General features: G+C 55.2%; 7 protein-coding genes across 12 annotated transcripts; 5 read left to right on the top strand and 2 right to left on the bottom strand.

Moving 5' to 3' along the window:
* The first annotated feature begins 77,926 nt into the window (after window positions 1–77,926).
* Window positions 77,927–83,346, top strand: RSPO1 (R-spondin 1). Its single transcript, XM_009985706.2, has 5 exons — window positions 77,927–78,020; window positions 80,243–80,434; window positions 81,649–81,798; window positions 82,214–82,402; window positions 83,189–83,346. The coding sequence occupies exons 1-5, from the start codon at window positions 77,927–77,929 to the stop codon at window positions 83,344–83,346; spliced, it is 783 nt and encodes a 260-aa protein (XP_009984008.2).
* Window positions 83,347–89,929: 6,583 nt separating this feature from the next.
* GNL2 (G protein nucleolar 2) lies at window positions 89,930–101,013 on the top strand. Its single transcript, XM_086626046.1, has 16 exons — window positions 89,930–90,021; window positions 90,111–90,195; window positions 91,071–91,165; window positions 91,667–91,806; window positions 92,876–93,060; window positions 93,500–93,566; window positions 94,589–94,747; window positions 95,307–95,420; window positions 96,193–96,321; window positions 97,025–97,129; window positions 97,213–97,371; window positions 97,522–97,629; window positions 97,976–98,409; window positions 99,080–99,159; window positions 99,869–99,969; window positions 100,833–101,013. Exons 1-16 carry the CDS (start codon window positions 89,958–89,960, stop codon window positions 100,980–100,982), a joined length of 2,175 nt encoding a protein of 724 aa, XP_086482172.1. The 5' UTR covers window positions 89,930–89,957; the 3' UTR covers window positions 100,983–101,013.
* A 720-nt stretch (window positions 101,014–101,733) lies between these two features.
* Window positions 101,734–105,518, bottom strand: DNALI1 (dynein axonemal light intermediate chain 1). 2 transcript variants are annotated; one of them, XM_086626167.1, is made up of 6 exons: window positions 105,393–105,518; window positions 105,187–105,317; window positions 104,939–105,108; window positions 103,910–104,088; window positions 103,485–103,649; window positions 101,734–102,001 (listed from the first exon to the last, which is right to left on the bottom strand). In XM_086626167.1, the coding sequence occupies exons 1-6, from the start codon at window positions 105,495–105,497 to the stop codon at window positions 101,966–101,968; spliced, it is 786 nt and encodes a 261-aa protein (XP_086482293.1). In that variant the 5' UTR covers window positions 105,498–105,518; the 3' UTR covers window positions 101,734–101,965. The 2 variants fall into 2 exon arrangements, with proteins under 2 accessions (XP_086482293.1, XP_086482292.1); XM_086626166.1 differs by having other exon boundaries at window positions 105,187–105,233; window positions 105,318–105,497.
* Window positions 105,519–105,641: 123 nt separating this feature from the next.
* On the top strand, window positions 105,642–109,007 carry SNIP1 (Smad nuclear interacting protein 1). The gene is made up of 4 exons (XM_086626103.1): window positions 105,642–105,835; window positions 105,920–106,016; window positions 106,505–107,094; window positions 107,725–109,007. The coding sequence occupies exons 1-4, from the start codon at window positions 105,645–105,647 to the stop codon at window positions 107,987–107,989; spliced, it is 1,143 nt and encodes a 380-aa protein (XP_086482229.1). The 5' UTR covers window positions 105,642–105,644; the 3' UTR covers window positions 107,990–109,007.
* Window positions 109,008–110,129: 1,122 nt separating this feature from the next.
* MEAF6 (MYST/Esa1 associated factor 6) lies at window positions 110,130–118,867 on the top strand. Of its 4 annotated transcripts, none has more exons than XM_086626137.1 (7): window positions 110,130–110,225; window positions 110,360–110,475; window positions 110,559–110,646; window positions 111,102–111,147; window positions 111,784–111,976; window positions 115,805–115,838; window positions 116,319–116,361. In XM_086626137.1, the coding sequence occupies exons 1-7, from the start codon at window positions 110,130–110,132 to the stop codon at window positions 116,325–116,327; spliced, it is 582 nt and encodes a 193-aa protein (XP_086482263.1). In that variant the 3' UTR covers window positions 116,328–116,361. The 4 variants fall into 4 exon arrangements, with proteins under 4 accessions (XP_086482263.1, XP_086482265.1, XP_086482266.1 ...); XM_086626139.1 differs by lacking the exon at window positions 116,319–116,361 and adding an exon at window positions 115,113–115,170 and having other exon boundaries at window positions 115,805–115,839; XM_086626140.1 differs by lacking the exons at window positions 115,805–115,838; window positions 116,319–116,361 and adding an exon at window positions 118,773–118,867.
* Window positions 118,868–119,313: 446 nt separating this feature from the next.
* On the top strand, window positions 119,314–123,946 carry LOC147527141 (uncharacterized). Its single transcript, XM_086625913.1, has 8 exons — window positions 119,314–119,439; window positions 119,752–119,808; window positions 120,042–120,143; window positions 120,243–120,409; window positions 120,481–120,616; window positions 120,980–121,065; window positions 122,952–123,145; window positions 123,816–123,946. The coding sequence occupies exons 1-8, from the start codon at window positions 119,314–119,316 to the stop codon at window positions 123,944–123,946; spliced, it is 999 nt and encodes a 332-aa protein (XP_086482039.1).
* A 4,676-nt stretch (window positions 123,947–128,622) lies between these two features.
* ZC3H12A (zinc finger CCCH-type containing 12A) lies at window positions 128,623–135,469 on the bottom strand. 2 transcript variants are annotated; one of them, XM_086626011.1, is made up of 6 exons: window positions 135,377–135,469; window positions 134,985–135,295; window positions 131,804–131,943; window positions 130,789–131,023; window positions 130,127–130,233; window positions 128,623–130,023 (listed from the first exon to the last, which is right to left on the bottom strand). In XM_086626011.1, exons 1-6 carry the CDS (start codon window positions 135,467–135,469, stop codon window positions 129,002–129,004), a joined length of 1,908 nt encoding a protein of 635 aa, XP_086482137.1. In that variant the 3' UTR covers window positions 128,623–129,001. The 2 variants fall into 2 exon arrangements, with proteins under 2 accessions (XP_086482137.1, XP_086482136.1); XM_086626010.1 differs by having other exon boundaries at window positions 134,985–135,469.
* Between the last annotated feature and the right edge of the window lie 530 nt (window positions 135,470–135,999).

Here is a 135,999-nt window from a genome sequence, read left to right as displayed (position 1 = left end):
GGAGCGGAGCCCGCTGCCTGCTGCTTCAGCTTGAGATAAAGCAGACGATGCAGTGAAGATGCTGGTTTGGCGGCTCGGCGCGGCCAATCGGGGCTCAGCGCGGCCAATCAGAGCATGGCTCGGCGCGGCCAATCAGAGCGCAGCTTGGTGCAGCCAATCGAGGCTCGATGCAGCCAATCGGGGCTTGGCACGGCCAATCAGAGTGCGGCTTCGCGCGGCCAATCGGGGCTCGGCTCAGCCAAGAGCGCAGCTTATTTCGCAGCCGGCTGTACGGCAGCCCCGATGCAGTCGCTTCCGCATGCAAAGCACTTCCCACCCTCCCTGAGTCCCTCCTGCTCGCCGTGACCTGTCTCTGACTCGTTTTGTCAGGGTGCTGCTGATGCCATCGGTTGCATCACCGCATCAATTTGGTATAAGGCGTTTATTTTCCTGTCCCCAGTGGAGTGAGCAATTTATCTGGTTTGCTTTTCCAGAGCTTTGATTCCAGCTGCAAACTCCTTCCAGCTCTAGAAATTCACCTTCCTCATTTAGGTTCCAGTCAGTGAAGTGGTGTAGGTAAACTATAGCCACTGCCTGCTGCTAGTCTGCAACCCGGGCATCATCCCTGGGGACAGCGCTGACTCCTGATTTTAAGGAAAGGACAAGTGTGAGCTGGGGGATGACACAGATCCCGGCAGGTTTATGTGGATGCCCTCCCAGCGTCCTCTGGCAGCTGAGTGCTGGTGTCTGCAGAGTCTGCCAATCTGGAATCCATCTGACAAACAGGTGAATGTGGTGGTGCAGCAAAGAGCAAAGGTCGTAGTATCCTTCATCCATCACCTGTTCCTTTTCTGATGCGGTTTGGAACCTGTGGCCGAAGTGCAGACGTGTTGCCTGCGTTGGGAGCGCGCTCTCACGGCTGTCGCTGCAACGAGTGACCTGCACAGTTCTGGGGTTGGGGTGGGGGATGAGAGACAGCAGGAAAATGAGCAGAGAGCAGCTGTACAGCCTCGTGTTCATCACACATGGCTTCGAGGACGTGAGACGGATGGCTGTAGGGTGAGTCCTGGGGTGTCGTCCTTGCTCAGGCCTTGAGGTATCATCCAACAATAAATCACGGTGCTCGTGGATGCAGGGTTGTGTTCACATGTGTGCACACTACACAGCCCTTCAACACCCCTCTTCCCTGTCAGTCTGTCTTTGGTACAGCTGCATAAAGAACAGATGGATTTAAATTTTGGAAGGTCTTCAGAACAGTTTGGTGGTGGCCTTTCTGCTTCTCCCAGACAATTGGCTCTCTGATGCCTGTCCTTGGGCTAACAACAGCCCTGCTAAAGGCGCTGAGAGAGCTCTGAAATGAAAGTGGCCGTGACCTGACTCTGACTGTGGCTGAAATGGGGTGAAGGAGGTGCTCGTTGAAGCTTTGGTGTGATTAACGACTCTACTGTTTCTGGCTGATGGGCCATGTCATCATTGCGTATGTCTGCAGCGTTCTGGAAGGGCACGGCGGAACCTCCGCCTCGGAGCGCTCTAATTGCGTACAACCGTGCGTTTGGTCCGGTTCGGGATCTGGATGTTCGAGCTCGGGACGGCTGCCAGGGTTCCCAGTCCCGAACGAGAATACGGTTCCTTGTGCGTGTGAGACCCTTCAGCCGGCGTTTGCCGGGAGCCTCTGCAGGTTCAAAGGTCCCTGTGGTGACAGCCGGGGTGGGCGCTCAGCCTTTAACTTGAGAGCGCGTGGGGGAGAAGGCTGCTCCTGCTCTTCCGCTGCCCAGGAGCTGCCCAGCTGAGCTGGGTACCCGCGCTCCCGTGGCAGGGACGTCGCTGGGGCTGCCAGCCCGGGGCGGGCTGCTGCGGGAGACACCGCTCTTCCTCCTACGTCTCTCCCCTCCTCACTCTCCGTTTGTTTCTGTGCCTGAGCTTTCCAAGACTGAGCTGTGACACGGCCCGCCGTTGGCAAGCCCTGTCTGCTGGCATCGGCGAAGGATTTCAGCGTCTGTCCGAGCAGTGGGACGGGCGGGAGGCGAGAGAAAAGGCAGCAGCATCCGCTGCCTCCCCGAGTGCGGGGACGAGGGGGTGCAGCCTGTGCGGGACCCGAGCGAGGCCGGTGGGTACGGGCAGCGTCGGGGGCTCTGAGACTAACTGGTAAAATATACTTGACCATAAAAATAAATCTGAGTGCCTTTCCTTTTGGAGCAGGGCTCTTGAAGTATTCTTGCACGGAGATCTGTCTGTCAGGAATGCAATAAAACCAAGTTAGCAGCTGGAGTTACCTTGTTAAAGTAAAATTTTCAGGAAACACAAAGCTCATGCTTTGATTTTCAGCTTTACCTCCTGCTAACTTAATTTGAAAATAGTTATTCTTTACTTACAGGGAAAGCACAAACTAAAATCTGTTACTAAATTTGAATACCCATGGACATTTATAGAGAGCATCTGACTTCTATCTGGTGAGTTTGTTTTTTCATGTAGGGTGAAAGTCAGCTTCTGATGCAGCAGTGTCTCTGCACAGTTCTGCTTCAGAAATGAGGACCTGCTGTGGGTAACTCTAGACTTTGAAAAGAAACCCAGAATCTTTGCTTCAGCATAAGCTCATGGATTTCAAACAGATTTAAATATTGAATTTACTACAAGAGTCCACAGTTAGGAAAAAGACAAAGGATTTGGCACCTGCATTTAAGTGTAAAGTGAGTTGGAGGCAGAAATATGTGATAAAAAGCTTCGTGAGTCATTTAATAAACCAAGCGTGGGTTTCACAAGCCCCTGTGGTTTTCATGCTCATTCTCTGAGACTTTCATCTTGGCCCGAAGCAGAACTCCTTTGTGATTTTGCAGGGCCCGAGAGGCTGCGTGAGCACTTTATCCGCTCACGAACAGAGCGCTCATTCTCCCGTCTGCATTAATTGACGTGTAGCTCCGTTCCTGGCGCTGAGCTGTCCACACCTCAGTGTTTCTCTGGTGCTCTTGACTTTGTCACAGCGTTTGCCCTGTTGAGTTGTTGGTGAGCTCCGAGGGGAGCCAAATCCGCTGACCCTGTGGATGTGCCTTGAGCGGGGACACATCTGGCCGAGAACAGGATGCGCTTTCCCGCAGTGCGGACGTGCTCAGCGCGAGGCCCGTTGTCTGCCCTTGTAAGGGTGGGCACAAGAGGTGCTTTGGCTCTTTGCCACCACGTTTATCCCTTGTTCCTGCCCCAGCCCCTTCTATTCCAGCAGACCCTCTGGGCCGCCTGTTGTGCCCCTCACGTCTGCAGAACGCAGGCTGTTCTCGTCGCTCGCCTTCTCTGCCAGTCCTGCGGAGGTTTGATTTCAATCCTCCCTTCCTGCTTTTCCCCTCAACCCTTTCACTCCTCCTCCCTCCTTCTGTGGAAACAAATCTGCAGTAGGTGTCTCTTGAACTTGCCTGAACTCCTTGTCCCAAGCACCTTCCTGACTAATCCTTTCCAGATGTCCAGGAACTTTTATGTTTAGCAGTTCTGCTCAAGTTCGTCATTCGTTCTCAGACGGAGCAAACATTATATTTCCTAATATTATTTGAAAAATAAGACTAACCGTGGCCTTCTGAGAAGTCGTTGTGACCTCAAATTGCAGTGAAGCACCACTGCAGCCTTTGCCCCCCCCTTGGAGCACAACAGACACTCATCACCAGCACAGGAGTTTTGTTTTTCACAGCTGACTGTGCTCCACGGCTGTCTACGACGTTCCGAAAGCGCTCGGTACTGCGCTTGTGCCCGGCCAAGGGACAGGGCTGTTGGCCTGCAATTCCCCAGCTGCAGCAGCATGGAGAAATTAGGAGATCTGTCCGATGTTCCTCCGACGGTGACCCAACAACGGAAAGCAAGTTTCCGTGCCCATCCTCTCATCTAGTTTCCAGCATAACTTTGGTTTTGGGGAGATGACTATTACTTCAGGCAGGGGATACGGTCAGTGACTCCTCTTGCTCACGCTCTCCGGCTGACCTGTGCGTCCTGTCTTTGATGTTGAGTATGTCAAGCTGCTCACAGCCTCATGGTTTGTCCATAAAGGCCGTGTTTGGCATCGGCCTCTGGGGAAAAGGGCTGTCTGTCGTCCCAAGGTCCAGTGGGAGGATGGGATTTGTGGGACTGGAAGCAATGCCTGAACCAGTTTACAATCCTGGAGACTGTCGCTCCGACACAGCCTCTGGCTTGTCTTGAAGTCACGTCCTGCGGTTTCCCATGTGCATCCAGCGGCGTTTCTTCCTTCCCCGCCGCACTCATGTGCGTCGAGGCTTGTGGTGGTTTTGGGGCTGTTCGGTGGGACTCGGGAAATTCCTGTCTTCTTCCTTCCATTTTTTCCTGGCTTGGGGATCCAACTTGGCATGTTATGTATTGATTGCAAAATGCTGGTGGTAGGAGAGAGACCTTCCCTGAGTTGAGATTCCTGTTATGGAACGGTTTTGTGCCCTCAGCAGTCTGGGGTCCAGGAACGGGCGTGTGCTGGTCCAATGAACCTGCTTTGTTGTCCCGTGCTCCCGCCAGCTCCGCAGTCGCCGTTGCCTTCCCGCACAAGCAGTGCTTACAGAAACACCAACTCGCTCTGTATTTTCACAGCAAAGCCTCTGCGAGCTCCGGTGCTCCTCCGTCCCAGCGTCCCACAGCCGCTTTCCTCGCGGCTCCCTGTCCCTTTTCTCCGCGGTGCCAACCATCTCCAGCCCACCTGGGGAAGGCAGGATGAAGACCATCGAGCCGGTAAGTCTCCTAACCATTCCACTATGTGAGGAATGAATCCAAGAGCCTTTGCACACTGTTAATCTTTTCCAATTCCTAAGAAAGCAAATGATCTCCTCCCACTCCCATAAATTCAACCTCTCTCTCCCGCTTCCCCTCCAGTGTTTGAACTGTTCGCCAAGAGCTTTATTAAAAACTACAAGATGCAGTTTTGTTTCTAACCGAATCCCAAACAACTGTGTTAGGTGGAGAAGAAACATTTGGTGCAGTCAGCTTTAGAGCATTTTTGTGTGTAGTCCATAGCCACTTGTCAGCCAGGGACCAGATTCGGCTCTGCACTAAGCACAATAGGACCTTTTCCCTTTTCTCCTGAGGTTAGGAGATGAATTCAAGCTGGTCGAATCTCACGGCCTCATTTCCAAGAGCATCTGGCAGCGGCTGCTGGGAGGAACTCCTATGGCAGAGCAGAAGGGATGCTCCCCCTGCGATGGCCGCGTGGTGCAGTGACACCGAGCTGGGGCCCTGGCATGCCGCTGCGCTCCGTGGCAACGCTGTTCCCTACAACGTGCCGTCGGCCCCGGGAACAGCTGTGCTGTGCAGCTGCCAGCCCCAGACAGCGTTCCTGCCATCCCCTGGCCTGCCCTCAGCGGCGTTTCTGGAGATGCCACAGATCCTGCTGCCCATCCTTGTGGCACGGCCCTGGCCCGTGCCACATCCGTGGGAGGCGTGGAGCAGCCGGCGGCCATCCCCAGCTTCTGATGGGAGCAGAGAAGCTGCACTGGCACTGGCAGCGTGGCATGGGGACAGCTGGGGGAGGGCGGTGGGCCCCGTGGAGGTGGCTCCGCGCAGCAGCTGCCGTGCGTCACCGCCGTTCCTTGGCACCGCGCACGGTGTGTCACAGCCCTCTCCCTGTCGTTTCCTAATGTTCCCTCAGTCTGAAACCCATCAACCAGTGCTGAGGAAAAACATTTGCAGAAGCAGCCAGAGCAGAAGTGAGCAAAGCTGTTCCTTTGGCTGAATTCCTCCAGCTCATGGTGTCCTTTGAGCACGTTTGAGCACGCAGAGCCTTGTGCACCTGAGCTGCGGGGAGAGGACCGCAGCGACCGCGGTCTGGTTTCTTGCTGTCACTGCCAGAGAACATCACATCCCTGCTTTGGGAACGAAAGGGCGGCTCCCCTGTAATGCAAGAGGAATCGTGATTCTGGAATAAACCCTACGATTTTTATTGCTTTGAGTGTCTGAGAAATAAAATACTATCATTAGTTCTGCTTCTATAAATGTGGCTCTCAAAAGTGGGTTCCACCATCTCCCTCTCCTCATGGAGAAACTGGAATGACCAGGAAGGTCAAACAGAGCTGATCTTGAAAGCAAAACAGAAAACCAAGGGCTGACCCATCAGGAATGGCAAAGGAAATACCTGCTGGCACCGAGCTCGAGGCAGGGGAAAGTGCAGAAAGAGGCACCCAGAGTTGTCCAGGCCAGTTCCCTACACAGACCCTCAAGAAACCTCCGTGTTGTTGTGCAGAGCTTGGTTTGACCGTGGGGCTTGGCACCTCTCTGCCCAAGCCCTGGGAAAGGGCGCGAGCAGGTTGTGCCAGCGGGGAGGAGGCAGACGGGGCTGTGGAGTGTGGCTTGCACACGGAGTGCTTTTAAACTCAAAAAATCTACCCGTGAGTCAGAGGTCGGGAGCAGGGGAGGGGAGAAGCAAGGGATGGAAAAGTCCAGACAATTGTGCCCAAAGGAAAAGCAATCCAAAGCACTTCTGGAGCCGGGAGCCTGCAGCCGATCCGTCTGGAGCAGGGAGCTGGGAGGGCATCTGAGGCAGCGACACAACAGCTCCATTAATGAGGAACCTGAGAACGAGCTGCCAGTTGTGTCAGTGCCCTCTGTGGGAGTCCGGGCATCAGGTGGGCTGAGCCCCCGGGAGCGTCGGCTTTGGGCTCCCGGCACCGCGGCGTGCCCGGCAGCCGGGGGGCCGCGTCGCCTGCCCGCGCGCGGAGTCAGCCGTCTGGAAAAACCCCAGAGGCACACGGCGAATAATCCAGACCAGCTTTTGCTGGACACGACTCCCCCGACTCTGAAAGGCTTTTTGGTGGAGTTTAATAAGATTAGTCTGTAAGCTCCGGAGATGTCAGCTCGCTGGCAGGTCTGTGTTCAGTAGTTCCTCGCGCGCCAGGGAATGCTGTTGCTCATTTCGTTGGCCTCCGCTTCGCTGGATCAGGCTGTTGCTTTGCTTCTCAATTAGCCGCATCTGCGCAGCAGTAACAAGCTGGAGATGAGAAAGCCCGGAGAGGGGTGCGGAGAAGTTCACCAGTGTGGAAGGGAGCTCCCTGCCCCCCCTGCCCTGGCACCTCGCCGGACCCCTCCTCACCCCGCAGCCGCTGGCGCCCAGGGCCCCCTCGTCGCTGCGGCAGTGACGCTGCACGGCTCGTGCTGCCGCCGGGGCGCGTGTTTGCCCGGGCTCCGGGTTAGGTCTGTGCTGACATTACTGAAGCTACTGGTGATAAAACATGTCACTGCAGGGGCCAGGGCCACATCTGATCCTGTGAAGGGGAAGCAAAAAACCAAACAAAACCCCAAAAAAACGAAACCAAACACATCGACAGGAGGGCTGGATCTCCAGGATGCGGAGCACTGGTCCCACTGCCCAGCCCTGTCCAGAGGCACCTCCCAGACCCGCTGCCACGGCCGTGCAGAGGGGACAAGTGCCGCACGGGAGTCGCGGCCTCCCGGTGCCACATGGCCGTGCGAGTGCCGAGCACCCCCGGTGCCAGGAACTCCAAATAAACGCTGCTGCTGCCTCTGCCATCCCGTCAGGGGTTAGTGCATGCTGGAGCAATTTGCACGGGGACGAGACTTGGAAGAAAGGGCAATGCTGAGGGAATACGGTATTATTTATTATTGCCAGTTGCAAGGGAACAGCAGCAGCCTCCGAGCTTGTATAACCCTGGAACATGACTATTATTAGAACGGAAAGTTAGCAAGCAATTAGCTAATTGCAATTCACATTGTCTGTTGGCAATTATAAGGAGAATAGTTAAAAACTCCAACAGATGGAACGAGAACAGACAGATTTGGCCTTAAAAATAAAGCACATCCCAGAAGGTATTCTGAGGCAAACATTTGGCTAAAGATCCTCTGATCTACAGTCAGACTTTCTGTGGCTGTGGAAGGAGCTTTGCTCCTTATCTCCTGAATGTTGGTGATGCCTGAACATCCCTGATTCGGGTCGAGCTGATGCAGATACAGACACAGCTGTGGGATCTGAACCAGATTAAGCCCAGCTATATGAATTTCATAAACAGTAATACAAACCCACTGCACACCTTAGGCTGATATTAAACAGAGGATGAGTTGGGATCCATCCCAGAGCAAATGCGTTATAATGAAATGGAAACATCAGGTTTTACTTATAAAGCCCAGGTTTCCCATAGGAGGCATTTTATGGAGTGACCGTTTATTAAAGACAAATGCTATCATTTGAAACATCTCTCATGTAGAGTGGGGGACTGGCAGATGCAGAGGAGCAGTAACTGGAGATGGAGCTTTGCATTTACAAGCCATTGATTTAAACAGGCTCTGCATGTACAGCAACGTGTGATGACAGCTGCCGGGTGCCCGAGTGTCCACCGAGAGCCTGGCCCGTGCCTCCCACGGCGAGCGCAGACCCGCAAGGTGCTGAGCACCATGACCCAGGCCAAACATGCTCAACTTTAATGTATATTTAACAGCAGGCAGAAAGACAATTCCGTTATCTTGAGTCAGACCAGTCATGTGCTTAAAATAAGCAGGTACTGGATGGGGGCCGTAGCCGCAGTGGGGCCGCAGGGCTGCTCCAGAAATCCCCAGAAATGAGAGCTGGCTCCTGCAGAGCATCTGCCGGGGCTGGAGAAGACCTTGTCCAAAGAAGGGCAGGGTAAGAGGATTCCTGCCTCTGCCCACGGATGTGTCACCTCCTCCCAGGTGCCCGAGGCTCTGGGGTCTCACTCAAAAAGCCTCAGAAGGGTCTGCCCTTCAGCGGGGAGATGCTCCCCAGTTCAGTCTGTTCCTCTTGAGGCATGCTGGTGTCAGCACCAGCGAGTCACCAGCCTGATTTTCCTCCCAGTCCATGAGTTAGTGATTTTGAGCTGCAGGGCAAATGTTAAATGCTAACAACGGCTGTTAGAGTCACATCTGCAGGTAATTTTGCTATTCACCTGGAAAGAAACAGCGTTCATTCGGCTAATTGAAAAAGTATATGCTGCTTTTCTGAAATCTTTCTGGATAGATCTTGGCACCCTGAGAAGATGGTGCTGTTTGTTCTTTATTTTTGAAATCAGAAGTCTAGGACAAGAACGTCCTTCATAGGCAGTAGCAGGTAAAATTGCATGCTTTCTAGAAGCATAAATTCTGTTTGTTGCGTGTAGGAGAACTTTCTGGCTCAATGTAGTATGACATTTGCAACCATTTAATTTGAATAAATTCCATTTTTATGCTCCATCCAGCTTTTAATACATCAGCCAAACCATCCATAAGGGACAGAATGTAAATCCTGCCTGTGTTTCCCCTCCTGTGCTATCATCAGGGATCTATCATGCTAAAGCCGCTGTTCCTTTTGCTTCCAGAGCTCCCAGGGGTCAGCAGCTCAGATCCTGAGGACCTGGGTGAAACTGCAGACTCCTTTTGGGTGGAAAGTGGCTCTGGAGCAGGAGGGGTTTGGGATCTCTCTGTGTTCCTTGTGCTGGGTGCAGGGTGGGGAGGCAGATCCCGTTGAATCACACGGCTGGGGGCTGGGAAGGACAGAAGGTGGCCCGGAATGGGTGAGGGTGCTGCTCGGGGCGAAGGTGCACGAGGAGGGACAGCCGGGAGCAGGGACAGCTCGGAGCAGGGACAGCCAGGAGCAGGGACAATCTCAGCCGCACAAACGGCTCCTGGAGAAGCAGAGGAAGCTTTTCTCATAGGAAACAACCAACAGAAGCATCTCATCCCTGCCAGCCCCGAGGCAGGCAGCTGTGCCAGCAGCAGAGTGCTTCCTACACACCTGCCTTGGGTACAGTCGTAACATCAGGACTGGGGCACCCGCTGGTGAGGGCGGGCTGCTGGCGTGGCTGCTGCGGCACTGCCGGCTGAGCGAGGCGCTGCCACGAGCCACTGCCAACAGCCTGAAGGCCAGGAGCCCACTGCAGAGCTGGGCGGCTAAAATTAGACATCGAGTTATGGCCAGCCTAGAAAAATGATCAGTCTTTCACAGACTGAAACAGGTGTCAAACACCCACGTCTGGGAGCGCGGCCCTGGAAGCGTTTCCTGGCTCCGTCAGCCGGTGCCGGAGAGGATGGGAGAGCAGGTCCCTCATCGTGGAGCGAGAGTGGAGAGGCCACCCTTGACGGCAGGGGGGTCATTGGCCTTGGTTGCTTCTTAGCTCTCCTAGGAGGACGTCAAGAGCCTCGTGTCCCTCCCGCCCCCATCATCCGCTCTTTTTCTTTGTATGTTAGATGCCACCCTTGGTTTTGTAAGCACCCTCTCTGATGGCTTGGAACTTCCATAACTCCAGTCATTCAGGAGAGCACACTTAGATGGCATGTAGACATGATCTATCTGGAGAACACTGTTGGCATGGGGGGATCTTCAGTAAAGATGCACATGAAGCTTGTGCCGGGCCCAAGAGCCATCACTTGGATCCCTTAATGGGAAAATCGAATTACCTCCCACGGAACCGCGTGTTACAGGTGACTTGTTCCTGGGAACGCAGCTGAGGACATCCACCTGTGCTGAGCCTGCCTGGCCCCTGCACGCAGGGGAATAAGCAGCAACCCCCAAAAAGGCAAATCGTATCTATCAAGGGGTCTCCCAGCTGCTTTATCCTCACAGCTCCACATCTGGCAGAGGGAGCAACAGGGCAAGGGAAACGCGTTGCCTGCCTGCCTGCGCAGCTCAGACGGGCTGGTGACAGCTCCGCAATGTAAATGATGCATATTAAGCCCCAAAGAAAGTGTGAGGAACATGTCTGGGATCAGTAAATCCATCCTGACAAAAAGAAGTGAAGGAATGAAATCCCTTTTCCCAAACAGACTGATAAGTCTGTGGACTGAATGGAATCTACTCCGGCTGAAAAATGGCTCCTGAAGATTTGCGGTTATGATCTCCCTGCTCTCATCGGTGGGACGTGCGCGAGCGAGTACCAGGCAATAGGGGCAGGGAGCCCCGGGGGGGGCAAGGCTCGGCTCGGGGTGGGGGTCACGTTCCCCTCCCTGAAACGCTCAGGTTCCCTGGAACCCACTGTGTCTGCAGGCTTTTACAGCCGAGTTCACCTTTCCCGTTGCGTTCCCCGTCGGCCGTTTATCATCCCCGAAGGGTGGCTGCAGCCACATGCCCCCGACTTCCCACGGATTTGTGGGCCTTTCTGCGCTGCCTAAGTGGTAGACTCAGACAAGCCCGGGGTCTCTCGAACGCACCCGCCTCCGAGCAAACCAAGCGGGTGCGATGTGTTGCAGGCTGCGTTACTGAGAATTGGCCAGGAGAAGGGGAAGGGGACTCTCTTTGCAATTCTGTTGATGCTGGAGAGTCCTTTGTCCCCAAAGGATGCCGGGCAGGCTGGACAGCCTGCTGGCCAGCTCCAGCACGCCTGTGGCACAGCGGCCGGAGGCAACGCTCAAAGGCAAACAGCACCTGAGCAGTCACGTTGCAGCAGCAGTGCAGGAGGAGCCCAGGAGATGCTGCCCAAGATGGGAACGCACGGCTCTGATCTGCTCTCAGGGAATAAAGACCATCCCATGCTTAATGCAAAACACGATCCCATCCAGCTTTCTCCAGCTTTGCAGTATTCATTCCCAGCAGGTTTCTGTGCCCGCTCCCTCTGCCGAACCACCTGTTCCAGCAGATCTGTATTTTGCAGGGAGAGCTTTTCCAAACAGACAAGCACCTGGACAAGGCCTGGAGGCAGCTGCCGTCTGGCAGCTCTGGGGAGACCCAGCAGTTGTCCTCTCATGTGCGGAGACAGGCGCTGGCAACGGGAGGCTGAGCATCACCGTCCGGATCAGCACATCCCTCCCGCCACCAAAGTCAGCAGATGCTCCCGGCTCCCCCGGGACCACCGAGTGAGCTCTCCCTTCCTGAGGAGCGTCTGGCTGAGAAATCAGTCATGCTGCTGAGGCAGCAATGCCCGCAGAGGAGGTGCACAGAGCTCCATGTACCCGGACACGCCAGTCTGGCGCTGCCGGCCCCCGGCACGGTGCCCGCAGCCCTGCCCAGGGAGGGGCTGGAGCCCGCGATCCGCAGGGGACCGCAGGAGCCGCAGGGAAGGGCCCTTTCTGGACTTTGTTAAGACTGTGAGTTTCTAAGCAGTTGGTTGTATGTTCTTTGTTGCCCTTTCATTTGAACAGGGGCCAAAAAGGTGGGATCCAAACTGCAGGCATTTTCTTGGTGCCTCTTTCTGTTCGGGGGCTGCTGTCCTTGGTCTGTGGGCTGCAGCGAGGTGACCTCGTGCTCCCCGGGCCCTGGCGACCACGGTCCCCCCGAGGCTCTGCCGTTCGGGATGCTGCGGGTCAGGCAGTTATCGTCTCGGGACACGGGGCCGTGGCGCCAGCGCAAGATGCAGGCTCAGGGCGCGGGAGGCTGCCAGGACACCTCACCAGATGCATATTGCCTCTTTGTTCCTCTGAAAACCACAAAAAAGTTTCTCCCTCCACAGTTCAGTGGTGCCCAGACAAAGATGACGTGAAATCTGTGGGAAGACTTATTTTATTACAATATAGGAATTCACAGAACCAGATGTTTGAACTTCACTGTTGCTCCTCCATACGAGCGTCGCTGCCCCGGCTCACCGGAGCGGTTTGCAAGGTTATGGACAACGCTCTGAACGGGTCTGCTGCCGCGTGGGTCTCCGAAAGCTGCTCGGGGTGAAGGCTGATGCCACAGCGAGTCCCCTCTGTTCCTCTGTGCCCCAGGACCCGGCGGAGGGCCAGCAGTGATGCTGTGGAAGGGCAGGGCAGCGTGGTGCCCCGTGGTGACCCCACCACATCTGACAGGAGCAGGGGACAGGGCGCAGCCTGTGCACAGTTCCCAGCCAGGAAATCACCCTCCCTTGCAGGAAGGATTTTATAAACCCTGTTCCCTGGGGAGGAATCTTCCCGCCGTGCCAGGATGCGGTCGGCACTGCCCACCGAGTGTGCTCACAGGAGCTGCCCTCTGTCCCTGCCTGGCCACTGCTTGCGGACGCTGTGCGTGTCTCAGCTTCTGCAGGGTCCCGGGGGTGGGCAGCCTTTCCATAGTCCCCCAAGTCAAACCCTGCGCCTGGTTTTCTCGTTTTCTCCACTCTTTCTCACCCGAGCTCCTGCACTGGGTTGAAAGGAGCCCAGTCCCCGCCTGGAGATGTGTCCCTGATGGGATCGTGCAGCCGGCAGCTGTTTTGCAACAACCCGGGATGGCTGTTCCGAGAGCAGCCAGCATCTGTTAGTCAACGCGAGTGCGGCGTTTCGGCGTCCTCAGGCTGGAACAGGGAAGCAGGGCTCACACGCACGTCCAGGCTGGCAGCGTCGTTTGTTTCCTCAGCATCCAGAATTTCATCTTTTCCACCTTCCCGCTGCCAGCACAGTCCTTATCCGCAGCCCCGACACCTCCGGGGTTTGTTTCCAGCTGAACCGCGCTGCCTCCATATGTGCTCCTGCCACTGGTCGCTGGTTATTATGGTGTGGTCGGTGCTGTTGTTGTTCCACCTTTGGTTCATTCGGAAGTTGGCAATCCTCAGAAGCTCGTTCATCTTAGACAACCTAGTGGCAGTGAGAGCCCTCGTCCCACAAGGTCAGTTAACTCCTCCTTTCCCAGGAGCCCAGTGCTCACGGATCGGCAGTCGTGCCGGGTTGTAGTGAAAGCGGCACAGAAAATCCCGCACGTTCCCAGCACCGCTCACAAGAGACACAGAGGTGGCTACGGAAAGGGGGGAAATGGTACAACTGCCTGGAGGCAGGAGATATGCTGGGTTATCGCCACCGAAAATCTGACCCCGCACGGAGCTGCAGGCGCCGTGTCACCTCGCCAGGGGAGGACGCGGCTCCCAGGGACGGGAAACGCGGGAGCAATGGGAAAGGGAAACAGCTGCTGGGGAGCCCTCCGCAACGATCCAACCCATCGATCCAACCCATCGACGCGGGGCAGCGTGTGAAAACGGCACTTCCTCAGGAGACCTTGTAAAATTAACTTGTAAAATTATAAATCTGGACATCACTTATTGCCTTCCCACCCCGTATTCCTGGCTGCTGGAGGAAGAATTATCAAATGTTTGCGGAGAATTTTAGAGTCCGTTCACCAACTCGCAGGAGATTTAGTCTGTGAATGTGAAATACCAGTTAACCACCTGGAGAGGTGCGATGCTCACGCCGGGTTCCCCCATCCCTGCATCTCAGGCTGCTCCCTGAGACACAGGCATTGTGTAACAAAACAGTCCAGCAAATCAAAACTCTGGATTAGCCCTGGGTACAAAAAATTCAAAGCACACAGATTTTTAACAACCAAGAAGAAGTGAGCCGAAGGTTTGTGGCCCCTCAGAGCAGACCATTTACAAATCCTTCCGCTCCAGAGGTTTCCCCAGGTCTGCAAGTCATAGGAAAAGCTAAAAAAATATTTTTTATGCCAGATCAACTCTGGAGAGAAATACAGAAACATGCAAAGAAATCTCAACTGACCATCTGGCTCTAACGTTCCCAAAGCTCGTAGCCATTTATCTCTGTCCAAAAGTGTGCTTTAAAGATGCAAAAAGAATCTTCCTTTGTGGAATTTGTGAGTGTATGTTTGGTCTCCAAACATGTCAAACTAAACACCAAAGCCTGTGAGAAGTACATAAACACTAGAGAACAAACAAGTTCACTTCATACCTGAAATGAAGCTTGATTTTTGGATGCAGAAATGTGTTTATTTTCTTGGAAAGGAACAGGCCCTGGCCTTTCAGCTGTTACAGATTTTCTCAAGGGAATAATTTTTCTAGCAAACCTTGTTCTCTCTGTAATCCTTTGTAACAACTCACCAACTCATGCTGCCCTAGCTTTAAAAATACATTTTCAAAGCCCATTAGCAAATTCACAGGTTTTTTTTATACACTGAGAATTAAAGTGGAAACATAAGACCTAGCAAATTATTTTCACTTTATATACAGTCTCCCTAGTAAACAAGTGTTGCAAGAGCCTGTGTGCTGTCGGCAGAGCACTGAGGGATGGAGAACAGAATGTGGTCACATGTGGTTTTATTCTGTGAGTTATTTATATAATCTGAAGTATAGTAACAAACTCCTTGGATCCAGAGGCTCCCAGCTCGCAGCCCCTGCAGACAGTGCTCCTTGGCTTTCCCGCTGTGTCTACACGGATACCCCTGAGCTCCCAGCGCTTCGCTTCCGCACGTCACTGCTCGGTCAGGACCAGTATTCCCAGGAGTGAGCTTGGACCCACGAGGCTACTGGGAGCATTTGCAGAGCTGTGTCCTGGCGCTCCCCTGGTACAGCATCCCTTGTCCTGGCACTCCTAGCATCCTGTGTCCCAGCGCTCTCAGCATCCCGTGTCCTGGCGCTCCCAGCATCCTGTATCCTGGTACTCCCAGCATCCCGCATCCTGGCACTCCCAGCATCCTGCATCCTGGTGCTCTCAGCATCCTGTGTCCTGGTGCTCCCCTGGCCCTGTGGCCGTTTAGCATCACTTGCACTGGGGGCTGGGCAGGAGGGTTTTGTGACAATGTCTGCAGGACAGGGTGTCCCAGGAGCCAGCACTACCCCATCTTCCTGGGTCCCGCATCCCTCTGCCTTCCCAAAGGCCTGATTTCGTGCCTACAGATGTCCAAAAGCACCGTGACTCTGTCTCCTCGCTTCCTCCGCATCCCACGACAGCCAACATCTCCACTGCTGCCCTCCCACAGCAGCCCAGCAGAAGCGGTGTTCTGTTCCCCGCAGCCCCTCGCCCTGTAGGCCCTGCTCCACGGTGATGGGCACCGCCATGCCCTGTGTCTGCACCCTCCAGGGCGCTGGGGAGCAGGAGCTGGCACCGCAGCACATCGCGTTTCTCCAAGTGGGTACAGGATGGGTGGCAAATGGCGCAAGCTGGAGACTCTGTGCCTGCCAGGTGGTGGTGCCAGGCTCAGCCCTGCGCAGCTCGGCTGGCAGCAAGCTCCAGCTGTGCCCATGTGACGGCGAGTGTGGCGGAGGCTGGGGCTGCCAGGCTCGGCAGCACCATGGTTGGCCTCTGCTCCGGGCACGCACTGAGCACGTGGCATGCACAGGCTTATTTCCTAAGTGAGGATGAGGAAGGTGCCTGTGCCAGGGCTTGCTCTGCAGACTGGTGGCATGACAGGACATCGGCTGGTGGGGCGAAGGCCGGATGGGGTCTGAGCAAACCTGCCAGTGTCATAAAATACCTGATCCATTCACCGTGAAGAAATGTTTTTAATCTCGCTGGCATTAAGGGTTACAGCCAGTCATTCTCCAGGCAGGTGAATGGAATTCTTTATTGTGGCTATTCGGTTATATCTTGAATAGCAATAAGGATTATCCTCCAGATTCCTGCAGCTCACTCGGAGCCCCCAGCATGTGTTTATAATTTTCCTCTCCCTTTCAGGCAACGCCAGCAATCTTCTGAAGTTCTTAAACTGAACCTGTGAAATTTAATGGCTGGCCAGTGTATCTGACATATTCTTCTAAAATAGTTTCGACTGTGCTTCTCATCCTGATCTAGGATTTTTTTCTCCAACAAAGCATCCACTGTATTGTATCACTAGTATTTCTCATGCCATTCTTTGTCAGGCCAAGGATGCTTCTATGAATTTCCGAGGAGGAGCAGTAGGTGGCTGGCTTGGATTTCTTTAGTCTGTCTTGGCTGGTTTGAACAGGCACAGGCTGCTGGTGGCAGGGAGGAGTGGAGGTCTGTGGCTGGCGGGGTCTGTCCCTCCACCCCAGCGCTGGAGCACGTTGCTGCAGACGCACGGACAGGAGCAGGTTTGGGTCCTGGGCAGGGGTACACCACCCGGAGCCCTGCTCCCCGCCTCCAGGCAGACCCCATCCCGCTGGCGGGTTTGGTGGTGCCAGGCCGGTGCCGCGCAGGCGTTGGCATCACGTTCTGGTGCGCAGAGCTCATACTTGCTTCTCTGCTCTTGGTTGCTTTTCTTTTATGAGCCGGTAGTTTAAAACTCGAGATAAACAGCGATAATTGCCTGATGTGGGGGGAGGAGGCTGCTTCCCTTCCCGAGCCGAAGGAATGACAATGCCTTCACTGTCACACAACAGAATACCGTAGGCTTTCCCGACACGTGTGCTGCTCCCGTGGCAGCCGGCCCGGCAGCTGGGGACACTCCCGCAGCCGGTACCAAATTTTGGGAACCTCTCGTGTCATGTTGTCACCGCGGAGCACACCCGAGGCTGATGCCCGGCGTGGCACAGAGGAGCTGGCACGGCTCTGGGCAGTGCACGCGGTGGGTGCACAGGCAGCGCTTGGCGGCCCGCGGGATGCTGAGCTGCATGAGTCTGTAATCGCAACTGTGGGGTTGTGGTAATGAGGGAATTCAATGAATCCAAGGATTTCATATCTCCGCTGACCCTCTGTGGCCCATAAATTGTCTAAATACTGATTCCTCTTGTCTGTAGCCAGGAGGGAGCAGTTAGTTCTTGTGTTTCTGAACAAGGCGGCATCGCCTGGCAGCGTGTTTGAGGCTTTATGGAGTCATCGTCTCCATTTCTCAAAAGCTTTTTTCAAAAGTCATTTATTTCACTAAACCTTTAATTGCTGCTCTCATCCCATTGCAGCCCTTCCCTGCTCCGGTCGCATCCCCAGCCGTCATGTTCCTGTCCAACGTGCGTCGTGGGGCCGCTCTGCTGCCGCATGGCACCTATGGCAAACGGTTTAACCTGAACAGGCTCAACTTCCCGCTCCGGGCACCGCGCATGGGGATCCTGGCTCTCCCCTGCCCAGAAGCTGTGAGCAGGCAGGAGGAGGTGGCAACGCCGAGACCAGGAGCAGCTCCGGTATGTTGCACAACTGGAGGGTTCACAGGAGGGATCCGGCTGCACCACGCACCGACGCACGCCGGGAGGAGGCTGGCAGAGAAACTTCTTTTCTTCTCTACTCCAATTGTTGTCCCACCCCTGCCACCGCTGCAGCCAAGTTTTTCCAGCTTCCACATGAAATGGCACAAGGCAATCTGCTGCCTTCCCCCTCTACCCTGCCTGAGCCGCAGCGGGCACCGGCACTGTCCCTGCTCCTGTCTCGCAGCGCAGGGGCTCCCACCGAGCTGCCCCCACTGCGCCCCTCCTGCCCAGCTCCCCCCTGTGCCCCTCCTGCCCAGCACCCGCAGCAGAGGGGCAGCTGCTGCCTCCCACCTTCCGCAGCTGCCCAGCCCGGTGCCCGGCACCGTGGCCCCAAGCACCCCGAGCGTGGCCTTGGCAGCCACCAAGCCCAGGACCCACTGCCTGGGACGGACGGGCTCTTTTCCAGGCGAGCAGAAATCCATGGCTTGGCTCTCTGCTTCCTCCCATCTGCCCAAGTTTATTTTCCTTGTTTTCTGTTTACGAGCTGGGCGAGTATTGAATTTCCCGAAGTCATTGCCATCCCTTGCCACAGGTCTTGCACACAAAGACTCCCTTGGTGCCAGGATCCAAGTTTTGCAATTGGACCCATTCCCTTTCCCTCCAACCATTGTGGAAACAGCCTTTGTTTTGCTTCTGGATCCCGTTCATCAGGCCCCAGTCGAGGGCCGCTCTCCAAAGCCTGGCTTTTTTGAAATCCGATTTCACTGCTTTAATGAAAACAGCGTATTTCAGGGGACAGGGCTGAGGTCCTCGAACAGTAGGACTTTTTCTGCAGGACTTGTATATCTCTGCGAAAGCTGCGCTGTCCAGTCCTGCCAGTGCCCTCCAGACAGCAGGATCTGGAGGGACGGGGCACGGATGCTCCTCAGAGACTCATTAAAAGGGAAAGCCATGTTTCTGGCTCAGAAGCTCCATCCCAGCTGCAAACTGAGAGCCGAGGCTGAACCCCCTGCGCCCTCGCAGCGCTCGGGGAGCTTGGCAGGCGCAGGAGCCTCGCGGCCGTGGGCACAGGGACCGGCGGGCTGGGGCGGCGCAGGCTCAGCTGTGGCTGAGCAGGACCCACCACCATGTTTCAGCTCCTCGGGGGCCCCAGTGCCTCTCCGGCCCCGAGGAATGGGGCTCCTTTCACCAGAGCTGCTTGTTGCCTCCGGTGGGAGATGCCTCGACACCGTGTCCTGGCAAAGGGCACCGCGCTCTTCCATCCTGCGCAAGGTAGTCGTGCCGACCTCAGGCTTTCCCAGTGAAAACCCCATTTATTCCAGGCCTGTAGCAGAGGAATCCCCTTAACTGCGTGCTCAGGCATGTGCTGCGACAGCCCTTGTGTGTGTCAGAGCCAGAGAATGGTTCTGTAATCACCCATTTTATTTAATTGCAACGCCCCTGTCCCACTAACTGTTCCAGATGCTCTAATGGTTCCTAGCTCTGGGCTCTAAAACATGCTGTTCCTTTCACCCCGGTCCCCGCCCTTCAAGCGCAAACAATGGTTTTGCTGGTTTTTGAGCCTTTTGTGTGCCAACGGGATGTGGGGAGAGAATCCCCTCCATGCCAAATTCAGTCGATAATAAAAAACAGGACAGGAGCTGGATGCCAGCTTAGAAGGAGCTGCGCAGCCCTGGTCTGCTCGCTGCGGCGTGCGGTGTCGCCATCACCCAGCAGCAGGAGGGGATGCGGAGGGAGAGCGGTGGAGGGATGGGGAGGTTTCACGGGGGGCGTTTGACTCTGGTGCAGGCGAACCCCATGAGTCTGCACACACCAGTGGTGATGCTCCCCATGGCCGCGGCGCCTGGTGGGTGCTGGCTGCTCCCAGAGAGCACCACGGCCGGTGCGGGGGCGAGGGGCCAGTGGGGACCATGGCAGCGCGGGCAGCGCCCTGTGCCGGGCACAGCCTTTGTGCATCGCGGGGTGCACTGGAGGCCACGAGCATCCCGCACCCCAGCGGTGCTGCTGCCCGCTCCGCCAGCAGCCGGCGGCCGCTGCGCTCGTGCCGCTGGCACCGCCACCTTTTGCAGTGGCTACCGGCTTCAGGCAGGCGGCAAAGGCTGGTCCCTGTGGGACCCCTAGCCTGGCCTTTGCAGAAACTGGGCTGGGGAGCCCGGCTGCTCCGTCCTGCCCGCGGCACGGCTGACCTGGGGCGCCGGCAGCCCCGGTTATTGACAGCCGAGCATCACCTCTGCTGTCCCATGGGGGTCAGTTATCCTTTTCTGCGCACTGATGGTGGGGACGGGCATGAGCAGCCCCAGCTGCAGCCGGGAAACTGGTGTGACTGGCGTGGGGCGCACCTGGGGCTGGTGGCTGGAGGAAGGGGACCCTGGCTGCTGGGACTGGTTGTTGCTATAGTCTCTGCAGGTTCCTACATCTCCTCTTTTATCTCTTCTTTATATATATTTCTGAATGATATAAATTCTCCGCTATGAACCCCACAGTGTGAGCACAAAAGAGAAGTTGCAGGCGGGCCCAAGAGAAAGGGAGGATAAAAAAAACCACAGGAGAAAATTAATAAAGCATTTGAGAAAGGGAGGGGACGCCTCGCTGGGAAAGTGTGTAGCACACAGGGCTCCCCAAAGCACATCAAAGCCTGACTCTGAAATTAGCCCAACTGTTGGGAATGCAAAGCAGGGGATTCTCCCACTGGGCTGTGGATTGAGAGTCCCCCCACGGGCTGCGAGGCACTGACATTTGTATTTATCCAGGCTAGAAGCTCCATCGTGGAGCTTTTCAAAGGGCACTGCTGGGACCCAGCAGGCCACCTCCCCGGCACGGCAAACACTGCGCTTTTAATTACTGCTCCGAGACGGCACATGTGCCCGACCCCCACACTAATTCTTGTTGCAATTACAGCGATCTAATTGAGTTTATTCACTCTCTGCAGCTTTTGTGTCTTTCTTTCTCGCACTCCCTGCCGGTGAGAGCCGGGGCCTCCATTGATCTGGTAGGTAGTAATATGGGCACCGCCGGCGTGCCGCCCCTCGGGTGCCGCCGGCCTCATTGTGTCCATTGAGCTGCCGTCGCTGCTGGGAAATGCCAAATCCCTCCCGAGCCGGAGCCCTGCCTGGCAGCACGGTGACCCCTCGGCCGGCTCAGACGCGGAGCCGTGCTTGCGGCATTTCGCCACGTCAGCGTGCGGCGTGCGCTCCACGTTTTGTTTGGAGAAGCAATTTTACATTTTTATAGGAAAATTACTTCCAATTAACAGAGAAACGATGCCGCGGCCGACGCGAACAGGCTCTCGGCACGCAGGGCTGACGAGCTGTCTGACGCTGACCGTAAAGGTCCCACCTTCACTCGTGCAGCCGGGGGAGAAGCCAGAGCCCTTTGGCCATGGGCAGTCGGGGTCCCTGTGTCCCGCTGGCTCCCCCCTCCCCACTTTCTGCAGTGCCCCAGGGAGGTCAGAGACCCACCAGGATCCCGGACAGAAACTGCATCTGCCCATCGGGAAGAAAAGGCTTTGGGAAAGGGGGTCCCTGGGCGCTGCCACCGGCTCCCAGTTGCTGCGCAGGCTGTGCCCGGCGAGCATCGCCCGCTGCAGCACCCACACCGAGCTCGCCGGAGAAGGGCCTCAGCAGTGACGCGGTCACCAGCCGGGTCCCCGCAGCTCCGTGCCCAGGGGGTGCAATGACATTTCTAAATAATTCTCTCCTTACAGGCCCGTAGCTGTGCCTTGCACCCGCCACAGGCTCTGGAAGGAGCACCTGGCTGCCATCGGCACAGCGGGTGGGTGGCATTAGGGACTCTCAGGTGTGGTACTGGGAAGAGCCCTCGGATGCCGCCCCTCCAGTTTCTGGTTTTTATATTCTGGCAAACATCAACGTCTGTTGAAAAAAAAAATCCCCTCCAATTGCAAGCTACCGTTGGAAGTATTTTGATTTTGACCAGAAACCAAATCAAAATCCACTAAGTTTTCTGATAAATCCATTGAGATTTTGGTCTCTTGGGGAGCGGATTTTGCCTTCTCTTTTCATCACTTCCACCTTTTCTTTCTGTTTTTTCCCCTTCCCTCCTTGCTGTCTCCCAGGACCACGGGAAGGGGATGTGAAGCACACACCAGCCCAGCACTCATCCCAGGGTCTGCTGCCACCGCTCGCTGGAGCGGCCTCTTGCTTTCTCAAGCCTATTTGGTGAACAATAATAAAAATAAAGCATATCAGTGCTGGAAATTAAAACTTTCTCGTGCAATATTAACTGAAGGAACACAGGACCTTCTGCAGGGAGATCACCAAGAGGACTGGTGGGCAGTGGTGCCAGGACTGAGCCCCCACCAGAGCTGCCGTGCGACGGCCACCACACCATGGGGTGAGCCAGGACCCCTGGGGCACCCCCATCCCAGAGGCTCCTGGAGGAGAAGCTCTTCTTGGAGGGCCCTGGTAGGAACATCTGCCCGTGGCTTCTGCGGATGCTCTCGAAGAGGGAGCTGAGCAGACACATGGTAACTGGCAACCGGCCCAATGAGGGAGGGGGGGGAGGAATTAACTCTCATTTAAGTCCACTTTTGTTGTAAATAAACTATAATCACTTCAAACCTTTTGCTTAATCAGAAAAGGATGTTGAACATTAAGCAAACAGTCGGCAGGCTTCTCTTACTGCTGAATTAGAGATATTAAATGCCAGCGATACTTGCTGCTTTTTTTTTTAATCTGTCCTGCAGCTGCATTATTAAAACAAACACATTTGCAGACCTGCAAAAAACCTAAATGAAAACAAAAGATGAGATTGAAGCTTTCCCAAGGGCAATATCTGAAATCTGGACAATTTTAAAATCTACGTTTAGTCTTCATCTTTTGAACCAAATAATGGAGGGAAATGACACATAATAAAATTAACCACTGGAATTAGCAGCACATTCTCTAACGGAGCCAGGTTAAGTTCTCACAAGCCCTCTGCGTGGAGATGGCACCTCCAGAGCCCGTGCGCGGCTGCCCGTCGGCACAGCCAGGGCTCCTTCTGCGGTCCTGGTTTGCTGCTGGGACAGGGCAAACAGCCTGTGGCCTTACAAGGGTGCAGCTTTGTGCAGTGACATGTTTTTCCTTAAAGCTCCAACTTCTGGACTCCAGTGAACGAGGGCACAGACTCTTGCAGGAGCCCTTGAATCTCTCACCTTCGTTTGAAAAGATGAAGGTTTCCACCTTCCTTGGTGGCAGAGAAAAGCTTGAAAGTTTGATGCTTCAAGACTCAGAGTCCAGCTGGAGTTAGGGAAAAGCACATATTCCCCATTTTTGCAGGTTCTGAGCACTCACGCTGGCCGGGGAGCAGCAGCCGGGCCCGGAGAGCTTCCAGCAGCACCGCGGAGCTGCGGCACGGTCAGGGAAGCAGCGACCCGGCGGGTCCGCGGGGCGCGAAACGCCGCATTCCCAGAACTGCCCTGCAACGGGTGAGGGGGGGCGGGCAGGGCACGGCCAGGCACGGGGGAGATGGTGACGGCCGGTGCATGGAGAGGGCAGAGCCCGGGCGCAGCGCGGAGGGCAGCTGCTGGCAGGGAGGATGGCGGGGTCCTGCCCACGGACAGGGCTGTGAGCGGGCACCCTCGCCCGGCTGGACTTGCGCAGCCTCCGCCGCCCTGCCCAGAGCTCCGGCGTCCTTTTGTTCCTCCCTCCAGCCCCGGGGACGATAAACCCACACTTTAAAGGAGCCGGAGGAGAACGCCGGCTCCGCGGGGCCGGGTACGGGACGTGCAGCCGTCTCAGGGCAGCAGAGTTGAAGTGAGTGGCCGTTGCTGACAGGGATGCCAGCCAGCAATTTATTTTCCACATTAATTTTGATTACAAGTCCTTATATGGTTGCAAAGTCCAATTTTCACAAGGGAAATTTCCCCCCCCTGCACATACAGGACAACAAATCAGATTGACCTAAAGTTGTTCTTTCCTAAATTTCTTGTGGAATCTTGGCTGGATACAAGTTGTCTCAAATGCAATTACACTGTCATAAATAATTTTCCACCTCTTTTTTCTGTCTCAACCATCCCGCTCCCCTGTGGTCAGTGGAAACTTCCCCCTTTTATTAGGTTAGACTCGTTGGCACTGAGAAAAACTCTGCACTCATGGCATCATTGTCTGCACTGAGCCAAATCCTCAGAGATCTCCCTCCCGCTAACACAAAAGCCGGGGCTCGATAATGAAGCCTGTAGCCGGGTGACGAGCTGCCACCCTTCCACAAGCCCGAGATCTCCCTGCCCTGACCTGGGAAACACCCACCGGAATGTCATCAACCCTGAGCGCCCGCATGAACCTCTGGGAGCTCAGGAGCCGGAGCAACAGCTCTTCGCTGGTGAGGGGGTACGAGTTAGAGCTCGTGTCTACGTCAAACGCGCTAGAAATGCTTTGCTGCAGTTAGATGTTAGTGAAGGGCCATAATACACACATTTCTCAAGGTTTTGGCCAAAACACGCTGTTTTCCAGCTCCTGCTCAGCTCCCGAGCACTTCCCTGTGCTTCCCTTGTATGTGGCCAAGTCCTTCCAGACAAAGGGCTCCACAATGTGACTCACATCTGCCACATGTGGACACGTCCTCCTGCTATTTCGTACTCGTCTGTGCTCCTTTTTACTGCGCCTTTCATACGAGCTGCATCCCCAAACCACTTCACAGAGCAGGACTAATGAAAAATCATGGTGCAAAGCCACGCAGGGAGCAGCAGCCCTCTTTGAGCCATCCAGAGAGTGGAGGGGTCACGTTCAGCCCCCCGGCTGCTCTGCAGGGAGAGGGACAGATCCCTCCCTGGGCTCCACACCCAGGCCCAGTCTGGGCACATTTCATTAAGTCAGCCCCTTCAAGGGCTGGTAAACAATTTCCAAGGGTCATTAAAAGTATTATTGGTCCGAAAAGCTCCACATTCCTCGCAGGACCAGTGCATTCTGGCTGCTGGCAAGCCAGGGCATGCAGCAGAGCGGGACGGCCACGGCAGGGACAGCGGGCGGCTGCCCCCGTTCATCCCTGGTGAGCTGCTCCTCCGCGCTGCCGAACACCAGGATGCTGCCTCTGCCGCCCATCAAAGCAGGAAGGACCGAGTGGCCCCTGCCTTTCCAAACGGCTCCGGTGGCTGTGGCGCACGAGCGGGGCGGCTCAGGGCTCAGATCCGATTTTGCGCTGTTGCAGTAAAGCCTCAAACAGTTGGATGCATCTTCTGCAGCAGAAGTTTGTTTCTTGACACTTGTTTCCCTGCTCTCCTGGAGATGGGACTGTCCTGACGTGGGCTCTTGGTTTCCATCCAAATGAAGCGTTCGCTGTCTTCCCATTCCCCTGACTGCATGTTTTAAATTAAATCATATCGGAGACATCCAGGAAAGTGTGAAGTAATTTTTATTTAGAGGCTGAAAAAGTGTGGGGGAAATAAAATGAGATGATTTGATGACATTGCGCTGGCCAATATTAGTAACTGATGAACCGGGGAGCACAGAGGAGCGTGCGGCCCCGCGCCACGCGCCAGCCCTGCCAGCACCGCGAGCCGCGTTGCTCAGCGAGTGGAAAGTCCAGGTAAAGCCATGCCCTGGCTGCACATGTGGCAGTGATTTGAGCAGATCCTCTGTCAGAGTGGCCAGCATCATGGCAAGAGGTATTTACAGCCAAAAGGAGAGCTCGGCGTGGACCTTGGCCCCTCTCCCTTTTTTTTTGTTTTATTCTGAGCTGTTATTATAAAGTATTATTTATGAAGTGGTGAGAGCATGAGCAGCACAGCTCTGCCAAACTTAAAGCACTCGTCATTTAACAGAATGAAAATTATTTTAACATGAGTATCTGAAGCAGAGATCCGAGGATTCTGAGCAGCTTTATAGAGGCAGGCTATAAATTCTGAGCTCACAAACGTATTTTCTTCACCAACAGGCTTCTCTTCACCTCTGAAAGTTTATTTTCAATAAGCAGAAGCGAACTCTCCAACAGTTTCCAGAGGAGGACGTTCGCAGCCATTACTGTACCCAATCGACTGCGACCGTGAGTCGTTCCAGCGAGACGCTCAGGGACGTGTTTTCCAGCCGTCCCGCACTGTTGCACAGGTCTCACCTCCAGCTGCCGGGGTCAGGGGAAGCACGGCTGCAGGCTCATCCCGCATGGACCTGACCCGGGGCACCAGCGGCAGCGGGACTCGCTCCGCAGACATTCCCGAGCTTTGCATTGAGCTGCAACAGGACAAACATCTCCTTGGTGCAGCCACTTGGCTCCTCTGACAGAGGTCAGGCTCTGAGCCCTGGGAATGGGTCAGCCCGGCTGCCAGCAGAGCCCTCGCCCACCCAAGCTCCTCACCAGGCTCTGGCCACACCAGCTCCAGCCCAGCTGCCCACGCCACAGAGAGATCTGCAGGCTGGAGGGGCTGCAGGGCCCTGGCCACCCCTGGGGACGTTCCTGGCCCACCCCTGGGGAGGTTTCACGTATGGATGGAGAGCCGGGGTCTCGGGTGATGTGTGTTTTCTGGCGCTCGGAGGGTGACCTGCCCACGCTGGGATGTTTTGCTTTGCTGCCTTGCCCGGGCCAAGTGTGGCCAGCGGGGTATTTGTATTTCTTTCTCACATAGCTTAGAACGCCAATTGCTGTCATATTATTTTTGTTTGGGATTTTATGTCAGTTCAATATGCTACTGAAATGTATCCTCCCCACAGACGAAGGCTGTTGGGAAACCACAAGCTTCGTGAAATTCAAAATTGGTAAGCAACAAAATTATGAAACCACAGGAAATGAAATGAGCAATTCCTGCAGTTGTTGCTTTTTCCCCTCAGCTCCTCCATTGCTCTTAGAAAAATGTGCATTAAATGGGGCGTTTGCAAATGCTTCTTGTCCTCCAGGAAGACTCCCAGCTTTCCGAGTGCGGAGCGGGTGCTGAGGAGGATGGAGGAGAAGAGCCATAGAGGGTAACACTGACTCACTCTGATGGACATCACAAAGCTGGGAGTGAAAAACATCAGGATCAGTGGGAGGAGGGTGACAGGAGACCCTCACGACAACAGGCAGTGATGTCTGTGACCCCCGGCACGCACCGAGAGCCGCCGGTGCCTCGGTGAGCAGCGGCTCCCTCTTTGCTCTGCGTTTTATGCGTCGATAGTTGTTGCTGTTGGCATCACCGCAGCGGGACGGCTCTGCGCCGCTGCTCTGGCTGTCGCCGCCGTGTCACACCGGGGTGCGGGACCGCGCAGTGAGTGTGCGCGATGCCAGCCCTGCGCCGGGCACCGGGCAAGTCGTGTGACCTCTGGGTCAGACAGGGTGTTGGTTCTTCCCAACCTCCTGGGGAGAAAGACACCGATTTTGGGAGCATCAGTCGCTGCGGTGTGACCCAGAGCAGGTGCGGTGCGGCTCGCGGCGCGGCTCCCCGCCGAGTCGAGCCCACGACGTGCGGCCCCGGGTCCTTCACCACGACTTTCGGCTGCGAGTGCAGTTACAGACTAAGCAGCAAAGCGGCCGATGCGGTTCTGACTACGGCTGCACTGCTCTGCTGCAATTTGGTTCACGTTCCGCTGTTGACATGTTTATGGGGTGATGATGTTGGGGCAACGGCCCCTCTGGGTGACTGAGACACATCCACATTTTTTTCCCCGTTTGAAGAACGCACAAGTTGCCCAAATAGCCCGAAGCTGGAAGTTGTGGTACGAGGAAATCCCGGGCTCCGTGATGCTCTGAGGCGCGGTTCGCGCTGCTTCACAAAGCCAGCAACGGCAGCACCCTCCGGCCTCTTCCCGCCCCCGGCACGGCTCCAGCCCGGCTCTGGAAGGGCAGCCCAGCGCCTCGCAAGCGGATCGGAGGGCGCTGCTTCCAGTCCTTCCTGTACTTCACCTTGCTTTGGAAAGGCAGAGACAATGGCGGGTCCGTGGACCACGAGCATCCACCTGTCCTCTCGGAGGCAGGAGTTTGCAGAGGGGCCGAGAGGTTTCCAGCATTCAGGCTGCAGCACGTGATTCCGGGATTTGTCCTTCCAGGGCGGACTCACTGCATTTCTCATGAACAATTTCAGCCGTAGCGAAGGTGACAAAGTGACTGCTTGTGCCCCATGGAGGACGGGACGGATCTCCGCTGGGCACACACCGTGGCGCACACCCCTCACACCGGTACCCAGAGCAGCATCTCTGGAGGGGGCGGAAGAGTGTGGCCGTGCTGCTTTGGTCAACACCATCTCTATGGGATGAAATGGGAGCAACAGCAAGCCCTGATCTGCATGCTTCCCCAAATCCGTGATCTCACGGGCCAGCTGCCTCCGGGAATGGACTGTGCCACTGAAGAGATTGTCACAGCCCGCAGAGAGCGAAGCGGCAGCACGTTGCGGAGAGCAGCTGCCTCCGTGCCTGGTGCGATGCTGGCTCCAGCAGGTGTCCTGGTGTCTGAGATGAGCTGTGAGTCTCCAGGATTTCCCCAAGAAACATCAGGGGACAGTGCAGAAAATGATGCTTTTCAATAACAAGGAAACATTTTCTGAACAAAACCAGATCTGTTTATTTTGACTTCGCTGTTGCAAATCATTGAAAAGAGAACCCACTCCTACAGAATGGATCCAACGTGGATGTGAACCACATGAGGTGCAGGTTTGATCCAGCACAGAAACATTCTGAATTTGCTTTTTTTAATCTAATTTCTTATTGAAACAATGTGGTTTGCATGAAGGTTTTGATGTTTTGTTTTAAAACCACACATCTAATTTTAAATGTTTAAGGCTTATAAATAATACAGTAATTTTGATGCAGCCAAAGAAGATCTCATGCAAGAAACAGATAAATCAGTAAATCAGTACCTCATTTACATGTTTAACATGTGCCACATTTCATTCCCTATCCTCCTTGGATGGGACTCAAAGGGACTCTCCAAAGAATTTGCCCCACATCCCTGCTTCATCCTGAGACAGAAACAAATTCCAGCTTGGAAAAAAACAGCGTTTATCACAGATGTCAGCAATTAAATTGTCCATTAAATAAAACATTCGCTCACCTTATTTTTCCCTTTTCCCATTTGCTAAGATCAGAATTGTTTCCCTCCCTAGCTGCACTCCACCAGGACGGCTTCCCGGACATCCCTGGGCGGCTCCCACGGGACGTCAGCTCTTGTGGAGGAACATGGAGACACCAGTGGGTTGCCCGGCTGGCAGTGGCCAGGACGCAGCCCTGTGCTGCCATGTCACTGCTGGCACAAAGAGCACGCGCCAAAGCAGCGGTGCAAAGGCAAAGCAGGAGCTGTGGCCCCGTAGTCCCCCTCAGAGGACCTGCCCGGGGGTGAATTTCTCCTCCTGAGCTACCTCTGGCCAGCTGGATGCTCCCTGGATAAAGGGCACAGCATAAGCAAAAGCTTTGGGAAATAAAAGAATGAGGTGAGACCGCTGTGACGTACACACACACGTGCCTCCGCTCTCCGAGCCTGCACCCATCTCCCCAGCCAGGCACCAAACCAGCACTGCTGCAGAATTGCTCATTTTCACCTGCTTTTGCACCTGTCATCGGCCAGTAATCACTCGAGATTCACTAATTTCCTCCTTGCTTCCACCTAAGACAGCTGCTGTCTCCTGCAGAAGGGTTAATCTCAGGCAATTAATTCGGCCACTCCAGCCGTGAAAACGAAACGTGCCCCAATTATTGTCTCTCCTCCTGTGGTGTCAGAGCAAAATCTCATTAGCACCCGCGTGCAGCTGAGATGCACTAATGGGGGTGTTAGAAGTGTTAATGGAAAACATTTTCCTTTATCCTTTGGAAATCCAGCTGTTTCCATCAAGGAGGTGCGGGATTTGATGTGGAAGAGTCTGCATGGCCGGGCTTCGAGGGTGCGAAGCGTTGGGAAGCACAGAGCACCGAGAAGCATGCTAATCCCAGGCTCATCCGGCATCCCTGTGCTTCCCCAGAATCCATCCCTCTGCTCTCCTGATCAGCTACTGGATTTTCGCAAGGGCAGGGACCTCAGTTTTGAGCCATTTTGCTGGCTGGTGTGAGCCCTGTAAGAACCACACCTTCAGCTCCAGCTGAAGGAGTTACCTGGAGATTTAATCTGAGACTCGGGAAAAGAGACTGTGATTGCAAACGTCACATTGTTTTGGCAATTTTGGTGTTTCACTGCAAAGTGGGTGAAAAGTATGGGAAATGCAAAACCTGAATGTCTTTACATCCTGCTGAATAATTACTATCCCTTTTTCTTGACATTTTAATATGAAAATAATACGGCTCCGAAAGCTGGATTCAGATGTAATGCCAGCTCACCCAGCAGTGCTCTGAGTTCACACACTACGGAAAGTAGAGGTTTTCCACCAAATGGAAATTCCAGATTGTAGGACACAACTGTGCCAGCTCCAGCTCCGGCTCCAGCAGCTGTGCAGAGTAGGAATGAGAGGAGACAGCACAGCACAGGCAGCGGGGAAAAGAAACCCTCTGGTGAGAGAGGAAAACTGCAGAGGGGAGACTGATATGAGGAATGGATAAATATCTTAATACGACAGCTCAAAAATGTCTCATGTCAGACAAATGAGAGCACCAGAGGCAGGCTGCTGCCAGGCTGGCAAAAAAAGGGCGCAGAAAACTTCCCAAGGTCCAGGAGAGGAGGCTGAATGTTCAGCTGCGTGCTGGAATTTTAAGAAACTGTCACAAGCAGTTGCAGATCATTTTGAGCCGAAAGCTCACCTTTCCTTGTGCCTTCCCTCCGTGCCAGCATCCTGGTGGTGCTGGTGCCTCCGGGCTCATGCTGGCAGCAGAGCTGCCCCGGCCCGGTTACATTTAAGGCTGAAAGTTCTTCCTCCAGATAACACAAGGCCAATGCCAACATCGGGATTAATCCCGTCTGAAGCTGCGATGTGATTGTTTCCTGGCAGCTCTGCCAGCTCCGGAGCCGGACGGGACGCAGTGGGGCCGGGACTCGCAGCAGCAGGGAGCGCGTCCGCTGGCGGCGCGCCGGGAGTGCGGCAGGGAGAGCGTCTCGGGTGGCAAAGGGTTTGATGAACGCCCGAACGAGCACCGGACCCCGGGCAGAGCTGTGCCAGCACTGGGGGATACGTCCCACTCATCGAGCTTCTTGAAAGTCTCTGAGCCCAGAGTTCTGGTAGATCTTTGTACTTCATTCAAATTGCAAAGGAATAGTGTGTTAAATCTCATCATCTTTACCGAGCACAGCTAATCGGAATTCCAGGAAGACAAAACCCTCATTTGCATAGGGGTGTCCTGATTGCAACATCTCTGCGTGCTGAAAGGGGCAGCATGGGGCAAGTGTGGTGGGACTTGCTGGGGGTGGTGAGACCTCCTGGGGGTGGTGGGACCTGCCGGGGGTGGTGGGAGTAGCAATGGAGTGGGAATGACGGCAGCACGGTGCCCTTTGGCTCTGAGTTCTCAGGGATGCTGTAGCCCTAACCAAGAAGATGCTGTTTGTTTAGTTTGGCAAGGGAACCCGCTTCTCTTCCGCTGTGTTTGCTGACATGTGACTCAGAGCTGGCACCGAGAGCGAGACTCAACAGTTGTGTACAAGCAAGAGAGCGCGTGTCAGGCGGCGCAGTGAGCGGCAGTAATGACACTATTAATCATGTCACTGCCGGCCAGGGAAACCCCACAGTCCCGGGGCGCGGGGCACTCGCGCTGCTCTGCGAGACGGAGCCTCGTCACGTGGTGGCTGCGCCGCTGCCCGCACTGCCCACACTGCCCACACTGCCCACACTGCCCACGCTGCCTGCACTGCCCACACTGCCCACGCTGCCTGCACTGCCCACACTGCCCACGCTGCCCGCGCTGCCCGCGCTGCCCGTGCTGCCCGCGCTGCCCACGCTGCCCGCACTGCCTGTGCTGCCTGTGCTGACGGTTTGGTTTTGATTCCCCTGCAGCTGGTTCCAGAGGAAGCTCCAAAAAGCAGTGGAGGTGTGGGAGAGGGAGGGAGGCCAGCAGCTGGGCTGGAGTGGAGCTGGGCACTGGGGAAGCTCACAGCACCAGAGCAGCCCATGGCACAGGGCAGCCCATGGCACAGAGCAGCCCGTGACACTGCAGCCCACACTGTCACAGCACCCGAGTAGGCAGAGGGGGCAGGTGGGGCCAGTCCCACTGGTAGCAGTGCCCAGGGTGGGTCCCTCCTGGGATCCTGGCTGTCCTCCTGCCCAGCCTCACCCATCCAGGGCCACCACCCGACACAGAGCCTGCTTGGGACTGCATCTCCCTATGCCTCGGCTCTGCCCGCGCCAGCGACTCCTTTCTGCATCCACGTGCCCCCGCGCACACGTGCCCCTCGCCTCTGCCCATCCTGCTCTGCCTTCCCAGAACTAGCAGGACAACTATTTAAAAAAACCCAGCATTTTTTATTCAGGATTAATAGATGGTTTTAGTCATTATTTTTCATAACTTGAGAGGATTTCTTTCGTTTGATCCTGGGATATAAAATCTTCCCCTTCAGGGAAATTCCCATGGAAAGTACTAACCTAAACAAGAGGTTTTCTCGTAAAATTTCAGAAGCAGCATTCTTTTGAAAATGATGGCATTTCAGGGACAGTTTGCAATGGGACTTTTACTTTGAGTGCAAAACGCAGCTTGACCTTAATTACAGAGCTGTCCCTGCTGCTTTATTAAACATATAAAATAAATAATAAGCAGATTTGCTTAATGTCACTGTGGAGTGAGCGGGCCAAATTCAGCTTGACTTGTTAAGTGCTACATCAATGTCAATGCTAATCCTTAAAGCACGATAAATAGCGACAGCCGCTGCGTGTGACAAACACGGCGCCCTTGGAGCATCCTTCCCCACGAGGTCTCCAACCCAGCGGGTGCCAGAGCCCATTGCTCCCTGGCAGGCTGTGGCTGCCGGGCGCTGGTGGCCTCTGCGCCCGAGGAAGCCGACACACATTTCGCTGCATTTCTGCAAGGTGATCTGTGAGTGGCCAAACCAGGCAGCGTGCAACATGCCAAAGCTGAGCTTGCCTGCGCACAAAAAAGCCTCTTTGTGTTTGCCTCATGCCAGCAAAGAGGGTAACTCCCTCCTCCGTGCTGCGGCTGCTCTTGGTATCAATAAACTACCGAGGAGGTTGGTGAAATCAGGAGAGCACTGGATGATGAGCACTGTGCTGGGTCGCCCATTAACAGCCTCCTGGCAAATGGAGCAGTCATCACAGCATGGATTTCATTTATGAGTAGAGCCCCAGGATGGCTGCTGGCAATTCAGCCGGGGGGTGGATGAGGTGAGATCTTTCTCTGCTTAACTGAGATCACACAAGGGGAGCCCTGTGCCGAGCGCTGAGCCTGCAGCCCTGGTTGGGAACGGGGCTCAGCCCGGGCTGGGAACGGGGCTCAGCCATGCCAGGGAACGGGGCTCAGCTCAGTCCCTCCAGCCACCAGCCAGCCCCGCTGCAGCGCGGGCACACGGGTCGCCACCGGACGCGGGGACAGGGTCTGCAGCCCCGCGCACACCCGGGAACCAGAGAAACAAACACTGTCACTGCTGCTCGTCTTCTAGATACTCTGATTGGAACAATGGGGCTGATTAATGCAAACCAGATAGGAAATTCAGCAAGAGGAGGGGGGAGGATGAGAACTGCTCATCCCCCCACGCCGCCTGGGAAGTTGGGGGGGCCGCGCAGCCATGTCCTCCTCCCGCGGAGCGCTCCTGCCCCGGGCGCCGGGCGAGGCATGCAGTGAGGGCAAAGCCGTGAACGTGGACCATGCACCCGTGCCCCAGGCTGGCAAGGACATCAACGTGCGTTTGGTTTTACTACAGCGAGTATTTCCACGGGGGTCTGTGTGCTCTGGGAGCGCAGAGTATGGCTGAGATGCAGTGAAAAGCACAAAGTAAAGAAGACGAGTGAAAGTGAGGGAAACACCCGTTCCTGATCTCACTCATTTGGACTCCGTGCAACCTCTCTCCAATCTTAGCATATAAATCAATTTATAAATTAACATGAATTTTAAGTTGATGACATCCCTTTAAATAAACAACATCATCATCAGTATCTCGCTAGCAATCAGCTCCTGATCAATTATCTCTGTTTTCACCAACGTGCTGTGATCGTGCAGCGTCTGCAGCTCCTCCGTGTGCTGCAGCATCCTGACTCAAGGAGATCGTTCACACGAACATCACCGTCTGAAAACAATAGAACTGAACACCACTTCTTCAACTTAAATTGCTAACAGACCACAAAATTAAATAGATTTTTTCCATCTGAGAAATCTCCACAGCAGAGTCGATCATGAAGGACTCGGTAATATCAGGATAATTGTGCAGGAAGTGGATCTTACTAATCGTTGTAGCTTTTGCTCAGACATCGGGGAGCAAACGAGCCCCCCGGAGCTGCGGCATGTCCGATGCTCTGATGTCTGCGTGTCGCACGTGGGGCTCCACCGCCTTTTCCCTTACGGCTGTCGCGTGTTGAAACGCTCCGGGGTGAGGGCTGGGATGGCTCCAGCCCACCTCGGGGGGCTGGCAGCGTTGGGGCAGTGTTAGCTCGGGCCATGTTTGAACAGCTCCAAGCCTCTACTCAAAGATGGGTGATTATTCTCTAGTCGCTGTTCCCGCGCGTGCGGGACGGACGAACGGACCGCGGCTGCCGGGAGGGTGCCCGGGTGTGCTGCAGCACGGAGCAGGCTGGAAGGCAGAACAGCTTCGGTCCTGCCGCATGCCCGCAAGTCCCGAGGGAGGTGTGCCGCGGTGGTGGCACCTGCTGCCCGCTCTGCACCCGCGCCTGGCCAGCTCCCAGCAACGTGGGGGCTTGTCGGTCACGTTTTGGTCCTAAATCTCAAAATCAGAAAAAAATTGAGCTAAAACTCAGCTTTCCCCTCTGAGTTACTTTCTTGGCAAAAGCCAAGCTATGTGACAGCTGCTACTCCAGACACTAACAACGTTCATTCATCATGGAAACTAAAAATCTTTGTTGCTTTTCAGCTGAGAACCCATGTAATCACCATGTAACTAAATTAGAAATGGGTGACTTTGCTTAGTTTCAGTTTCACATGATCCAAACAAGACCTGTTTGGTTGACTCATCTGGGAACTGTGCTTTATTACATCTTCAAAAGTTCAATAACGTTCAGAGAAAAAGAGATCTTTTATGATATCTAGCTAGTGCCTGCCATGCCTAGAAATGTGATTTTGCCACGATAACTTGTATGGTCTGAATTTCTGACGTCAAACTGAGGCTCCTTGAACTCAGGCTTTGCTATTTTTCTCATTGCTGGGATTATTTTTCTGCTGCTAAACTGGAGGTGCAATGCCTGGGACCTGGGGCTGCGATGCCCAGGATGAGGGGGTGTGATGCCCAGGATGAGGGGGGGTGATGCCCAGGATGAGGGGGTGTGATGCCCAGGATCAAGGAGTGCGATGCCCAGGATGAGGGGGTGTGATGCCCGGGATTGGGGGGTGCATTGCCACAGCCCCGCCACCGGCGCCGGGCTGAGCCGATTGCCACCAGCTGTGGAGGCTCCAGCTCCGCGTGCCCGTGGTGGCTCCGTGCCCCGCGGGGAGCTTTGCGCAAGGCGATCCGCTGTGAGGATTTGCACATAAGTCACAGGGTTTAACCGAAATCCAATTTGCCGGAGAGGAGTGTTGGTTTAGATTATGGAAGAACAATCCAGCTGCGGGTGTGCGGGGAGGGGTGCGGGCCGGGCTGGGGGCCGGGGGCCTTTCCCTGCCCACCGCCAGGTCCGGTGGAGAGTTCACGGAGCCTGAGTGAAAGCGAATGCAGAACGGAGAGCCGCGTTTGTAACCCATCACTGGGCGGGCGGTATGAAACCCGAAACGTGCTGGCGAGGGGAGGGAGGTGGCTGCTTCCAAAATATTTTTTCTTAAATGAGAAATTGCTTCAGATCGTGCCGGTTCTCATGCGGGCGCTCGGGCGAGGCTGAGTCCCCGTGCCTGAACCCGGGCTGCCGCCGGAAAGCGAACCCGGCTGCACCTCGATCCAGTTACTGCCACCACAGGGGCCCCGCTGCCCTCCGTGGGGCTGCAGCCGCCCGGGCAGCCACGTCCCGCTGGGGCAGGGGGCGGGATGGGGTCAGGGTGCTGGGTGCTGGGTGCAGGGTGCTGGGTGTGGGGTGCAGGCTCGCTGCCCAGCCTCTGCTGACGGAGACCCGGGGACTTTGCCGATGTCGGCGGAGCCCAGGCTGCCCCCCCGCTGCCAAGAGCAGCTGCCAGATGCTCCCGCTGCCCGACGCGGCAGGGGCAGCGCGTAGAGGTTTGGAGAGCAGCAGCCGGTCGCACCTCTGGGATACGCGCGGCATTTTCAGCATATTTGAGCAGCTTGGCCAAATGTGGGTTTTGATTTTTTTCTTTCCAACAGACAACAAAAACTGCTTCCCTGACAAGAAGCCCACTCTCAGCCAAACTTCAGTCCTCTGGTTCAGGGCATGAAAGTGTGAGGGATCCTCAAAGAAGGGTTTTGCCAGAATATTTTTTCGGACAATGTAAAAAATTTTCCCTTAGTCTCATTCTCAGATGCAACTGAACCGTTTCAGGTGAAACTTTCCAGAAAACAAACAAAATGCAATGAAATAAAATGCATCCTGAGGAAGTCACGCAGTCGAGAAAACGTCCTGGCTGCAGCAGGCTCCCTGGTGTAAGGGCCAGGGAGGGATTTGGAATTTCCTACTCGTAGAAATAGAATTAAAAATAAAGAACATGGAATAGAAGGAAAATTAAAAACAAATAAATCTAGTTTTCAGTCAGCACCACCATGGACTCTGTATTGTCACTGCCCTGTCCCCAGCGCGGAGCTCCTGGCTCCGGAGACGGACCCGTTTGCACCAGCTGGAGGGGAGGGACGGCGGCTGGTTAAACCGAGAGTGCCCAGCATGGCAGGTGGGAGCTGGCGGGTCGTTGGCGGCGCTGGTCTTTGGTCAGTGCAGGCAGAGGCAGCGCCCGCGAGCCCACAGTGCCCACAGTGCCCACACGGGTCTCACGGCCCCATCCACCAGCAGGGACGTGGTCTCCAGTCCACACCGTCAGCACAAGCCGCCTCGTTAACGTGGGGGGATTAGCGACCCGGCCCCGGGGAGGTTTTGGCCAGGCAGGTTGGAGGAAATGAATCCCTGCACACGCTTCCTTTTCAGAAGAGGCACCATGGCTTTGCGGCGTGGAAGCGCCGTGTGAGCATCAGTATCGCATTATGGACACGTGTGCGATAGCCCCGGCGCTCCCCAGCCCTCGCCGCGCGGACCGGCTCGCCGGGCGCTTGGAAATGGAGACATCAAAGGTGTCTGCTTTATTTATGAGTCATGTTCTAGTGACTCTGGTCAAAGCACGTGTTGGGGATGTTTTAGCCGTTCTGATAACGCATTTGTACAAAACCAGGACCCAGCTGTTGTATCACACGGCACATTCCCCGGTCACACGGGAATCAGGACGGTGTCACCGTAGGGATGCCGCAGCCCGCCGTGCTCACCAGGGCAGGAGGGTCCCCAGTGTTGGCAGGGGCCAGTGCACACTCGTCACTGGGGTGTGCCAAGCCAGTGCGTGTCCCCTCTTCCCGGCAGGGCGGTGGTGCGGCGGTGCTGCCAGGGCTGCAGGGCTGGGCACACCCGCAGCTCCATGCAGACGGGGGGTCACCGCGGGTCCCGGCGCACAGCCAGCCCGGAGTGGGTGGCAGAGCCAAACAGATCGAACTGCCGAGTCAGTCTCTGTTCTGTTTTCATATATTCCCATTATTTTACAGCCCTCACCAGTGCAGAATCCGAAATCCCTCACACCTGCCAGGTTGCAATAGCTGTCCCTCAGCGAGGACACTGGGGAACGGAGCGAATTCCCACCTCGACTGCACGGCTGCAGCTCGCTTTGCTCACGAGCGCCAGCGCGTGTCCTGGGATCGGGTTCCTGAGGGTGAACGCCGCTACATGCCAGGGCAGGAGCTTTTTACGGAGGTACTCACACTCGAAAATCTGACCCTCAAATCCTGTGCAATGCACATGAAGTTTGAAGGAAGAAATATTGCGTTTTATTTCTTAAAGGAAAATAAATGTGATTTCAGAATAAATCAATAGAACATGACTTTGCTTAGCGGAATAAGCCAAGTAGAAACATGGGAAAATAAACTCTTTCTGACAACTCCTGCTGAAAGATTCTCATCTCTGCAGGTCATGGGATCAACAGCAAGAATGGCAGCCACTTGAACTCTGGCAGGCCGCCCTCCGCGGCTCTGACAGATGTTCCTGGCACTAAAGCATGGGATGCGTTGCCGATCGCTTCTGCTGGGGACGGGGCTGGCTCCCGGGCAGCTGCAGAGCCGCTGGCTGCCACACCGGGAGGGCACAGCTCTGGGAATGCTCCTGGCTTTGGCGGGCAGTGCCCTCGTGAAGAGCCCAGCATTGGTCATCACCCCAGGGGGGGATGCCTGGGACCCCCCTAGCCTCCATCTGCATCCCGTCCCAGTATGGAGGTGGTGGGCTACGCCGGCACCAGCGGCTCAGGGATCAGGGTGGGTGTCAGGGGCAGCTGCGCCAGCACCCTCCCAAGATGTTGAAGCACCATGAAAGGCTTTGCGGTGTCCTCGGGGGCATCGAGGCACCAGGGGACTACGTCTGCTGCCCCTCACGCTGTCCGTGGCGGTGGATCCCAATGTCCCGGGAGACGAGAGCCGCTCGCCCCACAGCAGCAGCACCCAGTTCCTGCCCGCGCAGCTGGGGCAGACCCGGGGTGCACCTCAGGGCTGCCCCCCGCTCCTCCTTTGCCCATGGGAGAGGATGGTATTAAGCTGAGGAAGAGCCATCTGGGCAGGATGGCAGGACGAAGTTCCGCTGCGAGCTCAAAAGGTGGCACTTGGAGTCCCGGCAAAGTCACTAAAATGGGGACAAATTCTCATTGAATTTGGTTCATTTGTTATAATGATTCTTCACCGTGGGCCATATTAAACACTTCAGTGATTTTTGCCTCTAAAACCCTCTTGCAGGGACCGTGATGAAAGGTATATTTATTGTACTTCAGCTTGGAAAGTTGTTTCAGATGTTTCCAATTCATCAGCCAGTTCAAACATCTGGTCCTGGTTGGGGCAGAGAGGCTTTACTTGCACACACACACAAAAAGCGCTCGTTTGGGAGATTTTTATGATGAACTTTCTAATCCTAACAAGTTGTCAAATAGCACTAATAGCGAAGTCACCCCTGGCCCCCGTCACCCCCGACTGCCAGGTAGGACCCCTGGAGCTCTGGGGGCTCGAGGATGATCCCCCGGCACGGGGCTGTGCCCGCCAGGGTTGGAGGGGAGAGACCCCCTGGTGCCATCCCACTGCTCCGGGTGGGATGTGTCCGGGGCTGCACGGCTGGAGCGACAGGCTTGTCTTGGGATTGCAAAATCTGGCTCTAAGTCGGAACAAAACTATAATATTTAGAAATACTCTGCTACAGAAAATAAAACCTCAAAGCAAATTTTGAGGGAGGGAGACTGAAACGTTTGATTAAGGCAAAAATCAATCGCTTTGTTTTGGTTACAACTTTTCGATAAATATAATCTACTTCACTCTACCAAAAAAGGCAGTGAGGTCATTCCAAATAAAAAATCAAAATGATTCATTCAGAAAATGTCAAAACAGGATGTTTTGATAGTGTCAGCAGCCTATTTCCAGATTTCTTTCCAAAGATATTTTGGTTGAATTGACCAGGTTGCAGGAGGTGCCGTGATTTCGGAGGAAGAGCCACATGCTCCGACAGGACACAGGCAGACACGTCTCCCTCTCCTACGGCTGCTCCAAAGCTCTCCCAGTGCTCCTTAACTCTGGCCACTAAGAGGGCTGAGACCGCGGCGAATCCCAACAGCTCCCATCCCAAAACCCGTGTCACGAGGCCAAGCCGAAGCAGACACTGTTTGTGCTTTGCAAAAATAAAACCCCCAAATCCAAGCAAGACGCACCCCCCGCCCCCAAATCCCCGCAGCTCCCGGGCAGTTGGGGCTTCTGCTTCACCCGTTTCCTCCTGGCCGTCCTGCCCCTGCCAGGCTCCCATGTGCTGTCGTGACGCCGGGGCGAGGACCCCCACCCCACCCCGGGTGCTGTGAGCAGCAGCTGGGGACACCTGGAGAGCATCGTTGGGACCCGCTCACAGCGCCGGTGTCTGGCAGTGCCAATGCCCGGCAGTGCCGCGTGACACGGAGCACAGAGGCTCGGTCACTGCCGCAGATGCCTTTTGCCCACAGACACGCTGGCCGAGCACACCTGCTCGGGAAGTGCGATGGAGCAGCCAAGAGCTCGTTTCCAACACATGGTAAAAGCTGTGTCCTGTTGGCACAGTGCCAATGAGGGCAGGAACGACTGAAAATGATGAACTGCAGGAATTTTGTCCTGATGGTGCAGGGAAAGCTTCTCACGCTCCAGCCAAGGAGAAGGCGAGATGCTCTGAAGGTACCCGAGGATGGATCCATCACCCACAGCCCTGCAGCCAATTGCAACCAGATGCCGCTCGCACGGCAAGGCTGGGCCACAGCGAGCGCGATGGGTTAGACCCTGGACTCCAGCTCTCGCAATTCACAAGGCTCCAGCAGTTCTTGGCATTTTCCGAGGTTCTGGCAGTGCCCAGGGACCGCCAGGTCTGGACAGAAAAGGCAGAGCCCCGGCAGAGCAGTGCCTCAGCCGCATGCAGTGACGGCTTTGGACGTCTGTCTGACAGATAAGCCATAGGATTTGAGGGATCCAGGGGATCCCTACCCAGGTGTCCGTGCCGGGGCCTGCCCCTGTACCCTGTCACGAGGGTCCCAGCGGGCAGTTGCCCCCGTCTGATGACTGTGGGCTCTGTTCAACCTGGAATGTGTCCGGTTTCTCCATCCATGCCAACAGGTTTGCTGATGGATGTGACTTTCCAGTACAGCCAAGGAGAGCGAGGAGCGAGGTTCCACCTGCTGCCCGCCCCCCGAGGTGGGCAGGGGGCCCTCTGGACAGTGCTGGCAGCTCTGGGAACCACTAGCCCCCAGCACCAGGCTGCTTTCCCAGGAGAGTGGGGCTCCGGGAATGTCAGCTCCTTAATTAATCCTGAGCCTTGTCACCTGCCTGGGGTGTGAACCCCGGACACGCTCTGCATCTGCCCAAAGGGAGAGTAAGAAAAGTTAATTGAACTGCGTCCTTCAAAGTCCCACAGAAGCTCTCCTGTTTCTCCATGCCAGGCAGCCGGAGAGTTTCCCAGAGCCTAATCCCTGGCGAGAGACAGGCTGTCTCGCGGCTCGGTGGCTGCCGCACATCCCGGTGGGTGAATCTGCCCTCTGGTGCCGCGCGGAGATTCTTTAATTAAAGCCGATGTTGCCATGGTGGGGCAGAGAGCTCCTGACAGCTGCGGGCTGGGGAACAACGGGCGACGCACAATCTCATTAGCACCTGCAGCTCCGGCTGGTTATTGGATCGGGATGCTTGGAGTTTTGATTGCACGGCCCCCTGAGGCTCTCACTGCTCCGGGGCACGAGGCGCAGCCACCCCTGCTCCGATCGGCACCGCCACGTCTCCCCGTGCAGGGGGACCCTTTCTGTGGGTAACAGAGACAACAGCTTCTGCCCCGACCCTTGGGAACAAGGCAGGGGCTGGTGAGCTCGTGCCTGGCACGGACAGGGCATGTCCGTCACGCAGCGCCCCTCCGCAAAGGGTGGGAAGGTGCAGATCCGGCTCTCCGCCCGGAGAGCAGCCGCCTTCGAAGTGACGGGAGAGGCCGGGTTGTCCAACGGCTCCCGGTGCTGCTGCCGTGCTCCCAGTGAAGGGCAGGTCGGCTGCTCCGCCAGATGAATCTGCCACACAGGACCGGTGACTCCGTGGGGAGCCGGAGCGGGACACGCTGGTGAGATGGCACAACAGGGCCGCAGAGCAGGTGCCGCACACTGCGGCAGGGCGCTGGGATGGAGAGGTGCCACCTGCGCGGGGGACACCGGTGCAGGGGTGAGGGAGAAGAGCGTTTGTGCCTATCCCTGATGCCATCTGTAAAATCCTTTTGTGGCCTCTGGCATGAGCAGCAATGACACAGGCTGGAGGCAGGCGCCCAGCTGGGCATGCCTCTGTCCCATCCCGTCCCATTCTGTCCCGTCGGGACCAGGGTGGCCACGCTGGGGCGGCCCCTGTCCAGCAGGACACAGCCCATGGCTGATAGCCACATCTCAGGCAGCCACTGCAGTCACAGCGCTCTGCTTTGTGCAGCAGTTATCATACCTGCCTTTGCTCAGCCGGCTTCATTTGTAAACTGAATGGAAATCGGAGTGATCCAACTTCAAAGCGGAGCTGAGGCGCTGGGAGCTGGGCACCACCTGGTGCTCTCACCCCCGCTGATGGTGGCCCGGGATGGGGAGAGCTCCGACGCTCCCCGAAGGGCAGAGCTCTGCTGTTTCGCACCCTCCATCCCACCCTGGCACATCCTCCTGCTCCCAGTCTCTCCCCACGGCCAGTGGGATTCACCAACGGGATGTGTCGGAGCCTTTGTGGCGGCACTCGGCCCCAAGAGCCGCGCGGCACTTGCTGGTGCTGCTGCTGTGCTTCCAATTAGCTCACATCTGTTCCAGCTATCCTCCCCTCCAGCCCCCACCTCGAGCGCCTGCAAGTGATTTTATGCAGTAATAACAGAAATCACGAAACCTGAAATGAATCTAAACAAAAGGAATCATTCAAATTGCCCTTAACCCTTTGAAGACCGGGCCCTGCCCATAACAAAGGGGCTCAGGTTCGACGTACTCCATGACACGGATCCAGCATCTTGGCCAAATGAGTCGTGACCTGCAGGAGAACCCCGCTGCACGGCTGGCTCCGGCTCCCGAGCACAATGGATTATTTATGCCGGAGTATCCAACACAGATGTGCGGCGCAGCACCCCGTGGTTCAAATGGCATCCAGCCTCTGTGTGCAGCAAACCTGGCCCTGGCTTCGCTGTGCGAGCCGGGGGTCTCACGGTGACACCTGACTTCAGTTTCCGGAGTTTTCCTGCTGGAGGGAGCAGATATGTTTGTGCTGGGAAAGCCGCTGGGGTGTCCTGTCTTCCCCTTCCGTCGCACGACGCAGTCTTATGTAATGCAAGATTTAATTCCTCCTTGGCTTAGCCAAGCTGCTCCTGCCACACCGCTCCGGCATGCGGGGGGAGCGCTCGCTCTCTCTCTCCTGTGCGTTTCTCATGGCGCGGTCCCCCCAGCCCACAGGGGTCCCTGGGGATGGGCAGGTGGAGCGTTGCCCGTAGCCTTGAGAAGGGCGGGCAGACCCACCAGCCAGGACTTGGGCAGCAGGCAGTGGGGTCTGCAGGAGCCAGCGGTGCCCGCAGCCCTGGCGACGCGCTGCCCCGAGTCCATGGCTCCCCCCTGCAGCGCGCAGCTCTGTCCCTCGGGGCTGCTGGCCGTTCCGCCGTCCCGGAGAATCGCTGCAGGCTCCAGGGGCACGAGCAGCCCCTTCGCTGAGGTCTGCGCTGCGATTTACCCACGGAAGCAGCGCTGCCCAAGGAGCCGCTGTCTCCTTCCGGAGAGCCGCTTCCACAGCCTGAAGCTCCGCAGACCCACCAAGCGCTGCCTCCTGCCTCTCCTCTGTCCCTCTCCGCTCTCTGCAGTTGGGATGTCCCACCGGCTCCACCTTCCCCTGCAAAGCTCTGTCGATGCACGTTGCTCCCCTGGACAACTTGCCCTGAGAACCGACACGCTCAGCACTCTCTATCGTGACCGGGTTTATTGTGGCTCATGGACAGGCTCATCGCGGGGTGGCCCGCTGGGTTTGCCAGCAGCTCGCCTGGCGTCAGAGGGCAGGCACGGACTCACGTACGCCTGTGACGCAGCGGGCAGAGCCCCCGCGACCACGACCTCAGCCCGTCAATGGAGATGCCCTACACCACGGCCACCCTGGGCTTCCTGGCCTAGAAGGCTCCAGATGTCCACAGCGTTTTTATTACCGTACTCCAGAACTCTCAAAGGCCCAAAGAAATAAATAATAAAGCTTTTTTTTTTTTTTTTTTTTTTTTTGTTAAGGGACCCACGAGCTTCTTTCAACATGGCCCAATTCTGAGGCATTTCTGTGGGTTGTTGCAAATGACCCCCAAGCAGGAGGTTAATGCCGGTGGTTGTGGTTAGCAGTCACCCACAAGCTGGAGGCTTCTGACACTGCTAATAAGGCACATGTGTGTGAACAGAGACTACAGCATGTGGCAGCACCAGGATTTCCTGCGCTCGGGTTGTCTGAAGCTCCCCGGCACGACGAGCCGCCAGGGCTCAGGTTTCCCTGACCTGCTGGGCAGGCTCCCCGCACACAGCCTCAGCCAGCGGCAGGATGGCAATGCCACCCCAGCCGAGTGCTGCCACCTGCAAGGAGCTGGGCAATGAACACCAGCACGATGACGAGCATTGAAAGGGAATTGTGTGGGTGGGCAGCACTTCCCTGCCCCACCGGCGGGTAGGCACGCGTCCTCCCCTCTCCTGCTGATCTCCAACAACCCAGGGTCAGAGGGCTCAGATTTTGGCTGAAGATCCATCTGCACCTAAGGCTGGTTGTGATTTGATGCTGGCTATTCGCATTACAGAGACCCGTGTCCAGGAACCCAACTTGCGTGGCAACGAGCATCTCTTAAGCTGCCCACGCAGCCGACAGCTCCATTTGCTTTCTGTCCCGGCAGCAGAGAGCTGCCCTGCACACAGCAAACCAAACTCTCCTGCTTTCCCTGCTCCCCTCGTTTCCAGGCTCCAAAATTCCCCAACAAGCCCAGCCCCAGCTTGAGCAGCTGACCGAGGACGCAGCAGAGCCAAGAACGCAGCACCGATGCATCAGCCGTGGGGTGGTGACCACGACTGACGGGCACTTATCCTTCTGCATCCCCATACAGGTGCAGATCCCACACAAACACCTGGCTGATCTCGGAAAAGAAAGAAGAGCATTAAAGGTGACACATTCAATAAATTAGTGTCCACCCCTCCGGAGCGGTGTCAGAAGAGAAGGTGAAGGCGCCTCCCGAGCAGGGTGAAGGGCAGGAAGATGGTGAGTTCTCCATGCCATGCTGGAAGATGGTGGCTTACTGGCCACAGATCTACGTGTTTGTGAAGCCTGTTGTCATCTCTGTCAATCAGATAAATTACTCCAAACCCAGAATTCTTAGGAATTCGCCTTACAAGCAGTGCAGTATTTTGACAAGTTGCAGTGCTAAAGAAATGCCATTTTCACAGCAGCGGTACCACATTTTGCTATCACACTGTGACAGTTATTTTTGCAGAGGAGGATCTGCACTCCTCTTACTCTGCAGTCACAGTAAATGTGTTTTTCACTTTCTTACCACACTTAAAAATAGCATTAAGTTTTTGGTGATCACATGATTAAAAAAAAAGCTAATTGAATGATGCAGGGAATAAAAACATGTGGCACAGTAAAAACAAATTAGGTTCACATATGTTTTGTGTAACCCTCAAGACTTGTCTGTATTAGATATCAGTAATGAAAAGAATATTAAACTCTAACAGCTCAAAATACCATATGCTCAGGAATTCAAAGAGGAACAATGTATTTGTGTTGGATGCTCCTGAATGGAAAATGCCCACAAATAAGCATTTTTTCCTTAGCTGTGGAAAGAAAACTATCGTTGCTCTACTTTTCAGCAACTTTTCACTAGGTATGTCGGTGCTGCTGCCGAGTCACTGGAAGCCGCTTGTGCCATCACCCCGCGTGGCAGCTGCTGGCCCAGGGCTGCAGGAGCGTGGGACGTGCTCTCCCTGACCCACGGCTCGGTGACGGCCACGGAGAAACAGGCTTTGGCTTGGTTTTGTCCTGCCCGCTGGGAGAGGCGTGGGCGGCGGTGGGAAGGCATGCCCTGTCCCCGTCCCCATCCCCGTCCCCGTCCCCATCCCCATCCCCGTCCCCGTCCCCATCCCCATCCCTGTCCCCGTCCCCATCCCCATCCCCGTCCGCATCCCCATCCCCGTCCCCATCCCCTTCCCCATCCCAGTCCCCATTCCACCCCATCCCACCGTGAGGGTCCCAGGCAGCCCACGGGAAGGGGCTGCTGCTGTCCCCTGCAGCCCCGGCCCCGGGTGGGAGCGTGTGTTTCTCCCTCCTGTTTACGAGCTGCGAGTGGGGATCCTCGGCGTGACTCACCGCCTGCAGCCACACGTCAACCACAGCTGTAAATTTCCAGTTTGCCTTGGAAAAAGAGGGGAGGGCAGTGTGCAGGGGGAGGAAGAGCTGGAAAATGTTAGGAAAAGGCAGCAAAGGCTCGACAGAGACCAGAGGCAGCTGAGAAAAACAACAAACAGTCTTAGAAGGATATTAACTTTTTAATGAGAATTCCTTTAATTTAATCACAATAAGATTCACCAAGAGGAGCAGGAAACAGAAAGCTTCATCTGAGCCCTTAATGAAAAAATCTTCATGCTACGGGCCAGTGCTCCTGCAATTAATTCCCCTTGGCAGAGCGTTTCCGTGTGCACCTCCAGAGTCAGAGCTTTCACGCCTTGGCACTCGCGGAGCAACTGAGGGATGGCAGAGATTGATTCGCTTTAATCTTCTGCATCATCTTCCCATGTTTGTGGCATCGCAGACGTTGCCACGGCCGCTCGCTGGGACGTCCCAAGTGGAAACATGTGAGGCGGTGGGAGGCTCTGCCCCACGGCCCTCTGCACGGACACCCTGCGAGTCGCTGGGCGGTGGGGACACCTCGGGGGGGCTCAGCCCCCAGAAACGGGGCGCTGACACAGCACCAGCCAGAAACTGTCAGGAACTCCTGCTGCGTGCAGAGGTGAGTGGGAGTGCAGCCGGGGCAGCTCTGTTGGGGCCCCGCGGACCCCATCCCGTGAGCCCCCCAGGACACTCACAGGGGAACTGGGGGCGACATGTCCCCAGTGCGCAGGACGACCCTGCCCAGGGCAGCGGGGTGTTGAGTCCGAGCCAAGGAAGCTGCTTGGTAAGTGCTTCCCTCGCCCTGCCCCAGCAAATAAAATAAACTCATTTGGGTTTTACGTGGAAGCAGCGTTTTACTGCCTCTGTGATCAGCCGTGGTGCGAGGGAGCCGGAGTCAGACAATGCAAATGACACGTCCTAAACGACATTTTTAAAAGCTCAAGGCAAGCTTGTAAAGATTTTATTTGTATAGGAGGCTGTAATGAATAAAGGAATTGGCATTGCCGCCTCCGCCACCCTCCAAGAGCCCTGTCTGCTTTCCCGAAGTGAATGTCCCAGGGAGCAGCGGCCGTGGCACCAAGCCCTCGGCACCCGGGCAGGCACGATGGGGCACAGGCAGAGGTGGCTCCGGGAGGATGGCACCCCCTGGGCTCGGGGAGCTGGGTTAGGGCACCTCTCCCCATCACCCCGGCGCAGCCTGGCGCCGCTCGCAGCCGCAGTGCTGCCGAAGCGCAAAGCCACTGCTGGCACTGCTGGTGACAAGGTGCCCCATTTCCAGGCTTACTGCCTTGGGAAGCATTTTGACAAAACACGTATTTTGCATTTAACCATGGGAAAAAAACAAGGTGCAGAAATGCTGAGCACCCGAGGAGGAGTGCTGGGCTGGGACCCTGCCAGCCGGGGCGGCTGCACAGTGCCCTGCTCCGAGCCCGGCTGCCACCGCTGTGTCCGCACCCCGGCTCCCCAGCCGGGTCCTGCCCCACTGGCCTCCCCGGCACAAAATCCACTGCTGCCCTTTCCCAGACGCTCTTCCCAGGCTGCACGGGGTGATTTCACCACGCTAATCCCAGGCAACTGCTGAACCATTGTCTGCCCAGCGCTGAGCTAGGATATTATGGCTGGGAAAACTTCCTTCCGAACTGCAAGCTGTGTGAACAGAACTTGTTTAAAATAGCTGCTTTAACAAACAAACATGGCCAGCTCCACTTCCATCAGCATCTCCCCTCCTCAAACATCAACATTTATGTTTCAGGAACAGGAGACAGCCGCGGCCACGCGGATCAGCACGGCTCCCACTTGCACCACTGGCACAGAGCAGGAGAGGGGAAGCCACTGAACAGCCCATTTGTGCAGCGACAGAGTCCCAGTGTCCCAGCGCAGCCCCACCAGCACCCGCTCCTGGACCTCGGCTCCGTGGGGTGGCTGAGCGGCGAGGGGCAGCGCGGGCAGCGCGGGAAGGGGCTGGTGCTTCTGGGCACATTCGCCGGGCTGGAAAGGAGTGCTGCTGTGCCAAAGCCCGCCAACCACCAAGCATCCCGAGGAGGGACTTTGAAGCCACATTGTTTTCATTTGGGTGCTATTATTAAGAAAGTCACTTGCATGTTTTCTGGTAAAACAGTTTGCTGAAATGTTTCCCCTTCTCCTCCAGCTCAGACCAGAAACCGACGGCAGCACACGCGGGGCCCGACCGTGTGCACGTGGGCAGGGGGCGAGACGGGCCGGGGGCGCCATCGGCTCAGCAAACCCCTCTGCGAGCAGCCGGGGCGGAGGTGGCAGAGGGCTGGTGGCCGCCCCAGCGTCCCACGCTCCGAGGTGCTGTCAGGGCTCAGCCCGCAGCCGCTCCCACTGCTCGGGATGGCAATGGGGACAGGCCGCTCGCCCGGGGAGCATGGTGTGGCACGCGTGGCACGGCTGGCATGGCTGCTCCCGCTGGGCAGGACAAAGCTCAGCCCGTGCGTGTTCACGGTGGCTGCTGTGGCCGAAGGTGGCAGCGGGAGCCCATCTCACAGCCCGGGGCAGCCGGGGCCCTGCAGTGGCCGGCCCGCGGGCTTCTCTGATGCCAGCCAGCCCACATGGGGAGTGCAGTGAAGCTGCTGTAGTGCTACAGAGAAATCATCTCGTGTCTGGAGGTATCTGATAAAGCTGAATAGTTGGGCTTGTGCAAAAAAGCAGCACGGTGTTGGGATGGGCAGGAACCCGGGGGTGCTGCCGCTGCTTCTCCAAGCCAATTCTTGAGAAGAAAGGGTGCCTGTGCTTTGGAAACCACTTTCACCAACTGGTAAACCCAGAGGATCTCTGCCTCTCAGCTGGAAACTACCCCTCCAACAGAGCAAATTAATTACGTCCCAACGACAGTGCGAGCAGCAGCGAGGAGACCAGCTGGAAGCAGCGCTGAGTCCTCTGGCACCAAGGGCCGAGTTCCACTTCGTATGACATCAGTGGGTGCTTTGACTGCGATGCCAATGTAATCAGGGTCTGTCCCGGGTGCAGACAGCTGCCTTCACTGAGAGGAGAAAACCCAGGCCTGGGGACGGTGCTCCCAGTGCATACGGTCCCCTCCCTGCTCTGCATCTGTGAGGGCATTTGGACCATGTCACCCTGCGCTGCAGCTCGGGCAGACTCTGCCCTTGGCACGCACGCGGTGTCCCCGAGCCGCTCACCGGGACAGCACTGCCGCCTTTGCAGCCCCAGCACCTGGAGAGCCCCGGTGAGGAGGAGCCGCTCTGGCACAGGGCATCCTCCTGCCTCTCCTGCATGTTGGCCGGGGGCAGCAGCCCTGAGGGGCTGTGGATGGTGGTGGGGGCTGCCCGAGGCAGTGGGCAACCAAGTGTGCAGAGTCCCTTTGCCCGCGGGAGAGGGCGAGAACGGCCTCGCGAGATGCTTTCAGCCCCGTGGTCTGGGGACCGGGACTGGCAGAGAGCTGTCCCCGCAGCCTCTTCTCCACCCAGACCGAGGACAGGACCAAAACCTCACTGATGTGGAACATTTCGTTACAGTGAACAGCTCTTCGGGGGCCACCTCCTGCCGGTGCCGGAGCTTCGCTGGGTGATGCACAGCAGCCCGCAGTGCAGGTGAGCATCTCGCTCCTTCCTGCCGAGCTGGGCAGCGCCGTCCCTCTGGACGCGTGAAAAGGTGGGAACACCCCTCCTGGGAACGAGCAGGGCAGCACGGGCGATGGGCACAGGTCTGACACAGCGTGTCCGAGCGCGTCCCCACACTGGTCCCGAGCGCTGGCAGAGCCCGGCAGCGGCACCGTGAGCAGCCCTGCACCGCCGCCCCTGCGAGCAGCGCTCAGGTTACACTTGACATTGTGAAGTGGCAGCAAAATGGATTTAATTTATTTACTTTTTAAATGTAATGATGGAAAACAAAACATGTTGCAAAAGTTGTTTGTTTCGTACCAGCTCTGCACAGACCCACTGAGGAAGGAGTGGCTCCTGGCAGCTCCTGCTCTTTGGAGACCGGCGGTTACTGAGCTGACACGCTGTGCCAAGGACCAGACGGCTGCTGGAGACACCCGCCCTCCCTGGGGGCTACGCTGGGTGGTGCAGAGTGGGCCATCTCCCTGGCGAGGGTGTCTGGGCACGGGGGCTCCCGGGGCAGGCTGGGCAGAAGCGGAGGTGCCGCAGAGAGGACTCTGGCATCAGGGAGCCCGAGCAAGCGATGATGGCAGAGGGAGCTGCCAGCAAGGGCACGTTCTGCACACCCTCCAGCAACGCCCTTGGTTCGTTTTGCCCCGTGCCTGTGGCAAGGCCTGGCACCCCTCTGGACCCGGCATGGGGTGGAGGCAAAGCAGGGAATGCGCCCGCCCCGTTCCTCTCCAGGGAAGGGGCAGCCGCCAACACAGCCTGCACCTCGCAAGGCAGGACGGGGCGTGTGGGCAAGGGGGCAGCCGTTGGCATAGCCCACCCACCCTGCTGTCGATGGGGGGCTGGCGGTGTGCGGGCACCTGGTGTGGAGCAGCCCTGCCCATCTGGCACGGGGCGCAGGGCTGGGGCTGGGCCGTGTGGGAGGGAAGGCGGCTGGTGCACCCTGGCAGCCGGGCCCTGAGACGTGCCCTGAGGCACCAGCCCCCATGGTCCGAACTTTCCCGTGGCACCGTCATCCCTCAAAATTTACGACGGACCACCGAGCCTGGGCATTGTCAAGCGCCTAATTGAAAACACTGGAAAGGCAACACGGCAACACGGCCAGGGAGTGGGATGCTGATGGCCACCCGGGTGCCCGGTGGAACCGGAGCCCAAGCACGGTGCAGCCAGTGCGCGCTGGCAGTGCGGGGCCAGAGTCCCATTCGCTGGGCGCTGCCCGGCGTCGGGTCCATCCTGGCCAGGCATCGGTGGGTGGGGGAGAGGACCTGGGGAAACCTCCTGCAGACGCGCTGCCTCCCGCGCAGAGGGTGCTCTTTCCCAGAACTTCGGTTAGGAGATACTCATGAGTTAATTAATCCTGGAGTTTTTAAGCAGAGACATATTTATGAGCCTTGTAAGAGACTGGGGCCCGGAGAGACATTCTTTATTCTTCCTCCAGCTCAGCTGAAGGAAACCATAAGGGAAAAGAGCGACTGAGCCACGAAAGCATGGAAGATGGATTTCGGGCTGGTGATGGGGAAACAAAACGCAATTTGCCTGGGTGGGAACGGTGGCCAAGTGACAGCTCCCTTCCCTCTCCTTTGTCTTCTCGTCCTTTGTCTACAGGGTGCTTGCTGCAGCCTGGCCACTGGATGCCAGAGTATCTCCAGCGTTTGAAGTGCATAAAGCACACATGTGGCAGGAGTGCCCACCACCAGTCCCCCTGGCTCCTTCGGGCCAGAGGGGCAGCTGTCGCAGTCCCATTGCCCCGCTGCCAGCAGCACACAGCGCGGGCAGTGCCAGGCTGCGCTTTGGGGTGAGTGTTCGGTCCCATGAGCTCCCGACATCCAGCAGCTGGAGCCCCCCAAAGAACAGCCAGCGAGGACACAGCTGTTCCTGCACCTTCTCAGCACGGCCCCCGTCCCGCACCCGGCTCTCTCTGCTCCTCTGCCCTCGCTTGCCCGGGCTGCCCGAGGAGGGCAGGGTCAACCCTGATTTCTTCTCCCCCACTGCTGCAGGGCATCCTCATCAGCCTGCTCACACACACCCGCACGTGCTTCGCAGCTCTCCAGATGGCACCACCAGCAGACCCGTGGATGAGGAAGGTGTTAAACCAGCTTCCCGTTCCCCGCGGTTCGCGTGTGCGGTCTCCCAGCACCAGCGAGCGAGCTCTGTCCCCCGGCAGCCCGCCTTCCCCTGCCAAGTGCATCTGACGGGCGTTTCTCCCCAGAGCTGCGGGACATGGCTGTGCGCGGGTGGGAATCGCCGTCGGTCGCCTGCAGCCAGGGAGCAGAGGAGCGAAGTGATGCTGATTACATCAGCCAAGACGCTGATGGAAAACCAAGAGTGGAAGAAACATCCACCGTGCTTTTGCTGGGCTTCTCTGCTGCATCACAAGCAGCTGAGGTGTGTGATGGGGACAACCAGGTGCCTTCCTGGTCAGGGCACATTTTTCCAGGCTAAGAGCTTAGAACTGAGGCTATTTTGCTTCATCCCTTTCCTCAGAGAGCCTCTTATGACACTCCCTGTCTCTCTGCAACCACCAGATTACCTATCCACCCCAAACGATGCTTCCTCAGCTTCACTGTGCAGCTTGGCCACTAGCAGCAGGGAAATGTGGCCACCACATGTTGGCAGCAATTGAATCCTGGGCACATTTTTCCTCTGCACAGCCTTTAAGCTGTGGGAACCATTTCAAAGGAAACCATTCCCCCTATAACATGCTTGTGATCTGAAGATGTCTATTTAGATGGCAGCCCGGCATTAATTTAGCAATTCACTACAGAGTTTGGCGTGATGTTTAAAGCACTAAAATAAATTGTGGTGAAGTCGTTTCCCTCAAACCAGATTGTGTGGTTTACATTATTTGTCAACCTTAAGTACAACTGGCATGTTTGTATCACTCATGCAAAGCCCCATTGTGCCTCTCTAGAAGGGGGAAGAATCCGCACAGAAACGCATCCAAGTTCCTGCCCCGGCAGTCTCATGTCCCTGGGAGATCTGCCCCGGGGGCACGCAGCCCAGCGGGCTGGAAGGGTGCCTGGACTTTCCTCAGGATGATGGGTGTTAAGTGCAGGCTCGTATAGGTTGTGTTACAAAGGGCCCTTTTAATCAGACCCAGATTTGTACTTTCTGCCTGCAGTGCCTGAGATCCACCGCGCCACAGCGACTGAGACACGCACACGAGCGCACACACACATGCGAGTGCACACACGCACACAAGCACACACACGCACACGCGAGTGCACGCACACGCGAGCACACACACGCACACACGAGCACACACGCACACGAGCACACACGCACACGAGCACACACGCACACGAGCACACACGCACACGCTGCCGCGGGAACGGGGCTGCACGGCTCACCCGCGCTGCGGCTGCTTGCCCGCCAAGGACGGTGCCCGCCACCAGCGCCCTGTGGCAGCCTGTCCCCGCTGCCCCACACTCGGTGGCATCTTGGTGCGCCCAGGGGACGGCCGTGGCCAGGAGCGGCAGGGAGGGAACGGGCAGGTGAGGGGGAGGCTGCCTCCTGGCAGCTCCTCTCGCTCCGGAGAGGCTGGTGTGATGTCCCAGCCACACAGGCAGCCGAAGGCAGCTGGCACGGCCTCACGCAGGGGACATCTGGGGAGGTGTTTGCCTCTGGCCAGCGTGGCTGCAGCACCAGGCACTGCTGCGGGGTGCCCCGCTCTCGCCCACTGCGCCCGGGCCGTCGCAATGCCACCAGGCCTGGTGTGTGCGGGGTCAGGCAGGGACAGCACGTTGGCACTTTCACCAGCACGACCGGGAGCAGGTTGGACGGCCGTGCCGCGGTGCTGTGCCTGCCTCTGGGCAAGCAGGCGTGATTCTGCCTGTGATCTCAGCGCTTCATCCCTTCCTTCCCTTCTCCGGGTCCCTGCAGCCAGAGGGATCCCCAGGTGGCTGTTGCCGCTCGCCACGCACAAGCTGGCATGCTCAATCCTGGCAGCACTGAGGGCGTTCCGTTCCTCCACCTCCCAGCGACTCGCTCATGCCAGGAGAGCTGCCCTGCGGGACGCGGCCAAGGCTTTGCAGACACAATTGCACTCGCTCGTCCCCTCCAGCCCCCGGCAGCTGTTGAAGGCTCTCACGGAGGGTTCTCCCCAACCCGCTGAGCCGCCCTGGGGTGCTGGGATCACGGGCCAGCTCTGCTCTGCTGGGCAGGGGCAACCTCCTGCCCTTCACTGGGACGTTCTCACCACCTGCCCTGCGAATCACCATCCTGTGACCGAGGGTGCTCTGTCTCCCGCTGCCCGCCCCCCCCCCCCACCACTCAGCCCCTCCTCTGCAGGTCTTTGGACCCTGTTCAGAGCACATTCCCCACCGTGTTCCCCGGAGGTTCGGCTGGCGTGTGCCCTCTGTGCTCTCCTCCCGCAGTTCACCGCACCACAGCGTACGCTCAGAGAGCAGGAGCTCATCAGCTGCATTTCTCCTGCAATATCTCTGAATTGTAAGAGACACACAATTTTCTGGAAACTGAATTCAGACAATAAAAACTCTGCCACTCCCAAGAGCCATCTCTGTGTGCTCTGGCCATGTACATGCTTGTGCTTTCATCGGGTGATGGCAGAAACCCCCTTGCTCGTATGAAAATTCAACAGGACAGAGCAGAAGCCGGACCAGGCTGCACAGGCATCTGGCAGCACCAGCTGCAGCCTCCAGACGCCAGCACCCGTACCCTGCGGCCCGCAGCCCTGGCAGCGGCGCAGCCAGCACCCAGGTAGCCTGTGCAGCGTTTGTCCTCGGCAATACTCTAGATGAGACATCGCCCGGTACAAACATACCATCCTAGGGGCAGCACAAAAGCTCCCAGCCACGGCATTAAATAATTGTCACATTTTTCTTCTGTAAGGATTAACGTTCCTGCTAACCTTGCAAACCTTCATTGAACTATTGTCACCCCCCGAAACGCAGCACAATCGCCAAGGGATTAGGGTGTCTGCGGAGCAGCCTGTCCTCGCCATTGTGCGCTCCCGGCGGGGCGAGGAAATCCTGCGACATCAGCCGATAAGTCCCTGCGGCGGGGACGCCAAATTCACTGCAGGGCCAGGCACACGGCAGCCCCACGGGAGCCAGGGGCTGAACGCCTGTGGTGGCACCCGGGATTTGTCCCTGCAGCGGGTGGGCGGCCGGGAGCACGGCCGGGCTGGTGGCACTCGCACTCGGGGCTGCCCTCCCGGTACTCGCAACCGCTGCCGTGGGCACCAGGGAGCCAGGCAGGCACCCAGCCCTGTCCGCTCCTGGCAGTGGGTCTCCCTGCTCAGCTCTGCCAGCGTCCAGCCGTTGCCCGCACCGGGCTCTGGGCCTCCGAAGGCAGGCGAGCATGTTCATAAATCTGAATGCCGAGGAAATCCCATAAAAATTTAACAGGAAATACAGAGCCATAAAGGGAAGCTCTTGGCATTTCTTGCCGGCTGTCGGCAGTGCCCGCTGCGCGTGCTGCACTCAGGCACCTGGCAGCTGCAGTGGGACCTTGGCTGGGACAGGCTGGATTAGCAGCTCGTTCCCACGGCCCTCCCTCCAGAGCAGGAGGAGAGCAGTATGGCAGCAACACAGACCGACGCTCTCAGGAGTAGGACTTCAGTTTCTGCAGAGCTCAGTCTCACAGACATCCAGCAGAGGCAGAAGCTGTGTTGCAAGGAGGCAGGAGAGAGAAAAGAATGCTAAAGAAACACGAGATTTATGCACGTAGGTCCCAGGAGGGTCTTACAGTGCTTACAAATGACAATACATATTGTCGACCCAACTCCCGTGTTCAGTAGCAAAGGAAAAGAAGTGGGAAGTGTCTCCAGCTCTGGAGCCATTGCACAATAACAGAGAATGGAAAACAAAATCATCTGCTTGTCCCCAGCATCTGGGCCCTGCATCAGCATCCCCACTCCCATGGCACTTTCCCAAGAGAAAGAACCATGCCCTCCAGAGAGAAATGGGGAGGATGGAGAGAGGAGAGTGCAGAGGTGGTGTGGTGCACAGGGGGCAGAGCCCAGCATCCCCCTGGTGTGCCTGGTTTGGACTGCTCAACGAGCAGCCACCAAGCGCCTGCTCCTGTCCCCTGCTCAGCGCCGATAAGGACTCTTCTAGCAAGGGCAGGATGAAGTCGCCATGGTGGACGGGTGTTAGTCGCTGGACATCCGTTTCCAGCAAAGGGCTTGAGCAGGCTCTTGGAGAGGGGCTGGGTCAGGGCTTGTCTCTCACAGACCTGCACGAAGAGGATCTGTGATGGCAGAAGCAGCATCTGGAGACCCCACAGCCCAGCAGGAAACGTACTTGCCTCCTCTTTGGCAGGGCACGCGCTGTTTGGAAGCCAGCGCTTGCTCATTGTCACTGCTGTGCAGTGGGATTTCATGGCAGTTTTTCATCAGCTTTGCACGTGTTTGATCATACGAACGGGGACTGAACCTCCCCACAAGTGACAGCAGCCTGGCTGCCCCGGGTCCTGTGGGGTTTTGGAGGAAAGATGTCCGTTCTCATCCAGAAACTCACTGTATTCTCTGTGCACATGGAGAGAATTTGGCTTCTCTTTTCTGGCATTATGTCAGGGAAACAGCTTCTCCCTCTGCATTGGGGATGTGCAGGTGGCCCCACGTGGGAATAGAGCACTCCTAACACACGCCTTCCCCAAGGAGTTCAGAACAAATGCGATATCAGCACGGACATAAAGAGAAGCAGGTGGTCACCCAAAGCCCAGGTGAATTTCCTTTCATTGGGCTGTGCTGGCAGGTGGGAGCAAGAGTCCTAGGAAATGGCGTGGGTGGCTGTGGCACCCCCACCCCGGGGCTGCACCAGTGACACTGTCCTCAACGCCATCGCCCAGGTGGGGCACGTGCTGAGGGTTTGGCTGTACAGCACCTGGGAGCTCCCCCCGCAACACCCTGCAGCAGGAGCTTTCCCTGGACACCTCTGTGTAGGTGATGTGTGGGCTTTGCATTTTAATCTGTTTTGCTTCATCTGGAGCTCTTTGAGAAATGAGTCCCGCAGTCAAGGTGGCTCTTCTCAGGCTAATCTCATGAGGCTGAAATGAGCCCTGGTGAGCAGAGAAGGACTGGGCTGGGGGTACTCAGAGCCTCTGAGCATTGGCTGCACCCTGTGCTGCTGCAGTACTGCTTCTCATTGAACTCTTTTCAGACCATCCCTCATTTTCTATCAAGGTGTCCATTTTCAAAAGCAGGTGGTGATTCTGGTTACCAGGATCCATCCTGAGACATCTGGAGGGAGGCTGACTTTCAGGAGATAGCAGCAGATGGGCTTAGAGCCTGTTGAAAATTAGGCCCTTTCTACATTGTCCTGAAGTTTCTAGTGGGTTTTGAAAACACAGGCAGCTGCAAAAATCTCTGTCTTTCGAAGGCAGAAGGTGGTGATGACTCCACGTTCTGGTCTGGCTCCTGCGTGGGGCAGAGCGCGGCGCAGACCAGCGCTCAGCCACGCACGCGCAACTGCTGCAGTGAAATCGGGAAAGTTTCACTGGATTCATTTCTCACCAGAGGAGGTCATGAGGTCCGGGATGGGTGTCCCACGCTGGGAGGAGAAGTCGGCTCATGCCAGCACAGTCACCAGCACGGCGGTCCGAGCCGCCGGCGGGCCAGGGCAGGCGGGAGTCCCCACTTCACCCGGCTCAGTGTGACCGATGGCTATTGGCTATTCCGGAGCTGGTTTCCATGAGGACTTCTCCTTTTTTGTAAAAACATTGAACAATTCTGGATTCATCCCCATGTGGAGCGGGAAAAATTTTGAAATCTTGAACATTTTTGAGGGCTTAAAAACAATTTCCCACCCAGTTATAGCCACCAGTCTCATCAGGATGCGTTTGAAACCACTCCAGCAGAAGCTGAGCAGAGCTGGTCTCAGCTGGATACCGCTCTCGACGAGAAATGCCGTGGTCAGGGGTCATGTTTCTTCAGAAAAAAAGAGTATCTTCAATAGCTCAGGAAGTTATTAGTGTCTGCTAACAATAAGAGCTTTGGATTGATTCAATAGATGCTCATTTTAATTGTAAAATGCCAGTAATGAGAAATGTGCCATCCAATGACTCATTTTTCCCTTGTAAAAATTATTGGACATTTTTATTAGTTTTACAAATGACAGGACCTCGTATTTCTGAGAACACTTTATACAAGCCTTGCACAAGCCCACTCTCATAAAAGCGTGTCTGTGGTGACATCCGGAGCCACAAGAAGGGGAGCGGTAGAAAGGCCCAAAGTGGTGAGGACAGCCCACAAGTGGAACTGGCAGGACCGAACCCCAAGAGGGTGGGAAGGGGTGGATACAGCGCTGGAGACATGAGCTTCGCCGCTCCTTCCCAGCAGTGCCTTTCTGGAGAGGCACGGGGCAGACAGGGGGATGGGTGCCAGCCGGCGCCCGGAGGTCCGCCCGGCCCAGAGCCCCGGCGAGGGGCAGCGGCGCCGGCGCTGAGCGGCCGCCCGGGCGGGCGATGCGCAGGTTGGGCAGGAGCCGGGCCGGGCCGCGCCGCGCTCAGCCGAGGTAAGCGCCGTCCCCGGCCGCGGCCCCTCTGCGGCCAGCGCCGGGCGGAGCGGGGCCGCGCAGCCGCCTCCTCCTCCTCCTCCTCCTCCTCTTCCTCCTCCTCCGGCTGCGGAGGCGCCGCTCCGCGCCCTCGGCCTCTGCCCGTCGCGGCGGTCCGTCCGTCGGCAGCGCGGGGCCGTGCGTGAGACGGGGCGAGCGCGGCCAAGGGGCAGCGCAGGGGCAGGGGCATGGCAGGGGCATGGCAGGGGCAGGGGCATGGCAGGGGCAGCGCAGGGGTAGGGGCATGGCAGGGGGCAGCGCAGGGGCAGGGGTAGAGGCAAGGGCAGAGGCAGAGGTGAGGGGCACGGGCACAGCCCGGCTGCAGCAGCATGGTTGGATGGGGCTGGTGGGAGCGCCGACAGGGTGTTCCTCCTTCTCCAGAGAATAGAAGAGCTGCTTTGGCCAGAGCGTGCTCTTTTCTAAAATCCAAGCAATTTCCCATGGAGAACTAATTTGCACAAGGCGGAAAAAATTGGAGAATTTCTCATTTCAGCATTTCGTTTCTCCTCTCTTGTTGACGTTGTTTGTATTTTTATTTACATCTCCTCATGACAAGTCATCTGTAATTCTGCGCGGTGTGCCATGAGCTGGCATGATATGACATAACGCGAGAGCGGAGATAGCCTGCTTCTGCTATTTTAGTTCGGAGGATATTTTAAACTTTATGTTATCCAGGAAATTTCTGAAATATTTGTCTTCATTCCAAGCCAGAATGAAAACAATTTTTGAAATGTCGGAAGTTCCCGTGAAACAAGTAGCGAGTGCTCCCAGCTCTGCCGCCGCGTGTGACAGGGTGGCCGGCGGAGAGGCCCCGGCCCCGCACAGGAGGGCGGCAGCGGGCAGTGGGCAGCGGGCAGCGGGCAGCATGCCTCTCCCCATGCCTGCTGCAGCCTGGCACGTGTTTGCTTTCCAGCAGAACTGCAGTCGTGCGTTCAGGGCGAGGGTTGATGGGAGGAATGGCTGAAGGAAGGGCATGAGGAGAGTGCCTGGCACGTCCCTGTGGCCATGGGCAGCGGCAGGCACAGGGATAGGGTCAACTTGGACTCGGCACATGCCACAGGCTCCCAGCATGGTCCAGGCAAGGAGCCGGGACAGGGAGCAGGACGTGCCGCAGTGTCAGCCAAGGGCAATGGGGACAGGCAGCTCCGCCGCAAGCCCGCGCAGCAGGCGCAGCCCTGCGTCTCCCTCCCTGTCTGGGGCAGCACATGGCGCCAGGCTGGGAGGGCTGTTGAAGTCGGGTCGTGGCCACTTCCCCCTGTGCTGTCCTTGGTCGGTGCAGTTCTGGGCCTGTCTGTGGGCTCTCCGCAGGGGTGTCAGTCCACCCCAAGCCCCTAGGGCTGACGCCTTACAGAGAGGGTTGAGGCTGTGTGGGGCAGAGAAGCAACTCCAGCAGCCTCCCTGTGCTCCAGGGCAGATGGCTTCCTCACGCCAGGACGTGCCAGGACATTTGCTTTGCAAACCCTCTTTGGTTTGTGGGGGCACCAGCCCAGGGAGGGAGAGGCTTGGCTGCAGGGCTGCAGGCAGGAGGGATCTGCTCTGAGGCACCGACCCCAACACTGCATCCGCCGAGACTGAAGCACCGCGGGACAGGCAGGACTCTGCGGGCCCGCAGGAAGCCAGGGTCCCGCGTGTCTGTGTGCCAGGGTGGAAAGTGCTGGCAGGTTCTGAAAGTATTTGCCTTCGCCTCTGTGCTGAGACGCTCAGTCCTCACAGCTTTGTTTTGTGTATTCTGGGAACCGACAATTTGTAAAGGCATGCTGCTGGGCTAATCCTCCATCAGCTCCCGGAGCAGAGACCAGCTGGGATCTGGCAGCTCTCTCCCTTCTCCCACTTCGGGCTGCTGAAATAGTGAGTGTCTCTGTAACCAGTAGCTTACAGGTTTTGACTTATACGCAAAGCAGAGCAGCAGCTTTCTGCAGCCGGCAGCCGGCAGCCGGGACTGCACAGGCACGTTGTCCTCCCGCGCCAGCGCAGCGACCTGCTGGGCGGGCATGCCGGCTGTGCCAACAAGGTGCTGTGTGCTGCACCAAGTCCTGGGGGCGATGCCAACCTTGGTGGTGAAATCATCTTGGCTCTCTCCTGGCTTCAGAGCTGTTGTTATGCCCTGGAGATGCTCTTAGGGAAGGGAGCTCTTCCCATGGCACGGTTTGCTGTGGCTCCGGTCCACGAGCTAAGCATCAGGGAAGCAATAAAATTAGACTCTAAAAGAGGTGTCTTCCTCGTTGTGCACATGGAGCCTCATGCTCTGCACGGAGATTTGACAGAGAGCACAGTAGCACCGTGAGTCTTGAAGCGAGTTAAAGATCACTTGTGCTGTCTCCTCTGTTGAGCCTCGGCGTGCGGGCTTGGTGAGCAGCAGGCTCCGTGGCCGTGCTGGACGAGCACCAAGGAGACCACTAGGAACAGGGAAACACACGTGCTGCCTCATTCGAGGGAGGTTTGGGAGAACAGGGAGGACGTGGATCTCCAAGGTGCTGAGATTTCACTGGGGCCAGGCAAGTAGGGAACGTGGAGCTGGAACCAGTGTGCACTAACCTGAGCCTGCCAAGGAGAAAGGCTGGCACAGTGACATCCTCAATGAACCAGCTGCCAGTGCAGAATAAATACAGCCCTGAGAGCTGTGCTGCACCCCAGGCCACTGCATGCAATTTGGAGGAGGCAGCACAGCCTGACCCCAGCTTGCCTGTGCCACTTACTCCTGATCCCAGCCAGCACCACTGCTGCTTGGTTTGGGGTTAGCTGTGACTGGTACTGCGGGCGGGCAGCACAAGTGGTGCCATCGGAGAGACTGTGGGGGACCCCGAAACCTTCAGCGCCTCTTTGCCGAAGTCCTGCTCTGATGGGACAGCCTGGGCTGGGCTGCCTGTCCCGGGCTGTCCCATCCGACACAAGCAGGGACCTGGCATGTCCCAGTTGTCTCCCTGCTCCCACATATGCACCTTAGGGACACAGTCACATATAGGGGTGGGAAATCCGCTGCTGATCGGGACCGGCATGTGGCTGGGGTTCGCCCTTTGCGTCTCCCTGCGATGGGAGGGAGAGGCAGGGCAAAGGATCAAGGGTCCCTTGCCCACCGCCCCCATGGCACAGAGCTGTCCCTGGCAGAGCAGGGTCCCCTGTGGGCAGAGGGTGCCCTGGGGCACTGCAGGAGCTGGGCGTCTGCTGGGCTCAGCCCTGGAAAAGGAGATCACCCTGCAGCCCTCCATGGGAAGGTACCGGTGCCGTTGCTCCATGTGTAAAGGGTCTGTGATTTTTAAGAAAACTCATTTTGAAGCTGACTGGAGTCTGTCAGAGCAAATTAGTTGCAGTTTCAGCTAGCCACTTGTTTCTGGTTTAACCCTGGGAAAGCAACTGGGCTACAAATGTTTACCTTATGAGGTAAACCATCAATATCCTTGAAACTTTGATTAAAAAAGATACTGGACTACAGCATCTTGTGGGTTTCTTTTTTTTTTTTTTTTTTTCCCCTGATTCGTTTCACAGTATGCCAGAAGCATGGCTTGAGTTAGGGCTTTGGCAGGGGCTTTTATCGTGATGGATATAGTGGAGGCTAGAAAAGAAATTTGGTTATCAGAGGATGCCAAAACTCAACTTCCTAGCACATACATTTAATAATGCAAAAGTTCTCCTTTAAAGGTCTCCTTAGAACAAATCCTAGTCATCACAAAATCCATGGAGATAAATTTAATTACGTTTTAATAGTGGAGAACTCATTCCTGGGCCGGGCGCAACAGTGAAAGTATGTTCTCTCTTAGACAAAAGTAGCCTCATCCCCCATCAAAATTCTGAATGTTACCATATGAAAAACTTAATTGGAAATGAAACCCCGAAGCTCCCAGGGCAGAGGCACTGCAAGAGGCCGTCATGGCTGTGGCAGCTCTCTGCTGACATTGCAGTCACTGGCGCGTTATTATTCTCCCTCCGTGTAAATGAGAAGGCGTCTCCAAGAAACAGCGTCTAACGTGCGTTTTCTGTAACTGCGTCTGGAAGCGGCTGTGGCCACGGCCAGTTCTGGCCAGTGTAACCTGAGCAGATGCGGAGCGGCGGGCAGCGCCGCGCTCCCACCCCGCTCGGTGTGCCCAGCGCCGCCGCGGCAGTGCCCGCTCCACTGCCCGCTCCGCTGCGCCGCCGCGGAAAGCCCGGCTCGGCCCGTTCGCTCCTTCGTGCTGTCGTCTCGGGGCTGTTCGAAGTACGTGCCAGCGCTGTGGGTGCGGGCACAGCTGTGTGCAGCGGACGGTGTGCGCAGCGCTGCGGTGCGGGGCGGTTCGCTGCCTCATCCTGCCCTCATCCGCCCCGTCCCGGCCTCCCCCTTCCCGCTGCCCCTGGGAACCCCACTCGCTGCCCTGCCTCCTCCATGCCAGAAGCCAGCCTTGGCACAGCCTGGCACCCTCCCTGCAGGCCTCGCTCCTCGCAGTGTCTGTGCAACCCCCAAAACCCCTCGGCAGAATTAGCTCCTCGCGGAGCGCTGCGTTCAATTAATTATATAGTTTAAAACACAATGTGGAGACACATCCCATCCACACCAGCAAAGCCGTTGGCTCTGCTGGAAGCCTCTGAAGAGCCGCCGTGCGCAGAGGGCCGCTGTGCTCAGCCCCGACGGGGCTCCAGCTCCGCAGTCTCGGGAGATGGTCTTTAACTGTGATTAAAGTAGCTGTAAGTGTACAGCAAACGTCCCAGAGAACGCAGCAGAGTAAGAACATTTCCACAGCTCTTGCTGCACAAGGATCCCCTCAAAATATGTTTTCAGCAGTTATTCATGCTGGTTTCAGTACAGCGATATTCCCATCTGCTCGCCCGGGCTGGCGCTGCCCTGCGCGGGTACACGTGTCCGCCGTCAGTGGGGGCACGGGGACAGGCACCAGTCACCCTTTGGTGCCACTTCGGTACAACCTGGAGCACCAGTGTCAGTGCTGCGGCCCTTTGTGGGTCAGCGGGAACCTCTGGCTCGCACCTGTGGGGCTCCCAAATTGCCCAGAGTCCCAGAACCATCTGAGGATCCCAAAGCAGCCCCAGGGTCCCAGAACCGCCCCAGGGTCCCAGAACTGCCCCAGGGTCCCAAAACCATCCGAGGGTCCCAAAAACCGTCCCAGTCCCTCCCGCCAGCAGCCTCTCTCAGCGAGGGCACGGCTTGGGCAGCGAGGAGCCGAGCCGGGGGCTCACTGCAGCGCCAGCCCCTGCGGGGCCCCGTGCCGGTGCCCAGGCCAGCCCAGCGGCCGCGGCTCTCTGACTGTCGCTGCTGCAGGTTACTGACGTGGGGACTGGGGACTCCCGAGATCACCAGCCTGCGTCTTCGTGCAGCAATGGAAGCCCACAACAATTACGAGCTTCCTGCGTGTCTCTCCTCTGGGGTTTTGTCACACATGGTGTCTCACATCTGGGATTCGACCCGTTGGTGGGGATGGTAGTGCTGTTTCCATGCCAAGCTGTAGCTTTTTTACCCCCAGCCATTTCAGGGCTTACAGCTATTGTCTGTTTTTTTAAATGTTGCAAGAATTTATATTGGGAAAAAAGTGCTTTTTTTTTTTCTTTTTCTCAATGCCCTGGGAAATGTCATCCAGCAGGAATGTTCCCAAGAGCTGCTCGTGGCCAAGAGGAGGATGGGCTCAAGCAGAGGCCCGCGTGCCCAGCTCCCGTCCCTGTGCCCAGCCTCGTGGGACTGGCTCTCGGGTCTGTGACTCCCCCAGGAGCTCCATTTCCGCTCCCCAAACTCTGCCCCTCGCTCCCGGGGACGCGGGGCTAGCCTGGCCCCCTGGCAGCACCAGCTCTGCCCTGCTGGGCACAACAGCAGCGGGGGCAAAAGCCTGGAGAGAGACAAGCTGTTCACGGAGCTGCTCTTGCTGCAGAGGCTCTTGATTTCATGTCCTCTTGGCTGTGCCAGTGGCCTCTTTCACTTCCAGCTCTGGACAGAGTTGCAAGAAGTGCTGGAAGGCCCAGCCCTGTGGTGGGTCATTATTTAAACTTGTTTTTAATAGCGTCCCAAAGCAATTTACTTTTCCTGAACATCAAAGGCCCCAGAGTGATACTGGGAGAGGCAGGGCTTCCCCCGTGAATCCTGGTGGCTCCCGTGCCCCCCTGCCCTGCCCTGCTCTCCGGAGCTGGGCATCCTCCTTGGCTGCGGCCGGCAGCCCGGGCTGGTTGTCCCTTCTCGTGCTCACCCATAGAGCAGACTCTGCCTGAGCCCGAGTGACACGCGTGGTGTGCTTCGGAAAGGGATGAGCACCGTGATGGATCGGGGCTTCGGCCGGGTTTGCTGAACAGCTGGACTTTCATCCTGGGGGGAGCGATGCATCTCAGGTGGAGCTGTGAGAGCAAAGGGAGGAAGAGCCGGGACATTGCGTGCAGGATGAGAAGGCAGAGCTTCCCTGGGAAAATACAAGTGAGCTTTATATTGATTGCCCCACTGTGAAGGTGCTGGATGCCTTTTTCCAGGCTCAGCATCACGTCACAGGCTGCTTCCATGGGACTCAATATGGGACAGAAAAGGCTGCAGGCAGAAGTGTCCACGTTCACCAGTGGTTTTGCTGTGACCGACCTCAGAAGGGTCTGTTATCTGTGGGGAAGGGAGGGCAGGGAGGACCTGAGCTGGTGGAGAGCTGAGTTACCCAAGAAAGGTGCTTGCAAGCCTGCCTGCCTGTCGGGCTTTTACACAGTAAAGAACTGATAAACTCAGAGAGAGACAGCGAGGGCAATGCCTGGGGCCGCCTGTGGGGCTGCGCGTGGGGCAGTGTGTGGGTAACGCCAGGGGCAGCGAGCAGGGCTGTGCATGGGCAGTGCCAAGGGAGCCCCAGTCTGCCCAGCGCTTGGAGCCCTCGCCCCCTTGCCATCCCCCTGCCACCCCCACGGTGATAGCAGGGCTGGTGAGGAGCAGCAAGGCACTCGTGCTCTGGCGCTGGGGCGGACTGCTCTCCCCTGCAGGTGTGAGTAAGGTGAGCTACCAAGGGACTGGCCCAGGGACTGGGCAGGTGCCAGCTGGTGGGAGCAGGCATGGCTTGGCTGCGGCTGTTGTGTATGGCCTGATGGCAGCACACCTCAAAAATCCAGCCCTGGGAGCAGGTACCATGGAAGAAAAAATAATGAGGAGGAAGAAATAGCAAGGAGATGCCACTCTGTATCTCCTTCTCTTCTGCCAGGATCCAGAGTGGCCCTCCACTCTCCCGCATGCCAGGGGATGATGGGCAATGCTGGGCATGCAGGTGGAGCAGCTGCTAAGTGGAACCCCTGTGCCCAGGGTGCCCCACAGTCCCACCAGTGCCACCCTCCTCTCCAATCTCTGAAGTTTTGTAGAGGAAATTTTATAGAAAAAATTGTAGCAGCTCCTGCCTCTACAAAGAGTGTGCGGCTGTCTCTGCCAGAGCTCAGTGCTGGTTTGCCTCAAGGAATCCGTGAGATCCGTCCTGCTGTGATCTGTAACAATATTGGGATTAAATTAGCTTCCCTGAGCTGCAGAGGGGTCAGTGTGTGAGGCCCCCTGGTTAATCCAGCAGGCCAAAGAGAACAGAAGCCTCCCTGCATTGGGAAAGGAAAACAACAGGGTCTGTTTGCAATCCGTGGAAACAGCATTCCTCAAACAACAGGGGAAAAGGGCTTTCGAAGCAAACGAGAAAGGAGCGTTTCCCAACATGCGCATAACGTCGCTCCTTGGAAAGAGGCGAAACGTCCAGCGTGCACGGGGCACGGTGTCAGAAAGCCCGGCGGGCGTCAGAGAGATCCTGAAAAGCAGGGCAGCACGCCGGGGCGCACACGTCCACCACTCGGACTCTGCCTCCCTGCCCCGTGCCTGGCGAGCAGGTCGGTCCGGCCGGACCCCTCTCGATCTGCCTGTGGCAGCACAGGGCGTGCAGGCAGGCACCCGGCAGGCTGCCCGTGCCACCTCTGGGGTGGGATGGGGCATGTGGATCTTGCTCTTCCTTCATGCACAAAGAGTTTTATGCAGAAGTCATTTTCACAGCTCTGCAGCTCACGGTTGCTCAGTACCAAACCAGGGTGACCTTCCTGGGGATGCTCCTGGACGGAGACACGCTTCCCGGCATGGGCCGCTGCCGGGCTGCCAGCGCCGCCCCTTGCAAGCGAGCCCAGTGAGCAGTGCTGCCCCGGCCGAAAGCCCAGGCTTGCTTGCTCTGCCCGGGAGGAAGAGGCATGCCTGGGTGATCCTATCAGAATGTCGGATCCGCTTCCTCTCGCTCCCACGTCTCCCTGTGGAAGGCATGATCCTGCGTGCCCCTGTGCCTGACCCCCCAGCGCGGCTTGTGCAGCCTGTGTCAGGAACTTGATAGTTGTCTTTGCAACCAGAGCACTTGTTGATGCAGTAAGTCAGGCACTTGGGATAACTGTATTAGCGGGGACTGAGGACTGCAGGTGTTCAGATATTATTAAAAACAATTGCCCAGGCTATCAATCATTCTGCAGGAGATAAGCCTTCTGAGCAGCAGACCTCTGTGTCAAAGCAGGGTGCAGAGAAGCAGCACACCGCAGGTCGAGGCTAGGAGCGTCAGAGACAACTTCAGAACATTATTGCTTTCCTTCTGCTTTCTCGGCGAGCGTCTTTTTTGCTTTTTGCTTATACTGAGATATTATCAAAGGCTGATGAGGCACCAGGGATGAGTAATACACCCTTGGTGCCAGCCAAGAACTTGTAGGCACCGGTACCTGCCTCTGCGCACAGGGTTAACGTCGAGGGCGCAGAGCCCTGGTCTGACCGAAGCTGCGGTGCTCAGTGCCGGAGCTGCTGGGTGCAGACCTGCCACTGGCACCCCAGGGACCCCCTGCCCTCAACTGTGCCCAGAGGCTGAGGGACGCAGCTCATGGTGCGTGATACCTGTTGTGTAGCGTTAGACCTGCCGCTTGCTTTGCCACCTAATGCGACTGAAACTGGTCAATACAGGCAGCCGTTGGCTGCTCCGGGAACATCCCGGTGCCCCTTCCCCACACGATACGTTCCCAAGGGCCAGCTGCAGACCCTGGGCGATGCTCCCGCGGCACCGGGAGCCAGGGCTGCCACTGTGGCCAGCCGTGCTGCCCGGCCGGAGGAGCCCAGGCTGCCGGGCACCTGCTCAGTGACGACTTCCGTGGGCGGCAGGGAAAGTCTCCCAAGTCAGCAGCTCTGCTTTCAATCTGGAGCCGCTTGGCTTTTCTACCCTGCTAAAATGTGGCATTTCATGTCCTTTTGTACAAGAGAGAAACAGCCTGTTTAGGATTAATTTAGGATCACCCTCAACAGCCATTAGCTAAAGAAAAACAAAATGGTAAATTAGCTGCCTGTCAGAAAGGGAAGAAATGTGGGACTTGATGCTGGATTTATTGTGGAGGGTGTTAAGGCAGGATTTGGTGTGATTTACTGTCCTCTGCAGTGATACCTTCGAACACCAGGGAGCTGGCAGGCACGTCTCCTTCGCCGTCCGTCAGACACGGCGCTGTTCGCTGTTTACTGACGTGTCCGGTAGCCCCATTCTTGCAGCTGGGTTTGTCAGCATCTCCACTGTAGACCTCTGTCTTCGGGGTTTATTGCTCAGTTATAAACATTTGCTCCAGACTGAAACTTGATCTGCAGCTACCAAGTGGGGTTGCAGTGCTCTGAGAGAGATTAGAAAGAGCAAGGGTCGGCTGTTCAATGCAAGCATAAAATACAAGATCTTCGGTTTATGAGATATTTCACTCTTACAGTCAACTGTCATTTTGTCCCAGAGTAACATTTGATGGTACTTCAGAATTTCCTAGAACAGAAAGTAAAAAACCTCCAAATATGAATAGAAAAGATCTTTAATATGGAGACTCACAACAGTGACCACTTTGCATCCGCCCAGTATTCACTAACGATCACTAACGCTCCCCTGAGATAGCAACGACCTCAGAAAACACCGTACACGAGTAGGAAACCAGGGACGTTCAACGAGTTGCCAAAGAAGATTCAAGATGACTAAAACTTCCATGTGCACATGCATTAACACTAATGCAATGCAAAGGAAAAGCTGCGTAAAGGGCGAATTTTCCTTCTTGCCTGTTTTGGGTTATTTTGCATCTTTTCATTCATAGCTGTCCCCACACAAGTGCTGAGCAAAGCAGAGATGATTGCCAGTGAGTGAAGAACACAGACCTGCGGGACTTTTCAAACCCCAGGGTCTTTGGGGGCTGCTCCATGCCACGTCCCGTGCCCCAGCCCTCCTCTTCCTCTGGGCTGCTGTACCAAGTCCTGCAGGGTTCGTGCCAGCGACTCCTGGAGATGCTCAGAGACCCATCTTCAGTGGTGGCCACGTGGCACCGACAGCTGCTCGGGAAGCAGGCAGGCACCGGTTCCTGTCTGTGGCTTGTACAGAGAGACACTGGTGCAGCGTCCAGCACGGCTGCGTGCCCCAGGAGCACCAGCTCCCCACGGGAGCCCCCAGTGCAGGGGCATGGTAGGGGATGTTGGCCCCCTGATCCTCCCCCTGGGCGCCTCTGGGGTTGGGGCACTTCTGCCTCCTCCATCGGGGACAGGCGGGCTCGGGATGCCCGCTGCCAAAGCCGGCAGCCTGGGGATGGCAGTGCCAGCAGGCTGGCAGGGCCGAGTGGCTAGGTGGTGCCCAGGCTGGGTCCCGCTGAGCCTGCCAGGCACAGTGGGTCTTGGGGAAGGTGCCCGTGCCTCGACGTCCCCCTGTGTGTCCGTCCTGACGGCAGCGGGGAGGAGAGCTCCGGGGCTGCGCCGGTGTGACGGGGGGCGGGTGTCCCGGGGCAGCCTCGCCGCAGTCGCGCTGTTTTCCTGAGCGGGAGCGTTTCCTCCTGCTGCACAGCCAGAGATGGAAAAATAACCAGGCTTGTGAGCTCTTCGCTTTAGTGCCTTCCCCCCTCCAGAGGATAATAAGCTGCTTTTAATATTTGACATGTTTATTAACAGATGCAGTTGTGACAGCTGATGACTTCATATGCCAGTTACCACTGAAATGTTAGTAATAACTTGGAATTAGCTGTCATAAATAAAAAAGACTACAAAGACAACTAGATGGTGTGTCACTCTGCAGTAATTTACTGAGACCCCGTTGGCTCTGGATGCAACGCTGGAAGGTCCTTTGTGGAGCTCCAGTCCGGGTTTTGCAACAGTCACAATATTTTGGCTGGATATTGTCTTAGGAGGTGGTACTAGTGGGGTGGAATTCCCTCATGCAGGAGTTTGCACTAGATGCCTTTCCAAAGCTGGATACTCTGGTAATAATAATAATAAAACCCCCTGCTCGGTGGATGGGGATGGAGTCTACGGCATTGAGACCAGGATTTATTAACGTGCAAATTGCTCTGATATGATCACATACTTTCTGCTTTGCATATGCAGGGAGCAGCGTGGGCTGATGGAGTATGAACTAGCCTGGGCGATCTTTACGAGCTGAAATCCTGCACATCGCAGAAGGGTTTGTTTCTCTGCGCAAAACCTGGGAAGCTGTTAGAGACCTGCTTTAAAAACCAAGGGAACAAAATCCCCAGACTCAAAAGCACCAGACTGCTCCATGAACTCGCCATGAATATATTTTTCATTTTTTTTGACAGAAGCGTGCGTGTAACTTTCTCTGGAGGAACCGAGGATTTTTCTAGTTGGTCTTGTAGTGTTTTAAGACTGAGAAACCAGTAGAGTCTTTTCAGCAGTGATGAGGGAGTGACAAGTCAGAGGTAAGGGTTTCAGAATGCATGTTTGTTTAGATGAAGCTTTTGCAATGTGGCTGCTAATGAGGAACGCAAGCCTTGTCAGCATCCGACTTGCGGGTTTGCCTTGTGCAATGTGGCTAATGAGTTCAGACAATGAAAGCTGTGAGAAATCACAGCACGATCTGTTGGATCCCCGTCTCCCCCACCCCCAAGGAGTGCGGGGCTTTGCGGGAAGCTGGGCTGCTGCTCGCTGTCCCCTGCCACTGTTTTACCTTGGCAGACCTGGGAAGGGGACACGGAGAGCTGGTTGCAATATTGATGGGTTCACTGGAGCTCGTTGCTGATACTGGGCCAGCCCCCAGGTCCTGCCGGCTGCAGCGCAGATGCTGAGTGCCGTGCCCAGGGCTGCGGTGCCCTGCCTGCTTTCCCACGGACTCCCAGAGCCGGGAGCGTGCCGGAGCCCCGCAATGTGGGGCAGAGGCAGTTAAGCAGTTGCTGTCTCGATATCGTCCTGGCTGTGCCTAACTCAGCCTCCTGCAGGGGACGGCACCCATGGGGGCACAGCAGGCGCCTGAGGAGCGTGGGGTAAGTACGTTCTCCTGGGTTTTCGGATGGAGGGTCAGTGGGGAAATGGTTAACAGTGATCATGGTAATAATTAGACATCCCTGTTAACACCCTGTGCTGATGTGCAGGGGAAGTGCTGCTGGATCTCCGTGCTGGGCTGCCCAGCCTGTGGGTGAGTGAGGGCTCGGGGCTCGCTGCAGCGTGCTCCCGCAGCCAGGCAGGGACACAAGGGCTGAGGTCGAGGTGACGTTTCAGTCTCTGTCCTCCTTGTCCTCCGCACCGACCGAGCTGGGGTGCTGCAAGACAGGGGAGTGGGCGGCTGGGGAAGGGTTACCCCTGGACTGCTGGGGTTTCTTGTCGACTCAAGCGTGTGCGTTCCCTTCAGTGGCCCTGGAGATGGATGAGGGGTGTGTTCAGGTGATGTGGTTTGGGTTTAAAGGGGTGTCTTACAGTAAAAGGCATGCAAATAGGGTAATACCGGCAGAAGCAAACATTGCATGGGATGGCAGGCATGCAGCTTTCGCTCTTCTGCACGGGGGTCAGCAGATACAAGCGCAAGAAATCCTGTTACGTGCAGGTCCGCGCACTTGGGGCAGTGCTTACGCGCTGTTTCTCGTGGCAGGTGTATGCTGAGATCCCGCAGGGACCCAGCACTTGCAGTGAAACATCTGCCAAAGTGTTCTCTGGTCTGAATGATTTTGTCCAAAGCCCACCCGTGACTCTGGGGCAGGGGAGCTCCTGACTGCCCCATCACCTCATCCCCACTGCAGGCCGGGGGCTGCAGAGGCTGGGTGGGAGGACGGCGGCAGCACTGCAGGCCTGGGAATGCCAGCCCTGCAACATGCCTGGAAACCACCCTGGAAAAAAGGCTTATTTCAGCTGGATCACCTCCCTGGCCCTGGCACGCCGCTGCAAGAGCAGCAGCAGCACCCTGAGGGACACAGCAGGGAGCACGGGGGGTGCAGGGCACCCACTCCAGGGCCGCAGGGGCACATATGTGACCCCCTGAGCACAGCCAAAATAAGCCGGCCGTGCCGGCATGTGCAGGCAGCAGCACAGCAGAGCATAAACCCCACGTTTTCATCACCCGAGCTAGATTTGAGCTGGCAGAGCACCTCTGTGGCTGCACTGCAGGGCTGTGAGACTGCAGTGGATGCCAGAGCTGAGGGGCAGGTCTGTGGGGATGGCCCCGGAGTGGGAGAGCGGGGACCACGCAGCCGAGAGGGGCAGGGATCAGCCGGCAGAGACACCGTCCGCGGGGCTGCACGAGGGGCACCTGTCATCTCCTCGAGGACAGATGTGTCTGTCTTTGCCCGAGACCCTGGCAAACACAGCCATACCTGCTGACACCCTGCCTCCGAGGATGGTCCTGTGGGATCACAGCTTCCCCACACACTCTGTGCAGCTGGGTGGCATGGGACAGCTGCAGGATGCCCTTCGTTGCAAACCACCCCAAGCGATGCCAGGCTCTGCAGAGCCCAGAGCTGAGTCCCCCTGTCCCGGCGGTGCAGGTTGCCGTCACCTCTCAAAAAGGCAGAACTCACATGTGCTCACACCGGGCTTCTGGCGATGGCTGCTCTGGAGAAAGCTCCGGCTGCCCTGCTCGCTCCCTCCCACCCACCCAGTGCCCCATCCTGCCTGATGCCCGAGGCTGAGGCTGTTGGTCATTTTTGCCAGTTGTGTTTTCTGCTCCTGAAATCGGTGCGGCTCCTGGCTCTGCAGGGCTCAGGTTTCCCAGGCAGTGACATTTTGGTGGGAGAGCCAGCGCACCAGGAATCCCTGCAGGAAGCTCCCACTTGGCAGGTGCTTCCTATGCGAACAGCCAAGCAGAAAGTCCCAGGTGCTGTTTGGAGCCTTTTCCTTGGGCTTCATCTCTGCTTTTGCCTGGAGAAGCTGACCAGCACAGCGGCTTGTGACTCACTGGGCTCCTGTAAGCTGGGAAATCTGCTTTTGAAAAGCCTGCGTTTGGAGTCAGTGGTGGAAGGTTGCTGTAAGCCCCTGTTTGGACACTTTTACACTGAAATAAGAGGGGAATTGGGTACTGAGCTGAACGTGTGCAGGCTGCTGCAGGACGAGAGCCTGGGCAGCCCTGGATGTGCTTCCTGTTTTGCATTTGATGCTCCTGCCCCTCGCACGGTCGGGGTCTGCAGGAGTGGGGCTGTACGCTGACGCGGTGCGCGCCTGCTCTGCATCTCCCGGGGATGCTGCCGAGCACGTCCCTGCGCAGCAATAGGGTCTTCAGGGTTGTTGAGGAGCCCTTTTGATGGAAGAGGGAGGTTTTCAGTGTCCTGGTCTGCGTTGCTCCGAAATGGACTGTTTTGCAATTCCCGGTCTGAAATTCACTTTGGTTGCTGCTGTTCTGGTGCGTTTTGTCCCTGGCTGGTGTGCAGGGAGTTACTGAACCGTACGGAGGCTTAAAGCTACGTGAAGTTGTACCTGATAGGAACAGGTTTGAATCTTCGGTGACTGCAGCTAATGCCCCGGGCATCTTCCCGGTCTGTGGTACTGGAGCTGTGCCTGCCGGGACCGCTCCGGTGCATTTTCAGATGTGGCTGTTTTTGTGGGAAGCAGCACAGACGGAGGCTGCAGCCTGCTGCGGGGCTTCGCCGCTTCCTTCTGCTCCAGAGCAACGCGCCGCCTCTCTGCGCTAGCGGAGAGAGTAATGGAAATCCCCCAGTAAAAAATTTCCTGATGTTTTACAATGCTGAGGCACAAGCGCTCCCGGGGAGAGGCCTGTGGCACCGTTAATCGCAGCGTTACTGGGAGCAGCTGCTGTGCCGGGCGCTGCACAAGGCGGGCGAGGAGCTGGTGCTGAGCGGGGCGGGGGGCCGGAGCCGGCGGGGAGGCTGGGGTGCTGCTGCGGCCGGGGCGGAGGGGCGGCCGCGGGCTGGAGCCGCTCCTTGGCGTATTCCCCGTTAGCGGGTCACAGCACGGCTCCGCAGATCCGGGGAATGCAGTGCAGAAGCTGGTGGAAGGAGTCAGACCTCAACAATGCTGCGGAGAACTCTGCTGCCAGATTGGTTTTTATTATTTTATTTTTTCAGTGAAGTTTATGGGCTAGGGATTTTGCAGAACTTGGCACTCGGATATAATACCAAATGAAGACCTTCTGGTTCGGAAATTTGCCTTAATGCAGCCTTCTTTTATTGCTTCAAGGATTAGGCAGAACAAAGTGGCTCTGCATGTGCATGTGCAGGGATGCTTGCGGGCTGGAGGTGCGTGAGACCCCCTGTGGCAGTGGTGGTGCCCCCGCCGTGCGTGCGACCCTCGTCCGGGAGGGTTCCACTGTGCTGCTCATGGAGCGTTGGCGCTGCCGCCGCCTTGCCAACAGGGAAGCACCCCTTGGAAAGACAGCAAGACAGAGACTTTCCCAAAGAGAACGAGAGCCCCAAACCCGCTACCTGCAGCACCGTGCTGCCTTCCGCCTGCTGCGGGGCTGGCAGAGTGGACAGGCAGCTCCGGCCCTGGGGGGTCACCCAGCCCAGGCAGGATGGTGTGGGCAGAGCAGAGACATTGTGTTTGGGGAGCGCCAGCAGGTGTGCACCATGGGCACATCTCCATGCACCTGGAAAATAGGAACAACAGTGCTGCAGGGCTGAGCGGGCTGCCTGCAGCTCTCAGGCAGATGGTGTGTGGCATTGCTGCTCTTCCTGCAGCACCCCGGCATGCAGCACCCGCGCAGCCGTCACCCCCTGCCTCTGCCCCTGCCTCTGCCCAGAGGGTGTTTGTGCACCCCGTGCAAGCAGCGCGGGGCATGCGGCCGGCACTGAGCTGCTCTTCAGTGCCCACCTCTTTGCCCCTCTCCCTCGCCACTGCCCACAGCGTCTGGCCCCGGTGATGGTCTTTGGCCGTGCATGGCTGAGGCTCCTGTTCCACACATCTGCTGGCACTCACCTCGCCGGGGCTGGTTCGTGACACCGGCGTCTCCGGGCAGGCACCGAGGGAGGGAGGGAGGGAGGGATGGAAGATGTGCACTCCGGAGCCCGCTGGCTCTGCTCCCTCGGCGGGGAGCCGCACAGCCACACCGGGGGCTGCCAGCTTGGGATGGCTCAAGGAAGCTTGTCCTGCCGGAGATTTTGGCCAAGGGAGGACAAGGCATGCAGCGCGATAAACGCCTGTGTGCCCTTCTGCTTGTTTGAAAGACGCCTGCTCTCCCGCTGGCTGTGTCCCACCTGCTGAGGTTCAGCCCTGCTGCAGGGTCAGCTCGGCCACGCTCCGGGACAGCGCCGGGCTGGGGAGGGTGCGGGGGGCTCACGGAGGCTGCGGTGCCTCCTGGTGCGGGGTGCAGGGTGCTGGGTGCTGCGCCAGCATCGCCCCATCCTGCTGCTGCTTGACTCTTCCTGCAGGCAGAGACATTTCTGAAACCTGCTGTCCTTGTGTATTTGCACCCCCTAAACAGACTAGCATGGTGAAATTCAAATTTCCATCTAGCTCCAGGACCTGGAAACCCAAATTCCCCTGTGCTCGTAGCTGATGTCCAGCGGCTGTTGGCAGCCGACCGGGCAGTTCCCAGGGGCTCATTACTGCTGCTGCTGTAGTTGGACATTGTCCTTTCTCCAGCCCTCGCACAAGCATCTGGTCCTTCTCTCCCAGACTCAGTAAACCTTTGGAGGGCCCGTTTACATTACGGATAGCCTGATACATGCAGCGAGAGGCAATATATCAGCAATTTAGTTATTGTGGATTAGGTCTCGAATATCCTGGGGATATAACGCTGGTCTCTCTCACCTTGTGTGTAGGAGGACTAATGGTAAATTATCTGGATGGTTTACATTTTCTGGTTTGTATTGGAGGTCCCAAGGACCAATTTATCCTGATTGAATTGCAAACAAGGCTTACTGTCATCTCAGATGCAGAGGCCAGGTCTCTCCATAAATGAATTCAGAGCAATTCGGGTCATCCCAAATTCTTCCTGTCGATGGGATAATGGCATAAATCCTGCTAATGTTTAGACTGGAAATTGTTTGCAGCAACCTGAGCTTGACTGATGGCTGCAATAGCAGAAAGAATCATAATTTGTGTCCTGAGGTGAGGATGGGAAGAGCTGGAACTCGGCCCTTCTGCTGCAGCCTCTGCTAGTGGGCACACCACAGACACCGTGAGCCTTCAGGGAGGTTTTGGAACACAGGAATGGTGCTAGTGACCTGCCTTGGCACTGGCTTTTCAGCACCCAGCAGCTTTTCTATGCTGAGTGAGCAGCTGTGGCCAGATGCCCAGGCTCTCTTTGGGCTAGAAAGCAAGGAAACAAGGGGAAAAAAGTGTGTGCTTGTCTGGTTTGTGCTCGCAGCCTCAAGGTTTCCCATGGCACTTCCCTGCCCTTGCGCTGAACAAGCCCTGAGGGATGGGGTATGTGGCAGCGGCATGAGCTTCACGCTGGCTCTTGGCACGCCGGGGCTGTGTTTGCTCCCGAAGCGTCTCCCTGCTGCCGTCCCGCACCGAGGGGACTTGGCCTAAACTGTGTGTTGTGTAAACACTGCAGGGCGCGGAGCGGGTTCAGCGTGTGCTTCCTGCGAACGCGCTTCACCTGCGAACCCGCCGTCGTTAAAAACAAGGGGCAGGCGGGCTGGGGCGGCACCGCGCTCCCTCCAGCGCAGCCGGCCCTCGGCACTAATTCGCGGAGTTTGGACCGTGCTGTACTGGTGCTGCCCAGCTCACACCAGTCAGTGTCCCCGGGCGCTCTGGCTGTGCCGCGCCGGGCCGTGCATTGCCATACTGGGCTGTGCTGCCTGTCCAGAGGGTCCCTCCTCGCCTGTGGTGCCTCACCCCCGCGCCGTGCCCAGCTCCCTGCACGTGAGCGCGGTGCGGAGCGGGGTGGCCGGGCTGGGCTGGGACCCCCTCTCCGCACAGCTCTCCGCTCTGGCGAACGCTCCCACCAGCCCAGCTTAAGCACTTGACAGTGTTTACGGAGCAGCTTGCAGCAAACAGGCTTGGAAGTGCAGAACAAGTTGGTGTTTACACAAGCGACTAATTATTTATTTGAAAATCCAGCGGATGAGCCGTGGGCTGTAACGACAAGCACATGGGGAGCGCTGTGCTCCTGCCCTGGCAGCGCTCGCACCCGCGCAGCAGGAGCACGGTGGAAAGTTCAAAGCCATGGGGGCGGGAGGACAACAGCAGCACTCGGCAGTGCCCACTGGCCTCTGGGCATTGCCAGCACATGTGAGCCAAAGCTGCCATGAGGTGCCCACTCCAGGGCACATCTCGGCGTCGAGGCACGTGCTGCTACAAGGCCTGGCAGTACCCGGGTCACATCTCCCTGCAGCAGCCGACTCAAGATGCTGCCAGCCCACCACCGCTGCGGTGGGCAGCCCTCTCCGTTCAGGGATTTTGCTGCCGTAGCCATAACCACCCTGCAGCTGGGCTGGGGAGCAGCTCCAGCCGGCAGCCCCTCAGCAGGTCCCCCACGCCGTAGTGGGCATGGGAAGGGGCTGGCACCCCGGGGCCCGTGCCCGCCCCGCAGGCAGTGCGCGGGCTGTGGCCGGGCTTCGTTCCAGCACTGTTGCCACCGGCCATTTGGGGCATCGGTGATTGCGCAGTTATTATAAAGGGATTAAAACCATTTTCTGTTTCATTTGACCTCACAGAGTGAATGTTGTCGCCTTTATTCACACACAATGGCAGCTGTTGATGGGGTTTTGCTCTGCCAACTGCAGAGAGAAGAGCGTGGCCCTGCCTGGCAGAGCCAGAGCTCTCGGTGCAGCCGGGAGTTTGCCCTTCCTGCATGCCAGCCACAGGGCATGCGGAAAACCACCTCCAGGTGGTTCCCAGGGGAGCAGCACACTGCTCTGCAGCAGCCCTACCTGTGCTGCCTCTCCGCTGGAGTCGGGCAGCACAGCTGGCAGGAGCAAGGTCTGGGCTGCTCCAGGGCGAGGACAGGGCACGCAGCGGCTCCCAGGCTGCCTGCACCCGGAACCCTGCGTGCTGGGCCGCCATCCGGCAATTTCCCGCCGCGCTGGGCTTCCCTTTGCTCTCCAAGAAGTTAATGCAGAGCAATTGGTTTGTTGCCCAGCCTGTCCTCCCGGCATTGCCGTCTCGTCGCCCTGTCCTGCCGTGCACGTTGGGCAACTCACCACTGCTGCTTGGCAAGAGCAGTGTGGCACTCACAGCCGTGCTCGCTGCCGAACGCTGGCAGGGCCGTGCAAGAGCCGGTGAGCCCTGGGCAGGGCAGCTCCTGCGCTCAGCCCTGCTTGGCACTGCCTCTGCCCGCGCAGGCAGCGCTGACCCTTCCCTGCCGCTCCGGGGCGGTGGGAGCTGGGAGTTTGGAAATACCCTCCGAGCAGAAACGCGGCGTTTCGAGCAGCTCGCGGGACGATCCCGCCCCGTCCCCAGACAGTCCCGTCTCCGGCTGGGGACTGCAGGCTTGCTTTCTGCTCGGCTCGACTGCCAGCCCCAGAGGTGCCCACTTGATGGGAAACATCTTGTGCGCTTGGCAGTCCGCAGAGGCCATCTGCTGCTCGCGGAGGGGCGGCCAAGGGGGACTGGCACTATTTTAAACAAGTTACAGCTATAACCGTGTGCAGCGTCGGCAGATGGCAAAGCTGCGTTAGGCGTTCCCGTGTGTGCTAACTGGTGTTAAGCAACGCGGTGACTTGTGGATGAGGTTGGAGGGCGATTCGCCCCGCGCCACCCCCTGTGCACCGCTCCCCCAGTTCGCCCCACGGCTTCCGTGCTCGCCCGCCGCAGCGCCGAGCCCAGCTGCTCCAGGATTGATGTCGACTGTTGGGTTAACCTGTTCTCCTCTTCCTTTGCAGTTCCTCCGAGTGCACTTGGAAACTGCGAGCAGCTAACGCCCGCTGCCAGAGCCCCCGGATGGGACTGGAGCCAAGCTCCTGCACTCCTTACGGGGATGAAGGTAGAGCCATGTTACCTGCTACCTAAGCTCGCTGTTGCTGACGTAGTTTGTGGATATGGTCCCGTACCAGGCTCCGTGCACAGACTCTCAGCTCTGATCCCGCCTGAGACGTTTTAGCAGCAGCAGAGATCGCCAGCTGTGGAGCGGGCTCCTCTGACCACCCTGCGACGGAGGGGCTGCAGCGCTGGAGAGTTACTATGCAGCTTGGACTGTTTGTGGTGGTGGTTTTTCTAAGCTCGATGGATCTAACAGGCAGCAGCAAAGTGGTGAAGGGCAAGAGGCAAAGACGAAGTATGTATGAAACACTTTTCTTCTCTACTTCTTCTCGTGATGCTGTACGGCCCATGCAGATGGTGAACGTGTTTACCAACACGGAGAGCTGGACAGAGCCCGGGGTGCCCCGTGAGCCCTCGGAGCTCCCCAGGTCCCACTCCTGTGCAGAGATGTGCACTACCCTGTCCCGCTGGACCTGCCACAGCCTCGAGCTGCAAGTGATTGCCCCGGTGCCCTGCCAGCTCCCCCCATTGACCCCGCGGACAGCACCAGGCAGGGGTGGGGAGGAGCCGCCCCACAGCCTGTGGCTGCCCCCCGCGACTGCCGCCCTCAGCTGAGCCGGTGCCCTCGGCTGAGCCCGTGCCCTCGGCAGCGCTCATGGCCAGAGCAGTTGGCTCTGCGGAGCAGGACAGGGTCAGTTGCTCCCCTTCCCGCAGCGCCTCAGCTTCTGTGGCCCCCTCCTGCCTTCACTGCACGGGCGCTGAGCGGGCACAGTGCTGTACCACCATGCCCACAGCCTCCAGTCCCCCACCATGGTCAGGCACCTCCCCGGGAGCAGCAGAGCAGTAGAAGGATGGGAAGGGAGCGTGTGAGCACGAGCCACACGTTGCTCCCATCCGCCTCCCCAGCGCTGCACTGCTGTCTGGCACCCACCTCGTACCATCGTTTCCCCCGTGGCCACCCTGTCCCGCCCGGAGCCCCCTGGCAGGCGCTGCCCCGGGCAGTGGCCATGCACAGGTGCCTGCTCAGCTGCTGCAGGGGCACTGGGCCACGGGGCAGCCAGGCGGCGGTGCGAGCAGAGGTGTGCGGGGTTTTACTTGTCCCCCAGCCCCGATGGTCCTTGGCCAGTCCCGGCTCGGGGCTCGCGCAGGGCAACCGGGCTGGCTTGGCACAAGAGCAGCCACATGGGTTTGCCCTCGTTTATGTAAGCTAGTTTTAGAACTGTTTTACATTAAAACTGTTTTAAATTAAATTATATGAAAAATGATTTTATATTAAAACTGAGGCTGCTGAGCCCTGTGAGAACAAGGAAAAGTTGATGTCATGGCTAATGCTATAAAGTGCAATTTCCCGCAAGGGCCCGGTTTATACCTCTGCCGTGGAGGCAGACCTTGGCGCCGCAGCCCAGCGCTGCGGGAGGGACGGGGCCGGATCCGCTGGGGGTCCCTGTGCACAGGGGCCAGGGCCTAAAATGCCGAGGGGAGGTCCCAGTCCAGACCCAGTAGACCCTCCTGGCAGCCGGGCACTGAGGGTCCACAGGGCTGGGGACCCCGGCTGCTCTCTGTTTCACTTCCCGAGGCTGTGGCAGCCTCTGCGCCCGCGGACCCCAGGATGGGGCTGGGACTGGCAGCAGGGGAGCTGCCGAGGTCTCAGGTCACCGTAGGGGGAGAGGAAAATTGTGTTACCTCTTGGTCTGGCATGTGAACACTGTGGTGCTCCACACTTGCTTTTGAAGTGCAGTAAACACAGTATTTAAAAGAATACATTTTTTAAATACACGGCTTTTCTATAAACAAGGACACTGCTTGCATAATAAACTAATAAAAATAACCTGCATTCTAGCCTGCAAAGAATGCTATTGGTTTCAAAACAAGCAGCATTTCATATGATAATTAAAAGCAGAAAACTCTCAAGACATGGGACTGAGTATTTTTCTTGGACTGAACTTAGGAGCTGAGAACACATGAGATGTTTTGGGGGCAGTGAAATCTCCTGCACTGCCAGATACAGTGAACGTAAGCGGGGTCAGGGCGAGATGTACCTCGGGACGCAGCCTGGCTCGAGTGTGGCGCAGAATCGGCCCCAGGGTTCCGCTCGAGCACCGCGCGGCTCTGGTCCCCGCTCATCCTGCAGCGTGCCTGCACCACCAGCTCCCAGGGGCGACGTGGCGGGGAGACACTGGCCCACCTGGGCACGTGTCCCTCGTGGGTGTGTGCCCAGCGCGGGCGTCAGGGCTGGCGGACGGGGCTGGCGAGGAGACAGCGCTGGGACTCTGTAGAGTTGGTGGCTGCTTCTGGGTCCTGCTCCTCACTGCTGCCACCGTCACAACCCTCATACCTGTGCCCGCTGTGGGCACAGGGCCATGATGCCCGGCCGCAGCGGTGCCAGAGCTGCCGTGGGCACACCAATGCAGCGAGACCCCAGCCCTCGGGCTGCTGCGGTCCCTGCCAGTGGTGCCAGTGTTTTGGGCCGAAGCTGCGCGGGCGGGCACTAACCGCTCCTCTCTCTTGCTCTCCCAGTTAGCACCGAGCTGAGCCAGGGCTGTGCCAGAGGCTGCGACCTGTGCTCCGAGTTCAATGGGTGCCTGAGATGTTCCCCCAAACTCTTCATCCTTCTGGAGAGGAACGATATCCGGCAAATTGGGATCTGCCTCCCGTCTTGTCCACTGGGATACTTCGGCCTTCGCAATACCGACATGAACAAGTGCATCAGTGAGTATGGGGGTGGGAGGGAGCGGGCAGGATGCGGGAGGGTGGCAGTGCTTCGTGGTGCTTTGCAGGGGATCGTGCCCCCTCTGGGGACGTGCGAGGAGGTGCTGTGGCTGTATCGAAGGGGACAGGGCAGTGCTGAGCAGGGCAGGCATCTACCAAGGGAATAACCCCATCGTTTATGCTGGTGATGGCAAACGCACCCTGAGTGCCCCGGCGCTTCCCCACTGCAGCACTGGGCAGCCAGTGCCGCACGCAGCCGGGCTGAGATGCTCCTTCCCTTTGGACAGCTGCTTGGTACTGCCCACACAGTGCCCTCAGAAGGTGGGTGAGTGTCCGCTGCCCCCACATCAGCACTCCCATGCAGGTTTTGACTTGAGTTTTGGCCTTCCTGGTCTTTGAGAGCCTCTGTGTGCTGCAGGCAGGTGGTGGTGATGGACCAATGGTCCACTGGAGCAGAGGGCCACCGGGAAAGCCTTCAGGGCTGGGTTACTCTGTCACAGTGTGCACAACACCGCGTAGGAATGCTGTGGATGTGGCATCTTGCAGGACATTGGGGAAGCTCTGTTACCTGGGCTGCCAGATTGGCACTCTCTTTCTTTGGGAGGAAGGAGGAGGAAGGAGATCCTGTCAGCCTTTAGGGTACGGCTCACACAGGTACCTTTTCTTCTCTCCTTCGCCCATTCACCGTGGCCAAGTAGCTCTCTGAACGAGATCCTTGGCCTGGGGCTGCCTCTTTCAGCCAGAGGACCAGAAAGAAGCTGGACATGGAATAATGCAATCACTTCCCTGGCAGTTTCGTGCACATCACCCTCATGGGCAGATTTCCATCTAGCTCTGTGTCTTTGCAGCCCATACTGTGTCTGCAGCTGGAGCAGCTGATAGGGGCCTTTATTCTTTGCACTGTCCCACTTTGGCTGACTGATGCTTCAGCTGAACACCAGCCCAGATCTTTTCCACTCTGCCTCATTTCGATCTGGCAGCGGCTGCTGCTGGCCAAGAGACCTGCGGCACAGTGGCTCTGTCCTGCACCAGGGAGCAGCACAAAGAAAACTGACTTCTGAGTAGCACAGCCCAGCCTGGCAGGATGCTCAGAGGCTGACCCCGGCTGTTGGCAGACCCCTTGGAGCCAGGAGTGGACTCTAGTTAGCAGTCAAAGAGCTTCCCGAGTCTTTTGCTCACATCAGACTACATGACTGTGTGTTTTTTTTCTCCAGAATGCAAAATTGAGAACTGTGAGTCCTGTTTCAGTCGAAACTTTTGCACAAAATGTAAGGAAGGTTTGTATTTGCACAAAGGGAGATGTTACGTCACGTGCCCTGAAGGTTACTCTGCTGCCAATGGCACCATGGAGTGCAGTGGTCCTGGTAAGTGGTGCTCGGGCACCTCTCACTGAGCTTTTTGCGTGCCTCTTGGCTCCAGTCGCATGTGTTGCTACAGTTTGGTTTAGATGATAAAACAAACCCCTCAGAGACAACGGCTCATCGTACCCGTGTCGAGCGGGTGACGGTACGGGCCAGACCCAGCCCTTCAGAGGGCAGAGCCCCCTGGAAACCAGCCCCGGTGGGGAGCAGCACCCCGGCGTTGCTGTGAACGTGACGCGGCGTTTGTGCAGTACAAGGAGGGGGGTGCCTTGGGAACTTAGGAAGCTGCTGGGGAAACACACGCACCCTTTGAGCCTAAAGCAAGGCAGAGGTGCGATGGGGTGCGAGGGCTCCGGGAGGTCCTGAGGCAGCAACGGAGAAACGAGAGTTACTGCTGTGCTCTCTTGTTATCTGGCAGCACAATGTGAAATGAGTGAGTGGGGGCCCTGGGGGCCCTGCTCCAAGAAGAGGAAACTCTGTGGCTTCAAGAAGGGCAACGAAGAGCGAACGCGACGGATTCTGCAGGCTCCCTCCGGAGACATGTCCCTGTGTCCTGCCACTACGGAAGTGCGGCGATGCACCGTGCAGAAGAACCAGTGCCCTGAAGGTGAGCAGACGGGGACTATCTCGCCAGCCCTCCCCAGCATCTTTCTTGGTCAGGCACAAGCACTCAGCCCATTGTCCAGTATCAGAAATGCAGCGTGTACCTTACAGCCCCTCTGCGGTGCAGGGAACACAGCGCGACGGCAGCCAGAGAGACCCCCGGGTGGAACCAGCATGGCCCCCCGGGTGGGTGATGCTCAGCATGGCTTGCCACGCGTCCCACGGGCTTTCAGACGTTTTAGCTTCTTCCCTGGGCAGAGAGCAGCGGGGCAGCTGCGCAGCCAAAGGTGCAGCCTGTGCGCCGCGGCGATGGGAGTCGTTTTCTCTACCAGAATGCTTAGGTCACTGTTTGTGCCAGGAATTAGAGTGTCTTCGGGATGAATGGCGGTTTGGTCATCCTCCTACGGGACGGACAAGGATTGCAGCTGGGTTGAGCGTTCTGAGGGAAGCCGGCTCTGCGCCGTGGCTGACACGGCGGGGGTTGAGCAGCCGGGCAGGGAGGCAGAGCCGGCGGTAGCGCGGCCGCGCGCGGTAGCTAAGGGGCTTGGTGCGCGGCCGCGGGGAAACGCAAGTGTCAACGCTTCTGCCGGGCCCCGGCAGTTGCAAAGCCAAATCCAGATTTGACCCTTCTTCCCTGTTTGTATTTGGGCAGCAGCTCGCAAGGCGAAGCGCAGCCGGGCAGAGGGCGGCTCTCGGGCTCCTCCGCGCGTGGGGGGGCGGTGGGCAGCCGCGCGCCGCGGGCCAGCCCGCTCTGCCGAGAGCCTCACCGTGCCCCTTTGCTTTACTGCAGGGAAAAGGAAGAAAAAGGAAGAGCAAGGAAAGCAAGATAATGCGAACGGGAATAGAAATCGGAAAGACACCAAAGACGCTAAGTCTGGCACCAAGAAGAGGAAGAGCAAACAGAGAGGGGCCGCGGTCCCCGCGACGTCCACCAGCCCTGCCCAGTAGCTGCCCCTTTATGTCACCTGATGGCAAGACTTCGTTGCTGCTATGTATATGAAAGCTTTATTGAACCAGAGCACTGCTACACAACACGTACACATGTCCAGACAGACAGACATATACTCTCAGACTGACCCACAGACCCGACAGAAACCACATACAAAATACTTCAGGAGGCTGCACACCCACCCAGGACCGCAGAAGGACGCTGCCGAGGAGTGGGAGCGCATGTGGAGGGAAGCCCACCTGCCCCGGGCTGCACGGAGGACACCGCGGGGAGGAGAGGTGGAGTATGAGTCAGGAAGGACCCGGACACGAGACTTCGAGACCGAAGGCCTCAACCGGAGACCGGCGGCGCGGCCCCGGCGCAGCACGGCTGCAGCCAGCAGGATGAGACTGGACCTGCACCTGGGACCTGGACTCACACGAAGGCAGTGGCCTCTTTCTCTTCCCCTCACCCTTTCTTTTGTGTTTTAAGCTGTATGACTTTATCATTGCGAATACATGTTAAACATTTGTGGTAAGAGGTCAGTGGTATCTGCCCTGAATCTGCTTCAAAGAGTTATTTCAAATTAAAAAAACAAAAACCAAAATGACAGCCAGCTTCCTGAGTGTGTGGTTCATGCCTTGGCCCCTATGGAGGCTGGTGTCCCACAGGACAGAGACTCGCTTGTGGAAGGGAAACTCACCAAAGCTGTAAGAAAATCCCAGCAAATGCTGCCAGCGGCACTGCAGCCCCCGGCCGTCCTGCGCCGGCGGGACCCCGCTGCGCTCCGCTGAGCCCCCGCAGTGTCCCACTGGAGGATCCCGTTCCCGTCCAGCAGATGGAGAAAATGAGGGGTTACAACAGATGGCAGCTGCCCGGAACCTTGTGACTCCGCTCGTACAGTCACAGTTGCGGGACTCCGTCCCGGGCTAAGGGACACGCTCGTCCGTGCCCGGACACCGCCGGGCACGCTGCAGGAGGGGTGGCAGGCGGGAGGGGGACGGCGCAGTTCGGGCTCTGCAGAAGAGAAGCAAACCGTTCGGTTTGGTAGGAACTACCGGTCCGCCTGCACCGACTGGACCTCCCCGGATTCAGCGCAAGTGCTCCTGCTCTGCAAGAGCCGACACCTGGGCAGAGGAACCGGGACGAGGAGTGTGTGGGACAGACCTAGTGAGACCCACGGCTGCTCCGCACGGAGAGCTTTACCCTCAGCTGTGTCACGAGGTGGCATACTGCTCAATTTCCCTTTTATTTTAAAATGAACTTCCTCGATACAGATACGTGCAGACATTTAATTCCTCTAGAGTTCAGCAAAAGCCCTCTGGTCCCGAGGGACGGAGCCAGGGGAGGTGCCGTGGCTCCCAGAGATGTGCCCGGTGGATCGGTGCCGTGCTGCTGAAGCTCCTAGCTCCCCTGGTGAGGTGATGGGCAGGGAAAAGCTCACCCCAAAGCTAAACCTGGCGAGTACCACCTCCGCTGCGCTCGCGTTCGTACCACCTTCTCTGCGCTGCGGTGCCGGAGGGCAGAGCGAGCGCCCGGGGACGCCTGCGGGAGAGCTCCCCGCTCGCTCCGGCAGTCCCGGTCCTCTCCTGCGCAGAGCCGGCGGGTCGCGGCACCCGCCAAGGACTCGGCTCCAGCAGAGGACACCCGAACCCCCCTTGGTCCCGCTCGCCCCGCGGCTGGCATGGCTCAGCGCGGGACGTGGGAGCTGCTCTGTTGGTTCAGCCCCGGAGCTGTACCAAGCTCTCCGTGGCTGCTCTGCTGGCAGCAGAACCTTTCAGTCCATCATCCACTTCGTGCTTAAGTAAACAAGAAGCCGTTATATCTTTTAAAGGGGATTCCATTTCAGCACAATGATGAACGACCAGCATACCAAGCAGAGAGAGAAAGAGGTTCTTAAAAGTCATCCTTTGAGTTGTTTACGGATCATGTTCCGGCGATTCCTGAAAGCCTCCCAGCTGAAGGATCGGCTCTCGCTTTGTGTCCCAGCTAGCCTGTGAGAGAAGTATTTTGTTTGTGCCGTGGCGTTGCATGTCAGCGGAGCCGTTTTTCCCTTCCTCTTTTTAGCAGCAATAATCAGTAACCCTTTGATGAACCTCAGCTTGCTAATTCATAACCGACTCCTTCCTCCCTCCGGCTGCAGTGCCTCCATCCAGCCCGCCGCGAGGATTAGGGAGGAGCGGGAGTGCATCCGTGAGGTCCGATGCACGGAGGCTCTGTGAACTGCTGGGCTCCCCACAGTAACTCACGGCAATATTAGCACAACTATTTCAAAACTAAGCCGCGTGTAATAAATCAACACAACCTATTTTATAGAACTCTCTAGAGTTTTTTAGAAAAACTGACAAACTGCTTTCTGTTGTAGCGTTTTCGCTTCTTTCTTCCTTTTTCATAGCAAAATGGGAAGAAAAAAGGAGAAAGGCAAAGGAAAGTTTAAAATGCGTATTAAGAAAATCCAAGATTTTTCAGTATGGGTGGTTTTAAAATCAAATTGTTTTAGAAAAATCAGGAGGAAAATATAAAAAATAAATCCAATTTATTTTCTCTTTTTAATCAGCTCGAGGACTGTGCTTATTCTCACTCCCAGAGAGCTGGCTCATTTCTGAATTGGGAAACATTTTGCCCTTGACCAACGTGATTTGCACGCTGAGCTCCACCGTCAAGCCAGAGATTTCCTGAGATAGGCTGGTGCCATCTCGACTGACATGCACACGAACACTCTCTTTCAGCCCACCAAATAAAACCTGTTGTGGTGTTCTCTCCGTGGCATCACTGTAAAATACGCTTTTTTAAACAAATAAATAAATAAATGGGTTTGCTGGACAAGCTTTGTTTGCTTTATTCACCAGAACTGGAGTCAAATCCCAACGGATCAGAAAGAGAGAGCCTCTCCTACGTAACTTCTGACTGCTCGCTACCGTCCAGAAGCCAAACGGGCCCGTAGGGATCATGGCACGGAAACGTTGCTGCTCCACTCTGGCTTCTGCAAGTATTCGTGTCTGTACCTGGACCATGTAGTTGCTGAACTGGAGAAGCACTTGGTAGAAGTACAGACAGACAGACCGACCCCTGGTCGGAAACTCCTTTGCATAGAAAATGTCTCCATTTATACTGTTGACCGAACTGGTGTTTTTTCACTGGACAGACTTCTGCTCAAAATCTTTTGGGTAATTCATCCCACGTAATGGGGAGCAAAGGGCAAGGAATAATACATTAACAGCTTACAGTTGTGGGTTTGGAACTGTTCAATTTCGATCTCATTTGCCGAGATTTAGGAGCTAAAGCAGACAAATTTCACCAAACACAGGTCGGTTGTATAATGTTCTTATTCCCTCTGTGTAATATAAATCTGTATTTTTCATCGGCTACAGTAAAGTCAAATGTGTGCACACCTACTCCTCAAGCAATAATTTACTAGCTCTCTGCCCCCATGGAGATGGAGGCAATGTATATACTTTTTAGTTCGTGTTTATGTTAAAATGATTTCTCACTCAGAAGAAATCTTAGCTTTGATTAAAGGAAATAGAGTAGGATAGTGAAACAGGTTATCCCCAATACTATTATTTGGATTACATTGTCTGAGAACATTAAAAGGGATGTTTTGTATATATTTACAGATTTTATTAAGTCAATAGTCTTCCCAGAAAGAGATGTTAGGCATAACATTTTAAAAAAAGCTTCTGTTAAAATTACAGAAATACCAGCTGTACAGAACAGTCACCATAAATAAATCTGCCAGTGGCATTTATATACATGGTAACGTATTGCACCGACCGAACGGCAAGCCATGGTTTAGATGGAGCTGCTGGCCGTCATCTCCATGATTTTTGAAGAGCTGCAGGATCTTAGCAGAAAAAGAGGCAACTAGGTCAATAATACATTATTTTCAGCCCAAGCAAAAGCACCTCGTCTGCCGCTCGCCACGGCACCGGCCGGCCGAAGGCCAGGTCCGATCCTGCGGCGCGCGGCTCACGTGCCTGGTGCAGCACGTGCAGCTCTGCAGAAGAGAAGTCACTTTTCGTGACTATTAAATCACAAAAGTGAAGCATTTGTATGTCAAGGCTTTAGCTTCCAGACTGCTCGTGAACACTAACTCCTTCGAGAGACGGGCGGCGCGGGGTAAGTCCCAGCAGCGCAGCAGACGGCTCTGCGGGACCTGCACGGACTGAGCGCGATGGTCGCTCCGAGGGCTCGATCCTGCCGGGCACAGCGCAGCCCGCGTTGTCTTTTTCTCACCTTTTTGCCTTTTTTTTGCTTGACTTCTATTTTCTCTTCCCTTCAGCTCTCCCCTATTGCTTTCAGTCGCGTTTTGGGAACTCCAGATCCAGTGCAACGGTATCTGGGATCGCTTTTGTTTTTTCTGTTAAGGAGCTGTCAAACCTGGAGCCTTTTCCCAAGGAGCCCTGCCTCCCACCTTGCAAGCTATATCCCTGAAAACCTATTCCTGAGGAACCGAGCTGGTGAAAAACCATCTGCAGTATCTCCTGGCAGTGCTCGAGATGATTTTGCAGGCTAGCTACGAAAGCCACTTCTGTCCTTGTGCTCTGCAGGAAAGTGCTGCAACAAGGAGTGTAAAATGGCAGATGTTGCCCTTACCCTATTAAATAAAACAAAGTAGCTCCGTATCACACTGCAAAACTGCTCTGAGTACAAGTCTAGTCTTGTTCTGAAGTCTTGGAAATCTATTTTTCCTTCATTTAATTGACAAAATCTGTAGATGATACATGGAAGGCAGTCCCTGCCAAAAATCAAACATCACTAGTTTTTAATAATACAATGGGAATAACCCCTTAGAACATATGTAATTATGGCAATGAGTCACTCCGATGGCATCGCAGAACCACATTCGCTGGGATTTTGACAAGGAAGAGGCCACAGAAAATTCAAAATGATTTCATTTCAGCAATGGTCAGGCCAGTCGTGTCAACGGAGCTGAGGCTGGTTGGCAGATCCGGCAGGTCTGGCATCCATCGCCAACCCCGTCCTGCCTGGGACGCAGCACGGACAACATCCCACTGTGTCCAATTTAAAAAGAAGAAGAAAAAAAGGAGAAAAATTGAAACAGGAGGATGCACCAGCAGCAAATTAAAAGCCTGTGGGTCATACAGCAACACAAAACTAGTTTAGTGCAGTAAAATATCTGACTTGCATGTATCAGATACACAAGTCCAAAGCCCACGGCTACAGAGATGCTGCAAGTTGAATACTGTGAGCCCAGCAGCGTCGTTTTGGTCAGGAAAAGCTTGAGAGAGGAGAGCGCAGCCGAAAGGACGAATTTCTTCCAGTTTGAGTGCAATTCCCGTGTGTTACCAGTATGATCTTTGCTTACGGCAGAAAACACAGGATTTGGACGACAGCGCTCACCGTCGGCAAGGCTGGGAGAGCGGTGCCGAGACCTCCGGGTGGAAGCTGCGAACGTGGGAATTCAACAATTAACTGGGAGGCGTCGCCAACAAAATTCCCCACGACACAACCTTGTGTCTAACGCTGGCTGTTCTATTCTTTCACTGAAAGAGACAGCAGTTTGCTGGATGCCCTCCAAAATATCTTGCTAACAATAAAAAGAGCGTTTTCTTAAGGAAAAGGAAGAAAGAGTGGGGGAGAACAGAGCAAGTATTACTCAACTATTTAGTCTAAAAATCTGAAAATCAAAAGGATGTTCTGACAGATTGATATCAACTCTAATAGAAAACACACTTGTCCTGGGAAAACTCTTCTACATGAGCCTCAATCTGATAGCTTAAGCAATTATCTACAATTTGGAATTAATTTTTTATGCCCACATCAATGTGTGTTTTTTAAATGCCTGAGGCATAGATAATTCTATTAAGAGGAAAAGCAGAAATCGTAGGCTTAACCAAACCAGACTGAGAATTCGAGCCGCCATCTTACAAAACATCTCACAAGTCCTGGCTCACTGGAACCTCGTCGTACAGCTGTGCACTACCTAAACCCAAATTGCTGAAAACCATTAAAAGAACCAAATCTCAGCTCTGTCATGGTTCTGCGTTTAGAAGGGCGCCAGCAGAGCTAGAAGGGAATCGAACGAGCCGTGAATTCTCTGCTGCTCATGCAGACGAAAACGCCAGTGATGTTTCCCATGTTTATTTCCGATTTTATAAAAGCCATTGCCGTAACCCAGGAAAACCAGCGCCGTGTGCCCGTCCACGCCCCGCCGGGGCTCCCCTGGCACCCCCACCGCAGATGGGAACCGGCGGCAGCGCCCGTCCCAAACGTCCCGCTCCCTGTCCCGGCCGAGACACCCGGCCCCGGGCAGCGCGGGTCCCCCGCGCTGCCCGGGGCCGGGTGTCTCGGCCGGGACAGGGAGCGGGCGGCAGCGCCGCGTCCCGCCGCCGGCCGCCCCTCTGGTCGGCCCCGAGAAGGGCCCGGGGAGACGGCGAGCCCGGGTTGCCATGGCGACCGGGGGTGGTGGTGGTGGTGGTGGTGGTTGTCAGGGCAACCCGGCGCGCCTGCGCGCCCGGAAGAGTGACTCAGCCGGAAGTACGTCCTGACGCTGACCCTCGCGCCGGAAGTGGTAGTGCCGCCGCTTCCTGCTCGGTGCGGCGCGTGTGGCGGAGCGGCGTCTCGGTTCCTCTCGGCCCGGCCCCGCGCGGGGGCTCCGCTCGGCAGGATGGTGAAGCCGCGCTACAAGGGCCGCAGCACCATCAACCCCTCCCGCGCCAGCACCAACCCCGGTACGTGCGAGGGCCGCAGGCCGGGCTTCACCGAGCCGGGCCGTGCTGTGCCGTACCGGGCCCGGCCTGACGCTGTCTTCTCTCCGCAGATCGCGTGGGGGGCGCGGGAGGAAACAACATGCGGGACCGAGCCACCATCCGGCGCCTCAACATGTACCGGCAGAAGGAGCGGAGGTGAGCGGTGCCGCGGGGCGCAGACGGCTCCGCGCACCCACCCGGGCGGAGGCGCTCGGTACTTCCCCGCGGGACCGGGCAGGGACACCCTCCACTACACCCGGTTGCCCAAAGTCCCACCCAACCTGGCTTTGAACACTGCCAGGGATGGGGCAGCCACAGCTTCTCTGAGCAACCTGTGCCAGTGCCTCACCACCTCAGAGGGAAGAATTTCTTCCTTATATCCAATCTAAATCTCCCCTCTTCCAGTTTAAATCCATTGCCCCGTGTCCTGTCATTACACACCCTTGTCAAAAGTCCCTCCCCAGCTTTCCTGTAGCCCCTTTAGGTACTGGAAGGCTGCTATAAGATCACCCCGGAGCCTCCTCTTCTCCAGGCTGAACAGCCCCAACTCTCCCAGCCTGTCTTCATAGCAGAGGTGCTCCAGCCCTCGGATCATCTTCGTGGCCTCCTCTGGTCCCACTCCAGCAGCTCCATGTCCTTCTTGTGCTGGGGACTCCAGAGCTGAAGGCAGTATTCCAGGTGGGGTCTCACCAGAGCAGAGTAGAGGGGCAGAATCCCCTCCCTCGACCTAAAGTGATCGTGCGATGCGTGTTGTGCACCAGCTGACGGGTAGGGCTGGCTAAAAGTTTCCATGTGAGCCCGTGGCAGAGGAATGTGGTGTTTACCAGGAAGGGTACCTCGGTGCTGTTTGCACCCCAGTAAGCCTGATCCTGGCTCACAGGCAGTACCGCCTCTGGCGACAGTTCTGGGGGCACCAGTTCCGGATGAAGCGTCGTTCTGGATTTCATGGGTGTACTTCTGGTCTAGAGAGCAAAAGTGCTGGAGAGGTGTGCGCTGCTCTCGCGCGTTTACACATGTTCTTCCTCACTCAGAAACAAGCGTGGCAAAGTGATTAAACCTCTGCAGTACCAGTCGACAGTGGCACCGGGCACAGTGGCAAGAGTGGAGCCAAACATTAAATGGTTCGGTGAGTTGGTTTTCTTCAGCTTTCAGACTCAGCAAGCTTAAAAACTGTTGAACTTTGTGTGTTTGGAGAATACTTATTTCAGAATTGTGGTCCCAGCACTGTGCAGGACAGGTACTGGAGACAAAGGGCCCCTGCTGGGGGCACGGGTGTCAGCTCTCGTTTTGCAGGTCCCTGCACTTGGTGCTCGCTTCCCACTCACGCCTCTGAAGGCTGCTTGTTTTGCCTCTTTCCGTTGCATTCTGGGGTTTGCCCGTGTGTGTGTGTTGCAGCCTTTGCATGTTACGTGTGCCAGGGACACTTCTAACGTGTTCTTCAGATGGTGGGAAAGGGAGGGATTTGCTTCTGTATGCTAATTTGGGGTTTGTCTCAGTAGAATTCTCTGGTGTTTGTCACTGGTATTTCTGATGCCAGTGGAATATTAATATTTTATCGGTGCACCCTGGGCCTTTGAAGCAGTTCAGATGAGGAATGGTCAGGCGCAATGTTTATTTCTGTGTGCAGGAAACACTCGTGTGATCAAGCAGTCATCGCTGCAGAAGTTTCAGGAAGAGATGGAAACCGTCATGAAGGATCCTTACAGAGTGGTGATGAAGCAAAGGAAGCTGCCCATGTCCCTTTTCTACGACCGGATCAAGCCGCACGTGAGTGTCGTTTGTCCGTGAGGGGGCAGGCCGGGCTGTGTGCACAGAGGGGCCGGAAATGCCACTTCCCGTGGGCACACGCTGCCTCTGGCCAGCCTGGTGCCACGTTGTGTTCTGGAAGCCTCGAGAGGCAGCTGGAGCAGGCGACTCGGGGAAGGATGTTCCTGAGAGCCTGTCACTGCAGACATGGAATGTGAAGGCAGAAACCAGGGTATGCCTTCTTCCTCGTAGCTTGTGAGAAGAGCTATTATTTATCAGAAATTCTCTGAAAATTAGGAAACTTACCCTAAACCATCCCAGGCTGGAACACCAGCTGAGCTTCTAATAGCTCGTGAGGCAGAGGGATCTTTGTGAGGGTGCTTCACGCTGCAGACATTCCTGTGCAATGAACCTGAACTCAAACACGTGCTGTTTATCTTGAATCAGAAATTCTTGTGCGTGCAGCCGTCATTTCTAGTGCCTCAAGTTTTAGTTGTTGTCCGGTTTCTTTCACAATGACAAAAGTATTTATTTTGGACTCTTGCTAGCTATTTATGTGGAAACTTTCCAGGTTTATGTTGTAAAAATGCTACGTGAATTAAGGGAAAAAGTTGTAAGAAACTAAAACATGCATTACAAAAGCAAATTAATTCTTTCAGCAATGAATTGTGTGCTCTTCCAGGAAAAGTTGGCATTCATTGCAGTCATTAAAATCCACGGTTTTGATTGTAATTGTTCCTGACAAAACTCTGTGAATTTGGTGGGATTTGTGCACTTGTTAGAAAAATAAGAAATGATCAAAGATAGCAGCTAAATTTTCATCATTGTAGCCGTAATTCCGTTTGGCATAATTTACGGCGAAAGAACTGCAGCACAGTTCTTTGGCAAGAGCGACGTGTTTTGTTGCTGGTTAAATATCCACCCTCGTTTCGCAAAGATTAAGCTGAGGAACTCAAACATTGTTGGGAAGGTGCCGTAACGCTCGTCCCAGGTCGCAGAGCTGTGTTGAACTCAGGTCTCGTACACTGTGCGTCATGAGAGATGGAGAAAACAATGTTTGTGGGGTTTTTACCAGCTTGTTTTGCCTTAGACCTCCAGAGTTCACATTCTTGACACAGAAACGTTTGAAACAACGTTTGGCCCCAAATCACAGAGGAAAAGACCAAATCTTTCTGCAAGTGATGTGCAGTCTCTGGTGGAGAATGCTGAAGCCTCGTCAGGATCTTATGATCAGGGCAAGGATCGAGACCTGGTGACAGAGGACACTGGTGTAAGGTAAACAGAAAGGAGGAACTATTCATTATTTTCCTGAAAAGCCAGCTTTGTTTTTAAAGAAGTGCCTGGTACATCCATCAGTGCTGTTACTGTATGAGGAGTAAGGAAAGTGAAATTAGCTGAATTTTGGATTTTTTTAATCCTGTTTTGTCCCTGTGTGTTTAACCAAACTGTTGCTTCCATAGGAGCCTTCTGTCTCTCTTCATGATTTGTTTTCTGTTGCGTGTCAGAATATCCCCAGACTCACGTTTTGGGTTAGACAGGGACCTGGCCAGTGGGCAGACAGGAATCTTTGAAAGAGTGTGTGTTCGTAGGGTCTTTCTGCAAACAGGTATGGGCCTCATCTCCTCTTTTGCCTGTGAATGGTTAAATGGCTTTAGAGAAGGCAACACTAACCCTGTTCCTGTGGTTGCTGATGTCTCTGGTAATCCACTTCCAGGGACGAAGCACAAGAGGAAATATATAAGAAAGGACAGTCCAAAAGAATCTGGGGTGAGCTCTACAAGGTAAGCGACGCTGATAGTTTGCAGCAGAGCCGTGTCTGTCTTTCAGTCAAAAAAAGACTTTGTCTTTTACAAAGTCACATGCTTCAGCACAGCGTTGGAAATCCTGTATAGCAGTAGTCAGAACAGCTCTGAAAACCATTTATTGATCTGTTAGGGAAGCTTTGATAGAAGTGAATTTGCTGCAAAGTTTCTGGCAGATGAACTGGCAGGGGGAAGGCAGTAGCTTCTCTAGATTCGTGGGGTTTCTTGAGGCTAAAAGCACGTTGATAGAGTCATCTTTGGGGGGCTCTGACCCTCAGTTCCCCGTGAGTCACCTGCACTGCTAGAGAAAGAGAGATTGAGAATTAATTAGGGTTGTAAGAGCAGTTTGCCTGCTCTCAGTGATTGTTAGGTGTGAAATTGCTTGGCTTTTTGCTCTGAATTTCTGAATGTAGCCTAAAACCTTTTCCTTTAGATCTAAAAGCACTGGGAATGATAGAGCAAAACAGATTTCAGTAAGATGCTGCCAAAAATGCAGGAAATAGCTGTGAAACAAATTTACTTGGCTTGAAGCAAGTCATAAAATGGCAGCTCCCTGCTGCAGATGCTTAGTGGACTAACAGCAGGTTCCTGCTTGGTTGTGTGTTTCATACTGATCCAGAAAACACTTTATACCCTGTTCCTTTATGAAATGGCAGAATTGAATCGCTGCAGAACGGGTAACGAACATGGATTTTGGCTGGTGAAACAATTAATTTTCCCATTTGGGTGCAGTGCTTTCTTTCCCAAATGTTGCAAGCATAAGAACAGGTAAAAGCTATTCAGCTGTGCAGCCTGGATTTGGAGGGGAGTCGGGGGAAGAGGGAGTAGAGGATCAATGGATATCAGTCTGAGCTTCACTAGCCTACGAGGAAGGAACAGTTGTTTGTGAAGGATACAGGTTTTTAAATTAATGATGTAGGTTAGAAAATGACTAGTTTTCATTTTGAAAGTGTAGATGTCTTACTTTCTGTAAAACTCCTTCTGTGTGACTTTTTTTTCAGGTGATAGACTCATCAGATGTTGTCGTGCAAGTTCTTGATGCCAGGGATCCCATGGGAACCCGCTCCCCTCATGTGGAGTCTTATCTTAAAAAGGAGAAACACTGGAAGCATCTCATTTTTGTCCTGAACAAATGTGATCTTGTTCCTACCTGGGCTACTGTAAGCACCATCCTGCCTGTTATTCCTGGGACCTCCTTTGTTCCTTTTGTAGCCTTTGCCTTAATTCTGTTGCCAGTCTTCCTGCTGGTCTCAAAGGGCGTAACGCAACTGGGTCAATGGGAGCTCTCTGCTTGCCTGCTATAAAAGTAACAATTACGATGTAAATCTGTCCAAGTTTGGCCGAGTTGAGCAATGCTCACCAGCCACAAATTCTCTACTTCCTCTGTCTGGATTTAACAGTTCAGCTGATGTCTCCAGAGTATGCTAAATGTTAGTCGGCTTAAGATCCGTGTCCACCACAGCTGGTTTGCTTTATGTTGTTAAACTAATTAGTTTTAGCTAGCAGTGAAGGCGTTCTTGGGAAATTGTTTGTCTTGCAGAAAAACAATACTCAGTGCTTTTAGCTGTTGGGTTGGTGAAATGCTTCAAAGGTTCTCACGTAGCAATTGTCATAGGCGGTGGCATGTGTGACCCAAGTGAAGATGCGGTGTGTTTCTGCTCGAGAGCAGGTCGTTTCCCCACCCCTGCATCCCTCACCGAGTCATGTTTTCCTCTGCAGAAGCGCTGGGTTGCTGTCCTTTCCCAGGAGTATCCAACACTTGCTTTTCATGCCAGCCTCACAAACCCTTTTGGCAAAGGTGCTTTCATACAGCTTTTAAGGCAGTTTGGAAAGGTACGGAACGATTCTGGGGATCTGGGGGGTGTTCAGTCTGGAGTCTTTTGTTTCGTTAGCGATCGGGGTTCAGTACACCTCCTGTGGCTGTTCTGTCAGCAAATGACTCCATCAGTAAAGCTCTCTTTTTTGGAGAGAAAATAGAAAATATTCCTTCAAATGTGTTCAAAATGTTTGTTGAACTGAGGAGATCCAGAGGAGTTGGTGTGACCATCAGTCTCTAGCCAGGTTTCTTGTAGACAGAGTGTCCCATTGCCAGTCCTAGGTCTCATTTGAATGTGTAGGAGAAAGAAATGTATTTCACAGCTGTTTGTGTCCTGCACGTATGCATATTCTAATAATGAATTTTCCTTTTACGTGTCTTCATTTTTCCAAGAAAGTCACCTTCTGTTGCCTTTGGATTGGTTACTGCCTCTTCAGGCCACGTCTGTATTCTGTCCCCAGCTACTTGCTTGTTTCCCAACCAAAATGGTTTCTCAGTGAGGCATTCACAAGTACTTTTGAAGCAACAAGGAGTGCAAACAGTTCACATCTTCCTTGTGAAGTAGCAAATATTTTCTCCAATGCTTGGAGTTCTTGGGTGGCGAGTTGGTTGTGCTTTTACACGTTTTGCCTGATAGAAAAGAGCCAGTCTCATTTTTTGATCTGGTACTTTGGAGTCCCCTTTTCTTTCCAATATAGTGGGAACAGTAGCTGCTCAAATGTTCAGAACTGTGCTAGTAATTCTGTGTTTCTCTGTGGGGTATTAAAAATGTGTGTTATTTCTTTACAGTTACACTCTGACAAGAAGCAAATCAGCGTGGGTTTCATTGGTTATCCCAATGTTGGGAAAAGCTCCGTGATCAACACGTTACGGTCTAAGAAGGTCTGCAATGTGGCCCCTATTGCAGGTGAAACAAAGGTAGGAGGAGATCCCTACATTAAAGATAAAAAATAATTGTGTAAGTGCATTGTCAAAGGTAGAATTCATGTAAAATTAGCTCGATGACATTTTCGAGTGTGGCACTTGAGCCGTACAGGCTCTGTGACCCGGAGTCTGGAGAGGGGCTGATGGACAGGCATTGCTCTGAAGCACTGCTGCTGCAGGCATTCCTGAGTTCCTGCTCTGTGATCGGAATGCTCAGCTGCCCTGACCCAGTGTCTGCGTGGCCCTGAGTCAAGTGCTGGGGTGTATTTGTGCCGTCGGTCTCTGTCAGTGCTGGCTTCCTAACTCTGTTCTTCAAGGGTGTTACAGGAACAAGAAGACAAAGTTACAGGAATCGTTTTTGCTAGCCTGTTTGTTTTACCTCTAAATATCACTGAAGTTAAGGATCATGGAAGAGGAAAACCAGAGAATATCAGAGTTTGTCATGATTCTAATTTCCTCACCTTGGTCCTGCAAGTTAGTAGGTTGATGGGAACCTTGGGGATGGCATTGGCAGATGCCGAAGGAGCAAGGTGCAGTACATCATAGCTGGCGAACAAGAGTGCCAAGTTGTATTCTGTTTGTGTGTGTTAATATCCAGTTCCCAGATGACTCCTGTGTGTTGGAACTGTGCATGTAGGAAGCAGAGCAGCGGGCTGTGTGGAAGGAGGTAACATGGGGAACTACTAATCTCTTTCAGGTCTGGCAGTACATTACCCTGATGCGGCGCATTTTTCTCATTGACTGCCCCGGTGTCGTTTATCCCTCTGGAGACACAGAAACAGACATCGTGCTGAAGGGAGTGGTATGTATCTGCACGAAATGCTGGGAAATCTTGGCTGTTGTTAACTCTTTCCAAAGGGCTGATATTCTACAGTTTGTTTGCAGGTTCAGGTTGAAAAGATTAAGAGCCCTGAAGATCATATTAGTGCCGTGCTGGAAAGAGCCAAACCAGAGTACATAAGAAGGACGTACAAGATTGATTCCTGGAAGGATACAGAAGACTTCCTTGAGAAACTTGCTTCTAGGACTGGAAAACTGCTAAAGGTGTGACAACTTCCTGCATTCACAGGCTGGAATAGCACGTGGCCTGTTACTGAACATGGGAAATAGGAATGTTTCTATTGCTTCCATGCACCCAACAGAAGGGTGGTGTGCCCTGTGAACGTGAACATAAATTGTACTGGGTTCTTTCAGGGTGGTGAGCCTGACACACAAACTGTGAGCAAGATGGTTCTCAATGACTGGCAGAGAGGCAGAATTCCGTTCTTTGTGAAGCCACCAAATGCAGAAACAGGTCCTCAGGTGAGAATGTGATGCTTCTGCCTTTGCTTCTCGCGTATTTTTCGTTTTCCTAATGGTATTCCGTGTTGTTTTTCCCAGAGTACCATGTAGCGTCTTGGGCTCTGCCCAAGTCTGGTGAGTCAAGTGGCATTCACTCAAATTTGGTGAGGACCAGGTAGCAGTGCTCTTCACAGAGATGTCTGAGCCATTTTACAGTCATCTTATTACCAGAAATGTCAGAAATTATCTTATCACATCATTAGCGTGTCACCTTGGGCTTTTTTCCAAAGAGATAAAATGGAAATTGTTCTCTGAGATGGTGGGACAGGCTTTGTGGATAACATATCCGTTACACTCTTTCTTGTAGCCTCCTGCCTTGGAAGCAGCTATGACATCAAGCCAAGATAATAATGAGGAGAAAATCTCCGAGTCGGTAGCATCAAGTGTGGAGCCAGCAGAAGAGAATAATAATTCAGGCACTGAAATTAAGCAGCTCATGTCACAAGTTCGGCAGAACTTTGGGAGGATTAATGTGGCACCTCAGTTCTCAGAAGAAGACCTGGTTCCTGTAGATGTGCCAGGCTTTGATGAAACAGACAGTGATTCTTCTGGAGAGGAGGAGCAGGAAGAAGAGAAAGAAGAAAAGGAGCAACATCAAGATTCAGTAGAGGAGGAATCACAGCTGACAGTGCCAGGTGCCAAGGAGAGCTCCAAGGCAGTTCTGAAGGCTTTGGAGGAGAAGATTGCAAAATACAAAAAATTTCTGGATAAAGCCAAAGCCAAGAGATTCTCAGCAATAAGGTATCTGAATCTGTTCTGTGGCTCAGATGTTTCACAGGGGGCAAACGGATCGCTGTGGTTCTGTTGCAGTTTCATTCCAGTCATGACTTGCTTGACTGGTTCCTCTGTGTTGCCACGCTCAAGTTGCCACAGCTTGTCTAGTTTAGCCATCAACATTTGAACCTTGGCTAAGCAGCAGTCGGTTTTGAAAGATTATTCCAAGAAGTCCTATTTGCCATCATAACTAGAAACGTTGTCACTGTGGAAAGCTGCCTCTTAAGCTCCGGATTAGAAATCTGTTGGTACTCTAGGTAACAAAATTGCATCTCTCCTTGACGTTGAGTTCTTCGTGAGCAATACCAAGGCTGATGTCCTACCTGGATATGCCAGCTGGGTCGCTGTGCATGTACAGGAGTATCCTAGCTCCTACAGCAGGCCCAGCTTTAGTGAAGCTCATCCACCAGCTTTGTGGAGACTAAGATTTCAGGATTATGTTATATTTTGTCCCTTTGTGCAGTGCACAAACCCAGTAACTGCAGAGACAAGATCACTGTAATACGTTTTTTAGGTTCAAAGGCTGTGGCTTGCTGCTGACGGGCTACTGGGATCTCCTGGAGACTGATCACTTCTTGAAGATGGTTACGTTTTGTGATGTATAACATTCTTTTTTTGCTTATTTTATCTTTTGTAGAATCCCTAAGCAGCTGACTGAAAAAGTGTTTGCAAAATCCATGCAGAAGTCTGAAGAACCCAAAGAAACTGAAGACAGAGGTAAAACAAGATTACTGGAAGTTCTTAATCTACATTTGGAAATCCTGTGAGCAAGAGAAGAGGGGAGTTAGGGGGAGAAGCATTCCTGATTGCAGCTTCTTTTTCCCTAAAGTTATTCAAATCTTTCCGTAGCCAACCTAAGGGCTGCTCGATGACCTTGCTGTAGCCTTTCTCTAGAACACCTGTCTGTAGAGTAAGATGTGTCCCTCTAGTAGCGAGTGCAGGTACAGCGAAGACAAATGTTGCTTTTCCAAAAGAGTGATGCTATGAGCAGGTTGCAGTCGGAGCAACTTTGTTCCACGTGGTGTCGTGTTCACAGCAGGGAGGGGAAGGGCTTTACAGCGCCATGAAAGCAAGGAGCTACTTCAGGCTGTAGGTTTTACTGTGGTGACTTCTAGAGTCTGTGGCTTAAGCTTCCAGAGTAAGTTGGATTAAAGGCAAAATCACATGGGAGACCGCGATTCTGACAAGACTGAAACTTTTCTGGACTTGCATGGGGCTTCAAGTGATCCGCTGCTGAGGAGCAGCTCTCATACAACAGCGAGTGATCCTCCGGTAAGGACCACGCAGGTTGTTCTGGTTGGAGCTGTTGAAATAGGACCAAAGGAGTGCTTTGCGGAAGGAGATGGGATGGTGACCGCAGTAGTAAGTTCTGCAAACAGATGGTGTTTTGGAAGATGCCCCAGTGTGCAATCTCTGCTGTTTGCAGGCAGCATAGAGAAGAAGAGGAAAAGGAAAGCAGAAGAGGAAGAGGAGGATGATGATGACCATGTGGATAAACAGCCTTGCAAGAAACTTACGTCCAAAGAAGTAAGTGTGATTTCTTGTATTAGTACAAACGAGCAGAGTAATAGAGCTGGCTGCTTTCTGTATAAATTGCCCGTTATCACGTAAGAGCTTTGAGACTGGGCACTAGTAGGTGGGAGAGAGCACAGGGACTGTAGCTGAGGTGGGGGAATGTGAAGACAGTGGCTTGATGCTGACGTGAGATGTGACCAGTAGCATGTTGCAGCTGAGCATGGACCCAGACAAGGATCCAGCAGGTGGCCATGACAGAAAGAGCCTTGAAGGGGAGAATCCTTTGCAGAGAACTGTTCTGCTTTCAGCGTTAGCTTGGCCACTGATGCTGTTGGGAGAGCAGGAGTCTAAACGCTGGGAGATGGGAGAATTTGGAACTATATGAGCAGTGCTGTTCTGTCTTCAAAGAGAGCTGCTGCTGCTATCTTCTGTTCTTGTTAGCCAAGTCTAAACAGTTCTTGAGTAACTTAAATGCCAACTGAAACTGTCTGTAGGACTTTGATTTGTAAGCAAACTTGTACAGCAAGGGCTTTTTGGAGCATTTCTGCATTTCTGTGGGCCGTGAGGGCTGTCAGAGGGGAGTGGAAGACTGAATTCAGTTTGTGCCTGTTACGTGTCTGCCCACATCAGGTTGCTGCTTGTGTCTCCTGTACTGTGTTTGTAAAGACAAAAGCGGATCTTCCTCTGTAACGTTTTGAGAGCAGGGGTGGGTGGATTCCGCGTAGGTGTTCATGTATTCACGTCAGGAATGTTTTGTTTGAAATTATTTTACTCAAGGCGTGTGGAATGCAAAGCGAACAACATTTGAAAGAATGCACACGAACTCAGGCTATGGGCACTGCGGATTTGCTAATGTGTTTTGTGTGTATTTGCAGAGAAGACGGGCTGAGAGGCAGCAGCGCTCCAAGAAAGTTGGAGTCCGGTATTATGAAACTCACAACGTGAAAAATAAGAACAAGAACAAGAAAAAAACTGGCTTGGAGGAACAAAGATCAAAGCACAAAAAATACAAACATAAGCAATAACCGCTTATTCTATTAAATTTTACATAAAACAGCTCTAGTGTGCAGCGGCTTTTTTTAATATAAAACTTGCAGTTCCCATTCAAAGCCCGGTTTGACTTGTCTGTCTTGTTCCCAGGAGTAGCATCTCACTCCGTTTTTGCATCATCTGAAAGTTCTTTATGCAACTGGAGATGGTGGGATTTCCACATCACCGTCGAAGGCCAGTAAACACTGCACTGGCAAAACATATCCTGAAGTGTTATTCAGTGGTGGTGGATTTTTTTTTTTTTTCCCCCTCTGGAAACTAGCTTTATGGAGTTTTTCTAATGAGTACAGTGAATTATTTTTCCCACGTCTGCTTGCTATGTATAACCAGCTAGTTACACAGGTACCTCAAGTAAAGAATTCACTTGCTTGCACTGCGAAGTGATGCTTGGAATGGCATCGTAGCCCTTTGTTTCATTAGACATAAACACGGAGAGAGCTTTGGCAGGTTACTAACAATGGTTCTGACAAGGGATTTTGGTGCACAGTTAACACCAACTTGCATGTGCTCAAGGAAGCGCCCTCCAAACACCTGTCCAAGAATTGCCTGCAGTTTGATTCTTAGTGAATATGACTTATTGCAGGCACTTTGTATATTGTTTCTAACTTTTCTACAACATTTTCAAAGTAATAATGATACAGACATGCTTGCACATAAAAATGTTTATTAGTTTGTTGCTGTGAAGGTTATCTAGCATATTACCAACAGGCAAGTCCCAGACAGGTTCAGTATTCAAGGAGCTGAATGCTGAGACAGCATTGAAAGAGGGTGCAGTAATTAACGAAGCTCTCAAATTTCAGCTCAAGAGAAAAAGAAAGAAATAACTCAGTTGTGCTGCTTTCAGTTACCGGTAAGTGAAAATTCAAGACTGTTTAATGAAGACAGATCTGTGTCACTAATTGCAAACTTCCTGCTCTGACAGCTCTTCTGAGCGCTGCCTGGAGGGCCACAAAAAAATCTACTTATTTGGTGCAATGATGCTTTCAAGTTGTGCCTGAAAAACAAATGAGACAGTAAGTCAAGTTAGATTCAACCTAAAAAATAAACCCGTGTTGCTGAAAAGTGATAAATTGTCCGTTAGATACTCAGAGCGAGGAGCTGACGGGTGCTGCGATACATGACGGGAGCAGGCCAGGGTTTTGTTCCCTAGCTATTTCCATTCCTTGCTACGTGTTTTATAAATTTGCTTTTCATTCTTGGCATACACACTTGTTGCATTCTGAGAAGAAAAGAGCTGGCCTTGGTTCCATACAGCGAAAGACTCATAATGTCTTTTGCTGTATTGAAGACAAAATTAAATAAAAGCTGTCGAAACAGTGGTCTGAATTCTCTGATTTCAGGCTGAACGTTAGCTAAATGAAATATTTGGCTCTGTAGCATTTGGAACACAGACTGACTCTGGGACAAACAGAGCTGGGAACAGCAAGTTTCTCAGTTCCCGAGATGACGCTCGGTTTCGGAGAGCTGCCCGTGCTTCGGGAGCGTGTCGTGGGTGAAGCTTCCCGGGCCCTTAGCGTGCCCTCTGCCTGGAGCTGCCATCCAAGTAAACTGCAACAGTGCTACATGCACAGCTGCTAAAATCCCTGTACTTCAACGCAGAAACGGATTCAGTGGCAACACGGATTTGATGTCACAGTTACTCCATTTTGGGCCCTAAAACACGTTGGGATGGCCTGAAGACACTAATGGCTTAGACAGGCAAAGCTGCAGGAATAGTGAAGATAAGGAAAGCAGCTCGCTGTAAAGGAAACGTTTTTAGCCAGAAACACTAAAGGTTGTTTATGATAACATTTTTTTTTTTTTCTTTACTCAAAAGTTGTGGGCGCTTTTTGCTTCCAAAAGCAAAGGAATGAGCAGAAGCTTTTCACCACTGTGGTATGCACAGAATTACTCTTCTGATTTTGCGGTCTCCACTGCCTAAGCACGCAGTTGCTCTTATTTAGCGGTAAACGGTGCGTCTTGCTGTCAGGGAGTCGACTCTAATGGCCAGCAGCACGGAAACAAAGCACCTTAATTAGCCCTTACTAGATTTTCTGGTTTGTGCTCGAGAAGGGGTGCTAACTTTATAACCCCACAGTCAAGTTATGCAGGAGGAGATTCCTGGGGCATCAGTCAAGTTTGAAGTCTCTGTATTTGGGGCTCAGCTCCATGTGTCCGCTCTTCTTCAGCTGACTATAACAAGTTACCATTTTCTGACCAAATTCTCATCTCTCCCTGGCAAGTGACGAGTTTGTCATACTGTTTGGATCACCAGGTGCACTAGTAATGACCAACTACTGACTGAGCAAGGAGGCAGAGAGTGCAAAAGCACTATTTTCCCATTTAACTGAGAATTTAAAGAAAGTGGAACGTTAACACAAATGCATCGTAAATGTAACTCTTGTAGTAAGGAGGAAGTTATTTTTGTGTCTTTCTAATGACAAAATGAGAAGTTTTAACCATCACTATTTGGAATCACTTTTTTTTTTTTTACTGACCTTCAGCTGTTGATTCGTTCGTTTCAGGAACTGAACCTCTTCAGTGTGTTTCTTCTCTTCTATCTGTCGCCTCTCATTTTCACGTTTTTCGATAGCTTCACATTCAGCCTTCTGGTCACTCACTTGTCTTTCCAACTCCCGCTTTTCCTCTTCTAGCTCTGCAATCTTGGAAAAGAGTACAGATCTCTCAAGTTCTCAGTTAAGATGGGACAAAGTTGTATGTTTTAAAATGTTCCAGCTACAATAGCACATAACAGTGAAGGGCAATCAAGCCCTAGGAAGACAGCAAGACAAGTATTTCGGTGATCTTTACTGCCATCCAGTGGAAACAGAAATAACTGATGGCATATAAAATCGTACATGTAATATCCTTATGTTGTGCCAGGCGCAGAAAACTGCCTTATGGGGTTAACAGCACAACTTACTCTCTTTTCCATGTCAGCTTTGCCTTGCTCGGCTTGTAGTGCCTTCCGCATGCCGAACGCGACGCTGCTCTCGTACAGCGTCTGATAAGCAGCGATTGTCATTTGGATTTCGTCCCTGACTCGAAGCAGCAGCAGCCCTCGCTCTGCACAGTTAATGGTGGTTTCACGGATCAGTTCGTCTTTAAAGAAAGGTACAACCATCTGGTTAGAGCAGCTACTGTACGATTATCTGGGAGCGCTGGATAAACAGAGTCTAGAGTTTGTCTTTTACCTGTTCTCTGCACCACAAAAGCAACATGGATTTACTACAGATGGTCTTTTTTTTTTTGGTTGCGTTACAGCTGTACATTGAGTGCCAGCAAATAAAAGTGGAGTGGTAGTACAGAACCTAGTGGTAGTACAACCACTGTTGTGGTAACAACAGTGGCACTGGTCCAGTAAACCTGTAACAGCAAACGCCTAAACATTTGTAATTATATTTTGCAGTTATCAGGGAGCCTCCAGAAGAATCTCGCGCAAACCAGCGCAGTCTGTTGCGTCTGGAAGATCAGCATCACGTCATCGGGGTGTGTAAGAGTGCTCAACAGTTACACGGTGTCTGACGTTATTTCACGTTAACGGTTGGGTTAAGCACAACTGAGATTTTTAAGCTGCTTTGCATCTTTTACCGGTATGTACGTGTAGGTGTACCCCTACGGCATAACACGCCTTTGGAGTGCCAGCTTTGCCAATGACAAGGCACTGCAACATGCCGTGTGCCAGAGCTGGCTGCTTCGGCAGGTGCTAGTGGTCATGCCAGGCTGCCCTGCGGAGCACCGAGGAGGTGCGGGCTGGCACGGATGCAGCCCTTGCCCCCCACAGCCGCCCTCGCCAGCGCCTGGCAGCCCTGCCCCGTGGGCACCAAGGCTACGTTAAGCCTTCTGGAAAGGGAAGCGCTGACGGGGACATGGACGTGGGAGCCGCTGCCCGTCGGGGAGCGGGCGGGAAGCGATGGAGCGGGGTTTCGCGCTCTCCCGGCGGGGCGCTGACCGAAGCACTGCGCGTACAGCTCCCTGCGCACGGGGCAGATGCCGGTCTCCCGCGCCTGCCGCTGCTGCAGCCGCAGGTCCAGCTGCTCCTGCAGGTGGACGACGTCCAGGCGGGTGCTGGGGGCGCTGGACACCTCCTGCACCCACCGCTGGTTCTCCTCCTCCCACTCCCTGCAACGAGAAGCGCGGGGTGAGAGGGGGGCACCCCCGGGCCCGGCCGGGCGCTGCCAGGCGCTGCCAGGCGCTCACCGCGGCGGCAGGATGGCGTTGAGGATCTCCTGCGGCTGCTTCGCCAGCTCGGCCGCGGCGGCCGCCGTGCGCGGCGGCGGGACGGGCCCGGTCGGGGCGGGCGGCGGCGGGGTGCCCTGCAGCGGGCGCGCCTGCGGGGAGAGCGGCGGGCGGTCAGCGCGGGAGGGGCGCAGCCGGCGGGCGCCGCGACCCCCGGCCCCGCTCACCCCGGGGGAGCGCTTCTCCGTGCGGCGGCTGACGAGCACCGGCGGGTTGTACCGCAGCAGAGAGTCCGGCGGCGGGATCATGGCAGCCGCGGCCGCTGTCGCCATAGCGACGGCCGCCGTGCGCGGGCGGAGCGCGCGCCACCCCCTCCCTCTGCGCAGGCGCGCGCCCCCCCCCCCCGGCAGAAGCGCTTCCGGGCGGCGGCGCGCGGGCGGAAGCGGCGCGCGCGTCCCTTTGTGGCGGCCGGCGGCGCCATGGAGGCGGCGGCCGAGCGGCGGCGGGAGCGGCGGCGGCGGGAGGCGGCGGTGAAGGCGGAGGTGAAGACGGAGAAGCGCAGCCCCCGGCGCTCCGCCTCGCGCTCGGCGCGGGGCAGCCAGTCACCGCCGGCCGAGGAGCGGCGGGGCCCGGCCGGGCCGCACCGGGGCGGCCGAGGCGGGAGCAGCAGGTAGGGCCGCTCGGCGGCCGCGGGCCCGCGCTGCCGCGGCCGGGCCCCGCCGCTCACCTCCCCTCCCCTCTCCTTCTTTCCGAGGTCGCCCAAGAGGAAGAGCAAGTCCGGGCGGCGGAGCCGGTCCCCGCGCGGCAGGAGGAGCCGCAGCCCGCCCCGCGCCGCCGGGAGGGTGAAGCAGGTGAGGCGCGGTGGCGGCCGCGGCGGGGCCCGGGCCTGCCCGCGGGGGACTGAGCGGGGCCGTGCGCGGGGCGGGAGCGGCTTCTCGCGGCGGTTTTCGCTCCTCGGCCTCGTAGCGTCTGTGCGGGCGGAAGGAGCGTCCCGCGGCTCGGCAGCTCGTGCCGCTCCCCGCGCGCCTTCCCGTGAGTGGCGGGTGTCACGGGCGAGCGCAGCCTTGGCACCGGCACGGGCCGTCCCCGCCAGCCTCCCGCGCGCAGAGCAGCGGCGCATCGCGCTCCTCCTCAGCCTTGCCTTATCCAGTGCAAATCGCAGGGGTCCGGGTAGTTCCCCAAGGAAATAAGTTTCCGTCACTTTGCGTTACGTCTGCACACGACGGATGCATCCAAGCGCGCATTTTCCCTGCCTGGCACTGTGACTTCCATAAAAGCTGAGGTGGCTTCGCTGCTCTTTAATCCTGAGCGCGTCACTCTCAGTGGTTCTTCGTTGCAGGAGCGAGACGATCATTGTCGCAGAGGAAACGAGGAGCGAAAGCAGAGATACCCGTCGGAACAAGAGCACAGGAGAGACAGAAGTGGCGACAGAGACAGGCACAGAGACCACTCGGACAGAAGGAAGAATCCCAGCGAGAGGCCGGGAGTTCGTGGCCACGAGCGAGAGAGGGACGTTCAGAACATCCGCGAGCAGCAGGCAGAGAGGGAGCTCTACAACGAGCGAAGACGGGAGCATCGACAAAGTAACGAGGGCAGCGGTGTTGACCAGGATCCAGAACTCCGGCAATCTGATAACAAACCTAAAGAAAAAGCTCCTGTGAACAAAGAGAAGCCAAGCTTTGAACTGTCTGGGGCGCTGCTGGAGGACACCAACACCTTCCGAGGTGTTGTGATTAAGTACAGCGAGCCCCCCGAGGCCCGCATCCCGAAGAAGCGGTGGCGCCTCTATCCTTTCAAAAACGATGAGTTTCTCCCGGTGATGTACATTCACAGGCAGAGCGCCTACCTGCTGGGCAGGCACCGCCGGATCGCGGACATCCCCATCGACCACCCCTCCTGCTCAAAGCAGCACGCCGTGTTTCAGTACCGGTAAGTATGACTGCCTGCTGGTGAAACTGGGTTATTCAGGAGCTTCTGAAGAAAAAAAACAAACAAAAAAACCTGGGATATGCACAGCTGAGAGGTTCGAGTGCGCTGTAAGTATGTTCAAGAGAGGTGGAATTTACGCTTGACTGCTGCGTGTCGTCCCAGCAGTAATCAAAAATACCTGCAGCTCCTCTCGTTTAACCACGAGCAGCCTTTTGGTGAGACGGATAACACAGCGGGGTTAAACCCAGTGCTGGGCATTATCTGAACTGGAATAAACTGGCAGGTGTAATTGGCAGTAAAAGTATTTGGAGGAGAGGTTTTATTCATTTGGTCTTTTGCACCAAAGCCTGCGGGTCTGTGAATCGGCAGGGCTTGCCTGCGGGTGCTGTCGTAGGGAGCAGCCGTCTGCTCTGGCGTTGGAGTTACGGTGTGACGTCATCAGCAGCCTGGAGGGTGACGCAGTCTGTCAGGTCCCGCGCGGTTGCTCGTTGCGCTCGGCGGACTCGTTCAGATCCCCGCGAGCGCGGGTGGGTGTTGGCTGCAGCGGGGCTCGTGTGCTGGAGGACCCGCTGCTTTCGGAGGAGGGTGTCTCTCGCCGTCGTGACTGAGGTGGTGTTTTTGCTTTGCCAGGCTGGTGGAGTACACCCGTGCCGACGGCACCGTCGGCCGCCGCGTGCGGCCCTACATCATCGACCTGGGCTCCGGGAACGGCACGTTCCTGAACAACCAGCGCATCGAGCCTCAGCGCTACTACGAACTGAAGGAGAAGGATGTGCTGAAGTTCGGGTTCAGCAGCAGGGAGTACGTTCTCCTCCATGAGTCTTCGGATAAATCTGAGGCTAACACAAAGGACGATGATGATGACGATGAGAAGGAGGAAGAGTCTGACAGTTAACAGACGAGGAGGAAGTGGAGGGGAGGGCAGGGGAGAGAAATTCTTCGCAGTCGAACATGCCATGGGATGCAAACTTTGGAGCGTTGCAGCACTGATGCCTCTTGTTGCCTTAAAGTCCTTTTTCTGTTGCTGATCTGTTCTTATAGTTTCTTTTGGGGGACTTCACTCATCTTTGATAGTTCTGCGTATCAAAAAATGCAGCTTTTTTTCCCCCCGACAAGCGAAAGAGCACCTGGATTTGAAGTTCTGATGCTGGAAATACTCAACAAGTGTTGACAGACTGTCCTCTTCTAGGAAACGATGTAAAACAGCTGGCATATTTAAAGTTATTTTTATTAACTGTTTTGTTGTAGCTCTTTGAAAATGCTACTGAACTGGTACATTAGTTAGAGAGTGACCCGATGCATTTTGGAACGTGTCTTCTTTGGTAGAGTTTGCCGAATTCCTTTGCCTGTTGGAGTGCTAGACAGGAGAATCGAGCAGGGTGGCTACCAAAAAAGGTGGAAATGTTGCAAAGCCCCTTGTATATTTGCCTGGTTTGGGTGGTGGGTTTGCCTTGTGGTAACTTTTGGGAATATGCTACCTGAAAATTTCGAGGTATAATTTGAAACAGAAGTTAAACGCTTCCTGAGATGTTAGGTGACAATACTGCGATTCGGGGGCTGAGGTTCCGGTCAGTGTCTGCCCAGTACGTTCCCATGTATGATGCTGAAACTGTTACTGGGTGTTGAGTGTCCGGGTCTAAAGCTGAGGCCTTTGTTTCTGATACCACCCCTGCCCTGTGAACAATTTCTCCTTGTTTTTGTTTGTATTATGCATAAATACCTTTTATGTGGTGACATGTTTTAACCAGAGTTTGCACTATTTAAATTTTTTTTTTATAAAAAGTTACACGAGTCACTTGTTTAAAAGTCTTCTCCCCTGCAAAAGCAAACAGTGCTTTAGGAAGATGAAAACCAATTCCAGTCACTGGAAGTACTTGCATATTTTTGGATATCTTCTCCCCATTGCTTTGTGGTAGAAGTGTATATTTTCCACGCTGTTTACTGATGTGTCTGGATGTTTGTTCTGTGGTCACAAGCTCACTCATACGTGCTGTGTAAATACTCCCTGTGTGCAGATGTGGCATATTGTGTGCCCAGGCTGGGCCATTCGCGCTGTACATACGGGGCGTTGGTGTAGGTTCCACACAGGAGGTAGGAGTTTTGACTAGGAGGATCTCCTTTATAGATACTCTACGGGTTTTTAAATAAAGAATTTGTAAATTTAGCCCTAATTACTTCTAGTTGTAATATTTTTCTAGTGTCCTTTTTTCCCACCTTTATGTTCCTTGAAGTAGATGAACCTTCAGTACTCAGTGTTAACGGCACCGAATAAGTTTATTAAAAAAATTGGCACGACTTGTATTGCTGAGAGCAGGCAGGGGTGGGCACCGCACCCCTCTGCTCCGGCCTTTCTTACCTGCATGTGGCCCGGGGGGCCCGTTCTGTGCCCAGGTGGCCCATTCGGTGCCCGGGTGGCCCTTCCTGTGCCCAGGCTGTTGGTGGGGGCTGTTTGCCCCCGTGGCAGACAGGGTGGCACCCAGGAATAGGGAAGGCAGGGATGATCCGTGCCGTGCCGGGCGAACTCGCCCCTCGCTGGGGGCGGGTGAACCGGCCACACGGGGCCGGGGCGGGCCCAGGCGGCGCTGGGATGGGGGCAGCTGCGGTGGGACCGGGACACGCAGCATCCTCGCCCCGGTGAGACCCCCCCGCGCTCGGTCGGATTCGCTCCGCTTCTGCGCCGGTCTCGGCGGAGCTGCCGGCTGCGGCCCGTCCGGGAGGCGCGGGCCGGGGCCGGCGGCGGGGCGCAGCCGCCGCTCCCCGCTCGGCCGTTACCGGTTCGTCCCGGGGAAGGGGCCGCGGGCCGAGGGGGGTCTGAGCGGGGCTCCCGCGCCGCTGCTCTGTTTTCCGTGTGAAGTTTCCCGGTCCCGGTGCGGCCGGTCCCGGAGCCCCCGCGCTGCGGCACGGCGGGGGCCGCCCCCGCGGGGGCGGAGCGGAGCGGCGGGGCCGGGCCCGGCTCGGCGCTGCCCCCGGCGGCCCCTCCCGGCAGCGCAGCCGCCGCCGCCCCGCCCCGCCGGCCCGCGCAGGCCGCCGCCGCCATGGCCGCGCTGCACGCCAAGGCCGGGGGCCCCCCGCAGATCCCCGACACCCGCCGGGAGCTGGCGGAGCTGGTGAAGCGCAAGCAGGAGCTGGCGGTGAGCGGCGGCGCCGCGGCCGGGCGGGCGGGCGGCGGGGCCGGTTGGCGGCGGGGCCGGGGCCGGTTGGCGGCGGGGCCTGGGCCGCGGGGCGGGCGGGGCGGGCGGTCCATGCGCTGCGCTGTGCCCGGCAGGAGACGCTGGCGAACCTGGAGCGGCAGATCTACGCCTTCGAGGGCAGCTACCTGGAGGACACGCAGATGTACGGGAACATCATCCGCGGCTGGGACCGCTACCTCACCAACCAGAAGTGAGTCCCGCCGCGCCCCCGCCCGCCGGGCCCCGGCCCCCCGCCCCGCCGGGCCCCCGCCATCTCGGGTCGCTCTCTTTCAGGAACTCCAACAGCAAAAACGACCGCAGGAACCGCAAGTTCAAGGAGGCCGAGCGGCTCTTCAGCAAGTCCTCGGTCACCTCGGCAGCGGTGAGTGCGCGCCGCGCCCCGGCGGGGCCGAGCGGCCGTCCCCGTCCCGTCGGGTCCCCGTCCCGGCCCTCTCCCCGTCCCTCGGTGCCGCCGGGCCCGCGGCAGTCGCCAGGGATGCGGCAGGACCAGTTTTCCGTTTAAGCTCCTATGCCTGCCCTGTCCCCCCCGACCTGAGCATCTTTGCTCCCCGTCACAGCCTCTTTCAGAAACCCTTTTCCTGGTGCCCAGCGGGGTCAAAAGGAGCCGCAGCCAAGAGCCACCCGTGCCACGCACTTGTCACTGCCATGTTACAGCTTCTTGCTCCTAACCCCGTCCTGCCGTGCTGGCGCGGGCTGTGGGCTCTTTGAAGCAAAGGCCTGGTGTGCCTTTCTCTGCAGGTGATCTCTGCGGTTTCGAGCGTTTGAAAAGTGGCGAGTGAATTACTGCCTTCATTAACGTCCCTTTCGGTTTTCCAGGCGGTCAGTGCTCTAGCTGGAGTTCAGGACCAGCTCATTGAGAAGCGTAAGTCACTTGTTCATTTCTCGCAGAATTTGGAAAGAACGACACTTCTCCCCACTACTCAGCTGTCTCCAGTGGTCTGGATCCATGCGGTACTCGCTGCTCCCCCGCAGCGTTCCCGGCCAGGGACCCGCGGCTGCTCTCTGGGGCCGGCTCCGGAGTGCTCCAGCACAACCTGTAGCTGCACCAGTCAGCAAAGTGGCCCTGTGAGAAACAGAAGGAAAGCTGAGCTTCCTTTCACGAGTAAACTTTTATGCTCAGAAAGGGCTTGTGGGGCGTAAAACTTATTTAAATGGATTTGGTGCTCTTTGGAGAAAGAGGCAAGAGGAGCTGAAGCTGTGGGTTTCTGTTCGTGTGTCGGTCCGTTGCAAATGACGTGGGGAGGAGCCGCTTCTGTTCAGGATTTTTAAAAATGTTCTGGTAATCAGTTCTCGTGTGCTGGGTCGCAGCTTGCTGTCCTTCAGGAGTGTTTTTCAGGTTCTCTTATTTGCCTCCTGGTGCCATAAGGCTCAGCGTGTCTCTGCTGCCCCGTGTGCTGTTGCTGTGGGTGGCTTCTTCCGTGCAGGGCTTTGCCGGGGCGGCCGGGATGTGAGCTGTGGGGAGGTAACCGTTGTGTTCTCTGTGCTCGTCGTGCTTTAGGGGAGCCAGGCAGCGGCACAGAAAGTGACACTTCTCCAGACTTTCACAATCAGGAGAATGAGCCCAGCCAGGAGGATGCTGAAGAGCTGGATGGGTCTGTGCAGGGGGTGAAACCCCAGAAAGCTGCTTCCTCCACTTCTTCTGGGAGCCACCACAGCAGCCACAAAAAACGGAAGAACAAAAATCGACACAGGTTAGTGGTACCAGCAGCCTTCTTGTCATGCCTTCTGAATGGGCAGCTGTTGTTGAATTTCCTTTATTATGTGCAAGAAACTAGTAACTTGTTAGAATAATGAGCAGCTCAGGTCATTTGTTTTGGTAATTTCTCTGGTTTTTAGTTGTATGCATCCTGTAGTGTTCCATCAGGACCCTGTTGTATCGAGGAGGGGAAGGTGTGCTGAGGAATTTAAGCAGTCAGCACAGGGTGCCAACCCCAGCTCTGGTACAGCGGTGCCATTGACTGGCCTTTTCAACCCTCCTGTCTGTCCAGGAGAAACAAAGCTGTCTTCTTCCAGTGGAGGAAGACTGCGGTCCTGGCCTCCTGTGCTCACTTCTTGGTTTCTGCAGAACCAAGTAAGATACAGGAATGTTGGCACTTTCTTTGGAAGAGAAGGGTGAAAAAGTGAATTGGAATGTTTTGGGAGTTGTGGCTGCTCTTCAGTAAGATTTGCACTCCAGGTGTCCCAAACTGAATCTCTTTTGATTGTGGCATGGAAGAGTTGCTTTGTCACGTTAACCTCAAAGTGTTTTTTATTAAACTGACCTGAAATCCATGTGAAACAAAGCTTTCCTGAACTCTTTCCCGTTGAACTCAGATGACCAGTTCTGCCCCTTAAGGAATGCCCCTAAGGCACGATGCATCGTGGTGGGCCGGTGGCTCAGAAATCCGAGATAAACCCCCTGCCTGGCAGCGCTGCTCTCCATGGGCCAACGTAACCCGCTGCGTACCCGTGTCTCAGTGCCCCTCAGCAGAGGTAGCCCAAGGACTTCTGCAGGGTACGGCAGTGCACTGTGCAGTCACCCCGAGGGGAAGCTGACTTTGGGCTTGTTGGCTTTGCATCTGGCTGGGCTTTCCTCTTCCAGGCACCTTCCCACACAGTTGCAAGAGAGAAACGCTTTCAAGAATGAAAGTGGTAAAAATTTACAAAGATTGCTGGGGCAAGGTTGGTTTGGGGATATGGAGGTAGGTATAGTACTTGAAAAATGTTTAACTACTTTTCCTCCTTCGTTAGATTTTAAGTCATTAGCGTGTCTTTAATCCTTAGATCAGACTTTTCTTCCTACAGCAGTCTTAATTGGGCAAACATCCTAAAGTACTGGATGTCCCTTTGGTTCCTCATAACCTGGGAATCCAAAGCAGTTCAAAACTCTTTTTTTGCTTGTAGACGATTGGAAAGAAGTTCAGGAGTAACACAAGAAACTACATCTGTAAACAAGTTCAGAGAAACAATCTGCAAAACAAGTACAGCTTAAGAAAATTGCTATTGCAAACAAACTCTAAAATATTCTTAAAGTCTAAGAGAAACTCTAAGCGCTTTCGTGGACAGCACACCCACCCAGGGGGGGTGCAATGCAAATGCTGTAAATAATATAAATTCTTCTGCTCCGTTACATCACCCGAGCTTTAGCGAGTTAGGAAGAAACTGCCCAACTGAGAGGTTGTGTTGCTTTGGGGTTTCTTCTCCGTTCCTTCCACTGAAGCAGCTGATGCTGGCTACTGCCGGGGACAGTGCTGGACATGAGGAGCCTGGTCTGATCTGGTATGGCAATTCTTATCATCCTAAGAGACACATCAGACACACCTACGTTACGGAAAGGCTTTTGCAGTTAGTAATTGACTATTTTGTAATGCCTAGCATGGCCAGATAGATAATTAAAAGAATTAAGTTTGTCTGTGATAAAAACACTGTTAAAATGGTGAAGGTCGTTACTGACTATCCCCTAAATTTTGGCAGAAAAGGCCAAACAATTTTCAAGTGTATCTAGGTTCAAAAAAAGCAAACAACAAAACAGTCCCAGTCTACTGGAAGTGTAGCTAAGAGCTTTAAAAAGCCGTGCAGCCCAGAGTGCTCTTTAGGAAGAGACCTGCACGTCTGTTTCTTGAGTGTCATGGAATGGGAAAGAAAACAGACAAGAAATATTGGTGTTTCTTTTTGTTCAGAAGCTCTTGCGTTTGCCAGCATGTGTTTGAGTTCTGCTCACCTGTTCCTGAAGAACTGGGAGGTGTTGGGAACAGGCACCCTGAAGGTGCACTGATTCCACTGGACTTTCTACTCTGTCTGGCACCGAGAGCAGTGCGGGAAGTTGGGTTCAGACTGGGCAGAACTGGTGTGAATAGGCAGTTCAACAGTTAAAAACAGGGAATGGGATGGAAGTTACAGTGTCTTTCCTGAAGCCATCCTCTGTTCTGTCTGAGACCGCAGCGAGGCCAAGATGATTATTTTCTGTGTGCTCAGCAATTTTCACGGCTAAAAAGTCTTTCGGGAGGAGACAATAAAACTTCCTCCTAGGAGCTCAGTGCCGCAAAGCTGCTCAGTGGCAGCGGGTTTGATGATAAGCCCTTTCCAACAAAGGCAATTGTTAGTTTTGGGGCAGAACTGTTCCTGTGTGCAAGCCGAGGTGAGGGGTGGGAACGTCTCCGGACCGTGAGGAGCTCTGGCCGATTGACGTGTTCTCCTCGCTCACTGGAGGCAGCGGGAGCACGAGGACGTGTGCCCGCGTGCGCGTCCTGGGAATGGTCGAGTGCAAAGTTGGCCACTTAGTTGTGTGTCGCCTCCGCCCGAACGAGCTTTGCTTTGCCGCATTGATCCAGACGAAGCCGCTGCTCTCTGACGACCCGCTCGATCGATTCTGCAAACAAACGGGTTTTTCTCTCTGCACCCTCCCAGATCCGATAGTTCCTTTGCCAGCACCTCAACCTCCCTCCGTAGAACCACTCTGCCTCTGTCCTAACTGCTCTTTTTCCCAGAAATCCAGCTGGGGAGGGGGACCCTGGATTGCCCAATCTGGAGTGCTTTTGTGCCCAGTTCTGGTTAAGATATCTTAAGAACTTTATGGCATTTGAACACTGGCTTTATGATTTTTTATTTTATTTTATTTTTTAGTAATCTCGCTAGGGTGGCTAATCAACTAATTTATTTAATTCATTAGTATATTAATTTCTATTGCTTTCTTCCTTTCAAATGCTGCCCCTCAGCCCGTCTGGCATGTTTGATTATGACTTTGAGTAAGTTTGACTTGAATTAGTACTTGTGCTGTGTTGTTAGTGTGTAGACACCAATGTGCCTTTTGAGACCTTTCTAACCCATAGTTTATCTGTTTAATTGTAGGTATGTATATTAGGTTAGGCTGGGAAGTTTTTTTTAAAAACAGAAAAGCGTGATGGAGGTAACATTTTATTTAATAACTTCAGCAAAATTAAATTAACTTCACTCTTCTTTACCTTTCTATTTCATTTTAAAATAGATAAACTTTTTAACTTAAAAACTTAGTTTAAAACCTGATTCTTCTGGCTTTGCTTTCTAAGGAGATTAGTGTAGACTTGGATATTTCCTTCTGGAAAAATGTAATAAACTCAGTACCTTTGCCTCGTATAATCCCTGTCATCTTAAACTCCTATCTCTATTCCAAGTAAATAACTGTTACCACTATGTCTGAATAATTACCTGTGGCATAGTTACACGTCTAACAAATTAACGTAGAGCATGCGTATTTAACCTTATCTCTTGATGCTGCATAACTTCCCTGTGATTTTTATTATGAACCTTTATTAACTCTTTTTTCGAGTGGACGGAATATGCATTTTGGCAAATAATAAAGAATCCACTCTCCGTCTCTTTGCTGCTCTCTTGTCCAGTAATATTGGGACAGTGATTTGGCTCAGCCGAATTGAGAATGTGGATTGAATTAACCAAATAGTCTTTGTTGTAGCCTGTGCCATATGCAGTAGCTGGTTCTTTGAACTCTCTCGTCTTGGTTTAATGTATTGAAATAGACGTTTCTCTTATCTTTCCAACCACAGGATTGATCTCAAGTTAAACAAAAAGCCAAGAGCCGTAAGTATCAGTGCTCTGTCATTGTTTTCATTGCTCATCTGTAGACTCGAGTGGCTGACTGACTCCTAACCTTAAAAAGCCTCCCTCTGCTGTGATTTAAGATGTTATTTTCCCGGTTGAGGAGTATTGTGGTGTGAAGTAGGCATTGTCTTGTGGATGTAACAGTGAACAAGCCCAGGCAGCCGAGTTACGAGGCTGGGTCACAGTTAGTCCTGTGCGCTTCTTACGAAAAAAGCTGGTTTGCATCCTGTTGTCTTGTCATGATCTGGAACATGAAAAGCATCTGGTTCTGGTTGATTCTCAAACTAAGGTTTCGAAGGGTCCTTTCTTTTGAATGTTTAGCTACAAGAAAAAATCTCTTTTCTGTTTTCCCTGCAACTAATGGTATGTAGAAGTGAGAGGAGACTGAAAATCCCAGCTCTGCAAGCAGCACTGAAGGTAGAAGGGGTTTAATGTGCCCGTCCTTTCCTCTCTCTGCAGGACTACTAGACTCATCAGCACTGATGCTTCTGGGATTTAGGTCTACATGAGTCCCCGCTGAGAAAAGTGCCGGTCGACCGAAGGAGCGCGATGGCAGCGCTCTGGCCAAGTGTCTGCAGATGGAAGCGGCTCACTCTAAAGGCGGGGGGAGAAAATCTTGGACCATGTACTTTGCATCATTTTAAAATCACTTGAGTTGCAGGAAGACTAAGATGTAGTAGTATTTGTAGTTGTAGTAGTAGTAGTAATAGTCCTGAATTCCTGGCTATTCTGTGCTTCCACCTCAGTCGGGAACTTCCTAAAATTGGCTGATCCTGCTGCTGCCACCCCTGCCATCTGCAAACCCATGGAGAGGGATTTCTTTTTCCACTGGAACTGGGGTACGATTCAGTATGTCCCATCCACGTTGTAAGACTTAGATTACTTTCGTTGCTGATACTTGGTTTTGTAGTTTTGGTTTTGTTTTGGTTTTTTGTTATTGTGTTGGGTTTTTTTTGTTTAAACCAAAGCATATAGTTAACAAATTGACTTTTGATTTCTTTGTTTTAATCCATGTAGAGTGGAAGGTTCTTCATTTTGTGGAACAGCTCATTTTGATTCTTAGTCAAGCAGAGGAGAAGGTGGTTAACCCTTTTCTCTGATTTTAAACACCATCCCCTAAAGTTTACGCAGTGCTTTTAGATGCAGGGAAAGCTGGAGCTCGAAGCCATCTTGCTCTTTGCTATCTTGGAGGTTGGATGGATTCTCTTTTTAATACAAACTTCTGTCATTTGTACATAAACAATAAAGTTACATGTTTGTCTCTCTTCTCATGTTTTGTTCGGTCCAAGATTTGATTCCTTTTTATTCTCCGTCTGCTTAATGAGGACTTTGGAATTCTTCCTCTTTCACATAGTAGCTGTTCCCTGCCTCGTGACCCTTTGGAGGTTTCCTTTGTGCTTTCTTTCCTCTGGTAGACAAAACACTGCGTACTTGAAAGGGTTGCCAGGCACTAATCTCCAGCTGCCTTCTACTAATCCTGCTTCAAGGTAGGACTTGGACGTAAGTGAGTTCTTGCTGATGCTGGCGGAATGCCCGCAGATAAGGGATGAGCGGGCTGGGTTGCCACTGGAAGGGTACACGGAGGGGTGAGCGTTAGGTGCTTTTCACAGTAGCCAGGTCGAGATACCCACGCTGATGTTGCAATAAGCTTTGCTTTTCTCAGGGCGGCGAGTTGTTACCGGCGCTGTAACGCGCTCGCGTCTGCTTCAGCGTTGCCGATGGGGAGAGCGCCGTGGGAGCGGGATGGCTCACAGACCCCGGTGGGCGCGGGTCGGAGCCGGCTGGTCCTTCCCTTCCGCTGCGCTCTGCTTGCCAGGCGGCGGGTCCTTGTCGGCTGCCCCCGGCCCCCAGCCGGTGCAGCGCGGTGCCGGCGCGCGGGTGGACGTACGGGAGCGCGGTGCTGCCGTGTGCCGTTGCCTGGGTGGGGGACCAGGGCAGCTCTGGTGGGAGCCGGCTCATCCCGCGGCGGAGCGAGCGCGGGCGCTGCTGCCAGGGGCCGACGGCCGCTTATCCACGGGGGGGTGGTGGGATGTAACAGCTTAACGGGAGAGCTGCAAAGCTGCCCTACTTCTTTGTGTTTTAAGTTACAGAGGTTAAATACAGGGAGGTGGAAGATCTAGGAAACAGCATAAACTCCTAAAAGGCCTTGTTTTTCCGTGGTTCTGCAAAAAAGTCTTTTAGCTGATGGTTTTTGGTTACTTGCCCTCGGTACAAAAGCAGTTTTTCTCCCACTCCTGCTGCTGTTCCAAAGCACGGATTGCAAGAGCACCTGAACTTCAGAGGGTAAAATCGTCGTGGCACCTCTTTGACCTTGAGGAAACGCTGCACCTTTGCACCAGAACCTTTTCCTGCAGAGAAGCAGCAAAGGGCTCACGTGGGTTTGAGTCCTGTGTGCAGATGGGCGTTTTTTGTGGCAAAGTGTCAATCGTCAGCTCCGCTGTCCGTGTGACTCGCACTGGGGTGCTGTGGGGACGGGAAAACGCAGCGGTTCTGCCTCTGGCAGTGTTTGTCACGGGGAAGGGGACAGCCTGTTCTGGCGGCAGCGGCCCCGGGGCAGCGATTGATCGGGGCAGAGCCGAACCGCCGCCGCCCGGGCACAGGCGCCCGCTCCTGGGTCCGGCTGGTGGGCAGCGGCCCTGTGGCTGCCGGGAGGCAGGCGGGATGAGGAGGTGTTGGGCCGAGCGGTCTGTCCCCGCACAGGGAACAGCTCCGTGTCCCAAACCGGCACCGACAGTGTCCCTGCGGTGTTGGCATGAGGCGGGGGGGGATGGTGTGCGGGGTCTCTGCTCACTTTGGGATCATCAGCACCAGCACCGAGAGCATTGCGAGATGGATGCTGGAGGCTGACTCTGGCAGTTGTGCCTAAAACTTCTATTTTTATTTCTGAAAATGCCTATTTTTCTTCCTAAACAGCCTGAGTGACTGAAGATGCCCAGGAAAGCCAGTGCCAGCCGTGGACGCAGGAGTCAGAGTGCTGCACAGGGTTTTACCTGAACGCTAATAAAAGCTAAAAGTAGTAGTTAAAACTAAATCACAAGTCCTTTGGTTGCAGAAGATAAATCCTGAGCAGCATCCTGAGAGCAAATGAGGGGTGGCAGAGCAGCCGCTGTGCTTACAGCCACCAAAGGCAGAGCAGGAGAAGCACTAATCCCCCGCGCAGCCCCGTCCCCGAGAGGATTAGGCAGGAGGTTACGAGCCCGAGCAGCGGCCGAGAGCGGACACGGGCTGGGGGGGCCGCAGCCGTGTCGGGGAGGGGTCCGCACGTGGAGCACCGCCGGGTAAGGGGTAGCACTGGGGCGGGGGTGTCCCCGGCTGGGGAGCCGGGCAGGACACTGGTGTGTGGTGGTGCCCTGCACGTCCATCCGGTGTGCAGAGCAGGGGGCGGAGGGTGAGGCAGAGGCTTCGGGGGGGCACGGGCACATCACCACTCTGTGTCTTGGTCAGCAGGGTCCCCATGGGCAGGCAGCGCGGGCCACCAGTGCCAAGGTGGAGGCAGCTGCTGCGTGCTGGGTGCTGGTGGCTCCTGTCACTCTGCGGGACGGTGCTCCGGGGGCTGCAGTGGCTCTGGAGGCTGGTGTGGGTCAGTACCACAGTGCCCCTTTCCCAAGGGCCTCCGTGTGCTTTTTCAGCTCCAAAGGTGGCACGTCCCCAGTCAGGGATGGGGTGCTGCCAGGGCTTCAGCTCTGTACGGGTGGTGCTGGGGGTGTTTGGCGCCGCCGGGGCAGTTGTGTGTGGGGTGGGGGTTGATCATCACCCCATGATCCGGATCCTTGTCCTGGAGGGCTGGCTCTGGGCACTCTGCCCACCCAGAGCCCTGGGGACATGGCTCTAGGCTCCCCGGGGCAGCTTTGAGCCACTGCTCTCACTGCATGGCCACCGTCCTCTTCCCCAGTACCTGCTGATCTGCTACAAGAGCTGCTGGGATGGCGCCTTCCAGGTCACTGAGGAGGTAACTCCCTCAATGTGCCCCCATGCCGTAGGGGCTGTGGAGAGCCCCGACCCCCCAGGACACAGCTGATCCTGGTGACATGGGCTGTCGAGTGGCCCTGCAGTGCCCGCGGGGCTGTAGGTCCGAAGGGCATGGCACAGCATGGCAGAGGTCCCAGGTCAGCAGTGCCAGGGACTACCCAGGCTCGGCTGCCCATGCACATGTTGGTCCCCGCTGTCTGTGGTGGCTTTCAGCTCGGCACAGCGCTGCGATTGAGGCTGGAAAGTGGCGGTGAGGGGAGTGAGGAGGAGGAGGAGGAGGACGGGGGCTCCACTTCTCTCCAGGCAGGCAGGTGGGTCCCGGGCACAGTGGTGCAGGTGGGGGGGCGGGTGTCCCTGGTGCAGAGGCGGGTGCCGTGGGGCGCTGGCGGGAGCAGAGCTGTGGTGCCAGGGCAGCGGCAGAGCTGCAGCGGCGAGGCGGTGGCAGCGAGGCCGTGCTGGGGAGGCTGGAGGCGCTGGAGGCCGACGTCCGCTTCCTCTGCACCGAGCTGGGCGCTGAGAAGCTGCTGTGGAGCAGCCGCTTCCTGGAACTGCTGCGGGAGCAGCACAGCCTGCGCCAACAGGTGAGTCCTCCACAGGGCTCCCAGCCCCCCAGCCCCCCTCGGGCACCCCGGACCCTCACATCCCGTCCCAGCTGCAGGAGCGGCCGCAGTGGTGGGACAGCAGCGACAGCCCGGAGCTGCCGGGTGAAGCGGAGGATCGACGTGCCACTGGGAGCGAGGGAAAGAGCGTGGCAGGTAGCAGCTGTGGACGGGGAGCCAGTGGTCAGGGTGGGGGGACGTGCCCAGGACCTGCCCCCTGCAGCCAGACTGGGGCTGGGGCACCGTGCTGAGTGCTGCCCCTGAGCACCAGCTCCTGCCTGGGCACTGGGCTGCCCGGGAGGGTCTTGGGAGGAGAGAGGGCTGGGAATGGGTCGGGGTGCTGGCTGCCCAGCCCCAGGGGCAGCTCAGGAGGAAGCACCAGCGGCTCCACAGAGGCAGCTCTCAGACCTGGGCCCACACAGTGCAGCTGCCCGGGGTCTGCTGCTGCCGCCAACACCGGCTCACACCTCCTGGTGCTCTGCACCAGTGTCCTGTCCCCACCGGCAGAGCACCAGCCATTACTGCCCCTCTTGCCCTTTTGCTCTGTTAAAGGACGCCAGTGGATGGAGCCACCCTGGCAGCCAGCCCCGTGGCCGAGAAGCCTTTTGGGACCAGCGGCTCCATGACAGGCAAAAAACGTAAGTGAAGGTGGAAGCAGCGTGCTGGGGAGATGGGAAGGATCCCTGTGTCCCTCCCTGCCCAGGCACTGCAGGACACAGGCCAGGACTGTGCAGTCCCAGTCGCATTCTTGTGTCCCTGTCTGTGCCTCCATCCCATTTCCCAGCAGCAGGAACCAGCCGGGAGGCAGCTCGGGGTGCACTGCTGCCTCCTGCACGGCCCAGGGTGGGTCACAGCCACCCCATGCCCAGGGCTGCCTCTGGGGCTTACCACACCCTGGGCAGGTTGTCTCTGGTGGAACCCAGCAAGGAGCATCTTCCTGATCCATTGCAATGTGTTGGGAGCTTCCAGGAGCGAGGAGTAAGGTCACTGCCAGCTCCTGGTCACCTTGCACACGCTGGAGACGCTGGGGCTATGGATGGATTGTGAAATCCAAGCGCTGCCCCATTTGCTTCCTTGTCCTCTCCATCAGCTGCTCCAACGCATGTTGCAACTCTCCGCCGGCTTCTTGCGACAGCGCTCGGGGAACCAGCACCTGTGGGGTGGCCGAGGGGCCTCATCCCCAGAGAACGGCTCAGCTGGTGGCACTGTGCCATGGCAATGCCAGCCCTGAGCGGAGCGGGCTCCGAGCTGTACCCACCGTACCTGAGGGAACCCACTTCAGCCAGACTCCAGACTGGCAAAGGGGGAGGAAGGGACTGGGGGCCCTGAGCCCCCACCCCAGGAGGACAGACATGGCACAGCCACAAGCCCCATGTTGGCAGGATCAGCCCCAGGCTCCTGTGCCGGGCAGAGGGATGAAGGGCTGCCCTGTGCCCAAGGCCTGGCTGCAAGCTGCCCCCGCCCTGCTGCGGGCACCGCTCCACTGCTGCGGAATACAGATGGCCACTCTGGGCTCCGCTGTGTTCGCCCGGTCTTTCCCCCGCGCGGGCTGGGACGGCCGCACCACTGCCACGGTGCAGAGTCTCCCCCCGCTCCTGCCGCGCTTTGGGGAAGGGGTGCCAAGATGAGCTCTTGCCAAAGCAGAGCGGGGAGCCGGTGCCCACCCCGCGGCACGAGGGCCCGGCCGGGGCGGTACGTGCCGCAGGGGGGATTCCATCAGGGAAGCGCTGGCCGTGGGTGTGAACCGCAGTGCCAAGGGCGGCACGTGGCTGCAGCACTTCCCGTCCGGGAGAGAATCCTGCCGTGCGAGAAGGCTCTGCAAATCAGCCGCTCCTTGCCCAGAGATAGGCAAACTCTTCTCCTGGCTGTTCCCACTGCTGGAAACATGTCCGGCCAGCCCTACGCACACACAGCCCTTCCCCGCGGGCCCTGGCACCGCACTGCCTGCCACCACCAGCTGCCCACGTCCCTGGCAGCGGTGACTCCACGAGCGTCTGGCACTCAGTAGCTCCCAACAAGTGCCAGGTAAAGGGGGAACGAAGCTGCTTGCTGGCAAAAGGCCTCTTGCTCCTCAGTCCTGCAGCCCTGAGGCTTTTATGGGAACACTTTCACTCCAGTTTTACTGCCAGCACCAGGCAGACTGCTGCTGCCTGGGAATTAACCCTGCTGCTGTCCCCACGGCCCTGGAGAGCACACGGAAGCCATCCATCCCTGCAGCCCGGGCTGCAGCCTCTGCGCCTGCCCCGGGGTGGCTGGGTGCAGGGGCCGGGGACAGGCTCCCACAGCCAGCAGGGATCCTTCCGCCCAACGTGCCCGTGCAACACCCCGCACCGTCAGCGAACTGATGCAACGCAAATAGCAGCAGCCTGACTCATCCTGCACCGACCCGGCTCCTGCACGGCGGCACTCCAGGTGGGACAGCCCCACTCTTCTTGGAAATACCAGGATAAACCAGGTGCTGCGAATGAGCCACCCCTGCTGCAGCACAACCCCCACCCCAACCTGGCCACCCCCTCTCCTGCAGGAATTGCAGCAGCATCCAGGCAGAGGCACCCCAGGAGCGATGTCAGACAGCAGCTTTGCAGCGACACGAGGTCCTGGCCCCGCTGCGGCCACGGCTCAGCTCTCCGGAGGTGATCCATGGCACTGTGCTGAAAGTCCCCTGCCAGCCCCACTCTGCCAGCGACTCTGCCACGGACAGGGTTCGGGAGGTGGAGGGTGAAACCACACGTTGGCTACGTTCACCACCACTTCCCGGACCCTGGAGCAGCCCCCGCGGGTGGGCAGCCCCCCCCGCAGCGCTCCACCGCTCTCCCAGTGAGGCAACAGCTGCGGAAACCTTTCCCCTGGGCCAACATGCCAGGCAAAGCCTCTGGACCTATTGCTCAACCAGACGCTGTATTAAGTCCAAAACGTTTGTGCAACGCGGCCCTTCGGGGTGCAGGGGAGGCTCGCTGGGCCACGGGCGAGCTCTGGGCGGCTTCCCACTCGTGGCCCGTGGCTTTACCAGGAGGGCTGAGCCCACAGCCGCTGCCACCCCCATTGCTCAGGGCATTCTGTGCAAGGAGACACCGAGACAGCAAGAACGCCCTTGTGCAGCAACGTGCAAAGCCCGGCCCGAGGGAGCACAGGGGTGTTCGGAGGAACACCCGAGGCACCCAGGAAGGCTGGCGATGGGCAAACTGCCAAACGCGTGGCTGGAGGGTGAGCACCAACCGTACCTGCACCAGCAGCGCTCTGCCACCCCCAGCACACCGCTGGCCCCTCGCCTTTGCCTGCCCTCCTTCCCCCTGGCAGCACCCAGACCCCCTCCGGCTGGGGCACCTTCCTGCTCGCTTTGGTGCAACGTTTACTCCGCAGTTACTCGCTTCCTGCTTTTCTCTTACAGCAGGGCTGCACCCCGACCGCCTCCGAGACACAGCGCAGAGCTGCTGCTGTGCTTGGGACGCCTCTTCCCCTCCTCCCATCCACAGGGATCCAGCCGCGCAGCCTTGGAGCCGGCTGGGAACAGTCATTTGACCCCAAACCTGCGCCCTTGGAAGGCGGCTGCCCAGGGTGGGCAGCATCACCACAGCCCCCGCGTGACACTGCACACGCGTGTGCTTCCATTACACAGCAGCCCCTTTCCCACGGCTCTACAGGAGCCTCAGGTCAGATTCCTGCCTCTAGAGACACGGAGTTGAGCTAGCCACATCCTGGAAATCCCCGATGGAAGGGAACCAGATGGGTTCAAGCGGAAGTTCAGCAAGAAGGGCACGAGGCAGCGGGGGCGGAGGAGACGAGCAAACCCCAGAGAGGCGGCCGGGGCTCCGCGGACGCTGGGTGCCTGATCCCTCTGGGCTGGGAGCAGGGGGCTGCATCCACTGCCCCAGGCCCTTCCTGGGTCACTGCCCAGCACAGGAGAAGAGAGACAAGAACCCAGCAGCCTCTACCCTGACCTCTGCCACAGCACAGCTTCCCCTTTCTTCCTTCCTTCCCTCTTTGGAGTATCAATTTAAAAAAATAACACAAACCAAAAAAATCCAAAATAAAGATATCCTGCAGCACTGACTTCTGAAGGAGGGCTTTTCCCCTGCCCATTTGTCCTTTTATTGTGCAGTGGATGATGTTTATTACCTTCTCTGTATTTCCAGCACAACTGAGAAGGCAAAGAGGAGACTGTTCTTCATCCCCAGCACACAGTAGGGGACCCCTCATTCCTCCTCACAAGCACCCCCACAGCCTCCTCACTTTGACACCAAAAGAGATTTTCCAACCCTAACCCTCCATCCTTGCTTCCCTTTGTTCTGCCTTGTGCCTTTGAGCAGGATGCAGCCACATCCATGCCCTCTGGCTGGGCACGGGCACTGGCACCAGTAGGAAACAACACAGGTGACAAGTGAGAGGGACTTGACCACTGCTGGAGGATGCAGGACGGCACGCTTGACTTGGAAGGGAAGAGCTGGCGACGGATGGGCTCACCAGACTTGTTTTGCAGAGCTCACAGTTGCTCTGCCAGCTCCCGTTGGCCCCACTGCCCAACAAACAATTCCTCTTCTTTCCCATGGTTGTGCCCTGACACTTCTCAGGAGCCTTCTGCACCCCATTCTCCAGCTCAGCCTGGGAGCTCCCCCTCTCCGAGAGAACAGCAGCGATTCCTCACCCACCCTACCTTCCAGGTAGGAAAAGCTGCTCGGAGAGGAGCCAACCTCCTGCGGGCTCAGCACGGGGCCTCCCCAACCGCACACGGCCAAGGCTGGAGGCAGAGCAGCCCGCTGCAGTACAGGGAACCTTCAACAGCATCTGCCCGTGGCCTCCTTCACTCCGTGAGCTGACCAGAAGATCTAACCTAGTTTAGGAGGATAAGAAACACGACAAGCACACACAGCAATCACGGCCAGTCCTCCCCACCGATGCACCCTGAGGAAGCAGTGAGCCACAGGACGCGTCTTGAAAATTCCACAATAACAGCACAGCGAGCGCTGCCCGAGCGCGGCGGCGTGCGGGTGGCAGCTCCTCTGACTCAGAGCAGGAGATCGGGGTGGGGAGGGAAGTGTGCAGCAGTGACAGTTCCGATCAGCATTCCCCATGTTCCCCGTGTTCCCCAGCAGCACAGAACAGGCTCACCGGGGCACGGGAGAAGCCGTACTTCCATTCGAACGCGGGATGCTCCGGGGCAGGAGGTGGCAGGTTTGCTCATGTAGGAGCCTTGTGTGACAGAACTCGGAGAAACAGTGGCTGGATTTTCTGGGTGGCACGGCAGCACACACAGCAGCAGTTTGTGGGAATAATTTTGACCAGATTTGCGTTAGGGACTGACCCTCCCAAGCTGCTCTGTGTGCCACCAGGACTGTCACTGCGATACAAAAGTTACACCGTAACCAAACTGAGTCGCCACCAGCTCTTCCCTTCCTGGTTGTGGTGATGAATCTCGGTGCTTCTGCCCTGATTTCTGTAGTTGTATCAGTTCAGCTCTGATAGAAACAAAACCAAACATCCTCCTCACATCTACACATCCTGCAGAACTAAAATTACCTAGTAGAACTAAAATTACCCAGTAAAACTAAAATTACTTATTAAGGTATTCTACTGGAAGACCAGCCTTGAAGTCTTGCAGCATTTTTCAACTACAGACCCCACTACAAACAGCAGAAAAGCCTTCACGTGGTTAAAAGGTCTGATCAAATCTGTGAGCATCCCTTAATCCCCTCCCCACTGAGACCCTACAGCCATCACACACACACAGAGCCACACCAGCTCACTGGCACTGCAGGTGACATCCTCAGGAGGGTTCCTCTCCCACAGCCACTAAATAATGACCTTTCAGACTGTGAGGTTCAGATTTCAGATTTGTTTTTTGAAACAAAGCACTGTCTCCCAGAGCACCTGCTTTCCTTGTTCTTGATTAACTAGAAACAGTCATTGCTCTATAGTAAATTAAGTGCACAAATTTGAAGAAAGGCCATAAAGTTACTTAACAAGTCAGATAAGAACGTGCTGTACTGCAGTACAGCAGGTGGGAGGGGAAGATTCTTATACAGAAACGTGAGCATTGATATTCCTACTGCATTTCCTTCCCAGTTCATAACAAAGCTTTAGAGCAAAGTCTTGACATGTTACAGTTAGCCTATTATCGTGCTCAACATCTGGCACAGATGTGCTACAGAACTGGATTAAAATATGCACTTATTTCCAGACTGTACTGTGCAATCGGCCATTAAAACTGAATCACAGCCTGCACTAGTTATTCCAAAATAATTAGCAGTGTACTATATTTTAGCATCCCAGACATCCGACAACGCTGCGGTTCTCATGGCGCAGTTGGAGCCACATGCCAGCACACTGCTGCCTCCCTGCCCCTCGGCTGCCCACGCATGCCCTGCGCAGCAAGGGAACTTCAGCAATGCCGAATAAACAGGGAACACTGGACAGGCTATTATCAACTACAGCAATTAATCTTTTTTTTGACCTGCCACACTGTACCAATTAACCAGCCTGTCAATATCCAGCCATCAGAGTGTTGCCACTATTAGACTGCATATGGAGATCTAAGATTGTCAAAGGAACCCTAAGGAAGGACAATCTCTGACTTTCCTGGAAAGCCAGTCAAAACATGGCATGGTCTTCCAAAAAACCACCAGAGATCAAATAATTCAACTCAGCAGCTTTTATTTATGTAACACAAGTTCTTACTTTGCCATGGCTTTCACACAGCTGCCTCCATTCAGTACATAAACTATATACTGCATAATGATACAGAAAGTTCAGCAAAATATCAGCTTGTGAGTATAAAATGTTAATCTTGTGATTGCAAGAGAAGAAGCATATATCAGCACTCCACCAGAAAAACAAAAAATACCACACCAAGTAACACAATGGCTGAGTTGAGAATAGTACTAATTAAAAACAGCAGCAAGCAGCAAGTTGCTGGACAATAACATTAAAAACCATTTTTCCTGTAATTTACAAATATGCAAAGTATCAGGTTACTTAAAATTAAGAAGCATTTTGCTTACTAACATGAAACATTACTAATTTGTAATGTATCATAATTAACCAGGTATACAGGTTTCTGTGTCCCTGTGGTTTTTATGGCACATGGTGCCAGTCTGGGCAGGTCACGCCTTGGACAAGCAGAGGGAAGAACAGCAACAGACAAAACGGCTCCTGGAGAGGGCTCTCAGGAACAGCTGTATTCCACTCCCCCCTTCCTAATTTGCCACTCAACAACCTTGGTTTACCCACGAGAAGGACATATTTAAAAAACATAACAAAACACACAGATACAATGTGTATCAACAAATCAACTGCTTCTGGCCTGCAAGTGCAAGAAACACCTTTGCACTCTCAGCACAATGAAATTCCAGGACCAGAACCAATTACTACAGCAATTGGTTTTGCATATTTAAAATCTGTTACAGTATCTACAGTAAAAAACACCTTACAGAGTAAGAGGGAAGGAAAGGGGAACAGTCTTACCTATTAAGTCTTATTCTACATTTTTGGATGCTGCTACAGTTTGACAAAGCTGAAGGGGACAGGAAAACGTTGCTAAGGAAGATGAAGCAACAGCTTCACAGAGGAAAAGATTAAGGAATCCTCAGGAACAGTACTGGCAGCAGGCCAGACGTGACTGCAGCTGTTTTACCCAACACTCAGAACTATTGCTGTCTGAAGACAAAAGGCACAACATGGCCATGCTCCGTGCCGGTGCCGCGCGGCCAGCCTCAGCCGCTCACCGGCCAGGGCGGATGTCGGAGCAGCAGGACGGCGTGGCCACCACCGCGGCCCGACCGCCGCGTTCTTCAGCCAACGCCGAACAGCTCACGCGGCTTCGGAGCAGGGTCAGCCCACTCATCCCGAGGAAGGATGGCCGCTCCGGCTCCTCTCCTTCCTGGGAGCCGAGCAGCCTGCTAAGCACTTGTGGTACAAACGGAGAGCGGCCTGTCTCAGGAAGGCAGGCTTAACGGGAGCGGCACGGAAAGCATCCTTAGAGCAGCGCACCAGTAAGGCCAGTTTAAAGCCAGCTAAACCTAGCTTCATACTAGATTTATAACCCAACGTTTTCCACAGATCAGCACGGCAGGATTTAGTAAAGAGGCTTAGTTACGAGCCAAGAACAGCCTTGACAACACGTTTCAGCCTTTGCAAACAAGCCTCACACCACGGTGCAGGAGTGCCCCCTTCTCTGCCACAACCCCCCAGCCCTCCCTCCCTACACGTGACAATACACTGAGCATCTAAAAACTGAAGCTAATGGGAGGAGCGAGGCCACATTCAGTTCTGAACTGCACACAATCCCAAAGGAAAAATCCTGCTCTGAAGCTGCAGCCTCTTCTCCTGTCCAGCACCCAGAGCCCCTTCACCTCTCCCTGGCACAGACAGGACCCCAAGGCTGCCTCTTGATGAGGGGCAGAGTGTCTTGTCTAGACCAGAACTACTTGTAAGCATACCTCATCTGGTATCCAGCCTCCAGCTGGAGCCTGGTACTTCCAAGGAATAAGGAGGAGCTCTCAGAAGGCACTTATGGCAGCTGCAGCGTGCAGACACTGCCCCTCAAGCTTTTCACGAGCGGGGCAGCCCTCGGCACCTGCCTCATATACCCGGGTTCTGGGACTTGTACGTCAGGATCTCTGCAGCCAGCCTCTGGGGGTCGAGCAGCCGAGGGAAACGGCTCATCACAGCATCAACTAAATGGGGATGGAATATGCCACACAGCTTGACGTGCACGTTGGCCCGCTCCTCTGCGAACTGGTCAGGGACAGCCCACTGGCAGGAGTCCCCGTAGGTTGGCCCCGGGGCTCTTTGCACTGAACGAGGATCTCGCACACTGGTAGATCTCACTTGAGGAGGGGGCATCTGGTATGGTTCAGACCAGTACTCGCGAGAAGGAGGCGGAGGGGTGTTATACTCACTGGGCAGACTGTATTGTCCAGCATTAGCTGGGTGTACAGGTACTCCATAGCCTGAGAAAGAGTGAGGTGGTCCTGAATGAGACATCTCAGGGCTATACTGCAAGAAGCTAGCACCAGATGAAGATTTATGGGAACCATGCTTGTAAGAGACCAGACCATTTTGCTCTAAGCTGGGAGAATGTGGGTAGACAGGTCTCTGTCTACCACAGGTGCAGACTGCCACCTGATCAGCATGGGAATGATCACAGTGACTGGTAGATCTGTAAGGCCACATGTCAGACAGTTGGTTCTCCAAAGACCCAATACCTGAGTCGAGATGCTCCTGAGAGATGTAAGACAGAGAGTCCATATGAGGCTGCTGGTACCTGTCAGAGGACCTGTGGCTCCCACTGTTAGGAGGGACACTGCCTGACACACAGCCTTTGACCTGAAGGAGAACATCGCTGGGCTTTGCTTTGTGGGTCAAGCTCTTTCTCTCTGCAGAGACCTTCTGCAAAGAGCTTTTATCACCCTCTGTGGGCACAGAGCACAAGAGTTCTGCCTGGGAACCTCTTTTGCCCTTTTTCTCCTCCTTGGCACCGGTACTTCTGGTAGGAGACAACCTTGCATTGGCTCGGAGTTCATCAGCTAATGAGCGCTGGGGCTGATTGATCCTTTCAGGATGGTAGAATTTACACTTAATTCCGTAAGTGCATTTCTTCCCTGCAAGAAAAGGTAGAGCATGGAATGATCAGCTCAATTTTACTAAATGCATGAATTACTTGCCCAGACATCTTGGTCTTCACGTTTAGAAGGCAGGTCTTACCATAAGGGCACTGTTGTTTCTTGTGTTCTGGCACTACAGGTTTCTTTCTGAGAAAGTTATCCAGGCTGGGGCCATGTCGCCCTAAGGGATCATCTGGAGGCATAAACCTAACGAAAAAGTAAATCTCAATCAGCAGCAGTTCACTTTCTTGGGTCAGGGCTTCCTTTCTTCTAGAAGCCTCCCATTTCATTGAAGGTTAAATGCTATCTGAGCCCTGAAAAGCTTTCCCTTTCCACCGCAGTGCCACCTCTCCTGCCACCTAATAAAGACTGGCATGAAGTGCTTCACTTCAGGCACAGAACAGGTTTTGTGCTCTGTTGCTGACCAGAACTAGTACTTGCTGCTGGGTCTGCTAATGATCGTCCTGTGAGGAAATCAAGTCCTCCTGGAGCAATCCTAGGAACACCACTACAGCAGAACTAGCCCCAGAGCATGAGCAGCTATTAAGATGACTCCAAATCCTTATACCTTTGTACCTCATCACAGTCGGGCACTTCTTCCCACCACACTTTCTTCTACCCAAAAAATCTCCGCAGGATTTTTTTTTCCATTCTGTACCAACATTTCGCTCTTTTCATGCATCACTTGCCATTGCTTCATTAAAACAGGACAGCATGTTTACACAGATCTTTTTTAAAAGCAGAGGAAGAATAAGAACATACTTGTCGTTAACAAAGGAGTACATCAGCAGACGCTCCTCAATGAATTTCTTCCACTCAGGACGCTCATTCTGCAGGTCCCGATAAGTATCATTAGAAACCACAATGCCATCAGACTCATGTGCCAGTTTCACAATGAATCGATCATCATAACAGACGACACGCTTGCCTCCAACCCGCCTGGAAGGAGTGAAGACCAGAATTTTCTTCTTTTCAAGGTCACGGAGAATGTACTGGTCTAGAACAAACACAACTGTGAACACACTTACATGGCCCAAAGGCCTTCACACAGATAAAGTAACATTATAAATAAATGACAAAATTCATGTAAAGTCATTTAATCTCTCCACAACCCAGCCTGTATTCTCATCCCTGTTCTTACCCACCCATCAGGCTGCCAGAGGTGGGTTCCCAGCTGCGGTGCCCTGCACGGCACCCGAGAACACCCAGTGCACACTGCAGAGGCTGCTGTAATACAGCAAGTCCCATCCACAGAATCCTTTGGATGCAAAGTGCGATTGCATCTAAGGCTGGCAGGCTGGTATCTTTTGCAGTGCCATACTACATGCAGAGATTTGAGTAGAGTTACTTAGAAATCTCAGCTGTTTGCAAGTTCAGAGCAAACTCCTCTCAACTTAATAGTTTTGACTAAACTCTCATCAAGCTTTAACTTTTAGCATGTAGAAATTCTGCACAGTCTACAGTGTCAAATATGTTACAGTCACATACATGAAGATGCGTCCCTGAAAGAGGAAAACAATGCAAGTAATAAAAGACACGAAGTTAGGATGCAGAGTAGTATTACATTCTTTGTTCTCTGAATTATTCCAACTGATCCAGGCAAGAACTTGCTTAGGGGAGAAGTTAATGACTAGTTCTCACTGGTCAGCTCAGCTTACTCCTACTACTCAGATCTTCCATTCATAAGTTAATTACTAACTAGCCAGAACTTTGCAAGCTCATTAAGTGACAAAGCAGTAAGTCTGAAAAGCTACTTTTGGTTTTTGTATCTCCACACCTGTTATAAGTACATCTGGTCGTGGCTGCTCCTTCCTCCAAGATGGCACAAAGACTGTAATATCCTTGTGTCCTCTGTCCCAAAACCACTGGACAGCTAGAAGGATACCTCGGCAGGAGAACACTTCTTTATTTCCATGGCTGCATCAAAGAAGGAAATTGAGAATTTCAGTGTTCAGGTTATGTACAGACTAGTCAGGCAATACACTAAGCAAATGGATCCAGCAATTCAGACAACCTTTAGCAAAGAAGTGTTAGAGTAGCACAGTCAGTACTCATTGCTCACCTTGTGCAAACAGCAGCACTAAGATCTTCACAGAATTATTGCTGCTTTTAGCACCTCAGCATACCAAAAAATACCCAAATCCTCAGTGGCAGGAAGAAAGTAGTCGTAAGTGTTGGAGCAAAGGCTGTTTCAGAGCAGCTGCAACTCTGGACTCGAGATCTTTATTTTTAGCCCTAAGTACAATGTGATCTTGAACATCCTTTGTCCTGTTCTGCCAGCTAGCACCAGTGGCTAACCTCTGCCAGTGTCAACTGCGCCCTCACTAGGTGTTTTTGATTGTAAAGTTAAGGAAAACAAGGCAATTTATGCACTCAAAAACATCAGCACTGTGGAAAAATGCACTATTTGCACGAAATTGCAACATTCTCCATTAACAGGATCAGTGCTGAATGTCTTAACAGCACTTGGTGGTTTGAGAACAAAGTTTGACAACAGCATCAGAAACTACGTATGATGTACCAATGCATCCAATGAAACCACGTACCAAAGCTGCTGCTTAATTATTCATTAGGTCATATCAATAAGTTTCCAGAACTTCTAAGAGGAAACCACCACTCCTGTTTCACAAGTGCCACTATTTACAGCGTAATCAGCTCTTCTGCTGATAACAGTTCTGGCAAACTTTCAACATTCCTGTATTACAGCCCAGCGTGTCATTCTGTGGATCTAATAGCCTCTGTTTCAGAATGACACCCTGGTAAGATGTACTATCCTAACGATAACTGGCCTCATAATTCAGTAAGATTCTCCCCAGTCGGGGAAGAATAAGACTTGGGGCAGGGGCAGTGCCCATCTACGCCTGAATGACATTTCAACTCCCCCCACCACCCAGCATGCTAGTGAACTCCTCCACAAAGTAATTAAAGAGCTTACACCCCAGCAGAGGCACTGCTGAGGAGCACTTTTACTGTACTACAACTGTACCACTAGAAGGAAACTATTTCTCCTCCTGTCCTCACCCTTCTCTGAAGCTATTAAGAAAAAGAGTTGGGCCAAAATAATTCTTTTATAAGAACTTACATTTAACACCAAAACTAACACCTAAAGAGACACTTAACACATCTTTATTAAGAATCCCACATTACAGAAAGGCTGACGTCAACAATCAGAGGAAAGATGCTCTAAAATTTTCTCCAGTGTCAGATTGGTTTTGCTATAGGCAGCCAGATACAGTTACTATAGCCTTTTAGAAACAAATGAGAAAAGCAGAGATTTTTCTTTTTTTGAGCCTCTGCTACCAATCTCAGATCTACAGAAGGCAGCTAATTGGGCTGATCTGATTTGGCAGCAGCCAAGAAAAAATTCCCTTAGAAGGAAGTAAAAGCTAATTTCCACGATGATTTGCATATGTTTGTCAAGAGCTGCTCAGGGAGGCCGCTGTACACACTGCAAATGAATCAGCAGGGAACATCACACCATCAATACAGGAAGTTTCAGAATGGAATTCCCCTTCCAGTAAATTGCTCAAAAAAGCCAGACTGCCTTTCTCTGTCAAACCCTGTCCTGTCGGCGGCGTTACTGCCGCCTGGCCTGCCCTGAGTCACACTTGCTGTGCTCTCTCCTGTGCTTTCTGGGACGACTTTCACAAGGAAGAGGCTCCTCATTCAAAAACCACAACCGATTCTGTTGTTCAAGCCCGAGCCCTTATCTAAGCCAAGCTTCACTGTCAGAGTGCCACAGCAACAGGTCTGTGCTCTCCCCAGACCCCCAGGTCACATCTTTTACTCTCGGGCCCCACTGGTTGCCATCAGAATTCCTTATTTGCCCGGGCCTGGCACCCAGCAGACTGTACCCCATCTTTTCTCAGTCCTGTTCTCAGAGCTGTCAACCACGGCTTAGGGAAAACCACACCTGCCAAGAGATCTCCTCTCAGCACTTTCACATTAGACAAAGTCTACAGCAACACACCGAGCAGCTCTGTGCACCCTGTTGGTGGTTGTTTGTTTTTTTATCAGATCTGTGTACACAAACACATGCTGCAAGATCTATTAAGGTGAAGCAGGTTTGCTTTCGATCTGTGACAACAAAGCCCAAATCAGAAACCTGGTGCATTAAATTAAGGGAGCCCAGACCCCACTGTGCAGAGGTGGGGAGTGTAGCACCAGGGGTTGGCATGGGGGCCTGCAACACTCACCATCGTAGGGAACAAAAGTCATGGTGAAAGTAGGGACATCAGGCCAATAACCAGCCAGCCCAGAGATTCTGGGTGCTCCACAGATGTCAGGGCTCCCGCACTCCCAAGTTACTGTTCCAACCCAAGGGGCTTCGCACGCTGCCTCTGGATGCAGCACCTGGCAGGACCCATGCCAACAGCACCAGAACAGTCCTGCCGTAGTGACACCATGTACTGGAGTGCCCCTTTGGCATCCCATCCATTCCCTACACTGTATGGAAATCTAACCAAAATACTAGAGTCACAATTTGGAGACTGGTGTCCAATGCAGGAGACAGCTCCATATTCCAAAGCCGTTCCCAATCAAATCTGCAATTACTTATTGAGCAACTTCCTGCTACAGAAACTTGCATAAAGCCATTAGGTAAGAGGACAATATATCTTCAGTTATCCTCCTCCTAAGACAGGGAACAGAAGGCAATGGCTTTACTTGGCAGGAAGCACACCCGCTCGTCGGAACCCTGTGACCCCCAGTTATGGGCTAGCAGAGGCCACGGCCAGCAGAGGCCACCGCGGCAAACTGCATCTGCAAACGTGATGCTCATCCTCGCGTGCTGCTGAGGTGCCCTGGAAATTATTACCAGGCGCTACCCGGGCACCCAGCGGAGCTGTTTGCGGTGAAAAACCCCCGGAGTTTTCCGAGCTCTTGGCACATCGCACAGCCGGAGGGCACCCAAACCCACCGCAGCAGCCACCGTGCCCGCCCGGCGACCCCGAACGCACCTCATGGCCACGTTGCTGCCGTCGATGACGATGGGCTTCAGGTTCTCGCTCTCCGCCTCCTCCGGGGCTGCGGCGGGCGCGGGGGCCTGGGTGGCGGCCCCCCCCCGCGGGACCAGCGGCGCCTCCGCGGCCTCGGGCGGGGCGTCGGCGCAGTCGCGCTCGGCCGGGCCGTGCCTCACCAGCTCCCCCAGCACCGTGTTGGTGTCGGCGCCCAGGCCGAGCTTCTGCAGCACGACGTGGATCTCCTCGCAGGAGTAGCCCAGCTTGCGGAAGAAGTCCACCTTCAGCTGCATCTCGGCGCCGTCGCGGGGCTCCCGCCCGGGGCCCCCCGCCTCCTCGGGCGGCTCGGCGCCGGGCCCGAGGCAGCGGCTCTCGCACGGCTCTCTGGCGGCGCTCATCCTCGCTCCGAGCCGGGACGCCGGCGGCCTGGCGGCCGGGAGCGCCTCAGGCCAGCCCGGGACGGCGGAGACGCTGCCCGCGCTCATGGCTCCCCGCGGGGCGCTCCCGGCCTCCGCTCACGCCGCGGACCTGCGGGCGCAGACGGGCGTTAGCGGGGCCCGGCGCCCCCCGGGACCCTCACCCCGAAGCCGCCCACCCCTCCCGCTTACCGGCCCGCCGCCGCCGCGCCGCCGCTGCGTCTCCATGGGGCCGGAGCGGGCCGGGCACGGCCGCCGCTTTATACCGCGGCCCGGGCAGCCCGCGCCAACGCGGAAGGGCAGAGCGGGCGGGGGCGGAGCGGCAGCCGCTTCCTGGTCCGCCCCGCGCCCCGCCCGGCCACGGCCCCGGGGCGGGGAGGTGGCCCGGCCCGGCCCGGCCCGGCCCGGCCCGGCGTGCGGCCTCGTCTCGGGCCCCGCCGCTGGCCGGGCCGCGCTCGGGCCTGCCGCGCCGGGCGAGCGGAGCGAGGCCGCCCGGCCCTTACGGTTCCCTCGGTCGCGGTGCGGCCCCGCCGGTGCCTCCCCGCGGAACAGCCCCGGCAGATGGAGAGGCGGGTCCCTGCCGCCAGCACCCGGCTCGT

The sequence above is a fragment of the Tauraco erythrolophus genome, chromosome 24 (assembly GCF_009769465.1).
Source record: "Tauraco erythrolophus isolate bTauEry1 chromosome 24, bTauEry1.pri, whole genome shotgun sequence".
Lineage (NCBI taxonomy): Eukaryota > Metazoa > Chordata > Aves > Musophagiformes > Musophagidae > Tauraco > Tauraco erythrolophus.
This window is presented reverse-complemented; position numbering and strand designations above follow the sequence as displayed.

Coding starts and splice junctions, on each gene's coding strand:
- LOC147527141 (XM_086625913.1), top strand. CDS start 119,314: ATGGGCAGGCAGCGCGGGCCACCAGTGCCAAGGTGGAGGCAGCTGCTG. Junction 119,809..120,041: donor CCTTCCAGGTCACTGAGGAG/GTAACTCCCTCA, acceptor GGTGGCTTTCAG/CTCGGCACAGCGCTGCGATT. Junction 120,144..120,242: donor CTCTCCAGGCAGGCAGGTGG/GTCCCGGGCACA, acceptor GTGCCAGGGCAG/CGGCAGAGCTGCAGCGGCGA.
- SNIP1 (XM_086626103.1), top strand. CDS start 105,645: ATGGAGGCGGCGGCCGAGCGGCGGCGGGAGCGGCGGCGGCGGGAGGCG. Junction 105,836..105,919: donor GGCCGAGGCGGGAGCAGCAG/GTAGGGCCGCTC, acceptor CTTCTTTCCGAG/GTCGCCCAAGAGGAAGAGCA. Junction 107,095..107,724: donor CACGCCGTGTTTCAGTACCG/GTAAGTATGACT, acceptor TTGCTTTGCCAG/GCTGGTGGAGTACACCCGTG.
- GNL2 (XM_086626046.1), top strand. CDS start 89,958: ATGGTGAAGCCGCGCTACAAGGGCCGCAGCACCATCAACCCCTCCCGC. Junction 97,372..97,521: donor GGACTGGAAAACTGCTAAAG/GTGTGACAACTT, acceptor GGGTTCTTTCAG/GGTGGTGAGCCTGACACACA. Junction 97,630..97,975: donor ATGCAGAAACAGGTCCTCAG/GTGAGAATGTGA, acceptor TCTTTCTTGTAG/CCTCCTGCCTTGGAAGCAGC.
- MEAF6 (XM_086626137.1), top strand. CDS start 110,130: ATGGCCGCGCTGCACGCCAAGGCCGGGGGCCCCCCGCAGATCCCCGAC. Junction 110,647..111,101: donor CCTCGGTCACCTCGGCAGCG/GTGAGTGCGCGC, acceptor TCGGTTTTCCAG/GCGGTCAGTGCTCTAGCTGG. Junction 111,148..111,783: donor GGACCAGCTCATTGAGAAGC/GTAAGTCACTTG, acceptor GTCGTGCTTTAG/GGGAGCCAGGCAGCGGCACA.
- ZC3H12A (XM_086626010.1), bottom strand. CDS start 135,469: ATGAGCGCGGGCAGCGTCTCCGCCGTCCCGGGCTGGCCTGAGGCGCTC. Junction 131,944..134,984: donor GGCAGCAACGTGGCCATGAG/GTGCGTTCGGGG, acceptor TCTTTGATGCAG/CCATGGAAATAAAGAAGTGT. Junction 130,234..130,788: donor TACTCCTTTGTTAACGACAA/GTATGTTCTTAT, acceptor CTTTTTCGTTAG/GTTTATGCCTCCAGATGATC.
- DNALI1 (XM_086626167.1), bottom strand. CDS start 105,497: ATGGCGACAGCGGCCGCGGCTGCCATGATCCCGCCGCCGGACTCTCTG. Junction 105,109..105,186: donor AACGCCATCCTGCCGCCGCG/GTGAGCGCCTGG, acceptor TTCTCGTTGCAG/GGAGTGGGAGGAGGAGAACC. Junction 104,089..104,938: donor GCTGTACGCGCAGTGCTTCG/GTCAGCGCCCCG, acceptor CTTTCTTTAAAG/ACGAACTGATCCGTGAAACC.
- RSPO1 (XM_009985706.2), top strand. CDS start 77,927: ATGCAGCTTGGACTGTTTGTGGTGGTGGTTTTTCTAAGCTCGATGGAT. Junction 80,435..81,648: donor CGACATGAACAAGTGCATCA/GTGAGTATGGGG, acceptor TTTTTTCTCCAG/AATGCAAAATTGAGAACTGT. Junction 82,403..83,188: donor GAAGAACCAGTGCCCTGAAG/GTGAGCAGACGG, acceptor GCTTTACTGCAG/GGAAAAGGAAGAAAAAGGAA.